A 133,146-nucleotide genomic window follows, 5' to 3' on the forward strand; every position below is an offset into this window, starting at 1 on the left:
ACAAACATGTTTATTTCTATAATTCATCTGGGATCATCCAACTTTGAATTGGTGTTTACCTCACCCACTAATTATGAGGAGGATTGTAATTAATGTTGATGCTTGCAAAAAATATCCTATGTCATCAACAATATAACTGATATGGCAAAAAAATATAATAGTCTGTAAAGGATAGCAGAAATATACACTGAAGCATTCTGAGCTAGGGCTAGGGACGAGGAACATATAGGGATCCTCTAGTCTCATCACACATATACTTTACAGTTATAGGCTCCAAGCTTTAGGCCCAAACAGTAGTCTGAATGGATATTCAAGTGAGGCTAGTTTCATCATGATGACTCCACTCCTGTAGATATGGAGTGATGTGGAGATGGAGATGGAACTTCTCTCTTAATTTCTGGGTTGCCCCAAGGAAAAAGCTCTCTTATCTTCAAATTTCAGGCTTTCTCCCCAGGAGAAATTACAGAACATTTTCTCAGATGGTTTCTTCACATCCTAGGATGTGAACAGGGGAATCTATGCTTAGTTGTAATAGTTGTATGTAGAATGATAGCTTTAATTGTGCTACTCTTGCTGCTGCTTCCTCACACGTTATGCAAGACCCACACTGCAAAATGCACAATAAGTGGTCCACACCCTCCACTTCACGAATATCATCAGTCAGGAGACCTCATTGTTGGTGGCATTGCTTCTCAGACCTTCATCATCTCCAATGCAATAACCTTCACTGAAGAACCTCCGGTAGCATTGTTTGAAGACCTTACGTAAGGAAGCTGATAAACTTAACTTTTTGTCCCCACCACAGTGATCAGTTGTATGGCTGCAACATCCAAATAATGGTGTATTGAACATAGCAGTAGAAAAATGTAACACAACTAAGAACAAAAACATACATCAGGAGTGAGATCTCTTATCAGGAACTCTCTCTTTCCCTCTCTCTCTCTATATATATCTCCAATCTGGATTGTGGCACTTCACGTTGGTGTGTGCCCTTTAGCTTTTTTATTCTTTTTGGAAGGCTATCTCTCTTTTTCTTGATCCAATTCCTTCCATCTACCCACTCTTCCAGTGCTGTTACTGGCCCTGAGTGGGAATACTTACAAGTATCATACTGGTATGTTCATGCTTTTCTCCATGAGGCAAATAGGCAATTGAGGTTTGTGTGATTTAGATTGGGGCAACATTGGGGGGATATGCGATGCTCACCTCTGTAAACCTTGCAGCCCCAATTGAAGTATTCCTTAAAGGAATGCCCAAAGACAGAGAATCTCTCTTTTCAAGAAGAAAAAGTCATTCGAGAGAGGTTTTTAAATGCCTCATGTTTCTTTCTGCTATGAAGTTCTGTGTCACATCAAGTATCTTCTATCTTTCTCTTATTTATCACTCTTACTCTATATTTTGAGTGGGTGATATATTCCTCACAGTGCTTCCACAATGGAAGGAACCCTAAGAAGTGTACAAAGAGCATAGAAACTAGTTAGGTTTTTTCTTCTCCATAGCCCAGCAGGGGTGGGGTGGGGAGAGTGATTTCTTGCTGCTCTCTCCTCCCTCCTTGAAGGATACTTCACTTGCAGGAACGTGTCCCCAAGGGCAGATTTCTGCAAGCAAGTAGAGTTTTAAGGAGGGAGAGAAAAGCAGAAAAATTTGCCGCCCCCTCACCCTCTGCTGCAGCTAGGCTGTGGAGGTAAGATGAAATGCAACTAATTTCTAAGCTCTTTGCATCCCTGTTGGGTTCCTTCCTTTTGCGTCCCTGCTGGGCTCCTTCCATTGTTGGAGTACTGTGGGGAATGTCAGGCTGGCAGCCTCATTTTGAAATAGACTAATCAATGATCATGTACTCAGGGGTGTAGCTATAATTGAGCAGATGGCTTCAATGAACCTGGGGGCCTATAGATCCTGACGGCCCCCAGTTCCACTCCTCCCTATTTTCTTCATTATCTCCCTCACTCTGAGGGGCCACTGGGGAGAGCAGCAAACATGGGCCCCCTCTCCCCTAGCTACGTCCCTGCTTACTCTTCCCAACATTATCAGCTGTAGCACTCCAAAAAGAACAAATTCTCCCCTTGAAAAATAGACATTTGCTTTGATATCCCTTCTAATTCTCCTAATCTCATCAAATTTTATCTCTCTCAAACTTACTGTTGAAAAGTGTACTATACTATAGATTTTGCTAGTAGCTGTAGCAGCAGTGGTACAAACAAATGTGTATATAAAACTGAATTAAACAGAGTTAGATCATTGGTCCATGGGACATGCTACTAATGACTTAGCCAGGTCTATAGCAGAGGTTCTTCCAGCCTTGCTGCTCAAGATCTGTTCTGAACTGGAGATACCGGTGATTGAATCTAGTATCATCACAAAAAGAAAAACAAAAGAAGTTAGTTAAGGCCACTCCTAAGCTATGACACTCCAAGTTCAAGTATGCTCTTTCCTCAGATATATTTGGGGTAATTTATTTATTTATTTATTTATTTATTTATTTGAAATATCCATAGCCCCACCCCTCCAGTACACTGCTGCTCAGGGTAGCTCACAACATTTGTAAAATAGTTACAATGTAAAATCAGACTAATAAAATTAACCAAATTAAGCTAAACAAGTTAAAAATCCAATCTAAAACCACAATTAGAATTAGATTTTAAAATTTCAAATTAAAAGTTATTTTTAAAAAACCTAAAAACTAAGAATTGTAACTTATGAATATGGCCCCTGCCCCAATTAACACGGAAATGTGAGGCCTTCCCCACACATTGTTAAGACCCCAGCATTCCATAAATCCCAAGTCACAACTCCTTTTAATATTTCTGTGCTTTGGATTCAAATTGTGGGGAAGTTATTTCTTCAAGCAAAATGTTTAAGGAATGAAATTGAAGGTGAATGTCAGAGTTCCTCCCAAGGAATATGTATGAGCACATTCAAGTTTCTGTATGACAAGTTATCCCCCCCCCCGGGTTTTCTGCAAATCTCTAAAATATATGCTGTAATAAATAAAATAATGACGTGATGCAGCGTTCAGCCTCCACAATTTTAACATATGTGGAATACACTTCTAGTACTCTTATTCTAGGGTAGTGCCTAAGAATTACCAGCATATCTTGGCCTTTGTATTTGCAATAAAAGAGGTCAATGAAAACCCTCAGATCCTGCCAAATGTTACCTTGGGCTTCCGCATCTATGACAGTTATTTCACTGCAAAGCGGACTTATTATGCCACAATCTTGCTCACATCTACAAAAGACAGTTTTGCTCCAAACTACAAATATGGCCTCCGGAATAAACTGATGGCAGTCATTGGAGGACTAGACTCAGAAATTTCTCTTCATGTAGCAACTATTGTAGATATCTACAAGATTCCACAGGTAGGATATGTATGTGTTTTGGCATTGCAATGTAATACTCTTGACTTCCACACTTTAATTGCATTTCAGGATGTTTGTTCACATACTGTGCAATGCAAAGAGGGCAGTAGAAGCATTGCTTGCACTGCTACACAGGTGTAAACAGTGTCAATGGAGTTATGGCACCGGACAGTTCTACTCTGATGTAAAGTTGTGCAAACACAGTTCCCCAACAGAATGTCCACTGGAAATAAAGAGTGGTTCTTTTCCAACTGTGTTTGCATAAATTTACATAAGAAAGCTGCTGCTCTGTGGTACAACTCTGTCAATGCTGTCTACAGGTGTGCAGCAATGCAGGTGCTGCTCATACTACCCACATTGCCTTGCCCAATATGTGAGCGACTGTCTTACAGTTTGGAGTCAGTAATGGATGAAATAATAAGGGTAGCAAGACATGATTAATCACAGGCTTTTAATTAGAATTAATTTTAATAATTTGTTTTAATAACTGTTTTATGCAGTTGTTTTAATTGTGTGTTGTGGATTTTAATCTGTGACTTCTATATGGTTTTAAAATTGTGTACACTGCCAAGAGATGTATATATCAGGCGGCACATAAATAAAATAAGTAGACTAATTAATGGATTAATATGGTTGAGAAATTGAGATTAAGAAAAGCAATCTTCATTGTGTATTCATAAAATAAATCAGAGCCATGAAGGAAACTATATTCTATGTCAGGTCAGAATGTGCCTTTAGTTTGTAGCAGCAGATGAAATTGCTGGGAAGCAGCTGAGATCACTCACTGAGGCTATTCACATGGTTGCTTGAAAGTGGACTAAGGGAGCCCAGCCCGCTTTCGAGCGGTTGTGAGAAACTCCAGGAGCTGTGTGGCTTCCAGCAGCTAGCCTACTTAATTCCCCCCTTAAATGAGGTTAGCAGAGCAAGCACTCTGCTAACCCCGTTTTGGCAATCGCGAGTCCCCACGGTGTGGTTCCATGCTGTGGCAACTCATGAGAAGACCAATGACCAGGCATCTCCAACAAGTCTCCCAGCCTCGGGGGTCTCCCCAGAATGCCCCATGCACTGGCACAGGGCGTTCTGGGACTTCCAGGGGCCAGGTGGCCCCCGCTCCCTTCTGCCCTTACTGGCTCTGTGATGGAGCAGGTAGTCATGTGGGCAGCCGATCCGGCCACCCTGGGCGAGCCCCCTGCTCATCTTCAGGAAGAACGGGCTAAGCCCGTTCTCTCCTCAGAGCCCAGTTAGGCTCTATGGATAGATTATGTGTAGAGCCTCATTATGTCCAAAATGTTACTCATGGAACTTTGCCAAATTTAGAATGTTATGAAAGCCTTGCAAGAAGTTCCCTGGCTTTTTCTCACATACATCTCTTGGCAGTGTGGGACAGAGGGAACCCTGATATGCCTGATGCAAGCTCCATGAGCCTCTGCTCTTGCTCAACAGTGTGTATGCAGGGAGGGAAGGAGAAAGGGAGATGGATTGAGACATCTCATCATCACACAGACCTGGGAGGCAACACAAACAGTCCCTAAACATTTGGGGGAGGATGGTGTGTGTTGGTGGTAAAGGAACCAGGGCTCACATCTGTTTGGAAATAGCATCCTGTGATCTACTACACAACATTCTCCCAGCGCTGCTCAGTGTGGACTCTCTGGTTACTCAGTAAGGAAAGTAAGGAACAGCCCACTTGCTTAGGGTAGCACTAGCCACTGTTCCCTCAGTCTCAACTACTGTACCATTCTCTAGCATAGGAATAATAAAACTAATGTTCACTAGAAGGCTGTTGTGAGGATTTCTGACAATGTGTTTGATATATTTTGAATACTGAAGCTACTACTCAAAGGTTCCACATACATGCAATTGTTGTTATTTTATTTCTTCTTCCCCTTCCCATTCATATCCCTCATTAGCTCATCTATGGCTCTGCTCCTATTATGAATGATAAAACCCCAGGCCTTTCCTTCTACCAGTTGGCCCCTAATGATGCCCTTCAGTATACAGCGATTCGTTCTTTGCTTCTGCATTTCAGCTGGACCTGGATTGGGGTAGTCATTATGGATAATGACAATGGAGAAAGATTTGTGCAAACTGTACGTCCAGTGTTCTCCCAGAGTGGCATCTGTTTTGCCTACATAGAAAGAATTCCAACAGTAACGTTTTTCACTGAAGTTATGGGCATCCTGCAATATGGGCTTAAAATATATGATCAAATAATGAAGAGCAAAGCCAATGTAGTAGTGGCCTATGGAGAATCTTATTCCATGGCATTTTATAGGTGGTTGACTTATTTATCAGAACAAGAACATGTAATAAATACACTGAAAGGCAACGTGTGGATAGCCACAGCCCAGGTGGAGCTCACTTCATTTCCCTGTCAAAGAAGTTGGGATGCAGAAATATTCCATGGTGCAATATCTTTTTCAATTCATTCCAATAATCTACGAGGGTTTCGATTATTTGTAGAGAGTAGGCGCCCATCCATCACATCAAGAGATGGATTTATCAGGGACTTTTGGCAACAGACATTTGAATGTGTACTCCCAAATCCAGCTCTGGGCAATGTCAATGGACATATTTGTACAGGAAATGAGAATATCGAGACCCTTCCTGGGCCTTTGTTTGAAATGAGTATGACTGGCCACAGCTACAGCATCTATAATGCCATCTATGCAGTGGCTCATGCTTTACATGCCTTCTCCTCATCTAGACTCAAGTACAAAGCAATTGTAGACAAGCCTCAATATCAACAATTGTGGAAGGTAATGGTCTGTACCTTTGCCATGGTCTGGTGAATAAGTGAGGACAGGAGAGACATGTCTCTTGCTTTCCCCACTTTTTGAACTTTTCTGCTGGCACCAAGCGGAAGACTTTATTCCCTGGCAACCTCCACCCAACAGCCCACAGTCTTTCAGCCTGAACAACAAACATAGGTAGAGTAGGAGAGAAATAACCAAGAGAAGTAAGCATGGGGTGGGGAACAAAACACAGAGACCACAAGAGATCTGGACAAAGTTGTCTTTACTTTGAAAGAAAAACAAAACAATCCAATTTATACCCCTGCTGACTGAGCAAAGAGGCACTTTTTAAAAATGTTGATTCTCTTTATTTAGCAGGAGGAGAGAAACTGGTCCTGTCCATCCCCAGCACAGCATCCCTCGGGTGGCTGATGCTGGTGTTTCCCTTATGTTTCTTTTTAGATTGTAAGCCCTCTGGGGACAGGGAGCCATTTTATTTATTTTTATTATTATATTATTATATTATTTATTTATTTATTTATTCATTCATTCATTCCATTTCTATACCACCCTTCCAAAAATGGCTCAGGGCAGTTTACACAGAGAAATAATAAATAAATAAGATGGATGCCTGTCCCCAAAGGGCTCACTATACACACACACACACATATATACATACCCACTTTGGGAACTTTTGTTGAAAAGAGGTATATAAATATTAGTTGTATCTGTCATATTTGTAGTCTTAGAAATTATTTTGTGAATAGGCTATTTTTTAAAGAAATAACATTTTATCAATCGATAATAAAACAAAGTAGGACAAACACATCCCACTGTCCTGTCCAAAACTGTGTCCCTGATGTCTCATCAGTTCCTTAGGCCCTCAGCAGTTTTCTTCTATCTGCAACACCTCCGATCCTTCTTCCTCTGGCTTTCTTCTTTCTCTCTCCAACTCTGGCACTCTCTGCCTCAGACTGTAACCCCTTTCCAAACTGTGCCCTATACCCTCTAGTTTTAGGGCATGAAAACGGCTTTCCCCACTCTCTAATGTGGCCAATTCTTGATTTCTTTTTTCTGGGCTAATTTTTTCAACTCAGTTTGTAACTAATTTCCTAGGCTAACTGTTTGACCTCTGGAATGGATGTGAAATATTTTCTGGGCTAACCTTTTGGTTTCAGGCTGCTAAAACATAGAACATAACCCAAACAGAACGCCTTACCTGTTCTTTAAAGCCCCCCCTCCCATGTTCTGCCCCACAGAGTGCAGGAACTGTTAGTGCACATTCCTAGCCACAGCCCCCTTCCCCAGACTCGAGCGTGGTAGAAGTGGTATGGGGGCCGAAATGGCACCCTTTCTCCAACCCTTTATTCTGAACAGAAAAAAACAGCAGCAATGCTGCATCAGTATAAATGCCACAGGCTGTGAAAATTAACTTTTTTAAAAGAAAGCATGGTGGTGTTTCTGCCAAAAAGAGAGAGATGATCTTAATCCTTCACAACATCATATAGCATGGTACTATGCTTTGGGTGCAACAATAGTCAACAATCTCGGTAGTGAACTCTCTCCGCATGTGAAACTCTTCATTTGCTCCCCTTTTTAACTCCTTTTAAGCTTCAAATTACAGAATATGTCATATTCCAATTAGTCTTCTCTACTGTCCTCTTTTTCATCTGCAAACTTAATAAAAGCATAATGTTGCAATCTTGCACATCCTCTTAGTACCTCCTCCTGTAATTTCTGGGTCATCAAGAATTCTCCTGTCATCTTCCCACACGCCCAAACTGAAAAGAACACCATTCTTTTGTTGCCATTAGACCTCTGAAGTATTTATCATTTCTAATATCTTGGCTTTTCCTCTTCACTCTAGCTCCATTATTTTCTGAAAGGTGTCTCCTTTAACAACAGTGCAGGAGATGAGATCTCCTTAGACCAGAATGGGGAGTTAATAACTACTTTTGATGTTCTCAATTTGATTGTTTCATCAAACCAGACTTTTCATAAAGTGAAAGTTGGGAAGGTAGATCCCCAAGCTCCTCCAGACCACAAGTTCACTATCAGTGAGGATGCCATAACGTGGCACAGCTGGTTTAACCAGGTAAGATCCAATGATACAGCTTTCTAAGACCACAGCCAGACTTTATCCAAGGCTAGTCCTGAATTATTGATGTGAATTGACTGAAGATTTGATTCAATATTGATGTGAATAGATTGAAGATTTCATTGGACAATCTTCAGCCCCTGGGAAATATTGCGGCTGTTTGCATGCGCAGCCTAACAGAGACTAGGGATGTCCAGCCTGGGTCAGGCTGCTTGTGAGAGCCATCAGGATCTGGTCCGATTCTGGCAGGACAGTGCCGCCTAGCCTGACTTTTTATCCTGGCTATTAGCCATGGTTAAGCCCTTAACCCGGGCTTGCTGGTCATGTGTGAGCACGGTTGCTTCCAGTCCAGCACCACACCGAAACAGGTTCCGAGAGGGCCCATCTCCTGGGGGAATCCCCCTTGCATTGCATGTGTTGGGTGGTACATTGTGGGATCTCCTGAGGCCAGGACAAGGAGTCCCGGCCTCTGTTTACCAGTGCTGTCAGGAGCAGTGCAGAGATTCATCCACACTGCTCCCAGCAGTGCTGGTCATGTGGGCGCACAACTTGCATGCCTTAGGGACTGTGAACAGTCATCTGGGGGAAGGTAGATTGAACCCTGCCTCCCCTACACCCAACTGCATGTGCAGTCATGTGAACAGCCCCATTGAGTTAGTATTCATTCATGTAACAAACATATCTTGATCAATTTCCTTCCTCTTCCTACACCATTGAAAACTGACAGCTTGAAGAATAGAATTTATAGAAGGAGTCTAATGAGAGTCTGGGTAAAATATAAAAAATTGTTGGAATTTAAAACTCCATTATGGCTATCTCCAATTGAAGCCATAGCACATAAAGAGATAAATATGCAACCTCATTGGGGTAGCTATAGGGATTTGTTATGTTTCCAAGAAAAGGGCTGTAAGTTAAAAAACCTAACTGAAGTACAAAATCGGGTTAGTAACTGGTTTCACTACCATCAGTTAAATGAAATTTATAAGAAGGATCTTGAAGTTGGATTTGAGGATCAAATGTCGAGATTTGAGAAGGAGCTGTGCAAAAATGATGAAAAATTAGTTTCTAAGATGTATAAGCTGCTGCTTCTGGAGGAGACAAGAAATGAAGTGGTTAAAATGACTATGATAAAATGGGCTCAATATCTGGGTCACAATATAGATATGGCAGCTTGGGAAAAATTATGGAAAATGGATTTAAAGTTTACTGCATGTTATACCTTAAAAGAAAATTATTATAAGATGATGTACAGGTGGTATTTGACACCCAAATATTAGCGTTAATGTATAAAAATGTTCCAAACAAATGCTGGAAATGTGGTCACTGTGAAGGAACTTTTTTTCATATGTGGTGGTCTTGCGGGAAGGCAAAGGCTTTCTGGGATATGATGTTTAATGAGCTGAAGAAATTTTTTAAAATGACATTTCCTAAGAAACCAGAATCCTTCCTGCTGGGAATAATGCAAGGAGAGTTTTCCAGAAGGAATTTAACAATCTTTATGTATGCAACCACGGCGGCTAGAATAGTATATGCGCAGAACTGGAAGAACAATAAAATGCCCTCAAAAGAAGATTGTCTGATAAAAACTTTGGAATATGCTAAGATGGCAAAACTTACAGTACTGATAAGGGATTAAAACCTGGAATGTTTTAAAGAAGATTGGAAACCATTCTTACTATACTTAAAGAACTATTTCTCTAATATTGATTTTTCAGCAGGGTTTGAAATTTAGTAATAATAGCAGGTTGAGTAGAGTAAAATCGAGTTTGTAAGGCATAGGATATATGTTTTGAATTACTATAGCAATGGTTGAATTGTATAATTAGTTATTCATACAGATTGGCGAGCAGGAAGTCAACATTTGTTTAATTGGAGATTGTTAAGATATTGTAAAAACAATAAAATTTTAAAAGTAAGAATAGAATTTATACTAGACTATTGAAGATTTTTGATATTTACAAAATGATAATATTCTTGAACATTCAACCAAATTCCATTAAGGGACACCCTGTAGATTTGATCTGAAAGGACTACTACCCATCTCTGACTCTTTCCTGCTTCTTTTGGCAATGCACGATGTGATGTCAGATGTTACGGGGGGGAGGGACAACAAAACTTAAGAGGAAATATTCAGATGTATGAATTGAAATAATAATCCCTGTTATACCTGAGCTTCAGATTTATAAGTGGAAAAAAGGGGAAAATTAAGGCTTCTGATTTCCAATATAATTGTGGCTTCTGATTTCTGAAATACTTATGAATAATTTCCATATGCCTCCCTGTAACATCACATCTGAAAGCATTAGCTAACAAGGCAAGAGTGCACCAGGTCAGTAAGAGAGCAGACTAACAGAACTTCCTAACTGCACAAGTGCAGCGGGTGAATAGTATTTCTGACCCCTTCCACTTTGCCAGGAAGCACTCTGGGCCATCTGAAAATATGTCCCTGAGGTTTGCACAGACTTTGGTGCCATATTTTTGGCTGGTACAGAGGACTACCTAGAGAAAGGTAAGGTGTCAAAAATTGCTTCTTTCCCACTGCACCACTGAAGTTATTTGTGAAGTTCTGTTAGGCTGCTCTCCTTTACCACTGGTGCATCCTTGTTCTGTAGATCAGCCACTGTTTGTCAGCAGTTAGTTGTGTAGTTCTTTTCAGAGGAGAGCTGGTCTTGTGGTAGCAAGCATGACTTGTCCCCATAGCTAAGCAAGATCTGCCCTGGTTGCATATGAATGGGAGACTTGATGTATGAGCACTGCAAGATATTTCCCTCAGGGGATGAAGCCCCTCTGGGAAGAGCAGAAGGTTTCAAGTTCCCTGCCTGGCTTCTCCAAGATAGGGCTGAGAGAGATTCCTGCCTGAAACCTTGGAGAAGCTGTTGCTAGTCTGTGAAGACAATACTGAGCTAGATAGACCAATGGTCTGACTCAGTATATGGCAGTTTCCTATGTTCCTATGTTTTCGACTGCTCTCTCACTGCATTGGTGCATTCTTGCTGTATATGTCAGCCATCAAGTCTAAAAACAAATTTTCTATTTTTTAAAAGCTTTGTTTTAAGATAGAAGTTAAGAGAAATTCACTCATGTACTAGAATCAAGGAAACTTTAACTTAAGACACCTGCCTTAATTTCTGACCTGTTTTACTGTCTCACTTGCTTGCTCACATGCGACTTTGTCTCCATACACCCATATTTTCCTTGGTCCTCCCCTGGTCATTTTCTTTCATCCCCAGTTGTCATAAACCAACAAGTTGTTCACACACCTAGAAGTACTGTATGCAGGTTCACACACACTTACATGCACAAACCCCTGAAAACCCCTAACATTTCATAAACATACACAAGCAAGTACCTCTCAACCCCACAAGTACTTCACATACATACACATATACTTCAGACTGCCCCCTCCTGCAAACACACACCAATTACTGTTCCTGCTCCCTTCCTCGACTTATTTGCTTCAGAAGTTATAACCCTTCCCTCAGTCTTCAGACAGCTATATTTGCTTGGGGAATGGTAAAAAACATGTGTTGCTCTAACTCACCCCAATGTGAATTACTCTAACAACTCACCATTATGCAACTCATCACTATGGGTTGCTGTAACTCACCCCTACTGAAAGTGTATTGACTTAGATGCAAAGTGTTTTCAGCTTCTTGGCAGCTCTCTCTATGTTGTTTTCTCTGTGCCCACATTTTGTAGCAGGACTTCTCCAAGCTCTGATATCTATCTCATTCATTCAGGTGTGATACTCCAGTTATTTCTAAGGCTGCCAATTCTGACTAAAATTCCAGAATATATTTTCCTAACATTTTATCCAATATTTTTCACAATACCAAAGCCATAAAAATTTCCAGGTTTCATTTCAGCATTGTCCTTGAGATTGATACAGATTGCCAAAAGACACCTAAATAGACTCCAGTCCTAATATATAGGGTTGGCAACTCTAACTTGACCATTGCCTCCACTGAGAAATCATTGACCAATCACTATGAATTACAAATACCTATGGACCTTAACAATCCTTGTTCTCCGATATATCATTCCTCTCTCTCTCTCTCTCTCTCTCTCTCATATTTTTGGATCAGACAAGGCCTCTTTCTGTATGTAGTGAGAGTTGCCATCCTGGCTATAGAAAAAAAATGAAGGAAGAGAAGCCATTTTGCTGCTATGATTGCATTCCATGTCCAAAAGGGAAGATTTCAAACAAGATGGGTAAGCAATGTACAATACTTTACAAATGTAGCAATCAGATTGGCTATAATACAGAGTAATATATTTAAGAAATAAGATACACATTAGAGTCATTTATCATCATTTGACACATGATGGAAAGTTTTTAGGAAGTCTGGGCTGGAAAAGAAGCTTCTGATGAAGGTGAAAGCCCATCATATTTGTGTGTGTGAAACAGTTTGTTCCTAGTTATACTGCACATATTCAGTCAATAATATTGTTATATACTATAAGTAGACTGAAGTAAAGGTGTGGTGATGGATTCTGGTGAAACTGAAAGAGAGAAGGAGATTGTTCACATGAGTAGCCTAACCGAGGATAGGGAAGCCCATACTGGGTTATGCTGCTCGTGTGCAATGCCAGGACCAATTAGGCCCACGTGTCTAACCCATTTTAAGCCCTGCATTTAGCTGCTTGCAGTCTGAGTGCACACAAAGATGGGTGCTTAGAGCGCACATTTCAAGCGGTGTCCCCCAATGCACCATGCTCATTGTGCAGTGCATTGTGTGATAAGTGGAGGCCAGGATGCATCATCCCAGCCTGCAGAAATCAGCTCTGTGTGTAGCAGCATGGATTGTATGCAACTGCAGTCTGCACTTCCCACCAACATTGAGTAATCAACTGGGGGGAACGTAAGTGTAGCACAGCCTTCCCTCCTTCCACCCACCCTCTGCACCTCCCAGTCATGTGAATATCCTTAAGATCTCTTTCAATGGTGATAATGTTCCCATGCTCACTTGGATTTTCAAACTTAAATTTCCTCTTGACCAACACTGGCTGACATCCTAATGAAGGGTTTGATGAGCAAAGTTGCACTAGTCCAAGAAGATTGCATGGTTGTGCTAAAAATAAAAAATTAAAAAGGATTTGCACAATTGCACAAAAGATCCATTTAAAACAACTGAGCCATGCTGCAGTTTCCTACTGCTGGAGAAGTGCAAACATGCTTCTGGTAGCAAAACCCTCATCTGGAATGCAAGCTCCAAACTTGGCACAAATAGCTAGCTCAACAGCTTTGCATGAGCATGCCATCCTTCCAAAAGTGCTTTCTTAGGATATCCTTTCTTAGAATATCAGGTTGTTCACACAGCCGAAAACTGGGAAGGACAAGTGTCCTACCCAGGTTTGGGAGGTGTGTCCACTCCCCATTTTTGGTTGTGTGGTACAACTAGGTCGAAAGAGCGAGAAGTTATTGTGTGGAAGACAGGAGCTGGGTAAGACAGTACTGTCCTATCCACTTTTCATATGCAGCATTTGAACAAGGTAGGAGGACAAGCTGACCTAGTTGAACAAGCTGACCTAGTTGTTTGCTTCTACATAACTGAAAACTGGGAGCATGCATGGCTCTCAAACCTGGGTAGGACACTTGTCCTACCCATTTGTGGGAAGGGCCTCACTGTGTATTGCCTGATAGATTAATTATTCAAGCAAAAGTGTGAACGTTTTTCTTCTTCACCTAGAAGGCATCAAACCTTTCTTTTTCAACTTGACATTTGACCACTGCAGTGTACTTTACTTGGGCTTGTCCTTGAAATGTGTTCAGATGCATCAACTGATGCACAACATAGTGGCTTGTTATGTACTCTTATTAATGCTCTTGCATGGTTGGGGAGAACCATGATCAAATTGGTGACTCGGTGCAGATCAGGCTGCACTGGGAGAACCTGCCTCCATGTGGCACCAATGGGACAGTATACATTTACTGGAATCAGACATTGTGAAACACAGGACTAATATGCACACTCTTTTCTTTCCTTCATGTGATTCTGCTTAACATCAATCTCCAGCAAAACAATGACTGACATGATTTGCTAGCCTAAGAGCAATGGAATACATCAGGGAGCTATTGCTGGGAATACGGAAACAGTCATAATGGGGGAATTGTGGAAGCTCTCACAATAGGGGTAATTGTTGAAGCTGCTAGTCAGGACCAGTGGCATCACTGCCTCTGTGTCACAGCAGCAGTGCCTTGATGACTTCCATTGCCATTAGGGTTGTATACCATGTGGACCAATATTAAGCAGGACTTTTGGCAGACTGGAATGGTTGGTGTGGCCTGTGCTATTACCGAGGTTTGATTGCAGAAAATATTATACATTCTTAGAATTTATTCTATATGTCTGAAATTGAAACATATTTTGTCTTTTTCAGATGTGGATGACTGTCATAAATGCACAGATGAAAACTATCCAAATGGAAATCAGGATTTGTGTATACCTAAGAAAATAAGTGTTGTGTCTTACAAAGGCATTTTGGGGCTCTGTTTAGCCATTTTGACCCTATCATTTTTGCTGACCACAGTTTTCATCCTAGGAATGTTTCTGAAACACCACAACACTCCCATCGTCAAAGCCAACAACCGGAGCCTCACTTACACTCTCCTCATCTCCCTCCTGCTCTGCTTCCTTTCTGCATTCCTTTTCATTGGAAATCCTAATCGAATGATGTGTCTGCTACGACAGCCTGCTTTTGGCATAATCTTCTCAGTGGCTGTTTCTTGTGTGCTGGCAAAAACTATCACGGTGGTTCTGGCTTTCATGGCTACCAAACCAGGAAGCAGGATGAGGAAGTGGATGGGGAAAAGGCTGGCCAACTCCATTGTTCTTTCCTGCTCCCTTATTCAAGTAGGCATTTGTGCTGTGTGGTTGGCCACCACTCCACCATACCCAGATGTTGACATGCACTCAGTAATTGGTGAAATTGTACTGGGATGTAATGAGGGGTCAGTGATTATGTTTTACTGTGTTCTGGGGTACATGAGCCTACTGGCAATTATCTGTTTCACTGTGGCTTTTCTTGCCAGGAAGTTACCTGACAGTTTCAATGAAGCCAAGTTCATCACTTTCAGCATGTTGGTTTTCTGCAGTGTGTGGGTATCCTTTGTTCCAACCTATCTAAGCACCAAGGGAAAATACATGGTTGCTGTAGAGATATTTTCTATCTTAGCTTCCAGTGCTGGCTTGCTGAGTTGCATCTTTTCCCCGAAATGTTACATTATTATGTTGAGGCCTGAGCTAAACCACAGGGAACAGCTCATGAGGAGAAAAGGTTGGCAGATGTGAATTTCTGCACTGTTTGCTATACTTTGCCATTCAGAACTATTTGCATGCACATGCAGCAGATTTTCTGATCCCCCCCCCCCCACCTCTTATCAGCTGGCCTGTCTGGATCTTCAAAATTTCCCAAATTCTCTGTAGTTCATTAATTGATTGGGACATCCTAAGTAAGTTTGCTAAGAGGGAACTGTTATGTATGTGTACCTACTGTATTTCCATATGCAAATCCCCAAAGTTTTTTGATGATGGTTGACAAGCAAGAATTTAGCAAACATCCAGAGCCAAATAGATGTTCTGATGACCTTTATACATTTTATTCTGGATGATTGAGGTAAACTCTTCTCTAGGCTTGATTTTATTTCTGTCAGTCCAAACGTTTTGAGGGAAATTAAGGAAACTAAAACTGAAACTGTGTTCTATGCAGATCGGTTTCTGATTATGAATGGCAATGCAGGAGTAATAAGTCAACCTTCCAAAGATATTAACTGAATGATCTTGTACTAAAAAAAAAAATTACAAAAAAGATACTGCTGTATATTTGGGGTTATCTTGAAAATCATGTAAACCCAGGTGTAGCATTGATTAGAGCAGGGGTGCACAACTTCAGCCCTCCAGCTATAGTTGGACTAGAGTTCCCATCATCCCCACAGCTGACAATAGTTAGAGATGATGGAAGTTGTAGTTCAGTAACAGCTGAAGAACCAAAATTGTGGCCCCTGGGTTAGAGTGTGGAATACCTTTAAAGCTCATTAGAGGGCAGTTCATTAATCCTACAGCCATCTACAGAAAGCGGGGTAGGGGCATGCATCACATGAAATGGATGGGCAGAGAGCAAGAGAAGACTGTATTCTGGGAAATATTGCTTTTGTGCTGTCTTTCTGCTGGCATACAGCCCTCAAAGTCATTAATAACAATTAACTACACTAAAACGAACAAATTGAATTATAATAGCCTAGCTACCTGAAGCAACAGATAAAAACAAATACAAGCAGAGCATGGAATAATGAAAACAGCAGTGAAACAAAAGGCAACAAAGAGCAGAAGGAAATCAGCCTGGTTGAAAGGCCCAGTTAAAGAGAAGAGCTTTCAACATTTTTCTGAAGGTGGCGACAAAAACAAAACAAAACAAAAAAAAGCAGCTGAAAGAGTCATGTGGCACTCATTTAGTTATGGTGGGTCCAAACAATTTTCAGGCCTGCTCAACTTAGGCCCCCGCCACTGTTTTTGGACTGCAACTCCCATAATCCCCAGCCACAGTGGCCAATAGCCAGGGATTATGGGAGTTGTAGGCCAATATCTGCAGGAAAGCTAAAGTTGAGCAGCCCTGGTTTAGAGTTTTAAAGGTCATCACTAACATGTTTTATTGGGCATAGGAACACATTTCTTTTGCACATATGAATGTCTGCATATATACTGGATCACGGCATTAAATTTAATATCTAAGATGACTCAGGGAAATAGGACAACTGTATACTCAGAATGAGCCTTTTTTTTCTTGTATACAGTTATGTGCACTATTTAATACTGGGTAGATCAGAGTACCCTTCCTATTATGCATCTACATCACTGGTTGCATCAGAAGATTTGTTCTCAATTAGAAGCAGAAGGGTTAGCAGATGATATGCCACCTGCCTATTATACATATGACAAAATGATACATTCTTGGCTATGTATTGTAAACCTCCCTGAGCCATTTTAGAAGGGTGGTATAAAAATCAAATTAAATAAATAATAATAATATCACTGCAATTTCTGACTGAAGGCAACATGCCAGTATTTACAATGGCACTTTATCAGAATCTAGAGATGACCTGTCATATAATCAGCTTATTGGTATTAGTTTGATTGCCAGCATCTTAGCCAGACCTATACAACATGTGATCTTCCAAGTTAAACACCGCAAGTCAGTTATGTATTATGAAATATGCTGGCAAAATTTCCCAAGAGAAGAGCTTTGGGGACTCAAAAAAAAGATTATTAGGAGTAAGAAATGAACTTGTCAGTTGCCCAAAGCTCTTCTCTGAGTCTGAGATCAGAAAAGTTCCCAAGAATTTCCCTATTCACTATACCCCCCCTTCTAGTTCTCAATTCAGTAAAAGATCTTCCATAATCCTTAACTTACCCATTCATTTATAAGAGTGGTTACGTGGGAGGTAAGGGGAGAAGAGGGGATTTGTGACTAAATTTCTTGAAACTAAACTTCTTTCATAATGTATTAATTCAAATAAATTCAGTATTGCAATAGGAATGGACTCCTCACTCCCCACAGTGCAGGCACTATCTGCTTTTGAGCAAAGATACCATCCCTATAACTAACTTTTGTTGGGCCATTACACCCTTGCTCAAAGCAGTCTTGTGGCCCTAAGGCTGAACATTGCTCTTCTTGGTGGCCCACACAGAATCAAGTTGTCAGCAAGAAGTATCTCCCAGGCCATTATGCCTTTAAGGTTGACAATGCCCCTATGCCAAGGTAATTGGTCTGGGCTAATTGCCCCAAGCTGTGAAGCCTCTAGGATCAGCATAATCTCCCAGCCTGTGAGCCAGATCTAGGGATGTGCACAAAACCGGTTCACCCGGTTTGGCTCGGATTCGAACCGGGTCTGAACCAGGAGGGGGTGGTTCGGTTTTGGTTTTGTTCGAACCACCCCCTGGCTTGGTTCGGATTCGAACCGGTTTGAACCAGTTAGGACTGGTTTGGACCAGTTAGGACACCCAAAAATTAGTAGGATGGTAGCTGGCACCCAGGGGTACCTGTCACCCAAACCCCAAAGCAATCGGACACTCGTACGATTTTTTAATGAATTTTTGAAAATTATTATTATTATTTTCTCATAGGATATAATGGGACTTGAACCAGGCCATTATTCCTTATTGTAGAGCACCCATGGGTGCCAACAACCATGCAAACCCTGAAGCAATCAGACACCCCTATGATTTTTTATGAATATTTGAAATATTTTAAATTATTTTTCTCATAGAGTATAATGGGAACCGAACCAGTCCATATTCCCTATTGTGGAGCACCTAGGGTCACAAAAGCAGGGTGGGTGGTAGACAGACAGGGGTTCCTACCACCCAAAAAAATCCCAAGGCAATTGGACACTCCTCTGATTATTGGTGAATTGTTAAAGTATTTTTGAATTCCTCATAGAGAATAATTAGGATTGCAGCAAATATATAGCTTCACATTGGGGGGGGGAGGGGTGACGTAGAGTGGAGTGTGGTGGGTGGTAGTTCCTAGGGTGGGCAAGGAAGCTACCTGAATTATTTGAAAGGAATTGGGCAAAGGGATGATTTTTAAGTGATTTTTGAATTTTTCGTGTCTTTAAGAAGCATGGAGGTGTCAGCAAATGTATAGCTGCACGTCGGGGCCAAAGGGGTGGCCTAGAGCAGTGTGGGGTTGGTGGTAGTGCAAGGTAGGGGCAAGGAAGCTACCTGAATTTTTCCAAAGGATTTGGGCAGAGGGCTGATTTTTGGTGAATTGTTGAAGTTTACGCGTCTTTAAGGTTTTTCCTCATAAGGTATATGGAGCTTTCAGCAGCCCCATAAGTGCACTTGGGGGGTGCTGGGGTGGCCCAGAGCGAGTGGTGGTGTAGTGCACATAGGGTGCCAACCACCCCCATGGGTTTCTAACCCATGGGGTACAGGGTTCTGTTGTTTCTGAGGTATTGAGTGTGGATTCTATGATAGCAAATGAGATTTTCAATGAGACACCACAAATCCATTCTAATATGCTATTATATGCTTACCCTAAAATAATATATGCTGACCCTCAAAAGGATCACCAGCCAAGATCCCAAACTATCCTCCATGGAGGGAGAGATGCCTCTCAAACGTCGACTACCAGTATGTGCAGGAGAGATCTTAGTTGGCTCTCTGGCTCTGCCCACTCAAACCCTCCACCAATTTAATAGCCTCACCAGCTTCATCTTTATCAAAGTCTGGGTGAAGCAAAATTGCTGCATCCAGCATGTGGTGGGCAGTGTCACTCAAGCTGTGAATGTTGTGGATACATGCTTTTCCTCATAATTCCATCTTTTCCTATTGTATTCTCAAGCCATATCACCAAGCATATCACCTTTATTTCCTTTCTTCCTTTTATAACAATATCTATCTGTCTATCTATCTATCTATCAATTGCTTACATTTTTAGACCACCCCTTCCAAAGGCTCTGGGCGGTTCTTGCTATGGTGTCAAGTTCCTGCTATGGGTCATTCCAAGCCCAAATATGCCTTCCTATTGAACTAAGTGGAAGAGAAGACGTTTGTTCCAATATTACAAACATATCCCACCCCCCGCCACAATTCATTCAGGAATATCCAACTTTGAATTGCTGATTCCCTTCCCCTTTGATTATAAGAAGGGCTGTGATTAATTTTGCTGCTTGTCCAAATTATGGTCCCTGAGGCATGGTGGCCTCTTCAAAACTTAATATCACTGTTTGCAACAGGTAGTATAAATGTGCTTTGTAGCACTCACAGCTAGGGTAAATTAGGAACATGCAAGGATTCACCAGTCTCGGCATATGTATGTAATTTACATTTTTAGACTTCACACTTCAGGGCCTACAGTGGTCTGACTAGGAATTCAGATCAGACCAATTTCATCATGGTGACTCCAGAGATAGTGTAGCTAACTGAAATAAGGGAATTGGTGTCTAGAGGGAATATTTGTACTCAGAATGGTGGTATTAGTGGTGCTTCTTCTTCTACTGCTTCCTCATATGGTATGCAAGGCCCATAGTGGTCCCCACCATCCACTTCATGAGTATCATCAGTCAGGAGAACTCATTGTTGATGGTATTGCTTCTCAGTCCTTCATCATCTCCAATTCAATGCTTACTAGATTCATATCAGTACTGAAAATTTTTAAACTTCCTACCAGTGTTCCCTGCCAAAGGGATTTCCCAGCTGTAGTTGACGACAACTCCCATAATCCCCAGCCAAAGGCCATTGCAGCTGGGGATGATGGAAATTTTCATCAACAGCTGGGAATCCCTGTTGAATCAACACCCTTGTTCCTACCCTATGTTGACCCATCAACATGGGTGCTGCTGTTAATCCAAATGGCTACTCTACGTGTGCTCAAAATACTAGTTAATACAGTGCCCATTCAGATTAATAACTCTCCCACATGAAAAAAGGCACATGATGGTAGGTTGTTGGAACATCTGCAGAATATATTATTATGGATGTGATCCAATCACATACCTATTTTAATTGTAAGGGCAGGAAATGTATCATCTGTACTGGCCCCAAACTGTGTCAGTACAGATATTCTCAATACAGATGTTCTAATACAGATAAAGTATTCTCTGGATACTTTTGTTCTAGAATAGTACCTAAGAATTACCAGCACATCCTGGCCTTGGCATTTACAGTAAAAGAGATCAATGAAAGCCCTCAGATCCTACCCAGTGTCACTCTGGGCTTCAGCATCCAAGACAGCTATTTCAATGCAAAGCGGACTTATCATACCACAATATTACTCACACCTACAGAAGAGAGATTTGTCCTCAACTACAAATATGACCTCCAGAAAAAAATGAGAGCAGTCATTGGAGGACTGGACTCACAAATCTCTCATCATATGGCAACAATATTAGATATTTACAAGATTCCACAGGTAGGATGTATATGTTGCTTTTGCAATGCAATGCTTTTTCACACTTCCTTTGTACTTCTGGGTGTTACAGTACCTTATGGTTTGAAGTCAGAAATAGGTGTCATAGAGATGACAAAATGGACCTTCTTACTCATGTAAAAATCTCACCTGAAAAGTAGTTCACTCATAAAATAAATTAAAACTGTGAATGGTTTTATGTTTGTGTGGGTAACTAGGGGCTTGAAAAAGAAAGTGACATCCACGGTATCCTAAAATTCAACTTTACAAATTTGACACTAATGTTCACTGAAGAAACAGTGAAAATATTGGACCTCAATAAACTTCTACTCAGGTAGAGGGATAGAATGATGAGAATCAGGCACAAATTTCTTGATCCCAGTAATAATCTAGTGCATGATTTGAGGTCAAGTTGAGAGAAACATCGAAGGGCAGATCGTGAAATTGAGCTCTGTTGTGCCCTATGGGAATTCCACTATGCACCCAGTGGTTTCTGTAGCAACATAGGATTAAGGAATTTCAGAATGAATTCAGGAAATATTTTAACTCTCATTGTCCTTGTAATGAAAATGTAACTGAATTATTCTTTGAATGAATAATGTTAAGTGATGACACAATCACATAATGTTTTTTCCAACCATCATACATTCATATTGTTTAACTTATTAAAACCTCTCTCTTCATGTGCCTTCTCTGATTTGGGGTTGGTGACTAGCAAAAGCCAAGGATCACGGTCCCTAGAATCATGGATGATATCTTCTGGGTCTATTTCGAGCCATTCTTTCAGGTCATCCATCCATCCCTCTTTCCTCTTGTACTTCTTCCTGCTAGCTTTCCTTCTAGCATTAGTTGTGGTACTTGATAATTTACTCCTCTAAGTATATGTCCACAATCCTCCAGTTTATGTCTCTTGATTGTCTATATTAGTTGTTAATATGTTTTTGCTTTTCAAATAAATTCTTCATTTGTTGTTCTGCTGGTCCATTTGATCTTGAGTATTCTTCTCAGACACCACATCTCAAAGGCTTCCAGTTTTTTATGTGCTTCTTTCTTGATGGTCCAGGTTTCACATTCATAAAGAGACCAGATGTAGCATTTCATCATTCTAACTCTGAACTGCAAATCTAGTTTACTCTCGCAGAGGAAGATCTACTCTTTGGCAGTCTGGGAGGATTGCCACAGGCTGATGACAGAGAAGGCCTATGTCACAGAGAAGGGAGATAGGCCCAGCTGCTCCAGATGGCCTGTGGCTGAAGAGAGGAAGATGGGGTGGGAACAGGCAGTAAAAGCAAGGGGCAAGATGGGGGCTGCATGTAGGATGGGTTAAAAAAAAGGAGGAAATGGTGAAGAAGGGTGGGTCCCTAACAAGATGCACCTCATATTCTTTCCCATTTAAATGAGAAGTGTCTGATGATGAGGCAGAGTCAACAGGAGGGGTCTAGGCTGTATAGAGATAGCCCAGGCTCAGTGCTGTAATCAGGTATGGTGGGAGGGATCTAGGCTGGAGTGAAGTCTTTCCCAAGGATCTACTGTTCAGCTTGGAGGCATATAGGACATGGTGACAATCAGCCACCACTGGGCTTTCCTCTCTACTGAGGCAGTAGCAAGGTGGGAAGTGGCCTCACAAGATTTACCTTGCCCACCCAAGGGAGGTTGGAGACTGGTCTATAATTAACCATCACTGAAGGCTCTAGGGCAGGCTTCTTAAACAAAGGTCTCACAATTGCTTCCATCAGACAAGGAGACATCCTGCCCTCCCTCAGCAAGGCATTTATGATGTCAACAAGGCCATCTCTAGCAACCTCCCTGCTAGATGTTATAAGTCATGTTGGGCATGGATCCAAAGGGCAAGTGGTAGGCCAAACACCTCCAAGGAGTTTGTCCACATCGTCAGGAGTCACAAATTGAAACTGACCAGTTGCAGGGGAGTAACAGCAGGAGAGACGGCATGCCCTAAACTCCTGCCTGTGGCTTCCAGCGGCATCTGGTGGGCCACTGTGTGGATGCTGGACTAGATGGGCCTTGGGCCTGATCCAGCAGGGCTGTTCTTATGCTCATTCTAATTGAATCAGAGGAAATACTGGACACCTCTGCAGATGACCCTGCCATAACCGTGGAGTCCAAGTCAGCTTGAATGCAAGAGGTTTTATCTGCCTAAGAGCATCACAATGAAATAATTTGATGTTAAAAGCATCACAATGAGATAATGAAAAATCCAGATCTACATTCAGAGAAGAGGGAGCCTGAGCCAATCCCCACATAACTCTGAACAACTCTACTGGACAAGGATGCAAAAGGATGCAAAACATGCAGAATAGAATCACTTCTGTATGTATTGCCACAGAATAAGCCTTCAAATGGGCTTTGTGCCGTGTCTTATTGGATTCAGGTCAAGTCTTCCTCCACTTATGATCTAGCCTTCTCCCTTGCTGCTTCAGCTCCCGTTGCTGTTCAGTATACCATGGAGCTCATTTAGAAGAAGAATAGAGAAGGCACTTAGGGGTGATAGTGTCTATTGCTCTGGTAAGTTCCCTGTTCCAGGTCCCCACCAGGGCATCAACAGAATCACCAGCAAAACCAACCCTAAAACCCTCCAAGTCCTCTTGGAATCCTATGGGATCCAACAGCCTTCATGAGTGAACCATCCCAACCCTGCACCCATGCAGAGGTAGCTTGTGGCCATGAAACCAACCTTAACCAGATGGTGATCTGTCTGTGACAATGGAGGCACTCTAGGAGACTCCACCCATGGAACACCACCCTGATCTGAAGAAAAGGCCAAATCGAGAGTGTTACCAGCAGTGTCTGTTGGCCCCATGACCAATTGGCATTGGCCCATAGTTGTCATGGCCACTATGAATTCCCAAGCCGCACCAGAGAAGCCGGTCCCAAAATGAACACTGAAGTCACCCAATACCAAAAGCCTGGGTGACTCCAACACCAACTCCATAATCAGCTCTGTCAGCTCAGTTAGGAACTCCCTTGGGCAACAGGCACTTGTATTTTAGGTGGTATACAAATATGTTAAAACTAACTGAACCCACACAGAGCACCTGTATGCTCTTTGGGGCTGGCAGTTCCCCCCTCACTCCCATCTTCTGCCCCAGCCCCTCCTGCCCTCCCTCCCACCCACCTTCTGCCTCAGTCTTCTCACGTTTCCATCCCTGGCCGCTGGCAGCGCTTTCCTTCCCGGACTACTTTCAGTGACACAGGATGCTCTCGGCGGTGTGGCTCTACCGCCTCCTCCTCTTCCTGGCAGCCCAGCCGCCTCCTGACACTGGTGGCCGGGCCGGGGCCACCGCCGCCTCCTTCTCACTGGGACCGGGCCGCTGCCTCCATTACCGTGGCTGGGTAGTGCCGGGAACTGTCGCAGTGTGTCGCGAGCGTTCCACCGCAAAAGCCTGGGCACACATGCTGGCTAAGAGAAATAATTATATAGATAACAAACAAACAAACAAACAAACAAACAGGGTGCTCAGTATCTAATCCCCAATCTATCCCAAGTCCCCAGGCCAAGATACACACACTCAATATGTGTGGGGGTTGGATAACTATGGAGAAGAGGTCTATCAATGGCTACTAGTTGGAGGGCTGTGGGCCACCTCCAGCCTCAGAGGCAGGATGCCTCTGAGTACCAGTTGCAGGGGAGTAACAGCAGGAGAGAGGGCATGCCCTCAACTCCTGCCTGTAGGCTTCCAGCAGCATCTGGTGGGCCACTGTGTGAAACAGGTTGTTGGACTAGATGGGCCTTGGGCCTGATCCAGCAGGGCTTTTCTTATGTTCTTATGTTCTTAATATGCAATTGTCTCAGGAGATGTTATTCCAGTGGATCACAGCCATTCCAACCCCCCGCCTCCTTCTCCTAACCAGCTCCACCACTGAGTACCCAGTAGGGAGGAGCTGAGCGCATACTTGGACACTAGCCTCCCGCAACCAGGTCTCAGTTATACAAGCCAAGTTGGCTCCCTCATCCATGATCAAATCATGGATGACTTTGGTCTTATTTTGGACTGACCTGGAATTGCAAAGGAGCAAGGTTAGATTCTGAGGGTGGATGGAACTTCTCACCAAGGCCTGAGAGCTGACAGGATAGCCAGAAGAGGTAACAGCTATTAAATTTCTGGTCTCCCCTCCCCCCAAATGGCCTGCTGAACTGTCAATGTTAAATCTTCTATTCCCCACCATTACTATAATAGACACTCTAGAGTTCCTAGAAATACCCCCAATTATCCCACCTATACCAGAGCTCTTACACATAGCTGTAAATAGCCAGGCAACACCGAGCTGTAAATAGCCAGGCTGGCACTATAAGGAAGGAGTCCAAGAGGGTAAATAAATAGGCTTCAGCCCTCAGTCTCACCCCTGAAGGCCACCCCCAAAGGCTGACCCCCTTTGGTGGCTGGCTTTGGTGGCCACCTCTTGGTGGCCTGTGCTAGTGGCTGCACCTCCAGCACAACCTTCCTTATTACAGCCCAAGAGTCCCTTAAAGCCCTGTCAGCTGTCTCACTCAGCCAACAGAGTGGCCCACCTGCTTGATTTTAGAGCAATTAGAAAGGACCAGCACCTGAGGAGTGAGAGCGGGAGGCACCAGCAGAATCCGGCAGCCTGGCTGCTCACCCCCACCCCCCAACAAGGGGTGGCCTCACTCTGGAACTTTCCTCATGAGCAACCCCCAATAACTCCTTCAACTCTTCTGCTTTCCACTTCATCTCCCTGGATGGACACTGGTCTCCAGTTGCTCGAGTCAGATCTGCTTGAGGACAGGTGATATAGCCTCTTGCCTGGCTCCTTCAGGGTTGAACCTGTCCCTTTCTCTTATTTCTGAAAACTTGTCTCTCTATCTCATTCTCTCTCTCTTGCCCACCTGGGAATTTACACACAATCTAGAGCTTTAAGCTAAATGTGCCATATGATGATCTGTTTTTAAATGTATTTGTATTGCTTTTACGTTAGGAGCACTTAGTAACTTAGTCTATTGCTCTTATTATTTCTCTGTCAATAAACTCATTTTTGTTAATTAAAACCTCTCTCTCAAGCCAACTTTCTTGAGTTCATACACATGACCAAATTATGGCTGATAGGAACTGTCTCTCCTTTTGAGCTAAATTCCCCACTTTCACCCAAACTGGGGGTGTTGACCAATCATCCCCAAGGCAGTTCCATCAACAGTAGGGTTGTAATGAAGGCACTGGAAAAGATATTTAGAAGTTGTAATGTGTCTATACCTACAAAGATTAGAATTGTTCAGATAATGGTTTTTTCCATGACACTCTATGGATGTAAAACCTGGACTCTGAAGAAGCAGGATAGAAAAAGTATTGACGCTTTTGAACTTTCATGCTGGAGAAGATTTTTGAGGATACCATAGACAGCCAGGAAAACAAACCAATGGATCAGAGAACAAATCAATCAAGAATTTTTACTTGAGGGACAAATTACCAGGCTCAAACTATCATACTTTGGACACATTATGTGAAAACACAACTTCCTTGAGAAGTCCATAATGTTGGGGAAATAGAAGGAAAGAGAAGAAGAGGACACCAGCAGAAAGATGGATGGGATCGATTATGACAGCAATGAATGCACCACTGAGAGACTTTCAAGGCCAGGTTGAAGACAGATCATCCTGCAGAGAATCTATCTATGTGGTCACTAAGACTCGACACTGACTTGATGACACTTTATCAATCAATCAATATAAGTAAAGCCAAACACCTCTTTCTGAGCGACTCCCTAGTGCATATGCTTTCAAAGTCTGTTAAGTCTGAGGCATAAAAGGGAGGAGGTGCACCTGAGAGGCAAATACCTGTAAAAGGGCAGGGTGTGCAATGTAAGAGGGCTGTTTTTGTATGTTGCAGCTCTTTCTCCCTGCCTCGGATGAAGGGCAGCCCTACATAGAGCACACTGTAAATCTATCTATCTATCTATCTATCTATCTATCTATCTATCTATCTATCTATCTATCTATCTATCACCAGGAGGAGCCCCTGGTGGCGCAGTGGTAAAACTGCCGCCCTGTAACCAGAAGGTTACAAGTTCGATCCTGACCAGGGGCTCAAGGTTGACTCAGCCTTCCATCCTTCCGAGGTCGGTAAAATGAGTACCCAGAATGTTGGGGGCAATATGCTAAAATCATTGTAAACCGCTTAGAGAGCTTCGGCTATAGAGCGGTATATAAATGTAAGTGCTATTGCTATCTATCTATCTATCTATCTATTTCTATACTGCCTGACATGTGCATCCCTAGGCGGTGCACATAATTTAAAATACAATATAAAAACAAGGTAAAATGATTAAAGCAATCATGATATAACATCAGTTAAAATCCTGAGAAAACAGGATTTTCTTAAGGCTCTTCTAAAAAAAATCCCAGAGATGTATTTTGACCAGAAACGTATTGGTAGCCAGTGCAGTTCTTTTAAGATCAGCGTTATATGATTTCTTTGGGTTATCCCAGAGACCAGTCTGGCTGCCACATTCTGCATCAATTGTAGTTTCCAGATTACACACAAAGGCAGACACAGTAGAGTGCATTACAGTGGGCAAGCCTGGTGGTTACCAGCATATATACCACTGTTTTAAGGTCATTTTATACCAGAAATGGGTGTAGCTGACATATCAGCCAAAGCTGATGAAAAGTGCTCCTGGGCACTGCCTCAGCCTGAGAAACCAGAGAGTGTTTTGGATCCAGGAGCACTCCCAAACTACATACTTGTTCTTTCCGGGGGAGTGTAACCCCATCCAAAACAGGCAGATCTAAATAATATCTTGTGTCCTGACACCCCACAGTCTAATTTGGATTCCATTTCAGTGTGTTATCACTCATTCAGTCCATTACCACCTCCTGACCGGCATTTAGGGAAGTTATACCATTACCTAATGAAGTTGATATGGCAAAATAGATTTGGGGAAGAACTGTGCCTTGTAGTAATGCATCAGGCAGAAACCCATCAGGTGTATCTGTAGGAACTTATGAAGTGAATGTGGCTAGAATGGGGACCTGTCGAATTCCTGACTGGACATTTACTATATAGACACTGTGCCTTGTAGAGATATACCGAGCAGAAATTCATCAGGGAAGCTGGACCTGTTGAATTTCTTCTGAGATGCATCCCTACTCAACCCAAGGTACAGCTTAAAGATCAAAACAAGGTATAGATCATAGCTTAATTTCTAAAACAGCATAACACATGAGACTGTACAGTCTTTGCAGTTTAAATGGCAAGAAAGTTAAGATCAGCATCTTAACTTGTAACATGTTTTTTAAGAACATGAGTGAGAACTGAAAGCATTTTAGCTCTCATCTCAAACAGAAGGTTTTTAGTTTATTGACTTTGATATTGTTTGGTGGTGGTTGCATGTGTACGGGGTGGGATTTAAATAAAGGACTTTATTGCTTATCATGTGTCCTGAAGGCAATATGGCTTTTACAATACAATACAATGAATATTTATATGCTGCTTTTCAAAAAAAAAAGTTCCCCAAGTGGTTTACATAGATACAAATAAATAAAAATGGCTCCCTGTCACCAAAGGTCTCACGATCTAGAAAAGAAACATAAGATAGAAACCAACAACAGCCACTGGAAGGATGCTGTGCTGGGGATGGATAGGGCCAGTTGCTCTCCCCCTGCTCAGTAAAGAGAATCACCACTTTTTTAAAGTGCCTCTGCTCAGTTAGCAGGATCTTTTTGACCATAAATGGCATTAAAAATCCTATGCAGTAAGTCAAATTTGGAAGAAAAAGCCTACTGGGGGTTATAAGTGGCCACTTGAGGAGGTTGAAGAGAGGCACATTTACAGCTCTAAAGTCTGCTGAGAGATTACCACAATAACCTTGTGGGGCTATTTTGGAAAGCGCCCCTACAAGCCAACAAGAGGGCGTGTCTCCCAGAGTATATCCATGTGTGCAACAGCTACATGAAATATGGCACTGGTAGCCAGAAGTGAAATATTTTGGCATTATTTGATGCCCCACTCTGCACTATATGGGCCTGATTGACTCATGGGGTTCCATTCACCAACAGTTCTATCTCATTGTTTCTGTAGAATGTTCCGAAGCCATCAGGTGCAGGAGAATGCAGAGAGAGGGAGTGACCCAGTTTCCCAAGTGATGGCTGGAGGAAAATACTCAAAATTGACAATACCAATTAAACAAGTTCACCCAAGCTGTTGTGGTGATGTCATGGTTGCCTTTGTGATCAGAGAGTGAAGTAGAGGAGGTCCCCAGCACTTTGGGACTATAACTCACTGGCAGATCTCTCAGAAGACTCTTTGGGTGCCCATTCAAAATGTCATTTAGAAGTGGTAGGTCAAAAAGCCCAGGGCCTTCACGGAAAAGAAGTCCTGGGACTCCACAATCCAAAAGTCCAGCACGCAGGTCCATGAGTCCAGGATGTGTGAGAGTCAGGTCTCCTTCCCCAGGATATCCGATGTGTCACTCAGCCAGGTCCAGAGCATCTTCAAAAGAAAGAGGTTCTACCAAGATGCGATGTACTCCAGACAGAGATATTGTGAAGACTGGAGCAGTGGTGATTGATACGGGTACTGGGACATGTAAAGCAGGGTTCGCAGGACAACAAACTCCCCAGTCTGTCATTGGGACTTTGGTTGGACACCCTACAGAGAAGTCCATGAGGACTAGAAGAGACAGGCCGGATACATATGTTGGGGAACGAGCGAGGATAGAGCCAGACCTTGATGTCATCTTTCCAGTAAGGCATGGCATAATTGTAGACTGGGAGGCAGCAGAAGTGCTGTGGAGACACCTCTTCTACCATGACCTCAAAGTTGCCCCAGAAGACCATGCACTCTTAATGTCCGATCCTCCGCTCAGTCCAACCACAAACCGTGAGAAATTGGTGGAGGTTGTCTTTGAGTCGCTCAACTCCCCAGGGATGTACGTGGCCTATCAATCTGTGCTGTCAGTCTACGCCCATGGCAAGATCAGTGGCTTGGTGGTAGACACGGGCTATGCAGTGACACATACCGTACCCATCCATCAAGGATACAACTTGCCCCATGCCACGGAGAGGATGGATATCGCTGGCACAAACATTACATCTTTTTTGATGGACCTCCTACGGGAAATGGGGCATTACTTTGATGAAAGGATGTTGGATGTCGTTGCTGACATCAAGAAAAAATGCTGTTATGTTGCCCTCGATTTTGATGCTGAGTGGAATCGTCCCAAGCGAGATTACATGGTCGACTACCAGTTGCCTGATGGCCAAATCATCAGTATGGGGAAAGAGAGATTCCAATGCCCAGAGATGCTGTTCAACCCGCCCCGGATGCCTGGGCTGAACCTTGTCGGGATCCATGGTATGGCCCAGCGAAGCTTAAGGAAAGTCCCTGAAGAAAGCCGGAAGGACATGTATGAGAACATCATGCTGTGTGGAGGCTCATCCCTCTTTGACGGACTGGAAAAACGCTTTACTCATGAACTCACAGCCATGGTGCCAACCAACACCAAAGTTAAAGTCATAGCCAACCCATTGAGGATGTATTCTGTCTGGACTGGAGGCTCCGTCCTTGCATCCCTGAGAAATTTCCAGCCCTGCTGGATTAGGAAGCAGCAGTACCAAGAGCATGGACCTTACATCGTTCATAGGAAGTGCTACTGAGATGGCTGGAAAAGAAACCAATAAATCAATCTCTTTGCATAGGCTGGAAATATGGCTTGTGATTCTTAAGCAGGGTGTCAATGTGTGGTCTCTTGGGTAGAATCAGTAATGTGTTCCATTGTACAGTCAGCTAGTCACCTGACTTACAACTGGATAACACACAGGATTAGTTCGGAGGCAAGGGTCTCCCCATCTGCAGGAAGCAAAAATAGGAGAGCCGGGGTGGCGGGAAGAGGGCCTTGCCAACAGCAACAGTTTTCTTAACTATTTGCAGATATCTTTCCTCCCAGAATGCCTTTGGAAATGGTACTACCTAATGAGATGTAACATTGTTAATTGTCCCCTGCTAAATGAGCAAAAAGGCACCTTTTAAAAATGGTGATTTTCTATATTGAGCAGGGGGAGAGCACCTGGCCCTATCCATCCCCAGCACAGCATTCCTCCAGTGGTTGTTGGTATCTATCATGTTACTTTTTAAGATTGTGTGCCCTTTGGGGACAGGGAGCCCCCCCCTCTCTATATAGATATAGATATAGATATAGATATAGATATAGATACAGATACAGATATACACACACAGAGAGTATGTAAACACATGGACAAATTTGTTGGTACCCTTACAGCAAATTGAAAAAGTGTGTTATGCCTCCTGAAAAGCGATTGTCCCATGTATACTTGCATGCCTTTGATATGTCATCGAGTAAAGCAAACCAAGTGTGAAAAGAGATACAATATTGCTTATTCCACAAAGATATTCTAAAGTGGCCTGGACACATTTGTTGGTAACCCTAGAAAAGATCGTAAACAATTGGATTAGAGTGCTTTTTCAAATTAGCTGTTTTCTTTAATTAGTATCACACATGTCTCCAACCGTGCAATCAGTCATTCAGCCTATTTAAATACTCTGCTGTTTGGTATCATCATGTATCACAAAATGAACATCGACCAGAGAAAGAAAAGGAGATTGTTGTCTGAGGAGATCAGAAAGAAAATGATAGACAAGCATGTTAAAGGCAAAGGCTATAAGACCATCTCCAAGCAGTTTGATGTTCCTGTGACAACAGTTGCAAATGTTATTATATCATATGCAAATATCATGGATCCTCCAACAGGAAAATGACCCAAAACACACAGCTAAAAGCACCCAAGAATGGCTAAAAACAAAACATTGGACTATTCTGAAGTGGCCTTCTAAGAGTCCTGATTTGAATCCTATCAAACATCTATGGAAAGAATGGAAACATGCAGTCTGGAAAAGGCACCCTTCACACCTGACACAGCCAAGTTTGCTCAGGAAGAGAAATCTACCTGTTGACAGGTGCAGAAGTCTCATTGAGAGCGACAGGAATTGCTTGTTTGCAGTGATTGCCTCTAAAGGTTTTGCAGCAAAATATTAGGTTAAGGGTCCCATCATTTTTGTCCATGCCATTTTCATTTGTGTTATTATTTGAAATATTCTGTTGCATCAAAACTCTTAAGCAACGTCTGTTTTTTGTTAAATGCAGAATAAACCATGATGGGTGCCAATTACTTTTGTCAGTTTCAAGTTATTTTGGAGACACTTGTAGGTTCTTCTTTTTTCATGGAGGGGTACCAACACGTGTGTGTGTGTGTGTGTGTGTGTGTGTGTGTGTGTGTGTGTGTGTGTGTTTATATATGTCAGTGATCCCCAACTAGGGTTCCTCCAGAAGTTGCTGAACTACAACTCCCATCACTCCCAGCCACAATAAATTATTATTTGTAATGATAGGAATTGTAGTTCTGGGAGTTGAGATGGGAGTTTTTGAACCACTGATCTACTGTATGTAAACCACTTTTGGGGACTTTTGTTGAAAAGTGGTATATAAATATTCATTATAATCCTTCAGAGGAAGAATTCTGGATAAATGATTGTAGCACCCAGAGTGATTATGCTTTGGTGACCAAAAGATGGAAACTGGCAATAAAATTACCCCACTTTTGGTTCAGGTTGTTCTAGCAAAACAAGCCGCATGTACCAAGATCCTGGGCTGGAGATGCTGTCACTCAGAGGAGCAGCGAGACTTGGGACTGAAAGGTGTGAAGACTGCTCATGTGGATCCTTCACGGAATCAGCACTCAGATCATTCTTTCTGAGGCAGATCCATACAATCAGCCTCAATCATGTAAGTGAATCAGTGAGACACTTCCAACTTAACCACATCAACAAGACATTCCCTCAATCCAGACAGTAATAGGTGTATGCCTCTCACATAGGAGAATGTTGAAGTGTTGTGAGGGGTCTATCAGACCCCAGAATTGGCTCTAGATTCTCATGTCTGCTACCAGCCCAAGGGATCGGATGGGCTCTCAGATGGGAGAGAGGCTACTGGGATTGGTCCCACCATGGCTATCTCTGTTAGGCTCACATCTTTAATGGGGCTGAAGCAGAATGAAGTTTTGTGACTGATAGGACAGAAGTGGTGGTGAATCATATCGATGATGAGTGTCTGTTGCCAGCCATTTTCTCCATGCATCTTAAAAATGCAATTCTACGTTATGGGGTTGCATTGTATTTAAATTATCTGTAAGGGATTGTCTACCACTTTGCACACCTTGAGGCTGTTCTCATGAGCAGCCAAGACTGGGCTAAGGCAGCAAAACTTGGGCTTAACTTCCTGTGAGAACTGCCAGGATCCATGATTACCCTGGTGGCACCACAGCAGCAAACCCGCCTACGGAGCCTGCTCATTAGCTGAGGTTAAGGGTGTGAGTACACCCTTAACTCAGGCTAACTCCTGAGGTGCATGGCTCCATTTTTGAGAAGTTTCAGCCACCGCTGGGCTCCCAGCCTGGCTGGAATGCCTCTCCCTTCCTTTGCAAGCTGGGAGAAGCCATCCCAGCCATGATGCAAATGCAGAGCTGGTTGGATTTTACTTACAAAATTTGCTAACACGGCCATGCCCTGTGTGGGTGGGGCACGAGGTGTGGCCTCTGAGGCATGGTGGCCCAGATTATTTGAACCCCGCTCACTCAATGGTGGCTCTGCCCTGGATTCAGTGCACCCTTCCCTCAGCCTGACTGACAGGCTCAACAGTGAGGAAAATGTCACTCAGCATTATTCAGCCAGAAAAAAATAGAGGAAGAGGGTGGGATGCTCCCTGATACTCCTCTCCACCTCCTTTCCTCCTGAAGCTGAGACAGAGCTGGAAGGATTTTCAGTTGAAGGAATTGAGTTTGTTGTTATGAACTGGATTGTTTCCTCAAACCAAACTTTTCATAAAGTGATAGTTCGAAGGATGGATCCCCTGGCTCTTCCAGATGATGCATTCACCATCAATGAAGATGTCATAATATGGAACAACTGGTTTAATCAGGTGGAGTTCTATTTTGGCTAGATTTGGAATATTTCCAATTTTGAATGTGCACGAAATCTCAGTTCTAGAGTGCAAAATAGACTTTATTGGATATTGTAAAATATTATGAGGCCATGGATCCAGTAGTGGTAACACTAATGGGTTTGACAGGAAAGAATAACAGGAGTTACTATTTCATTTATAAAATGGCATATTGTTGATGAAGTTTATTTTATGATTTTAATCCAGAGGTTCCCAACCTGTGATCATCCAGATGTTGCTGAATTACTATTCCCATCATTCCCAGCTACGATGTATTGTGGCTGGGAATTATGGGAGTTGTAATTCAGCAACATCTGGATGACCATAGCTTGGGAACCTCTGTTTTAATTGCTTTCTGTGACCCACTAGTGAACGAATGTTAGCCCCCTTCCTATTACTGATTTAAAACTACATATATCCATTTGGAAAAATATTTTGCTAAAAATTGCCTGACATTCCACGTAAGTAATGGATCAAAAAGGGATTTGTGCTAGGGATGTGTGAATCAATTTGGGTACAAAATGATTTGTACCTGAATCTAGATGATATGGGTGATTTGTGGACAGAATAAATCACCCCTGTGCACAATTGCCCAGATTAGGGTACAAAAAAATCTCCCCAGATTTGGACCCGAAAACCCCCCAAAGATTAAGACATATATTTTGTGGCCAAGTGGGTTGGGTGATAGCGCCCAATGGGTGGAAGCTACCACCCAAATTTCAAAGAAACTGGGGAAAGGGGTTATTTAAAAAAGATTTTTGAAGTTCACACATCTTTAAGCTTTTCCCCATAGGGTTTAACGGGGATTTCATCAGCCATAGTTATAACTCGGGGGGGGGCACAAGGGTGTGCCAGAGTGGGTTGTGGTGGTTGGTAGTGCCCAATGGGTGCAAGGAAGCTACCACCCAGATTTCAAAGGAATTGGGCAAAGGGGTGATTATTAAAAGATTTTTGAAGACATGTCTTTGTGGCAGATTTGGGGCAGAAAAAGGGTTCGGGGGCAGAAGAGTGGATCAGATGGCAGTGCCATAATGGGTGCCTGCTACCACCCAGAGATCAAAGAAATTGGTGAAAGGGGTGATTTTAAAATAATTTCTGGAATTTAAGTCTTTTCCCCATAGGGAATAATGGGGAATTTCAGCAGCCCCATAACTCCCCTGGGGAGGCACCAGGGTGGCCCAGAGTGATTGGTGGTGTAGTGCACATAGGACGTCAACCACCCCCAAAATGACAAGCCCATGGGACCCTGGGTTTTGTTGTTTCTGAGGTGTTCTTCTGAGAGTACGTTCTCTGTTAGGAAATGAGAGTGGATTCAATGTTTGAATCAGTCAAATCACCCGAATCAGCCAGATTCAGGTAAAAATTGTTTTGTGCCCCATAGGCTTGTCATTTGGGGGGTGGTTGGCACCCTATATATTTCTTTGTTGGCTTCTTGTTCAATTACTTATAAAGGATAAGTAATTTCCCTGAGACATTGGGTTATGGTCCTGGTTTTGAAAAAAATAAGTTGTGAGATAAAAAAGAGTTGGAACCTAGATAAGATGCCTACTTTTGCATCTGTGGAGAGACATCCCACTGTTGAACTGCTCAATGGAAAAAAAATACAGAAAATGATGCTTCAGAGTGAAGATGTTGCTGAATACATGTGGAATATCTTATGTTCTGGAAAAATAAAGACAAACAGAGAATTAAGATAAACAATAAGAATGTGATTATGCAAACAAGCAAGCCATGGGACACATATATCTGACTGTAAGTGATCAATTAATCTATCATATAGAAGACAAAAATACAGCAAGAGAAATTTAGGAAAGATTAAAGGATGTCTTTCAACAAAGAACCATGAATAGTCAAGATTCTCTTATGCTGAAGTTGTGTAATACAAAATTCAGAGATGGAGAGAGAGCTTGCAGGAGTACATGTGCTCATTTTGGGGAATACTGAGAGAGTTGGAACTGCAGCAGATAAATATATCTGAACCAGAAAAGATTGGACTTTTGCTTAATACCTTGCCTAAATAATATAACAATATTCTCAATTTTCTGCACATTAAAGGAAATGTGCAGAAATACTTGCAAGAGTTTAATTTGGACAAGCAAGGAATCAGTTAAAAATCAAGCCCACAAAGGTGCTGATGGTAGGCAATGTTTGATATGTGGAAGCACCTTGCAGTTAATAGGGATGTGCACAAAACTGGTTCACCTGTTTTGGTTCGAATTTGAACCAGGTTCGAACCAGGAGGGGGTGGTTTGGTTTTGGTTTTGTTCGAACCACCCCCTGGTTCGGTTCGAATTCAAACTGGTTCAAACTGGTTTGGACACCCAAAAATTGGTAGGATGGTAGCTGGCACCCAGGGTTACCTGTCACCCAAACTCCAAAGCAATCGGACACTCGGACGATTTTTTATGAATTTTTGAATATGATTTTTATTTTTTTCTCATAGGATATAATGGGACTCCAACCAGCCCATTATTCCTTATTGTGGAGCACGCATGGGTGCCAACAACCATGCAAACCCTGAAACAATCAGACACCCCTATGATTTTTATGAATATTTGAAATATTTTTAATTATTTTTCTCATAGAGTATAATGGGACTTGAACCAGTCCATATCCCCTATTGTGGAGCACCTAGGGGCACAAAAGCGGTGTGGGTGGTAGACAGACAGGGGTGCCTACCACCCACAAACCCCCAAGGCAATTGGACACTCCTCCGATTATTGGTGAATTGTTAAAGTATTTTTGAATTCCTCATAGAGAATAATTAGGATTGCAGCAAATGTATAGCTTCACGTCGGGGGGAAAGGGGTGTCTTAGAGTGGAGTGTGGTGGGTGGTAGTTCCTAGGGTGGGCAAGGAAGCTATCAGAATTATTTGAAAGGAATTGGGCAAAGGGATGATTTTTAAGTGATTTTTGAAGTTTACGCGTCTTTAAGGGTTTTCTCCATAAAGAAGCATGGAGGTGTCAGCACCCCCACAAGTGCACTTGGGGGGTGTTGTGGTGGCCCAGAGCGAGTGGTGGTGTAGTGCACATAGGGTGCCAACCACCCCCATGGGTTTCTAACCCATGGGGTACAGGGTTCTGTTGTTTCTGAGGTATTCTGAGTGTGGATTCTATGATAGCAAATTCATGGTGTCTCATTGAAAATCTCATTCATAAAAAATCGTATGAGTGACCGATTGCTTTGGGGTTTGGGTGACAGGTACCCCTGGGTGCCAGCTACCATCTTACCAATTTTTGTGTGTCCGAACAGGTTCTAACCAGTTTGAACTGGTTCAAATCGAACCACCCCCTGGTTCGGTTCAAATTCGAACCTCCAGCTCGAACCTGATGGCTGGTTCGGTTCAAATTCGAACCTCCGAACCACCCTGGTTCGAATTTGAACTGGTTCAAATTCGAACCGGTTCGCACATCCCTAGCATTTAAGGAATTCATGTCCTAATTTTTTTTAAATGGAATTATTATCAGTAGAGAAAAGGGAATAAGACTAAATTCCAATAAAATTGACTTTCTAACCAATAAACGTGCCTATGCAAAAAATGAAAGCAATGAAAATAATGCTGAGAATGATGAAAAAGTGTGTGATGCAAAAGAAATCATCTGCAGGGTTGATGCAAGTCAAAGTAGAAAGGAAATATATTTGGATAGTGGAGCTACTTCACATGTCTTCAATAATTTGTAAGGTTTATCTCAGATAAGCATGGAACATAAAAGTCCTATATACTTTGCTAAAAAAAAAAAATTAGCAGCACATTTTTGCAGAAGGAAAAGTCTGAAGAGTAATTTTGGTAAAATAGAATGAATGAATTATTTACTTACTTTTTTATTTAATTTATCATATTCCAGGGCATACTATGTTGCAAGCTTGCAAAACAGTTTATATGTATAACTGCAAGGCATGGATGTAGAGTTCTTTTCAGAAGAGATCATTGCTTTATTTTCAAAGGAGGACCTCATCAGATGGAAAAGACAGAATACTCCATATTTCAATTAGCCTTTTCAACTTTCCATTTTTATATCTATAAACTAATTTCTGGAAGAGTGTTCAATAGTTTAATATTGCTGATAACCTCAATACCCCCTGCTGCAATTTCTGAGTAAGAATGACTACTTCCTTTATTCTCTCCAGACTATAACATTAGTCACAGCATGATACTGCTGATGCCATTCGACATTTGTTAGAAAGATCCGCCTTTAACACTTCTCTAAATTATTTGCTACATTCTTTTTTTTCTTTTCAATTTTCATCTAGCTCCATCACTATCTGAAAGGTATCTCATTTAACAGCAGTGCGGTGGACAACGTTTTCTTTGATGAAAATGGGGAGTTAGTAACTGGATTGGATGTGATCAACTGGATTGTGTCCTCAAACCAATCTTTTCATCGAGTGAAAGTTGGCAGAATGGATCCCCAGGCTGCTCCGGACCAAGTGTTCACCATCAATGAAGATGCCATAACCTGGCACAGATGGTTTAAACAGGTAGGATCCAAATATGACTAGCCTGGGAACTCTACTCAGTTTGAATGAGTATCTAATTCCAGTCCTAGTGGCAAACTTAACTTGATTTGACTGGGCTCAGTGGCTGACATACATAGAAAAGAAGCACCGGTGCAGAGAGAGAGGAGCAAACTGACAGCAATTTCAGACGAACTGCACCATTGTACCAGCAAAATAATGATTCCTGACAACCTTTCCTTCTCCAAAAATCCCTCTGCGTCACCCAAAGTATGTCCCTGAGGGTGTGTACATAGTCTGTAAGAGCTGTGGATATGCTCCTCCATTGCACCGGGGCTTCCTTGCTCTGTATGTCAGCCAGTCAATAAGGGTTGTGCATAGTACTGTTCTGGGTGGTTCAGTTCGAATTTGAACTGAATTCAAACTGAACTGCTGGTCCACAAATCAGTTTGTTAGAACTGGCAGGTGGTTCAGTTTTTACAGTCAAAATGCTTCTTCCCAGTTTGGCCTGATTTAGGTGGCTATGCTTGTTATGGGGGTTGCACAAAACCAGTTGGAGTGGTTCAATTTGGATTTGAACCAAATTTGATTCAGGCATCCAGGTTCAGGTTTGGGTTTGTTAGAACCCCCCTTGATTCAATTCGAATTCCAACCTAACTCAAACTGGTTCTGAGAGGTTCTACATGGGGACTTGAACTGGCCCATTATTCGCTATGGAGAGCACCTAAGAGCACAAAACCAGGGTGGGTGGTAGTCACCTCAGGAAGCTGCCATATACTGAGTCAGACCATTGGTCTATCTAGCTTAGTATTGTCTTCACAGACTGGCAGCAGTTTCTATCAGGGAGGTGGGGGCTGTTCATCTGAATGCCCTTTCTACTTATTTTCTAGACACTTTTTTATTCAAGTATCTGGAGTGTTTTTACAGGACTATCTAGAAGAACAGCCTCCCCACACAATACGGAGATGTGCCCGGAGGGCATATGTGGGGAGGTCTCATCTGAACTGGCCTAGTGTGTGTTACAATATGCTTCTGATACAATGCAACTCTGATTCTAGTGCAGTGCCTACCAGCACATCCTTGCTTTGGCATTTGCAGTAACGGAGATCAATGGAAACTCTCAGCTCTTACCCAACATCACCTTGGGCTTCCACATCTATGATAGTTACTTCTCTCCAAAGTGGACTTATCAGGCCACAATGTTTCTAATCTCCACTCCTGAGAAGTTTATCCCCAATTATAAATGTGATCAGCAGAATAACCTAATCGCAATAATTGGAGGACTGGACGCTGAAATCTCGCTTAATGTGGCAACTGTCTTAGATATCTACAAGATTGCACAGGTAGGATGTTCGAGTGTGTGGTTGGTGGTTGTAATTTAATACTTTTTCATGCTTCCTTTGCACTACTTAGTGCAATTTTTGTAGTCTGAAGAGAGTGATGAATGCATTGAATTTAATGAGATAAATGTTCTCACTCATGTGAATGTACACTGGTGCGGTTATGCAAACATTCTGCTGAATACTGGTACAGCAGTGCACTTCCTATCTGTACCAATGCATTTGTGGGGCCTGCCCCCAGGTGGACTTTTAAAATGGATGCAGGTATAGTTGTTCACACCAAAACATATGGAATTGTAGAGAAATCTATATATAATGTCTGAATGGGGCTGCTGTGTGTGAGAAATAATATTGATTAATGAGAGATAAAAGGTTTATGTGAATGGGAGATTACTTAAACTTATGTGTGTGTCCATTGTGCTATAAAAGGAAACAATTTACTGTATATAGTATCTCTGGAAATAGTCACATCCCATTTCCCCATGATAATTCCTTTCTGTGGTTTAAATGCTCAAAGTTCTAAATTATTTTTGCCTCAGATTGTGAGGTGAATAACTCTCAACTGGAGTCATGTTTTTTAATACAGGAGTAGAACTTCTGACTCATGAGTCATCCCACTGGATACATTAGATACCCCACCAGGCCACAGAACCCAAAATAATTTAACATCTTATTCCGGGGAGTGCAGTGGTGACCCCCACATCCCAAGCATCACACCCTATATGACTGCACAGTGCACAACTCACTGAGAATGTGATTTCTCAGTAGTGATGTGCGGTTCGGTCCGGATCCGGCGGTTCGGTCCCGGACCGAATCGGGCCCTTCTGGGACCGATCCGGACCGAATCCGAGTCGGTTCGGCTCCGAACCGGCTCGGGTTTCCCGAACCGGTTCGGGAGTTCAATTGAGTCTCTGGAGTCAGTGGAGTGTCCCTTTAAAGTTTGAAGTGTGTCCTCCATTTTGTGGCTCATTCCTGAAACTTTTGCTCCTAGCATCCATTTTGTGATGCTATTTTCAGGCATTGTATTGGCTGCGCTATTGATCCTTTGATTGGCCAGAATGAGTCCTTTGGTCTGGTAGGCTGCTTGGCTGTTGCACTGTTGAGAGCTGGCACCCTGTTGGCCGTGGGGGGAGTGCAAAGGTGGGGGCTCCCAAAGGAGGGAATTTCAAACCTATATAAACCCAAGCCTCTTCTCTGGAAACTTCTCTTGGCTGCAGTTGTGGGATCATCTCTGAGACCTTGCTTGCTCTTTTGCTGCTGGTGTCTGCTGTGAGTCCCTGCTGACTGTGTGTCTGTCTCTCTGCTCTCTCTGTGTGTTGTTGTGTGCCACCTTGTCCATCTGCCCTCTGTCTGTCTCTGTCCAAACCTCTTTAATACTTTCCCCTCAACTTTTTCCAACTTTTCCTGTTGTGTTTTCTGTTCTCTTCACCCTTTCTCTCTCAACCCTTCTCCCAAAGTTTTGGCTTTCCCTCCTCCCCCCCCCACCCCCATCTTCTGCATTGCTTTCCTGTTTTTGTGCCTTGCCTGACTTTTGTTCCACTTTTTGAGTTTCATTCAATTATTGCTTCTGTGTAAATTTATATATTTGCTGATTTTGGTTTTTAATTAATAACTTCTGCTATTGTTATTGCTGGCTGCCTGTCTGAGTTGTGTTTCTGAGGATTTAGGTTATATTATTGCTGCAATTGGATTCCTTGTGTTCTGATTTTGATTGTTAATTTGTTCCCCTCTGGCCCTGCTCCTAGCTTCCCCCCCTCCCTCCCTCCCTCCCTCCCACCCAGATAAGATTGTTTCCCTCCTGTGCTGCTGCCTGTTGAGCCTTGCATTCTTTGGATTTCTTTGTGGAATTAGGTTCTGGTTTTGGTTTTGCTCCCTGTGTGTGTCCCACCCACTCCCCCAGTCCCTCCCCCTGGTAGTTGTTACCCCCCCCCCGCCCTGAGACTTTCTGGCTGCCCTTTGGTTTCCTTTTTTTTACTTTATGTATAGATTGTTTTGATTCAAATTTGATTGTTCCCCTGTGTGGTCCTGCTCCTAGCTTACCCCCTCCCTCCCCTCCAGAAACCCACTCCCCCCACTGCCACCTCCTCCTCCTCCACTCCTGCCCTGCCTGCCCCCTCCCACCCAGACTGAGTGTTGTTCCCCATCCTCCCTGGTGCTGCTGCTGCTGCCTGTTGAGTCCTGTCTTAGTTACTTTGGTTTTTTGTGTGAAATCAATTAGCTTCTTTTGGTTCTGGTTTTGCTGTGTGTGTGTCCCATTCCTCCCTGCTGGTTGTTGTTGGTTCCTCTCCCCCCCCCCCCCAGACTTTCTGCCCATTGTTCCCAGGTGTGTTTTTTTTTTGGACTTTTTTTCATATTGTTTGGTTTGCTTTGATTGATTCATTGATTGTTCCCCTCTCTGTGTGGCCCTCTGCTCCCAGCTTCCCCCCTCCCTCCCCTCCAGAAACCCACTCCCCCCACTGCCACCTCCTCCTCCTCCACTCCTGCCCTGCCTGCCCACTCCCACCCAGATTCATCCCCCTTGACGCATACTAATCCCCCCAAAACACACCCTGCCCTCTGGTCTCTCCCCCTCTTGCCCCCCGACTCCCTGCTACATACCCCAGACCCCCTGAAACACATTCCACCCCCCAAACACCCTCTGTTGGTCTCTCCCCCTCTTGCCCCCCTGACTCCCTGCTACATACCCCAGACCCCCTGAAACACACTCCACCCCCCAAACACCCTCTGTTGGTCTCTCCCCCTCTTGCCCCCCTGACTCCCCGCTACATACCCCAGACCCCCTGAAACACACTCCACCTCCCAAACACCCTCTGGTTTCTCCCCCTCTTGCCCCCCTGACTGCCTGCTACATACCCCAGACCCCCTGAAACACACTCCACCCCCCAAACACCCTCTGTTGGTCTCTCCCCCTCTTGCCCCCCTGACTCCCCACTACATACCCCAGACCCCCTGAAACACACTCCACCCCCCAAACACCCTCTGTTGGTCTCTCCCCCTCTTGCCCCCCTGACTCCCCGCTACATACCCCAGACCCCCTGAAACACACTCCACCCCCCAAACACCCTCTGTTGGTCTCTCCCCCTCTTGCCCCCCTGACTCCCCGCTACATACCCCAGACCCCCTGAAACACACTCCACCTCCCAAACACCCTCTGTTGGTCTCTCCCCCTCTTGCCCCCCGACTCCCTGCTACATACCCCAGACCCCCTGAAACACACTCCACCCCCCCAACACCCTCTGTTGGTCTCTCCCCCTCTTGGGACCGTCACCGCTGCTGCTGCTGTCCTCCTCCCACACCCGAATCCCCCTCCCTGCTGCTACATTACAGCTCCTCCTCTCTTCTTCCTCTCTCTCTCTCTTTCTCTCTCCTCATCCCTTCACTTCTTCTTCCTCCCACAGCTGCAGCCACACAGTATCCTACCTCCGACCTCACCTGGAGGTCCCCGCCATCGGTTATTTTTCTTTTGAAAGTTGTTTTATTTCATTTGTCTCTGCTTGGGGGTGAGTTGAGCAACAACACATAAATAGTGTGGTCTCCTCACTTCTGCCCCTCCATCGTTGAACTACCCCGGTTGCCTGTGCCTCGTGCGGCCGCCCTGTTGTGTCCCAGCCCAGGGGGTTGGCTGTTGGCGGCGCATCCGTGACCAGCAGTGAGCGGCAGGAGAAGGACCGGAAGAAGAGGGGTTAGTGCGTGTGCAATTGTGCACCTTTTGTTGCCCCCTTTCTCTCCCTAGCTGGCGGTTTTAAATAGGGACACCCCTATCTTGAAATGCATTTGGGTGTGGGGAGGAGGGAGAGGAGATGTACCGTTGTAACTTGTGTCTTCATGCCCAATAAAGAAATTGCTGCTGCTGTGTGTTGCGTTGCATTGCATGCGTCTTGCAGGTGGTTTTTGAACAGGTGCCTTCTTCCAGAGTGTTTCCTTGCCTCTGGGGCAGTCTGAGTGGGGTCCTGGGTTCTGATGCTGCCACTACATGCTGGGCCAATACACACATATGATGATGATGTTCAATCCATGATGCTGCCATCAAGTGTTTGCTGCTGCTTGCTTGCCATGGCATTGGGCGGGCAGAGTCACAGAGTGGGTGGGTTCAACCTCTGTTTAGGTGTGACTGGGTTCTGGTTTTGGTTGTGTGCAATTTAGAGTCACTAAATAGGCTGCATTGAGTTTGATGCTCCCCCCACAGGAGCATTACTTGAGAACCACCCCCCAGAACCCACACTTTGTGTTCCAGTTCACTAAATAAGGCTTTCCTCCTTTGATCTGCAGGTTCCCAAGCGTTGACTGCGTCCCTCCCCCACCCCCGGTAGGTGCTGTGCCCTCCCCCCATCCACTCGCCCCCCCAAAAAAGTTAAAAACTTGCCACCCACACCACAACTACTCCACCCAACTGCCCGTGCCACCCACACCAGGGGTCCACCCTTTAACCCCCTATTTTTTAAAAAAACCCTCCCAGACCCATCTCCCCAATTGGCTTGGTTGACTCCCGAGTCCCAAATTCTAAAAGGACACCCTCCCCCTCACTTCAATTGGCTCCCCCCCATCAAAAAGTCTTCCTTTCCCCCCAATTGGCTTCCTTTTTTAAAAACAAACTCCCCCCCCCCCCGCCGTCTCCAAATCAGCTGCCTTTTTTTTGGCCCCTAAGCTCCTCCAAATTATTTTTTTGACCCTGTCTCTGGCCTTCCTCCTAAAGTCTCCCTCCTTCTGACCTAGCAGCATGTCTGAGCGCCGTGTGGCGGGCAGGGCTCGCTCAAGGCTGGCAGGCAGAGGTGGGAGAGGCCAGGTGCGGGGTGCGCCTGCGGCACGGGGAGGGAGAGGACGCGGGGAGCCTGAGGACACCCCAGTTCTCCCCATTGGAGAATTCTTTGCTCCGGCCCCATCTTTGGTGCGCAGGATTCAGTTCCCCACGCCTGCTGCCACCAATCGCGGCAGAGGCAGAGGCACCGTTAGGGCTGTGGCGGGTCCCTCCTCGCCGGCGGCACCAGGTGCTGCTGAGCTACCGCCAGTTGTTGAGGTGGAGGAGACTGTGGAGTTGGAAGAGCAGGTAGAGGGCGGTGAGGACCGTGCGGCTGGCAGCGATGCAGCCAGGTTCTCCCTCCCTCTGGGGCCCCTTCCCCCTATCCTTTCGCCGCTCAGTGGGGCCCCCCCTCGTGAAGCCCGACACTCTGGTGGGGAGCGGTCTGGCGAGGTGGTGGAGGAGAGGCCTGCCTCTCCGATGCCAGTTGAGCCGGGCCCTTCCTCCGCTGTGGAGGGCGGAAGGGGCGGGTTGGGTGGCAGCAGTGGGCAGGCAGCGGCGGCCGCCCCCCCCCAGGACTGCAGCCACCCTGCGAGAAACGGCCTAGGACGGCGCCCAGGGCGCAGGAGGCCAAGGGCAGTGGTGCATGGGTGCATTTTGAGGTCCCTCAAGATTCCCCATTCCACGCCCGCTGTGTCCACTGCAGGATGCTTGTCAGCCGTGGAAGGGACCCTGCGCACCTGGGTACGACGCCTATGTGGAGACACATAGAGCGTCACCACCCAGGTCTCAGGGGACAGGCTGGCAGCGCTAGTGCGCCTTGTGCATCTGCCACTAGGGCGGGAAGCGGCAGTGTGCCAGCCAGCAGGCAGGCTACACTGCCCGTCCAGCGGTGGACACAGTCCTCGGGCAGCCAGCGTATTGTTCGCGTGGACCATCATCACCTCACCCGCCTCATAGGGGAGATGATTTCCACCGATGACCAGCCGTTTCAGGTGGTCGAGAACAACGGCTTCCGCCGTATTCTCCAATACCTGGCTCCCGAATACGTCATCCCCTCAAGGACCACGTTCAGCCGGAACGTGGTCCCCTCCCTGTGCAGGGAACACCTCCGCTCCCTGTGCAGGGAACACCTCCCCTCCCGGTGCAGGGAACTCGTGTCGGCCGAGCTGCGTGCTGCTCCGGCCGGGACAAGCGTGCATTTCACGACTGACCTTTGGACCAGTGTCAGTGGGATGCACGCTTCTTTCCTGGCCCTCACTGCCCACTGTTGGGGACCGGAGAGTTAGGGGACCACCGCGGGCGATGCTTCCGGGTCCGGCGCGGCTCCCACTGCACTACGGCACAGGTGGGCCGTCCTGCACGTGGAGACGATGGACACGAGGCACACCGCGGAGGAGGTGGCGGCCGTACTCGACCGCCAGATAGAGGAGTGGATTGGCGGGTGTCCACACCTCTCCCGCGGCTTCATTGTCACCGACAATGGAGCCAACGTTACCGGCGCTGTCGAGACAGTCATGGACTGTGTGAACATACGGTGTATGGCACACACGCTCCATCTGACCGTCAGGGACGCCCTTGGCCTTAAGGAGCTGAAGGCGTCCCAGGAGAAGGGGGCCCGCCTCATCGCAGCTGCTGCTGCTGCCACGGCCACGCTTGTGGATAAGTCCCGCAAGCTGGCCGCCCACTTCCACCGCAGCGAGAAGTCCAGGAGACTGCTTCGCCAGAAGCAGGATGACCTTGGCCTTCCTCGCCATCTCATCCCTACGGATGTGGAGACGCGGTGGAACTCCACCTTCCTCCTGTTCCAGCGCCTGTTGGAGCAGGAGAGAGCCCTTGTCGCCCTGGCGAGGGACGAGTCCTTGGATGTCTGCGACTTCTCGAACGCAGAGTGGAAGCAGATGTCCGAGGCGGTGTCGGCACTCGAGCCCTTCCAGCTTGCCACGAAGGGCTTGTGTGGCGACACCACTCCCTTGAGCCAGGCGCTGCCCACAGCTGTTGGTCTCGAGAAGCTGATGGGTGGACTCCATATCTCTCTGACCACGCCAGAGGGTCGTGCTCTGGCTGGGAGGCTGAGGTCTGGGGTTGACAAGCGGCTCGTTGATGTGCTGGGAGACAGGGAGGAGTATGTCCTCGCTTGTCTCTGTCACCCAGCCCTCAAGGGCAATGCTGTGAGTGCCGACGACTTGCCCAGGTGGAAGGGCATCCTGGTCGAGAAGGTTAGGGAGGAGGAGGCCGCTAGGGCCCGCAGAGACCAGGGTGTTGGTAGTGGTGCGGGGGCAGCCCTCGCGGCCCAACCCGCACCCAGCAGCAGCATGGGCGGCCAGCCGGCGTCAGCTTCCCCTTCCCCTCCCTCTTCCCAGTCCAGCAGCGCGGCATCCCAGGCAGCGCCATCGCAGCAGCCATTTGCTACCGACTCGAGATCCGCCCAGTGGTTTCAGCGGTTCTGCTATGGCGCCATGCCTGGTATGCGGGAGGCTCGACCTGCCAGGCCCCCCTCCAGTGCTGAGCAATGCGTTGCGCAGTACTTGGAGGAGCCTGTGGAGGGAGACGGCGTGGACTGCGCACAGTTCTGGGCGAGCCGCCGCCAAGTCTGGCCGGACCTGGCGGTGGTGGCTGTGCGCCTCCTCTCCTGCCCCCCAACCAGTGTCCAGAGCGAGCAGGTGTTTTCACGTGCCGGGGACGTGGTGACACCCTCTCGCTCCCGCTTGGACCCTGGTCTGGTGGAGCAGCTGGTCTTCCTGAAGGTGAACCTCCCCCTGTTGGGCTACCCCAAGCTGGAGTTTGAGACGGGCGAGTGATTACCGTGGGTTGCCCCATGGTTGGTCACCTGCCTGGCTCGAACTCTGTGCTTATCCCTACCCTCCCCCCTTCCACCTCTAGCTGAGCTGACGTGACAGATGCTGAGCCATGCCAGCCAGTCGCAGCGTGTAGTGTGCCCACACAGAGATGCAGTTGTAGTAGTAGTTGTAGTGCTGCGACTGGCCAGATGTTTACAATGCCCACGCCCACCTAAAAAGAAACCCAATGCTGACCAGCACAGGCCCTTTATCTATCCACCTGTCAGCATTTGGGGACCTGGCGTGGGCACGGCACACCCCCCCCAAAGTAGCACAGCCCACAGAGTACTAGACTTAGCGGCAGCGGCGGGTATGCGTTCTAAAATGCAGTGTAGATATGTAAATACTGTATGTAAATAAACATGTAAATAAATTTTTCTTTTAAAACCCCATGTTAAAATCAAGCCTCAAAATTATGCAAAAGAAAGAAAAAAAGGTGACAAAGGGAGAACAAAATGATGAATGCCAAATGAATTGATTTTATTGAAAATGTTACCAGAAATCATGTGTGGGGGACTTGGTTTACATGGAGAAAATGATTGGGTGATTTTTTCAAATGAAACGAATGAATTATTATCATCTTATGTTCATCTTGATTGTGGTCACTGTTGATGTTGGCTGATGGCAAAAAAACCCAAACCATCAGAATAGCAATGAACTGGCTGCCAACACAACATATTGATTGATAACTGTGCAGAGGGGGGAATTGGGTCTGTGTGTGTGTGTGTGGTGCAGGCTCAGTCTGTCTCTTCCTGTTGTGTGTCTGTCTGTCTGTCTGTCTGTGTGAATGGATGCCTAGCACTGTCTCTGTGTGTGGATGCTTTCTGTGTGTAGTGTGGTGTCTGTCTACATGTTTTTTTTCCTCCCCCCCAACTCCCTCCCCCCCATGCCTCCTTCCATCCTTCCCCTCTCATCCTCTCCCCTTCCTCTTCACCACCTTCCATCCTCCCTCCCTTCCAGCCCACCACCGCCTCACCTGCCCCTAACCCCGGTCTGGCAGATGATGAGAGTCTGGTCTCTCCCACCGAAGCACACACGTGAGCATGTGTGTGCACAAATATGTGGCTGACCAACTCTGAGCTGGACCCTCCCCCCTTCAATCCCCTCTACATCCCTCTCCCCCTCCCCTTTCCTCCCCCCTGCCTCCCTGCCTCCCTCCCTCCCCCCTCCTAGCTAGCAGCGCACACATACACACACAAAACACCTGTGGTGGCAAACACCACCAGCACACATGCACTCACACTGGTGCCACCACCTCTGCCTTGGGCCTCTGTGTCCTTGAGCAGATATGTGGTGGTGGACCAGAGAAGCATTTCTTTCCAGCAAGGCAAAAGGCATGCACTCACTGCACACACACACACACACACACACAAAGAGGTGAAAAGACGAGAAGAGGCAACTTCTAGAACCAGCAGCAGCAGGTGAGTGTCGTGTAATTGTGTTGCTTCCCAAGGCCACTGCCCATGCTCAATGCTCAGTCTGCTGAAACTAAAGAACTAGCTACAATCATCCTTCCTCACACGCAGCTCAGCTGCACAGCACACTGACTAACTAGACACTACAGCTGGTGGTAGAAAAAACAGAAGTCTAGATTCTAGAAGATGTCCTGGTGGATTTTAAACTTTCAAATCTGTGCTAGGATTGCCTTGCCTCCTCCTCCTCCTGCTGCCTGTAATTGTGCCCTCTCCCCTTGCAGTTGCACCGTCGTGATGGGTTGGTGATGTGCGTGCGCCGTCTACTTAGCTCTCTCCTCCTCATGTTGGCTGGGCTTGCCAGGCACTGGCTGGCAGCAGCTGTTGGCTGTGTGCTAGGCTCAGGCTGTGGCGCGCGTGACTGGACTGGGAATGTTATTGTAGCGGCAACACTGGTTGTGGTGGTAGCAGTAGTAGCTGTTGTTGTTGCTGGGCTGGTGGCTGCTGGCCTGTGCTGACTCTGCGCACTTGGTCTGGTCTGGTCTGGTCATTTGGATGCAGATGTAGGGTGTGTGTGCATCATCCATGCGGAACATCAGAGCAGAGCAGAGCAGGTTGGCTGGCTTCTGTCTGTCGGGCCTAGTCAGTGGCAGGCACTGAGTGAGGCGGTGGTTTCTTTGGGCATCACGTCACCCATCATGCAGAGCGGCAGGTCTGCTGCTCTGCTGCTCCGCCTCCTGCTTCTTCTCTGTGTGTGCTGCTCTTGTGCTTAGTGTGTTGCTCCGCTGCTGCTGCTGTGCTGGCAGGCAGCACAGCAGTGGCCTTTTTGTTAGATCAGAGAGTGGGTGTTGTCTCTCTGAGTGTCCTCCTCTTACTTGCTTGGATAGGAGTGGTGGTAGTAGGTAGGCATTAAGATGGACTGACTAGGTGTTACGTGTTAGGGCGCCCAGAGAGAGGGGCCAAAAAGATGGGGTGGCAATTGTTGGGTTGCTCCTAGTATTATTGGTGAATTTCTGAAGAAAAAATTTTTTTCCATTGGCTAGAATGGGGGTTCGGGGCTGCCCCAGACCCGCCTCTGTGGGGTGGCAGCACCGCCAAAGTGGGTCCGGGGCCATGGCAAAAATGCCCTCAGTCCCTCCCAGCAATCCCCGTAGAGATAGGAGTGATGGTTCTGTTGTTTTTCTGAGGTGTTCTGAGTGAGTGTGGATTCTGTGATAGCAAATGAGAGTGGATTCATGGTGTCTCATTGGAAATCTCATAAGCTATCATAGAATCTACACTCAGAATACCTCAGAAAAACAACAGAACCATCACTCCTATCTCTCCGGGGATTGCTGGGAGGGACTGAGGGCATTTTTGCCATGGCCCCGGACCCACTTTGGGGGTGCTGCCACCCCACAGAGGTGGGTCTGGGGCAGCCCCAAACCCCCATTCTAGCCAATGGAAAAAAATTTTCTTCAGAAATTCACCAATAATACTAGGAGCCACCAATTGCCTTGGGATTTTTGGGGTGGAGGACACCCGTGGCTGGCTACCACCCACCCCAGCTTTTTTGCCCCTAAGGGCTCCACATTGTGAGTTATGGGCAAAAATTTATTTTTTGAAAAAAAATTGTAAAAAATCAGAGGAAGGTCCAATCGACTTGAAATTTGGGTGGCAGGTAGAACACAATGTCCCCTTCAAAACCAGCCACTTTTTGTGATCTGAACCAGTTCGGTTCAGATCCGAACCGGTTCGAAACCGAACCGGACTGGGGGGGTGGTCTGGCAAAACCAAAACCGAACCACCCAGGTCCGGTCCGGACCCGGTTCGGACCCGAACCGAACCGGGAGAACCGGTTTTATGCACATCCCTATTTCTCAGCTAAGAAAAGTGAACACTTCAAATACCACACTAATGAGGATCCATGCTTCAACAATTCAGTTCTCAGCAATTCAGCTGGAAGGACACTCGGTGACAGACCTAAAGGCAGATGTCATAGGTCTGGGAGTTGGTCAAATTCTTTATGCCAACCAATCTTCCACTACCATCACATCATTTGCTTGGTTTCTTATCAGCTGTCCTTGGAGTTCTTGAGTACACACAAGACCATGATCTGCTGTCTGAGCCAAAAACAGATGACAGTGCTTCCCTTTGTGAATGTGGTTGAATCTTGGGGTATGTCTGGACATAGGAACAGAGGAAGCTGCCATATACTGAGTCAGACCATTGGTCTATCTAGCTCAATATAGTCTACACAGACTGGCAGCGGCTTCTCCAGGGTTGCAGGCAGGAATCTCTCTCAGCCCTATCTTGGAGATGCCAGGGAGGGAACTTGGAACCTTCTGCTCTTCCCAGAGCAGCTCCATCCCCTGAGGAGAATATCTTACAGTGTTCAAATGTGGTCTCCCATTCAAATGACGGAGGAGGAGGAGGAGGAGGAGGAGGAGGAGGAGGAGGAGAAAAGTTTGAGGGTCTGGCTGTTGTTGTTTCCTCCCCCCCCCCCCGCTTGGACGATACATCTGGCCCTCTGGGTTTGTGTTCCATATTGCCCTGACGAGGAGCTGCCTGCCAGCCTGCTGCCTTCAGAAATCCTGACAACTAGCACCTGTGTCGGCCAGCAGTCCTTTGTGGCAGAAGGGGCTGCTGGGTAGCTTTAGAGACTCATAAATACTGCTGAAGACACGCTGGCGGCGTGGCCGGCGGTGTGGCCGGTGGCCTGCCTGTAGGCGGCTGCCGAAGCCGGCCACCAAAGGGGGCCGGCCTTCGGGTCCGGGCCTTCGGGGGTAGGACTGAGGGCTGGGGGATGGTTGTTTTGTGGGTGGGTAGATTTTTTGGGTCAAGTGCTGTTTTTATTGCCCTAAGGTGTGCGAGGCCTAGTTGAGGAGATGTGTTTGGGCTCTCCTGAGGGGGATGATGCAGGGGGTGTGCCTGGCAGCCTTGGGGCAGCTATTGCTGTAGTGGTGGGGAATAGAAGAATTGGCACTGGCAGAACAGCTGGCTGTTACAGGGGAAGAGAAATTAGTAATTTAGTAACTATTTCTACTTCCAACTGTTCTGACAACTCTCAGGCCTTGGGGAGCAGCACCAACTACCCACAGAGCCTGACCTTGCTCCTTTGTAATGCCAGGTCAGTTCAAAACAAGACCGAAATTGTTCATGATCTGATCATGGATGAGGGAGCTGACCTGGCATGCATAACTGAGACCTGGTTGGGGGAAGTGAGTGGCCCAGTGTGGGCTCAGCTTCTTCCTCCAGGTTACTCTGTTGTGGAGCAGGTTAGGGGAAGTGGGTGGGGGGATGGAGTGGCTGTGGTCCATAAAAATACTATCTCCCTTACCAGGGCCCCTGTGAGACAGTTGACCTATATTGAGTGTGTATTTTTAAGGCTGGGAACTAGGGATAGACTGGGGATTCTGTTGGTGTACCGTTCACCCCGCTGCCCAACTGACTCCCTAACTGAGCTGACGGAGCTGGTCGCAGAATTGGTGTTGGAGTCCCCCAGGCTCTTGGTGTGGGGGACTTCAATATCCACTTTGGGGCTGGCTTGTCTGGTGCAGCTCAGGAGTTCATAGTGGCCATGACAACTATGGGCCTATCCCAATTAATTTTTGAACCAACTCATGTTGCCGGCCACACACTGGATTTGATCTTCTGTTCGGATCAGGGGGGTGTTCCATGGGTGGGGAATCCGATGGTTACCCCATTGTCATGGATGGATCACTACCTGGTTAAGGTTGGAATCACGGTCACAATCCACCCCTGCAGGGGTGATGGACCTATTAGGATGGTCCACCCAAAAAGGCTGCTGGACCCAGCAGGTTTCCAAAAGGCCTTGGAGGGTTTCGATGTTGGTGCGGCCGGTGATTCTGTCGATGCCCTGGTGGGAACATGGAATAGAGAACTCACCAGGGCAGTAGATATTATTGCTCCTAAGCGTTCCTCCAGGCCTGCTTCTAAGATGGCCCCCGGTACACGGAGGAGTTGCGGGGGATGAAGCGGCTTGGTAGGCGACTGGAACGCAAGTGGAGGAGAACTCAGCTGGAATCTGACAGGATGCAGCATAGAGCCGATTTGAAGACCTATGCAATGGCAGTGCGCACAGCAAAAAAACATTTTTGGTTGGCGCGCATTGCGTCTGCTGGTTCATGTACGGCAGTGTTATCCCGGGTGGTGAGGAGTATAATCTCTGCTCCTTCTGCCTCAAATCAACTCCCAGAGACACTCTGCTGTGACGCCTTTAGTGGGTTCTTTGCGAATAAAATCTCCTGTATTCGGGCCTACTTGGACTCCACTATTTTTGCAGGGTCTGTGAAGGAGGTATCCAGCAATCCCTCTTGCAGTGTTAGGTTGGATCAGTTTCAATCTGTGACTCCTGATGACGTGGACAAGCTGCTTGGAGTGGTACGGACTACCCCTTGTTCTCTGGATCCTTGCCCGACCTGGATGCTTCGATCTATTGGAGAGATTGTTGAAGATGGCCTAGTTAATATCATAAATGCATCGCTGGGGGAGGGTAGGGTGCCTCCTTGTTTGAAGGAGGCAATAGTTAGGCCTCTTCTTAAGAAGCCTGCCCTGGATCCCTCAGCGATGGATAGTTATAGGCCAATCTCCAATCTCCCCTGGCTGGGCAAGGTAATCGAGAGCGGGGTGGCTAACCAGCTCCAGGCAGTTTTGGAGGAAACTGATTATCAGACCCATTTCAAACTGGCTTTAGAATGGGCTATGGGGATGAGACAGCCTTGGTTGGCCTGATGGATGACCTTTACTGGGGAATCGACAGAGGGAGTGTGACTCTGTTGGTCCTCTTGGATCTCTCAGCGGCGTTCGATACCATTGACCATGGTATCATGACCATGGTATCATTGTCAGATGGTATCATCTGACCATGGCCAGAAATGGGTGTAGCTGACATATCAGCCAAAGCTGATGAAAAGTGCTCCTGGGCACTGCCTTCTGGGTCGCCTGGAGGAGTTGGGAATAGGGGGCACTGCTTTGCAGCGGTTCCGTTCCTATCTCTCAGGTAGATCCCAGATGGTGGAGCTTGGTGACAGTCGCTCCGCAAAGCAGGAGCTATTATATGGAGTCCCTGAGGGCTCCATTCTGTCACCAATGCTTTTTAATATCTACATGAAACCGCTGGGTGAGGTCATCAGGAGGTTTGGTGCTGGGTGTTATCAGTATGCTGATGACACCCAAATGTACTTCTCCTTTTCATCTTTAGGAAATGACACTCACTCTTTAAATGCCTGCCTACAGGCAGTAATGGGCTGGAGAACATATTTAAGCTGAATCCAAGCAAGATGGAGGTGCTCATTGTGGGGGCTCAGAATCTGAGGAGTGAGTTAGATCTCCCTGTGCTGGATGGGGTTACACTCCCCCAGAAAGAGCAGGTGCACAGCTTGGGAGTACTCCTGGACCCAAGCCTCACCCTGGTTTCTCAGGTGGAGGCCATGGTCAGAAGTGCTTTCTATCAGCTTCGGCTGATTCGACAGCTGCGTCCATTCCTTGAGGAGGATGACCTCAAAACAGTGGTGCACCAGCTGGTAACCTCCCGGCTTAACTATTGCAATGTGCTCTATGTGGGGCTTCCTTTGTACGTAGTTCGGAAACTTCAATTAGTTCAGAATGCGGCAGCCAGATTGGTCTCGGGGTAACCCAGAGAGACCATAATATGCCTATTTTGAAACAATTGCACTGGCTGCCTATATGTTTCCAGGCAAAATACAAAGTGCTGGTGATTACCTTTAAAGCCCTGAATGACTTAGGCCCAAGTTACCTTAGAGAGCGCCTTCTTCTGTGTGATCCCCACCGCACATTAAGGTCATCTGAGGAGGTTTGTCTCCAGTTACCACCAGCTCGTCTGGTGGCGACTCAGAGGCGGGCCTTCACTATGGCTGCTCCGGGGCTGTGGAATACGCTCCCTGCGGAAATCCGTAATTTGAATTCTCTATTAGCCTTCAGGAGAGCCCTTAAAACGTATTTTTTTGGCCTGGCTTTCCAGGGTTTTTAAATTTTAACCCGATTTTGGGGCTTTTAATTGCTGTAAATTGTTTAATTGCTGTTTTAAAATATTTTAAAATTGTTAATTGTTATATTGTTTTTAATTTGTTTTAGCTTTTTATTGTTTTAGTGGCTTGTTTTAATTGTAAACCGCCCTGAGCCATTTTGGAAGGGCAGTATATAAATCAAATAAATAAATAAATAAATCCACCAAGGGCAGACCCTGATTAGCTAAGGGGACAAGTCATGCTTGCTACCACAAGACCATCTCTCCTCTCCTGGTCATTGTATCTCATAATGCCTACAAAGGACAACCCCTTGCTCAGTAGATCCTCCAAAAAAAACATTATCCTCCATTACAAGTCTCTGAGGACAGGTTCAGATGAACACAGCCCTGCACATGCAATAACATCAGGGCCACGGCAAGAAGGCCTCTGCCCTGATGTCACTGGTGGATGTGCTGGTGCACTCTTGGTGCATTCTTCAATTGCGTGAGAAGGTTGCTAATCTAAATCTCCCCTCTACATGCACATTCTTGGAGTACAGGTAGAGGAGCAATTCACCTGAAGTGGCCTAAACCATTTTTCCATGGCCGCACACATTGCTGCACAATGTTCAGGCTTACTTGTCTTCATAGCAGTCTCCTCCAGCTTGCTTCCAAGGTAAACATTACCTGTTAGTTGGTAGGATGTTTTTGCATCAGAGCATGACCATATTTTCAAATTGCATTTCTTTGGCTTGCTTGGCATGTGCTGCCACAAGTGACAGCTTCTCAGAAACCTAAAGTTGCCAACTCTAGGTATGCTCAAGAAAAGAATTTTCCAAGAGATATAGTGATAAAATTTGCAAATAAAAGGATCAAAGAAGCAATATTTCATGCACAAAGAGATTCCCCACTGAAACCTGAAGTCAAACAGATTGAAATTCTGCCAGATGTTTCTGCTGATATTTTAAGAAAATGTTGGGAATTAAAATCTTTGATAGTTTTTTTCCAGGAAAAAGGGATTAAATATAGGTGGGCAGTACCTTTCTGTTTGGAAGTTTTTATGGATTGAGGGAAGGCAAGAAGCATTCTACTGGTTTCTCTCAATGTGACAAATACTTCGAATGTGCCAGATAAAACCCCAGATGGAGACCCATCTGAAGATTTGAAACGGGACCAAGCTTTGGCTTTTTAGAAAGAAAGACAAAGAATAGATCAGGTCAAGATAATATTAATTACTTAGAATCATGGGTGAATTAAAAATAATTAATGTAAATGTTAATGGCCTGTATAACCAGCTTTAAAGGGGGGAAACCTTTCTGAAATTGAAAAGGGAAAAAACAGACATTTGCCTTCAAGAAACTCACATTAAGATGAGCAATGCCAATTTACTGGACTGTAAATTTGGTGGGTGGGCACAGGTGGGTGGGCGCTTGGCAGCCAAGGCTTGAGGAGGGCACACAGGGTACACAGGGACAGCAGCGGAGTTGGGCGGGTGTGAGACAGCCTTGGCAAAGACCAAGTCCAGGAATGGGTTGGAGTAGACCCCCCTGCTGCCAAAGTGGAAGGAAGCCGTTAAGGAAGAGGTTCATGGGGCTGGAGTTGGCATAAGAGCACTGAGCCAGAGCACCGGCTGGATGGGATCCTCAACAGCAGTTCAGGAGGCGGGGACATTGGCAACAAGGCAGGGCTGTCTTATCTGGCCACCAGCAACTCTATGGTTGCACAGAAGGACCAGCGGAAACAGGAAGAATGGCCAATGAAGAGCCCGCTGAAGTGGCCAGAGGGGGCATAATTAAAGCCGGCGGAGGGGAGGGGGAGCCTCTACAGAACCCCCCGCCGCCTCCAGCAACTCCCCCGAGGGGAGTAAGGTAAAAAAAAATTTTTTTTTAATGTTAAAATGTTCGCGACCCCCCCCCCGAACCGAACCAAATGGGGTGGGTTCGATTGGGTGCCAGACCGAACTGGCCCAGATGGGTTCGAGTCTGGTCCGGACTCGAACTGAAATGGGCCAACTGGTTCTATGCACACCCCCACACATATCCCAGCCATAAGGTCTGGAAATGTAGTTTTAAAGGAGAGCTTTAAAAGATGCCATGTTTTGCTCTTATTACTGAACTAGATGATCTTCTTGTACATTGTGGCTGAGGGTGTGTGGAAGAGATATAGCCCTCGCCGAAGCAATCTGAAAATTCAACTGCAGTGTTGAAATTCAACACTGAAAATTCAACTGCAGTGTTATTGGCTGTCATTAGAGATCCCCCCCCCCGCCAAACACTTCGATTTACATGTGTTCCTTTTTGTGTACAGTGGCAGCCAGTGAAGGCAGATGCATGTGGTAAGTGCATGGTTGATCACTGGACTGCTGACCAGCAGAGGCAGCTGCCCCAGCACAAACTGCATGCTTGCACAGAGCTGGCTTCAGTACCCTCCCACCTTAACCCACCTCTTAAAGGTAAGGGTGGGAATTCCACTTCCCACCCCTCAATTGCCACACTGTTGGCTGCTGGTAGTTTTGCAAAGCAGACCACCTCTCCTGCTGTTGCTGTTTGTAATTAGAATTGGGACATAAAAGTAGGACATTGCAAAGGAATGCAAATGAACTGGTCAGAAAGACAGTTTTTCAACAAAATACTAACAAATACTATATATTCAAGTTTATATAAAGGGCTAGTGTGGTATTGTACTGTACTCTCCATTAAAAGGCAACAAATTTGTTTTATGATAGTTTATCTCAGGGGTGCAATCACACCCAGAGTCAGGTGGTCTACCGTCTCCAGCCCATGCTCTCTCACACCTGCATGAAAACAGAAGTCAAAATGTGATGCTTCCTTCTCATTGTAATGTGCTGGTAGTGGTTATTATTTATTAAGGGTAGATGAAGAAAGGAGAGGAGAAAGAAAGAAAGAGCACTCAGAAGGGAAGTTATTATTTTTTAAAACCCTCAAAGGTGAGGTGGGTTGAGCATGAGGAACAGAATGACCACTCCAGCCGCCGCTAAGGGAAAGCCGGGAGGAACTCAGTGGGTCCCTTCTAGTATGTACCTCCCTCCTGTAGTACCTCCCTCCTGAAGCCTGCTACCAGCTTTTTGGAGGCTGAGACAGACATGGCAGCTCTCCTAGATCAGGAGGAAGTCGCAGTCAGTCAGTACTGAAGTTAAGCAGAGGGAATAAAAAGAAGATGCTCTTTTGCCAGGCTCAGAACTCAGAGCCTGCTGGGCAGGCTGATAACCTACAAGCTGCTCATGTGATTGACCTGAAAGGAAAACAGCAATCCCACCTCAGCCTATTAGGGGAGGGTGCAGGGAGGGAGGACAGTACATGGGGCGGGCGGGGCAGACTTGTCCATGTCCCCCTTTACTGGTAGGGCATCAGCGCTTTGAATGTCTGTCTTTTTCTTACCCCTGCATATTCCCATATGAGTCTTACTGGTTATGTTTCTGTCACTCCTTCAGCTTGCATTTTCTGGTTATGAAAATATACTATTTTCTGGTATATGGTGGCAAATTATTTATGATGAGAGTCATAAGCCAAACAATATTTAATGAAGTTCTCCTGTCATCTGGGAACCAACTAGATGTCCATAGGCAAGGTGCTGTTCTCCCAGTCTCACACCCAGTTATTTACAATATAGGAATAATAAAGCTGTCATACCAAGAACTGCTGCAATGTACAGAACACACTTGCAACATTTGAAAGTGCTGAATAGGTGCTCTTATTTTCTCTTTTCCTGACCCATCACTTCTCTCTTCAGCTTATCTATGGCTCTGCTCCAGTGATAAATGATAAAACCCCAGGCCTTCCCTTCTACCAGATGACCCCTAAGGAAGCTCTTCAGTATAAGGGAATACTTTTATTACTTCTGCATTTTGAGTGGACATGGATTGGGGTACTTACTATGGATACTGACAGTGGAGAAAGGTTTGTGCAAATAGTGCTTCCAGTGTTCTCCCAGAGAGGCATTTGTTTTGCCTTCATAGAAAAAATCCCCCAAATAACTTACATGACTGAAGCCCTGGACGCAATGAAAGAAGGGGGGAAAGTACATTATAAAGTGATGGACAGTAAAGCCAATATAGTGATAGCCTATGGAGAATCTTATTCTATGGCATTTTTTAGATGGTTTCCATATTTATCAGAACATTCAAGAAATATACAAAAAGGATTCGTTTGGATAGCAACAGCCCAGATGGAACTCACTTCATTTCTCTATCAAAGGACGTGGGACACAGACATTTTTCATGGTACAATATCTTTTTCAATTCACTCCAATGATCTACCAGGATTTTACCAATTTGAGGAGAGCAGAAACCCATCCACCCCAAAAGAAGATAGTTTTATCCAGGACTTTTGGCAACAGGCCTTTGGTTGTGTCTTTCCAAATGCAGATCTGGGCAAAGTGGAGGGAGATATTTGTACAGGCAAAGAGAAGCTAGAGTACCTTCCTGTGACCTTTTTTGAAATGAGTATGACTGGGCACAGCTACAGTATCTACAATGCTGTCCATGCTTTGGCCCATGCGTTACATGCTATGTCCTCATGTAGCCCCAAACACAGGTCAGTGCTGAATGGAGGAAGACTGAAGCTTCAAAATCAGCACTTGTGGCAGGTAATGGATCATGTATCCTTATGGGCAGAGCACTGTATTTTGGATGCAACAATGTATATAGTAATCTCTCTCCCCAAACTCTTCTTGCATACACATGTTAGGGATGTGCAGAACGTTTCAAGCTCAACACATTCCAACTTGAAACAGGCCATTTCAAGTATTTCGAGCTCAAAACAGAACACCCTTTAAATAAAGGGCCTGTTTCAAGTCCGAAACAGAATGACCCTGTTCCAAGTCAGAACATTAAAAGTGTTCCAAGCACCATTTTGGAGGCATTTCCCCCCTTGTTGACTGGTTTTGACATTGGCTTCCGATTGGCTTGCAATCTCTTTGCTTCTTGGTTGGCTTGTTACCAAACAAATCAAGTTGATTTGTATGATAACAAGCCAACCAAGAAGCAAGGAGATTGCAAGCCAGTCAGAAGCCAGTGCCAAAACCAGTCAGCAAGGGGAGAAAAACACCTCTAAAATGGGACACTCCTGAGCTCATTCCATTGGAACAATCAAGTCAACCAGTTCTGACAGAACATTCATGACATTTGTATTCTGTTCCAAGCTCAGAATGGAATGCAAATCCCATTCCATGCACATCCCTAGCACATGTTCATCTTCCTTTTGTTCACATTCACTAGTCAACTTTCTTGCCCTTTCTTTCAAAATCTATAGATTAATTATGAGAACAGAGATCAATAATTTCTTTTGCCGAATCTCTCCTCCTGTGTGTCCTCCAGTAATCTTTGGGTCACATGAATACTTCTTCCACCATTCTTTCCAGACCCTAGCATTGCCTTCATTCTGCTGATGCCATCAGAGGTGCTCTTACCCCTGGACTCCTGGGCTGAAATCCAGGGCCTCCACAGCCCCTGGGCCCCCCTAAATCCTCTTTAGTCTGCCCCGGGTGGTGTAGTCACCTGGCTGAGCATGATAATGCTTAATTTGCAGGAGGGGGGTCTCCAAAGGACATTAGGTCCAGGCTAGGTGCACCTCTGGATGCCATTAGACTTTTCAACCAGAAAGATTCAACCAGAAGTATTTTAAACTCTTGTATTTTCCTTTTCTACCTAGCTCCATAACTATCTGAGGGATGTCTCATTTAACAATAGTGCTGGCGACAAGGTTTCATTTGACCAAAACATGGAATCAGTAGCTGGGTTTGATATCATCAACTGGATTGTTTCCTCAAACCAATCTATTAATACAGTAAAGGTTGGCAGGATGGATTCTCAGGCTCCTCCGGATCAAGCATTCACTATCAATGAAGATTTAATCACATGGCACAGCTGGTTTAACCAGGTAGATCCGATTGTGGGCAGCTTCAGAACTCTCCCACTTTTGATCTCCGAGTGCTAGTGTACAACATTAATTTCATTGGTTTGCACTCTAAATTATTGGCTGACAATCAGATTAGCTGCTCTGTGCTGTCTGAATATATCTCCCTGAGGGCTGCACAACCATCTTGGACATATTTTTGGATGACACACACAGCACTTCAAGAAGCACTTTATGTGCTGCACACATATATTCTATTGGTGGAGAAGCCTTCAGCTGTGAGCATGCAGCCTTTCACTGCGTCCTTGCGTCACCTTCCATGCTGTATCTGGCTATATATAATTGAGGTAATAACCTTATGTGTTGTCAAGGTTTATAGGAAATGGCATATTAATAATTTAGAAGAAAATAATATATCCAGATGAAATCATAAGGCAGACACATTATGACTGACATCCAGCTAAAAAAACACATGCAAAGCACTAGCTGCCCTGTTTTGGTAGCATGAAGGCTTACGAGCATGTGGACAATTTTTGACAATCCCTTCCCCCAGAAGAGCTCAGTGCAAATCCAGAAGTAGAGCTCTGAGGGCTGCACAGTCCTCATGGACCTACTTCTGGATCAAATGGAATGCTTCTGGGGAAGGAGAGATTGGGAGAAATCATGTCCTCAATGCATGAGAGTCCGTGCTTTAGAAGTGGGATCACAAATTCTGTATGCATAATTCTTAGCTGTCCACACAGCATCATTGAGTCTATATTTATACATTAAGGGAAAGAATGAATTCAACCCTCTCACTTGCCAAATCCTTATGCATAATCTTAATAATTCCATAACAACCACCTATTGGAAAATAAAATACTTTACATTGGATTAGATTGCAAATCAATATCCCATTGTAACTCACAGACATGGGAAAGAGTTCAGTGGACCATGATGATGATGATGATGATGATGATGATGATTGATGATGATCTTGTCTAGCTTGGTATTTCATGATGGCTGCTGGTCTAAGTACAAACAACAAGGTTTTGCAACTCATATGCCAAGAGTATGGGATTACTCTCAAATTCATTTCAAACCAAATACAAATCATATACAAATCCTATTGACAGCATATGGAGTTACTTTTAAGGAACTGAAAATATATTCTTTAGAACTATTTGGCTTTTTTTATTTTAATGCCTTTCTGAGTGAATGAATTTAATTGATTTTATTATTGCTTTGACGAATCATCATGTCACTTGGAACAAACTTTTGCAAAGCATGATACATTTGTAATTAACATACTTTTCGTTTTATTCTTTATACATGACTAGTATTTTTAAGCCCGTTATGATAACGGGCGCTAGCTTTCTATCCCGTCTTTTCTGTCTCTCTCTCTCTCTCTCTTTCTGTCTCTTTTTTTCCCCCTTGTCCCCTCTCTCTTTTTGTTTTTGTTGTTGTCTCTGTTTTTGTTCTTCCTTATTTTGCTTATACTTTTTGGGTGTGTGTGTGTGTGGATGAATAACGGCCAAAATGGCCCATGAGAAGGTGGCCGCCCCTGCCTATCGCCCTCCTGCGCACCCAGCTGCCGGAGCCCACCTTACCCGCTCCAGCCCGAAGGAGAAGAGAGGAACTCGGAAACAGAGCTATTCTCTGTGTTAAGCTGCTGCCCATACTGTCGCAATGGATGCAAAAGGCGTCCTTTGCGTCCATAGCGGCAGTTTGAGCAGTGACTTAGCACAGAGAGGAGCTCTGCTCGTGAGCTCCTCTCTTTTCCCTCGGGCTGGAGCGGGTAAGGTGGTCTTCGGCAGCTGGGTGGGAGGGAGGGCGATAGGCGGGGGCAGCGATCTTCTCATGGGCCATTTTGGCCCTTAATCTTTTGGGGGGGGGCAGGGAAGGTGATTTTGGGCAGCTGGGAGGGCGGGTGAGCAGGCGGGGGCGACGGCTGTGAGCGGGCGGGGGCCTCGTTGGCGGCTTCGCTGCCACCTCGCCCAGCTTCCCTGTCCCCCGTCTCGGTCTTCCCCCGCTGCCATTGCCCTCGCCTTTTTCAGGGCGGCCGCTTCTGGTTGCCTCGGCCTCCTCTTGCCGTGCCGCAGCTCATGGCCGAGGCGGCGGCTCTGCCGCCGCCTCGGCCACTTTCCCCCGCCGCCACACACCGGCTAATGGCCGCCCGTGGCTGTGGGACACTGGTGTCTGCAGTCCTGTGTCCCTTGGGCTCTTCTGGGCCTGCGCTTTGCGCAGGCCCAGAACAGCCCAGGGAGGCAGGGACGCAGATCCCCAACGTTCCAAAGCCACGGCCACTCACTTAGTCTTTTATTATATAGGATGAAGTGGGAAATCATTTTCCTCTTGAACTCTACTTCTGTAAGAGCTTATGAGAAATCCAGAAAAATATAATAGTTCTATGGTTTCAACAACAGCATCATCATTGACAATAATAATACTGTGGTCTATAGCGTGGGAGCTGTTTTTCCTTTTTCTTATCCCACATAGTTCTATAATGCTCAAAGGACAGTGATTAGTTCAGTTATCAAACAATTCATTATCAAGCAAATTAAATTAAACTTTGCTTTTCCAGTCAGTTGCAGACACATGGCAAGCACACATGTGAATTAGGGATGTGCGAATTGATTTGTGGCCAAATTAATTTGATTCAAATCTGGTAGATTTGAGTTATTCAGTGTTGAATTGAATTACCCCTGGGGACACTGATCAGATTTGAGGTTGAATTGAATCACCTTAGATTTGAACTCGAATCGATTCACCAATTCGAGTCACCATTGAAATAACTTCTTCATAGATATTCCCTATGAATTTATTTCACAACTGATTCCTTTGTGGGTTGAATGATAGTTGGCACCCATGGGGCCTTACCACCCAACCCTCTTTGGTGCCTCCTAGGACTTAAAAATTAGACCAAATCTAATTGAATTCAATTTGAATTGTGTCAATTCAGCCTAATTTTTAAGGGCTAGGAAGCAACAAATTGGGTTGGGGTAGGTCCCTATGGGTGCCAACTACCACATAACCCCCGAAGGAATTGGGCAAAGGGATGAATTTTTAGGAATTTGTGTGTGTTGTAGATTCTTGGTTAACTTCTTCATGGAAACTTCTTCTTCATGGGAATTCACTATGAAGAAGTTATTTAACTACCAAGAATCCACAACACATAACAATTCCTAAATATTCACTTTTTTGCCAGATTCCTTCAGAGGTTGGGTGGTAGGTGGCACACATAGGGCCCTATCCCCAACCCACTTCAGTGCCTCCTAGCCCTTAAAAATCTGTCCAAATAAATTTGAATTTGAATCACATTGAATCAAATTTGAATTGAATCATCCCCAGATTTGAAGCAGCAGATTTGAGCTCAAATTGAATCAGGCTGATTCAGTTCAAACTCAAACTGATCACAAAAATTGACTCATGCACATCCCTAATCTGAATGACCCACAGCCTTGCAATTCCTATGCTCCTTCAGGTGACAATGAAAAGTCCTCAGAACTTTAATGGCAGACTAATAATTCTGTAAAAGAAAAACCACAAAAAGTCCTGTTTTGTTTATGGTTTAGGCAAGGCCTCTTTCTGCATGTAGTGAGAAGTGCCATCCTGGAACCAGCAAGACAATTAAAGAGGGGGAGCCATTTTGCTGCTACGATTGCACCCCATGTCCACAAGGGAAGATTTCCAGTGAAAAGGGTAAGGCTGTATTGATTGATTGATTAAGTCCCATCAAGTTGGTGTCAACTCTTAGCAACCACAAAGATAGATTCTCTCCAGGAGTATATATTATGTACATGCATAAATCAGATTATCAATAACCCAGGGGAACCTCCATATAAAATCAGGCACACATGAACTTTACTGCTTTTTAGGATTAAAAATGTGATGCATGGCTGTGAAGCTGCTGAAGGTGTGAGTAAGTATGCGACAGAGCTATTCAAAGGTATCCTTGGAACACAAGACATGTCACACATGGGAGCCACCTCTCTACTCTCCCCTCCCCCTTCTGGTTGGCTAGCTGAGTGGCAGGCCACTCCTTCTATGGCTACTTCTGCTGCTACCTACCCACCACCTCCATCTGCTTACCTCTTCTTCCACTGTTGATATCTGCCCTACTCTTTCTCCATGTGGCAGGAGCAATAGCTGAACTGTGGGTGATCAGGGGCCCCAAGGGCCACCAGGGGAGGTGCATTTCTAGGAGGGCAAATACAGACTCCCTCACCCCACTCAATATGCCAATGAGTGTGTATAATCACTTTCCCTCTCTATACTACACATATTAGCCAATAAAAAACCAATGCATTCCAAGTAAGTTCATGTAAAAGTGATGTATGATTCTGGCTGGCTGTACTGAGACAGGACTCTTTTCAATGGTGGGGTTGAACATGTCCTGCTCTGTTGGGTTTTGAAACATGTGTTGCTTCTTGGCCATTAGTGATAGAAAGGCTGCAATCATTCTCTTTCTACACTTTAGCAACCATCTTTCACTCCTTTGCTTACAAAACATTGGACTACAGTCATCTCTACTGTGAGACTTTGGTGAAACCAAATCAGTTAGCTGGAGCAACAATCCTCTGCATGGTATGACCAGTCCCAGTGGGAGTTCTGTTAGAATGGTGTGTGAAACTCCTCTGATCACCAGAAAGATGTTGATGCTTATCCAGTCAGAATATAAAGAAAGGGCTCTTCACCTGTTGAAGGAAAAGGTTGAAAACTTCCCTATATTTAATTAATTTAATTAATAACCTAATTAAATATAATCACAAGAAAGAAAACAACTGAGATTTTTGAAATAAATGGGGAAACAAGTTGCTTTTGTTTACAAGACAGTGCCTGACATCTAGACTGGCTTACCAAATAGCAGTACTACACCAAATCTCCTGATTATCTTTCCCAGCGGTTTCATGTATATGTTAAAGAGCACTGGAGATAGTATGGAGCCTAGTGGAACTACATACTTTAGTTGTTCAGTTCTTGCTTTGCAAAGTAGAAGTCCTAACAACACCATGTGGAATTTACCAGAGAGCTAGGAATTGAATCTTTGTAAAACAATACCATCCAATCCCACCTCCCACAGGTGACCCAGAAGGACAGCATGGTCGATTGTATTGAAAGCTGTTGGGAACATAAGAACAGGCCTGCTGGATCAGGCCCAAGGCCCATCTAGTCCAGCATCCTGTTTCATACAGTGGCCCAACAGATGCCACTGGTAGCCTACATGCAGGAGTTGAGGGCATGCCCTTCCTCCTGCTGTTACTCCCCTGCAACTAGTACTCAGAGGCATCCTGACTTTGAGGCTGGAGGTGGCCTATAGTCCTCTGAATAGAAGCCATTGATAAACTTCTCCTCCATGAAGTTATCCAAACCCCTCTTAAAGCCATCCAGGTTGTTGGCTATCAGCACATCTTGTGGCAGAGAATTCCACAAGTTGATTATGTGTTGTGAGAAAAAGTACTTCTGGTTTTGCTCCTAGATTTCCTGGCAATCAATTTCATGGGGTGACCCCTGGTTCAAGTGTTATTTGAGAGGGAGAAGAACTTCTCTCTATCCACCTTCCCCACACCATGCATGATTTTATAGACCTCTATCATGTCTACCTGCAGTCATCTTTTTTCTAAACTAAAGATTCCCAGGTGTTGTAGCCTTCCCTCATTAGAAAGGTGGTCTAGGCCGCAATCATCTTGGTTTCCCTCTTCTGCACCTTTTCCAGTTCTACAATGTCCTTTTTTAGATGTGGTGACCAGAATTTTACGCAGTACTTCAGGTGTGGCCACACCACCATTTTGCATAAGGGCATTATAATATTAGCAGTTTTATTTTCAATTCCCTTCCTAATGATCCCTAGCATGGAACTGGCCTTTTTCACAGCTGCTGCACATTAAGTCAACGCTTTCAATCAGTGAGACCCAGTTTTGGAGGAGGCGCGGGGAGAACAGGCCAAGCCCATTCTCCCCACACACGAGCAGGGAGGGAGCCCTTGGTGGCTGGATCAGCCGCCCACATGATTGCCAGCTCCGTGATGGAGTCGGCGGGGGCTGGAGAGCTCGAGGGCCATGTGGCCCCCAGAAGCTACAGTATGCCCTGCACAAGCACGCTGGGCATACTGGGGAGACCCTCAGAGCAGGGAAGTAGCTTTTTACCTCACCTCCAGGGGTCTACTCATGAGTAACCATGGCAAGGAGCTGCACCGCAGCTACTCACGATCTTTAAAACCAGGTTTGCAGAGCGCTTGCTCCGCAGACCTGGTTTTAGGGCACGGGTAGTTAGGTGGGTTACCTGCCTAGGAACCACCGCGCTCGCAGCCGAGCCTGGTGGTTCCCATGATGGGGTGAAATCGGGCTAGCAGAGGCTAGCCTGATTTCACCCCATCATGTGAATAGCCTCAGAGGCTACAGAATTATCCGGCATGCATCAGCAGTGATGTCTCTTGTTTCTTGGCCTTTTCTGAAACCTGTTTGAACATCTGGCATTTCCCTTTCCTCACAGGGCTATAATCCCCCTCACAACCCTAGATAACTCAACTGGATGTGAATTTGTGGAAGCAATGCAGGCAGAAAAGAATCACTTTTTCACCACCCACACTGCCAGAGCATAGTTCTTCAGATGTTCTCTGTTTTGTGATCGGTCACATTCACACTGAGTCTTCCTCCACTTGCTCTCTAGTCATCTGCCGCCATGCTTCAGCTCCCATAGTTCTTCCGAATACAATGTGGATAATTTTGAATCAGGTCTGAGAAGACACTTAGCAGCAATAGTCTACTGCTCTAGTGAGTTTGTTATTCCACATTTGCATCAGAGCATCACTAGCACCAGAATCACTAGCCAACTCTAAACCCTTCCAAAGGCTTTTTGGAATCATATTGGATCCAATAACCTTCTCAGGCATACTAACTTAATATTATTTCACCCCTGTAGAGGTGGGTTGTGGTTGCATGCCCTACCTAAACCAGGTAGACTAAATGCATATTAACCAAATGCACTAGATATTGGGATATATAAAAATAAGGAGGGCTATGAGTGCCTGGGAAAGCTATCAATCACAGCTGTGACATGTACAAATTATTACTTGAGGTTACAGGGCTACTTCTGTGTCAAGAAAAATTAATGCATTTTGGTGGCATTCATGCAAAACCAATAATACATCTTATATTTTTCAGACATGAATGACTGCAATAAATGCACAGATGAAAGCTATCCAAACAAAAACCAGGATTTGTGTATTTCTAAGGATATCAGCTTCCTGTCTTATGAAGACCCTTTGGGGATCGGTTTAGCCTCTTTTGCTCTCTGCTTTTCTGTGATCACAACTTTGGTGCTGGGAATATTCATGAAGCATCACAACACTCCCATTGTCAAAGCCAATAACAGAAAACTTACTTACACTCTCCTCATCTCCCTCCTGCTCTGCTTCCTTTCCGCATTGCTCTTCATTGGTCAGCCAAATAAGGCGACGTGTCTCCTCCGACAAACTGCTTTTGGTGTCATCTTCTGAGTGGCTGTTTCTTGTGTGCTGGCAAAAACCATCACTGTGGCTCTGGCTTTCATGGCCACCAAACCAGGTTCCAGAATGAAAAAATGGGTGGGGAAAGGATTGGCCAATTCCATTGTTCTTATCTGCTCCCTTATTCAAACAGGCATTTGTGCTCTGTGGCTCACATGTGCTCCCCCTTTCCCAGCTGTTGACATGCACTGAATAACTGAAAAAATTGTACTGGAATGCAATGAGGGGTCTGTAATTCTGTTTTACTGTGTCCTGGGCTATATGGGCTTCCTGGCCATTATTAGCTTCACTGTGGCATTCCTTGCTAGGAAGCTGCCTGACAGTTTCAATGAAGCCAGATTTATTACATTCAGCATGTTGGTCTTTTGTAGTGTATGGGTAGCTTTTGTTCCAACCTACCTAAGGGGAAAAACATGGTAGCTGTGGAGATCTTTTCTATATTAACTTCCAGTGCAGTGTTGCTGGGGTTCTTCTTTTTCCCAAAATGTTATATAATGGTATTGAGGCCTGAGCTTAACAACAGGGAACAACTAATGAAAAGAAAGCCTTAAAAAATGTCAAATGAGTTGGATCAAAAATCAACTCATCAACAGCTTAGACTCTGGGTATTTAAGATAACATCTTCTTCATCATGAGCTCCACCACCTGTTAAAATAATCTGGAGAGGTTAATCTGTGGTTACCGCCAACTTGTTTGGTGGCTACTTGGGGATGGGCCTTCTTTGTTTCTGCCCCTGGACTTTGGAATGAGCTCCCTGTTGAAATAAGAGTCTCCCCATCTCTGGCAACTCTTTACAAAGGCACTGAAGACACATTTATTCACCCAGGCTTTTAATTAGATGTAAGGTTTTAAATTTTTAATGTTGGTTTTAAATAATTTTAATGTTTAAATGATTCTAATTGTTTAATTTAGTTTTGATTTTAATTGTTTTTGTTTTGATGTAAACCAGCATGAGTCATTTTTGGAAGGGCGGTAAATCAATCAATCAATCAATCAATCAAATAGATAGATAGATAGATAGATAGATAAGATGTCTTCATTTTTAATACGAGGCTTTGCACCACACTCAAGGACATGAGACAATAAGCACATATACACATGCTTTTTGGGAGAAAAGGCCACAATTCTATTAACATTCTCAAACAGTGTGACTAATGCTCCACCCTGTGGTCTTACACTAAAGGCTGGAGGTCAGGAACTCTGGCAAGCTCTTAGAATGGCCAGTGAGGGAGACAAGACTCAAGGATTCCTCTTCCACACTAGCAGGGAAGCTGCACTTGCTCCCTCAACAGAAGATAGATTAGTGGTTGCAGGAGTGGTGAGAGGATAAAAGGGGCACACTGGGACATGTAAGGGAAGGGAAGATTTTGAGAGAGAGAAAGCCTCATGTCTTCTCCTTGCTGGCCACTATAAAGCCTGCTGGGAGATCCTAGTAGGTTCCTAGAGCAGTGAGTCAGGAGAAGGGACACAAGATTTCCTCTCTCACAAGAAATCTCAAGATTTCCTCTTTCAGCTTCTTTCTCCTCTTCTCGTTCCTGACCATTAACAACAACAAAAAAGTCTTCATTTAAAATATTTCTTCATTTTAATATGAGGCTTTGCACCACATTCAAGGACACAAGACGAGCACACATACAACTGCTTTTTGGTAGAAAGGGCCATCATTCTATTAATACTCTTAAAGTCTGTGGGCTTACACTACAGGCTGGATGTCAGAAATCACAACCTTCCTTCATACACTGAGGGTGATTACACTCTGGCTCAGTACAGTGGATTGGATTCCCTGCTCCACTTTCCTAATCCCAGAAGTGTCAAGGAGGAATTTTTGGAGTTCTCACTCCCACTAAGCAGTTCACCCTTGAGATAGAAGTTCCCAAACTCCGCCTCCCCTAATTCTTAAACTTTTCCATGGATGCTCACCAATCAAACCATCCTGTTCCTGTTCTATGCCTAAAATCAACCTTCCAAAAAGCAGCCTGACTAAGGACCAGTTCAGATGATACTTTCAACTTGTGATTAGGTTCCTCTACCCATGACTTGACTAGCAAGCCAGAGGTTGCTTTGAATCCCCACTGGTATGTTTCCCAGACTATGGGAAACACCTATATAGGGCAGCAGTGATATAGGAAGATGCTGAAAGGCATCATCTCATACTGCACAGGAGGAGGTAATGGTAAACCCCTTCTATATTCTACCAAAGACAACCACAGGGCTCTGTGGTCACCAGGAGTTGAAACTGACTCGACAGCACACTTTACCTTTACCCGTGTACAAATGATCATCCAAATAGAAAACCATACATTCTCTACACTGGATTTATATATCAGATATAATGTAGGATTTAGAATGTGGGGTGGTTACTATAATGTGATTAGATTATTGTCTGGATTACAATGTGGTGACACCCCACCCCCAACCATAGAGTTTGAATTGTAAACAGGACAGGGCCCAAGACTGGATCATTCAGGTATGTAGGTGGGACTTACTTTTGTCAAAGTCCTTTCTCCCTGCCTGTGGTGGGGAGTTCTGAGAGAGTCATTTTAGTCTAGATGTGCTAACTGACATAGGGGGAATAAGTGCTGCTTACAAGACAAACATGCTGTTTACAAGTTTCACCCACTTTCTGGAATAAAATAAATGTGAAAAAAATGTTTGTGCTTGCCTATGTGTTTGAGTTTCAAACATGACATAAACAAAATTCCTGTGACAAGGGGGGGAAGGGGCAGTTTTACCCACCAAGTGTTTAGGATGATCCCCACTCCTTTGTCTTCACTCCCCCACCATCCAGAGCCCCACTTATAGCCTCTTCAGTCATTTCCCTCCCCCCACATTTCTTCCTACTGGGATCTAACAAAGCATTTTGCCTAGGAAGATCCCTGTCAGGTTGGGGGTGAAGGACTGACACAGAGAGATTGCAAGGGGAGAGACCCCAAGATAGGGTTGGCGAAGCCAGACCACCAGGAATGTCCATTAAAGCATAGGGGTCACTCCTGGTCCCTTCTCTTCCCCACCTACTAGCACCCCACAGTGCATTTTCATTCTCCAGCAGAAATGTGGGGTTGTGGGCTTCGAAACGGTGAGGATCCTTTGTTATAAAAGGGCTTTCCCCAGTATGAAATCTATCTATCTATCTATCTATCTATCTATCTATCTATCATCTAAAGCTGCTTGAACTTCACTCACTTACTGACATGAAACTCCCAGACCAAAGTAGAATGAACAGCTATCTAGTTTTTGCAGGTAGGTTCCAGACATTGCCAAGACTACAAAAACAAAACAAACTCACCCACCCCCAAAATGCATTACTTTCCCCAGAAGATGCAGGGAAACTCTCCCATTGCATTTTTGTCACCTCTCCAGTGGTGATAAATAGTTCCGATTGGTGACAAATATGAAAAAAGGGGCTATTTTGATCCAATATGGCATACTGGTCATAATACTGCTCTGAAGCCAGTAACAATTATACTGTGGACTTGCTGACATCTAGAAGCCTGAGCATGTATACACTTATCCAAGTTCTGGCAGTTGTACAAGTCTGGGCCCAGAAACAGAGTGGGGAAATTAATCCGCACCAGACATTTCAATTCTCATGTAGGAATGCAGAGAGATTCTTAGACAGTCTAACACCTCACCAAATACAAGCATGTTTTGACAATTGCTTGGTTATTTTGAAAGCCCACAGTGTGCAACAAGAGGCTGTGTTCTATAAGGGGAGGATGCTAGGATTATTCGGTATAGAAATCAAATAGATAGATAGATAGATAGATAGATAGATAGATATGCCAGTTTTCAACATGTGGATAATGTGGCCCAGATGACATAAGTGATATGGGGGGTGGGGAATGATAGGAGATATGCCAGTTTTCAACATGCAGAAAATGCAGCCCAGACTACAGCCCAGTCTCTCGTTCATGCAAAAATAAATTAATAGATAAAAGCCTAACAGTCTGTACAATCCTGCAGAGTGAATGATTGGCATGGCATCTTGATATCTTCTCTGCCATGTAAACAGTTTTATGCTGGGCCATAGGGTGCAGTGAGTCGTAATTTCCTGCAGAGAATTTAAAAACAACAATACAACATGCACACACACCTTGGCCAGGAAATATCCTCCTAAGAGTTTTGCTAAACAATTCAAAATTCAGCTACACACCAGTTCCCCCAAGTGTTCTGTTAATATCCCTGGGATACACGTGAGGTAGTCTGCTTTAATAAGAGAACTCACAGCAAGGTCTGCTGCTGCTTTGGGGAGACCCTCAAAGGGGCAATATGGGGAGGAAAATGGCAGCTCGCCTGCTCTAAAGCTCTGGTGCAGGTTTCACACCTGACATTTCACTTCTCATGAGGCACAACCACACAGGGGGAGTTGCGTTGTTCCCTGTGGTGAGTTGTCCCTGCGGTGAGTTGGCTGCATCCAATTGATCAGCAGTGAGTTGGCCGCTGTGAGTTGGCTGCAGTGAGTTGGCTGCGGTGACTTGTCATAGACCCAGCCTGGAAACCATAGAGCGAGGGTAGTGAAAGGCCTGCATCTGTGAAAGGAAAGTTCTAAACACCTGATTGGAAGAAAATGCTCTACCCACATTAGCAATAGCAATAGCAATAGCACTTACATTTATATACCGCTCTCTAGCTGGAAGCTCTCTAAGCGGTTTACAATGATTTAGCATATTGCCCCCCAACATTCTGGGTACTCATTTTACCGACCTCGGAAGGATGGAAGGCTGAGTCAACCTTGAGCCCCTGGTCAGGATTGAACCTGTAACTTTCTGGTTACAGGGCGGCAGTTTTACCACTGCGTCACCAGGGGCTCTGCGTCACCAGGGGCTCTGTTAGTCTGTTCATCTGAAACTGTTTTCCAAGCGGGTATAAAAAACCCCACCGATATACTGAATGTGTGTTTAAAAGTATCATCTGAACTTGCTCTACATGGGGACAGAATGGAGTTGGTGAGAAAGCTATTGAACCAGACTATGGTGAGAGAGCTATCGAACCAGAAATGAAGCAAAAATGCGTCTATGACTCCCAACAGGATTGTTACTTCATTTGTAACAACTTGGGCACATGTGTATAATTGAATCCAGCTATTCCAGATTTCACCAGCATCAATAATCAATGCTGGGGAAAGGAAATGTAAAAATTTCATTGGTTTCCCCAGAATGCAGGTGGTTTGTACCTAGTATTTGGAGGACAGAGCGGGAAAGCACATAAGACCATTCACTTCTATGCTCCCCCAGTCATAGAAGAAGCCTGAGAAAATACAAGTCTGTTGTGTGAGGGGGCAGCTTTGCTCTAACCCTGCTTTATATGAAGGTACTTATATGAAGATTTTTGCCTATTGTCTGAGTGCATTTCAGCAAGGGCTGGACTTCAGCTGCCCACCTTTGCTCACTCACTCAGTGTCAGTCACTTGCTGGGCAGGATGAAGAGTGTTTGAATCTTCTCTGTCTACCTTGTAGCAATGGCTGCATTACTTGTACCACTTGGCTTGGTCTTTCATGTGCTAGTATATTTATTTAACTGGCCTGGCTCTTTGTCTGCTTGGCTGGGATAGGTGTTGGGTGACTTGTACATTTTACCACATTCCCTCCCCTGTTGTGGGGCTGCAACTGTTGTGGGGCTGATTTTCAGCTCTCCTTTTGGTAGTCTTCAGCTGGGGGTGCTTGGAAAGCTGCTACTTGAAGGCCTGTGGATGAAGACACTGCTGTGTGGCTGACTTCTGCCTGCCATCTTGGAATTACCTGAATAAGAATCCCTCCCACATCCTGTTGTTGCACCTGGGCAAACATGACCTGGAGTGCAAGTCTGTATTGTCACTGACTAGGAAAGCCTTACATGATTTGGATACTTGCTACAGATTGGTGTCAGTGGTTGTTGTTATGGACTGACCTGTTGCACTGTACCATCCAATGGGAACCAATAGGGCACACTGTGAGCTCAGTCAGAAACTGGGGAGGGCAATCATAGCAGCAGGTGCATTTATGTATTGGATCCCAACATACTTCTTTCTTGAGCTGAATTATAGCAGGATGTTGGCATTGACTTAGTGAGGCTCTTCTCATGATCGGTGAGAAGAACCTCTAGGGGGTTTGCAAGGAGAGCAGGCTAAGCCTGTTCTCCTCACAGACGAGCAGACAGCCTGCTCCAGGCGGCCGCAGCAGCCACCCACATGACTGCCAGCTCCATGACAGAGCTGGTGGGGGCTGGGAGGAACTGGGTGTGCATGGCCCCTGGAAGCTCCAGTATGCCCTGCGCAAGTACGCAGGGCATACTGGAGAGACCCCCGAGCCGGGGGCTGCTTTTAAGCCTCCCAGCTGGGGGTCTACTTGTGAGTAGCTGCAGCTCAGAGCCGTGCTGTGGCTACTCATGATTTAAAAAACCAGGTTTGCTGAGTGCTTGCTCTGCAAACCCGGTTTAAGGGGAGGGGTAGTTAGGTGGGTTAACTGCCTGGAAGCCACCAGGTTCGCTTGCGAGCTCGGTGGCTCACAGGGTCAGGCAAAATCGGGCTAGGCTCTCCTAGCCTGATTTCACCTGATCGTCAGAATAGCCTCAGTATCTTTGAGACCTGATCAATTTCTCCTTGACCTGAAATGGGGTATGGAAGAATATTAGTAGGAGCACTGGAGCTGGGAGAGCTAGCAGGCTTGATCCACGGTACAGCACATGCAGTGCTTTTAATTAAAATTTAATTAACATTTAATTAACATTTAATGTAAATACTTTTAATACTGAGTTTAAATACTGGGTTTAAATACTGAGAGTTTTACAGTGAGCACATAAAGGCACTCTTTGGTGTGGGGAGAACTACATCCATCGGTTCCTTCTAGCTTAATGTCTTAAGGAAATTGGTGGCTGGCTTTCTCCCCCAAACCAGTGTAGCCACCAACCTAAAAGGTTTAGATGATGTGACGACAACAGCAACAACAACAACTATGACTACTATGATGATGACAAATATTATATACTGCTCTTCAGCCAAAGTTCTCAAAGCAGATTACATAGAAAAATCAATAAAGCCCCCAAAGGGCTCACAATCTAAAAATAAATGTAAGGTAGACACCAGCAATAGCCACTGGAGCGATGCTGTGTTGGGGCTGGATAGGGTCAGTTGCTCTCTCCCTGCTAAATATAAGAGAATCACCACTTTAAAAGGTGTCTCTGCTCAATTAGCAGGGTGGCTGTGCTGGTAAATCTTGTGATATACGCTCACCCCCTGATTTGGCATTTGTCTAGGAGGAGCAGATGGGGCAGATTAAGCTTTTCGGGGTCTGTAGGCAAAAAAGATTTGCTGCCCTGGCTTGAGGGCTTGTGGGAGGGCAGGGGAAAGTTACATTTTTTTTAACCCTTTTAAACTGCTGGTGGGATGGCGGTGTCATTTTGCAGATGGTGATGGAACTGGGGAGTGGCCGGTGGGGGGCAGCACTCCAGCGGTCCTGTCAGCAGTGAGAAGAAGGTGGGGGAGAAGATGGGGGAGGTGGTAGCAGCAAGATCTCCTTCTATGGACCCACTTGCTGCCCAAATGACAGGTTGGGCCATTTTTTGCCCATTTGAGGGCTCTCTGCACACACATGTGAATGCACAGAGGCCAAAATCAATGCAACCTGTTATTTGGGTGGCAGGCAGTCCTACGCAAGGAGGTCTTGCCACTGTCTCTGCCACCATCACAGATGGTGGTGGAGATGGTGGCCAAAGCTCCTTCAATGGGCTCACCTGCTACCCGAATGACATGTTGGGCCATTTGGGGCCCATTTGGGCTATCTCTGAGCACACATGCACAGAGGCCTGAAATGGGCCATAAACAGCCCGACCTGTCATTTGGGTGGCAGGTGGGCCCACAGAAAGAGCTCTTGCCACCGCCTCTGTCTCACCCTCCTTTGTGTCCCCTCACCGCTGCCACTGGAGTGCCAAACCCCACCAGCCACGCCATCCCCTCCACCATCCTGGCTGCTCAGCAGTGGTTTTAAAAGTTTTTTAAAAAAATATTTAACTTGCCCTCGACCCTCTGAAAATTTGCCGCCTCTCAAAATTTGTCACCATGGGCAAGTGCCTATCTTGTCTATGTGTTAATTTGCCACTGGAAGCAGGAATCAGTCATGTGCTGGAATGCTGCTCCAAGCCATGGTATGATTGGGCAATTTAAGTTTTTGACTTAAAATCACGCCTCATGTCCCTATTGGTATAGAAGACATTTCTCCTCCTGGATTTGATTCTTCCAGATCTCATTTTTAGAAAAACCAATCTTACTATCAATTGTCTTTATATCCTTTATGTTCTAAGCACAGGTGTTCCTCCTGGTTCAATTATGTGGAAGAGAAAACTTCTATTCAGATGTGACACACATATTTTGCACACACACGCCCCGAGATCCACAGAGAATTCCCAGCTTTGAATTAGAGATCACCTCCCCTGTAATTATTAAAAGCACTGTAAGTAATTTTGCTGCTCTTCAAAAACTCATGTGGCAAGGAAGAGGCCTGATGTAAAAATGATATCACTGTGAAGGAAAGCATAAATATACCGCTCTGCATTCAAGGGGCCAGGGCTAGGGACTAGAAACATGCAAAGATGTAACCATCATTCTGATTACTGATACTTTAGGTTTTCAGACTCCTATAAGTGATATGAATGAGCTTAGATTCAGGCCTCTTAGTGGACTAGATGAGCCTTTAAGCCAGTGCCACCATGGGGGCTATAATCTCAGTATTTTAGGTGGAATTGTGTGCATGGAACTTTCCTTATTCTTCTCAGTATACTGTCCTTGCCAGTGTCTGCTCCTGATGTGTCTTTAAAAAAAAAAGTGTGACCCCCTTGGGATAGAAAATATTTATTTTTGATCCCTTTGCTATGCAAATTGTTTTGTGTACTTTTTGCTTAGTGAATATTTCTGTGAATATTTCTGCTTAGAATGGTTATATTACTGTTGTCACTGATAGTATTTCTTCCTCACAGAGTATGCAAGACTCTCATAGTTAAATGCATGTTAAGTGATCTGCATCCTCCACTTCATGAGTGTCACCAGTCAGAAGACCTCATCATTGGTGGCATTGCTTCTCACAGTTTCATCATCTCCAACTCAGTAGGCTTCACTCAAGAACCCCCGCCATCATTGCATGAAGAGCTTAAGTAAGGAGTTAGTAATTTTAACTTCACAATTCCTTTTTCAATTTTTTAAATTTAGTTATAGTTCATGTCAATATCATCAATTCCATGAGTCAAGCTACCTATGATAATTTTTGAAGAAATTCATTTTTAAAAAAAATTCTCCACCATGTTCAATTTTCAGGCTACCCCTGCACGTTATTTGCAGTCAGTATTTCTTCTGCTATTTGTGATATTTCTGTGACAGACTCAGGTTCAGGAAAATTTACTTGTTTCATCTGCTTTTGCATTTCTGGACTACTATACTTCATAAGGAAGACCGCAGCTTCATGTACTTTATTTCTTATTCTTGAGGGTAAGATACTGTGGTTTGTGCTTGCTTCATAAGAGAATTGATATTATGCATCAATGGGGTAGAATAAGGATTTATTCTGGAATGCATGGAGAAAAGTGTGTGTGTTTGTGTGTGTGTGTGTGTGTGTGTGTGTAAACATCTAATAATCTTGCGTAATCTAAATCTTGTAGTACACAACAATTTTCTAAATGATTCCCTTTCTGAGAAAGTATGTGGAGCTTTGTATTCAGATGAATATTGTTTAGTTGTCTTTTTTCAGGCCCTCTTATATACAAGTATGGCGCAGTGAGGACATGACTTGATTAGCAAGCCAGAGGTTGCTGGTTCAAATCCCCACTGATATGTTTCCCAGACTATGTAAAACAACTATATCGGGTAGCAGCGATATAGAAAGATGCTGAAAGGCATCATCTCATACTGTGAGGGAGGAGGCAATGGTAAACCCCTCCTATATTCTACCAAAGACAACCACAGGGCTCTGTGGTCACCAGGAGTTGACACTGACTCGATGGCACACTTTACCTTTACCTTTACTATGATAAGTAAAGGAATGATGAAGAGGATGATGTATACAGTAGAAAAATAGTATAAAGTGTAAAATAGTGTAATGATTATCTAAGCAACACCTCCAACCAAAAAGTGATATTCTTTCACATCCTTTATGCTTAGCTAAGGATCTGTCTCTTGTCTTTTTAGTGTTCAGTCTTTGAGGTCTTGAACATTTAAGATCTGTGCTGAAGGCCTGTGTTCCTGGATAATTTCCATATCATTAGTAAAGGACGAGTTCAATAGATGCTGTCCTCAGCACACATGCTTATGAAAGGGACATGGCAAGAGTGATGTGCTTCGTGATGTCACAGTACTCTCCTGGTGCACCACTTTATCACATGGGGGTTGCTATTTGTCCTAGTGGTGCTCCAAATGCTTGTTTAAGCATGTATCTGGTGCCTCACCACATGATAAAAGATGTGATGGGAGGGTATGTGCAGGAGATAATCTCGCCTGATCTGTTTCAGAGTCTGTTCTACTAAAGAAGTGTTACAATACATTTCTGATCCAAAACTCAGCTCTCATTCTAATGTAGCACCTAAGAACTACCAGCACATCCTGGCTTTGACATTTGCAGTATGGGAGATCAATGAAAACTCCCTGCTCTTAAGCAATATCAGTCTGGGCTTCTATATCTATTCAGTTATCCAAAACCTACAGGTATGATGAGAGGTGCAGTGCTTGCCATTTTCACCCGTGCTCTAAAAATAAAAGGAATTGCAAGTTAATAAGCCCATCTTAGCTTCCATGCTATATAAGCTGTAACTCTGTAGTCTTGTATGTTATGATGACTTCAGTAATGAGGCTTCGTCAACAGCTGCCACACTTTGTCTTGGTCCTTCAGCTGGACATTGAGCTGGTAAGGGACACATCCTTCAACAGGTGCAGCTTCCCCAACCACTTACTAGATCCTCTGAGGAATACTCCTAGATATGCTTGAGGAATTTCTGCCTGATGGTTCTCTACAAGGCACAGCGCTTCCCCCCAAATGTCACAGTTTTAAGTAACAGTACACCCTCCCCATTCCAGATCACTGTGGGTGCTGTTATAGATATCTGTAGTGGCACAGACAGTTGAGAACCACCCAAGTTACACTGCACAGAATGTCAGTCAATGTGCCATTGCCTGTCAGTGCTTATTGGTTAACAGTAATAAAGTTTTGCAGATGTCCTTACAGCAGCACATGTGAGCTCTGTTCGCACATCCACCCCCTTCGAGTGAAGAGCAGGACATACCAGCCACATCCATGTTGATAACTCATTGGCTAGCTGTATAGCAGGGAGGCTGGGTTGTGTGAATACTGCTGTAGTATTATAGCCATTAAATATAATTTAACCAGAAGTGCTGACATGAAGGAACATATGTGCATGCATGTAGAAAGTACCTGGGTTTCAGCATATGGTCTGCTGCTGACTACTGAGTGTGCCTCCTCAGAAAATCCCTTAAGGTTCTGAGTTGAAGAATAAATACTCAAGGGAATGATAACTGGGGCAACCTGGACAAACGCAGTTATTCTGGAATCGCAGTGCCTAGCCCTCACTAGATAGACTATTGGGTTGTTCACATGACCCATGAGGCTGGGGCTGGGGAGGGCTATGGAGGAAGCAGGAGCCTGCCTGCCTTCCCCCACATGATCGGAGCCTGACCAGGGTTCTGCCACTCATGCACCCACATGAGCACTGGAGTGGTGATCAGGGCAGCAAGGAAGACCTAGGGGAAGGACAACCAGCCTTCAGGAAGCCCACAATGAACCATGCAAGTGGCACAGTGCATTAGGGGAATGCCTGGAAGCTGAGTCCCTCTGTGAGCATGGCTGCCTGCAGCCCGAAAGGAAATGCCAGCAGCCCGCTCCTCCACACAAGCCAGGAGGGAGGGAAGGAGGGAGGGAGGCATGCACGTGTCCTCCTCCCTCACTTTTATCTCTCACTTTTGATCTCCAGTACCAATCCCGGCAGTCCTCATGAGCAGCTCTACCCAGGTAGGGTTGTGTTGGCCCATCTAGAGCGGGCCGTGAGAATGACTTCCTTATTTATTTTCCACTGGGTTTCAAGAGTTTGGCTTCTGCTGATTAAAGTATTCCTCAGCTCATTTTGTTGTATCTTCTGTTCTTCATTGCATGTTGTGAGGAAAATTTTGTACTCCAAGCAAAAGCCTGCTTGGTCCAATGGGCTTTTTCTCATATTTGTTGTCTCATTCACATATGCTCTCTTCATACAATATCCTCTCCATTCAGAATATATGTGAGGGGGAAGCAGGATCATCTGCTCTCACCTCATCCTCTGAAGCTGACTCACCTACTAGAAACATGTGGGAAGGTTACCTTTACATACATGACATGTATGTGATTCCTGATTCCTGAATGTGTTTTGGGGGTGGTTGTGTTGTGAAAAGAAGTGTAGTGTTCAACCAATTAAAAATTATTTCATTAAGAGCAATGGTGATTATATGTGAGAACATCTGCTTATACACAGCAGATAGTCTGCTGACTGTCAAGTGTGTCTCCTGCGAAATATAATCCTGAGCAGAAGAATATGCGCTGATACATTCTGTGCTGAAGAAGAATGCATCAATATGGCACTCAATATGTAAAAAGCTGGACATATTTCTATATTGAACCCAGTTATTCTGCAGACAGACAAATGAAAAACAATTTTGAAAACATCACTGGCTCTCCTAGAATAAAGGAAGGCATTTTGTGCCTCGTATTCTAAGGACAGAGCAGGAAAGCAGTTAAGGCAGTTCACTCCTGTACTCTTCAAGGCATGGAGAGAATTGAAGATAATACAGTTGCAGTACTGGATGATGGGATGGCTTTGCCCAATTCCTGCTTTGGATAAAGATGTGAGATAGAAACATAGGAAACTGCCATATACTGAGTCAGACCATTGGTCTATCGAGCTCAGTATTGTCTTCACAGACTGGCAGTGGCTTTTCCAAGGTTGCAGGCAGGAATATCTCTCAGCCCTATCTTGGAGAAGCCAGGGAGAGAACTTGAAACCTTCTGCTCTTCCTAGAGTGGCTTCATCCCCTGAGGGGAATATCTTGCAGTGCTCACACATCAAGTCTCCCATTCAGATGCAACCAGGGCAGACCTGCTTAGCTATGTGGACAAGTCATGCTTGCTACCACAAGACAAGCTCTCCTCTCCTATGTATCTGTTTGTGTGCATGTTCTGCAGGGGGGTCTCGCATTGTGGCTATTGACTTCCATTATGACTGTACTGTAAAGGGAGGTTGAGTTAGACCCACTACAGTTTTATGGTTGATTGAACTGTTTTCAAATAAAGTTGTGGCCCAAACTATGAGGCTATTCTCACAATGGGGGAAAATCAGGCTAAGGGAGGCCAGTCCAGTTTCCCCCCATCCTGAGATGGGGATGTCATGCCTTTAACATTGCACAGTATGTCAGCTTGTGCTCTCACATAGTACAATCTTATCATCAAGTGCCTTTGTTCTCCTCTCTGGCTCTGTACTGGGGCATTACTACCGGTGTCATTCCAAGAACAAGCATTCATCCTAGTTAAACTCAATAGAAGACAACATATCTATTCAGATGTGACAAACATGTTTTTCCCCACAACAAACCCACAGAGAATTGTTGATCAGCTCAGAGCTGTAATTATGGTTTCTACTTTTCAAAAGTGCCTGTGAAGGAGAAGATGCTTTATGTAAAGTTAAGATCACTGTCAGTGAAAAATAGTATAAATATATCCCATAGTAGTGCTAAGGACTAGAAAGATGTAAGGATTCCACAGTCTGATCAAGGATACTTAAGTTTTCCAGCTCCTGGCAGTAGTCTGTATAACGTCAAGCCATTGTCATCATGCAGACTTGAATGTCAGTATTGTAGATGGACATATATAGAGGGAACTGTCTCTATGCTTCTGAGGATAGTGACCCTACTTCTGGCTGTTGCTGGTGTGTACTTTTTTAAAAATGTGAGAAAGCTTTTGGGATAATGAATCTTTTTTCTTAATACCAACAACAATTTATATACTGTTTTTTCATCAAAAGTTTCCAAATCAGTTTAGATAGATAGATAGATAGATAGATAGATAGATAGGATGTATCCCTGTCCCCAAAGGGCTCACAATCCAAAAATAAACATAAGACAGACACCAGCATCAGTCACTGGAGGAGTACTGTGCTGGGGGTGGATAGGGCCAGTCCTCTCCCCCTGCTAAACAAGGAGAATCACCACATTTAAAAAGTGCCTCTTTGCTCAGTTAGCAGTTACATTCCTTTGTAATGTAAACCATTTTGTGAACTCTTTCATTAAAACGTGGTATGTAAATATTCATAATAATACTAATAATGGATTTTGTGCCTAGAGCAAATATTTCCACTTAGAATGGTGGTATTAGTGCTGTTGCTGCTTGTACTGCTTCCTCACAGAGTGTGGAAGACTCACATCGTTAAATGCATATTAAGTGAGCTGCATCTTCCACTGCATGAATATCGCCAGACAGAGGACTTCATCATTGGTAGCATTACTTCTCACAGTTTCATCCTCTCTACTTCAGTAACCTTCACCCAAGAACCTCCTCCAGCATTGCACAAAGAGCTTCTGTAAGGAGTTAGACATTTTATCTATGCATTTACATTTAACCTTCACTGGACCTCATGAAAATGAAAATGTAGCTGTAATCTTGGGGTAACTGTGTATCCCAGCCACATGCCTAATTTTTTATTTATTTTTTATTTTACATTTTATATCCTTCTCTTCCTCCAAGGAACCCAGAGCGGTGTACTCCATACTTAGGTTTCTCTTCACAACAACAACCCTGTGAAGTGGGTTAGGCTGAGAGAGAGTGACTGGCCCAGAGTCAGCCAGCTAGTTTCATGGCTGAATGGGGATTTGAACTTGGGTCTCCCCGGTCCTAGTCTGGCACTCTAGCCACTACACCACGCTGGCCTAATAAAAAGCCAGCAACTTTTTTTCCTTTTTTTCTTTTTTAAATAACTCAGAAAAAGCTCTGTTTTCTTTGCATTAATTAACCTAGAAAGAACACATTGACATTTTAACTTAGAAAAAAACCTTTTCAGAACTAAGCATTTTCTTTTTATCCAAGTATACTCTTAAAAAGCTTCATATTAGAAAAATTACATTAATAATTTTAAATGATTTGCAGTAACATAGAAAAAAGCCAGAAAACAAACATCAACACTTTTTCATATTTAATACAGTCAGCACATAGCTGCACTGCAGTGAGGTGCATTGCACAAGTAAATCTATGGCAGCCCTCATGCTTTCTGCAAGATTTGTTATCTAATGCTCTTGCATAAAAACTACAGCATCCACTTTTTTCCAGTTTGCCAACTGATGAATTGGGAATTTGTAGTCAAGGGCTCTCATTGCGGCTCGCTGGCTGAAGCTCTGATGGACTCAATCCGATGCTAAACTTCTAGCATTTGTCTTTTGATCTGAACATCAATCAACCGGTGTCCAAACTCAGTCAAAAACAGATGCCATCTTCCTTTAGGTGATTTCTTATTTCAGTTGGGAAGTTGCCTGTCCAAACTATGAACCTGTCAATTGCACTGATATTTCTGTATCTGCTTCTTGGAAGTGCAGGGGGAAAAAAATCCCACTGGATTTTAATGCATCAATACAATGAAACCTAAGGAATAGCACTTCCTCCCCACAGGGAAAAAACCGAGGGCAAAACATTGGCAACCATGGCAGACAGGTACTGTGAGCATTTCCTCTCACTATGGTAGCAATTCTATATCAAAGTGACCCAGAGCCATTTTCCAATAACCCTGAGTAATATTAAACACTTTACTCCAGAATACTCTCAATAATTGCCATTCTGAGAAAGTATACAGAGGTTGGTATTATCCGTGAACTCTGAAATTGTTTAGTTGTCTGATTTTTTAAAAGGCTGTGAAGAACTCACTGTTCAGCAATTGTAATTATTTGTTTCTTGGTGTGAGTGAGATTGTAAGGTAATGAACTGTAACTGATCGATGTCATTCCCACAGTCAAAAAACTGCCCTACCCAGGTTTGGGAGCTGTGTGTGCTCCTAATTCCCAGTGGTGTGGAAGCAAGATAAGAGAAAAAAGAGTTTCGGATGGTATAAAAATAGGTTAAATATAGAAATAAATAAATAATAAAAAGCTGGGTAAAAGTGATTGCATGGAAGCAAGGTAGGAGGCAAAGCTACCCAGGTTTTTCTCCTACCTTGCTTCCACACAACCAAAAATTAGGAGCACACACTGCTCCCAAACATGGGTAGAACACAGTTTTTGATTGCATTAATAACCTCAGTAAATCATTCATATATATATATATATATATATATATATATATATATATATATATATCATAGAATAATGTAATGATTATATGAACCAACAACAACCCCTAGACTAAGCTTTTTCACATTCTTTGTCCTTAGCCTGGATTCTGAGTTTCATCTTGTGTTGTGATGGGGGTTATTCCTGAATGGTTAAGCTTTGTGCTAAAGGGCTCTTTTGTTAGATAACTTGTAATACTTTTACAAAGTCTTATTTTCTAAGTGCTACAATATGCTTCTAATACAATATTCACATTTTAGTGCAGTGCCTAAGAACTACCAGCATATTCTGGCCTTGGCATTTGCAGTACAGGAGATCAATGAAAACTCTCAGCTCTTACCCAATGTCACTTTGGGCTTCCACATCTATGACAGCTACTTCACTCCAAAGCATACCTATTATGCTACAAACTTACTTATCTCTACGCCTGAAAGATTTGTCCCCAATTACAAATGTGATCACAAGAATAACCTAATTGCAGTCATTGGGGGACTGGATCCTGAAATCTCCCTAAACATAGCAAATGTCTTAGATATCTACAAGATTCCACAGGTAGGATGTGGACCTTTGTGTGTGTTGTGTTTGTTTGGGAGAAAGGTAACATAGCACTTGATCAGGCTTCCTCTGCATGATCTGGTATTATGTCCTGATTCGTTAGGAGAGTTGGGGAGCATTGAATGTAAACAGATGAATGTTATCATTCCTGTGGATGTCACATTGTGACACTTTGGGAATCAATATAGTCTTTACAGTTCATCCATAAAAACCTTTTCAGTGAATGGAGGCAATATCCATGTGGGTATGGTGCAAAAGGAAAGGATTTCTACTGTATCTTAAGGAATATTCACGTGATCATTCCATTCAATGATTGATGTGCTACACACTCCTTTTCTAGGGAGATCTGGTCTACCAATTTATTTTTTCAGAGGACTGGTCTACCCATTAAACCCAATGGGTAGACCAGCTCTCCCCAAAAAATAGTCCTCGAAATGCACTGTTTTTTTCTGGGGAGAGCACATCTTTCAATTGGGTTTAATGGGTAGACCAGCTCCCTGTGAAAACCTTGAATTGATTCCATTATTCACAAATCAAATCATCAGGTGCCAGCTGATTCAATGATCCAATTTGAGATTTTGAAATTCAGTTCCAGGTCAAATCAAATTGCAAAGTCTGATACGTGCATAACCCTAAAAAAGTACCCAAATTGGTTTACATAGATATAAATAACTAGAAGGATAACTGTCAGGTCCATAGTCCACTGTTATTAGAGGCTAAGGAACCCTGTCTTATAAACTCTGTATTTATTTAGAAAGTCCAACTTTTTGAAAAACAATAAATCAACTTTGTCTTTTAAATAATTTGACTCTCTGTTGCAGTAAATCCCCATGTCTGTAATGTTCTCCCACTACCAAAAGCAGTAAATATTGAAGCTGAAGATATTATAGGTAAGGACTATTGAAAATGAATGGCGGCAGCAGATCCAGAAGGAAAACAAGCGGGTTCAGTCACCAGGCTATAGACTGGCTGAACCATCACAGCTGAAGTTACTAAATGTTGTAGAGAGGGCAATAACTACTATCCTTGAAGAAGGATAGTAATGATTGTTAGTAATGATTTTTCCTGGTGAATGCCATCAGTGAAAGTTACTTCAGTTTGAAAATGGCATGGAAAACCAGATTAGAACATATCAGTTAACCTGTAACATGCAGAGAAACCTGGAGGTTGGTAGCCAACACCCTTACAAAGACATTGCATCAAAAGTAAGACATAGAGGCTATTCTCACAATTGGGTAAAACTGGGCTAAAGGAGATCAGCCCAGTTTCCCCCCATCATGAGAACCACTGGGCTTTCAGGCGAGCCTCATGATTCTCTGGCAGCTAGCCCACCAAAGTAGTAACCCAGGTTACTGGAGCAATCGCTCTGCTAACCTGGGTTTTTTTTATCGTGTACTGCCACAGCATGGCTCTGCGCCATGGCAGCACAAGAGGAGGCCCTTGTTGGGAGGCTCAAACAAGCCGCCCGGTCCCAGGGTTCTCCCCAGGATGCCCCACACACTTGCAGGATGCTGCATGCACCCTGAGCAGCCCTCGATCCCCACCACCCCAACTGGCTCTGTGAAAGAGGGACAGCTCAGCGATCATCCGCGAGGATGGGTAAGTTAACCCGCTCTCCCCTAGACCCGCCGGAAGCTCTTCTCATCAATCATGAAAAGAGCTTCATAAAGTGAGCTCTGGATGAGGTCCAAGTTAATGTTAGTACCATTATTTCACAATATCTGTCTTGACACGCAAACACATACACCTACACTTTTTAATATTTCATTTTTAAAAAAATTTCCTTTGTTGTGGAATATATTATTTAAGATTGGAATTTGAGACATACAACATCTGACCCACTTCTCCTGCCAGCTGGAAAGCAACTCAATGGCCATATGCAAGCTGCTCTTCTCCCAGCCTCAGACCCCGTGTCTATAGCATGAAAATTATAACGTTCACCCAGCTGAGGAAGTTTTTACAAGAACTGCTGACAGAGTACATGACGTCCTTGCAGCATCTGAAAGTGCTCTAATTATTGGTTTTTTTCCTATTTCCTGTAACATCTTGGTATAGCTTATCTACGGCTCTGCTCCAGTGATGAATGATAAAACCCCAGGACTTTCCTTCTACCACATGACCCCTAAGGAAGCTCTTCAGTATAAGGGAATTCTTTCTTTACTATTGCATTTTGGGTGGACATGGATTGGGGTCCTTACTATGGATACTGACAATGGTGAAAGGTTTATTCAAATGGGGCTTCCAGTATTCTCCCGGCGTGGAGTTTGTTTTGCCTTCATAGAAAAAATCCCCAGACTAACGTTTGTCAATGAACTTACAAACGTGCTGAATCAGGGGGCAAAAATACATGATACAATGATGGACAACAAAGCCAATGTCGTGGTGGCATATGGAGAATCTTATTCCATGGCATTTTTAAGATGGCTTCCATATTTATCAGAACTAGAACATCCAACAAACACACGGAAAGGTAATCTTTGGATAGCAACAGCCCAGATTGAACTAACTTCATTTGTCTATCAAAGAACTTGGGACACAGACCTTTTTCATGGTACAATATCTTTCTCAATTCACTCCAATGATTTACCAGGATTTCAATTATTTGTGCAGAGCAGAAACCCATACAGCCCCAAAGGAGATAATTTTATCTGGGATTTCTGGCAACAGGCCTTTGGCTGTGTATTCCCAAATGCAGTTCAGGGCAAGGTGGAGGGCGATATTTGTACAGGTGAGGAGAAGCTGGATCACCTTCCTGCAACCTTTTTTGAAATGAACATGACTGGTCACAGCTACAGTATCTACAATGCTGCCTATGCTTTGGCCCATGCTGTACATGCTCTGTCCTCATCTAGCCTCAAATACAGAGCAATAGTGAACAGAAGAACACTGAACTCTCTGAGTCAACAGTTGTGGCAGGTAATGGGATATACATCTTCATATGTCAGAGTGCCATAATGTGGATTTTGAAACAAGCACTAATGTGTGACTCTCTCCAAACTCCCTTTGCAGTCACATGCTCATCTTCCTTCCTTTCAACTAGAAAATACAGAATGCTCCATATTTCAATCAGTCTTTTCAGCTTTGCATTTTTAAACCTCTGGCTGAGTTCTTATGACCATGTTAACCATGGGGTAAATGGTGTTGACTAACCATGCCTTTCAGTTATCCTCAATACTTGCATGTGCCACACCGTCACCTGAGAGTTCACCATAAAAATCCACAGGTAGAACAGACCATGTTCTGAGTCTTTAGTTTCTGTCCACACACCATGGCCACACAACCAGAACATTTTTTGCTCCACTCTGCCTGGCAACACACTATGTCACAATCATCTCATCATAATTGTTGAAATGTGTTAACCTTTTTATTGGTTGTTTTTATTGTCTTGTAAACCGCCCAGAGAACTTGCATTTGCGGTGGTATAAAAATGTGTTAGATAGATAGATAATCTCTATGCCCTGCCCATGCCCACCAAAATAACCACAATCCCAGTGCTTCAAGCTACAGCACAGCATCCCATGACTAGTAACACATGGTCAGCAGCATGTGGCCAGGAGGTCCTTACTCCACTGACAGGAGCTGGCCAGGATATCTGAGCACTCACATGACTGGTCAGATCTGCTGCCTGTGGGACCAGGGCTGTGGGATACTGCTTGTCCATTTGGGAAGAACAGGGAATGAGTGTGTACACTTATGCATTATGTGAAGAAGGAAAAATGGGGATGGCAAGGGTTGTACAGGTAGCCTCAGGACACCACTTCCCCAAGAGTGCCTTTGGTGGAAGGGGTTTACATTTTTATCTCTATGTTCTGCTAGTGGAAGTTGGGGGCCAAACCCTCCTCCAAAAATTGTACTCACATGGATTGTACAAATCAGTCACAGGACCAATTTATTGGTGCTGGGGCAGGGAGGAGATGGATGGAACAAGTGGATGGAGAGGGGAAAATTGATACATGGACTTACTCCTCCCTGCTAACCCAGTTGGAGAGCAATGAGTCCCTGAGAAGGATGTCATCTCCTCACAGTCCTGCCAATGGTAACACTCACAGTGGCTGGGTGTGGTGAGGAATGGTCCCTTCCTGCCCTCTCCCTACTTGCATATAATTGACGGGCAACTAGGCAGTCATTGGTATCATGGCATAGACTTGGGATAGGGCTGTTCACGATTCACCAGGGTCCATGCATTTGTCTACTCCAATCCTCAGGTTCAGGCAGGACTGCCCAGTTGCACAGCCTGCCTGTCAGTCTAATCCTGGACAGCTCTTTTTTTCCTGGCTTGCTCCCCCTCTCCTTGCTGGGCTGAATTGCAGGTCACCTGGGTCACAATCCAGCCAAGTTCCCTGTGTCAGACAAGTGGTTACCGTGCTGATTAGCATTGCCATGCTCATAGCCGACACACACATGCATGACACGCATGTGCATGTACATCAGCCATGAATGTGGTGATGCTGATCGGAGCTGCAAGCAGGAACACTGCAGCCAAGTGATCCCACTTTTTTGGAGGGCACACTAGGGATAGGGTTGTGGCGGGGCAGGGGCTGACAGGGAGGCAGCACTTCCCCTGTCCCTTAAAGCTATCCCCACCCTTTGAACCGGTTAGGACACCGGTGGGTCGAACCAGTTCAGTGCTCCAGAAAGGGAGTGCCAAACTGGTTCCATGTGCATCCATAGTGGGGACTGCATGTCAGCAATCCAACAATGAAATTCATCATCTGTTGGGTGCACCTGCTGATCCCGGCTAACCTCTTGAGTGGTGATGTGAATACAATCTGTGTAAACTTCTTATTAGCAGAGTATACTGTCTCTTAGTGTTCTCTCAGTTTCTTCATCTATAAGAATGAATCCTTCTTTCATCATTCTTACCAAACCCTAAAATTGGTCCAGACATCATTCTCTTGATGCAATTAGACTTTACCTGAAAGTTCCAACTGCAGGCATTTCAAAACCCTTGTGGTTTCCCTTTCCCTATAGCTCCATCACTATCTGAGAGATGTTTCATTTAACAACAGTGCTGGGGACAAGGTTTCATTTGATCAAAATATGGAATCAGAAGCTGGTTTTGATATTATGAACTGGATTGTTCCCTCAAACCAATCAATCAATACTGTCAGAGTTGGCAGGATAGATCCTCAAGCTCCTCCAGATCAAGTGTTCACTGTCAATGAAGACATAATAATATGGCCCCGCTGGTTTAATGAGGTAGGTCAAATTGTCAGTGACTTCAGAACTCTGTTCGTTTAAAATGAGCACTATATCTCAGTCCTAGTGTGCAAAATTAATTTAATTGCATAGTGCTCGGCCATTTAAAAATACTGACATTCTGTCTACAAGATAAATTAGTGGGAGAATGTCTGCATATTTGCAAAAAGCCCTCTGTACCCCTGTGTCGAAGGCTTCTTTGTGAGCCCTTCTCCCCTTGCAGTGAACAAATTTGACAGCTCAATAGGGGTTCTCAATAACCCAATGTCTGTTTTAATAGGGGGACACTTTAAGACTATATTATGAGGAGTTAGTGGATGAAATACCACAGGTAAGATTGACCCTGACCTGAAAGATGGAATTGCAGAACACTGAATAGAATGTCTGAGGAGCCCAGATAAGGAATAACATGGCTATTCCTTCAAAAGGAACATCATGATTATCATTATTGTTGTTATTGTTATTACAGCATGAAATGTAGACACTGTTTTTCCGTGTTCTCATCCCACATAGCTTTGTAATGTTCCAAATGCAGGAACTAAATAAAATGAATCCTATCTTTTTTCTTTTTTCTTTATTTTTTCCTGTTTAAGCCCTGCATTTTCATTCTGGTGAGAGAAATGTGGCAAGCACATATGTGGGTGGCCTAGCCCATGTGATAATCCAAATTTATAATATAGCAGTATAGGATGAATTCCCACATGGCAGTATAGGATGAAGTCACAGTTCCCATGATTCTTCAGGTAACAATGAATAGGTCCCGGAATGTTAGGAATTGCAAGCTAATGGTCACATTTGTGTTTTCTCTCTCTTTCATTAATGCATTAGGCAAAGCGTCTTTCTGTGTGTAGTGAAGGTTGCCAGCCTGGTACTAGGAAGAAAATTAAAGAGGGGCAGCCATTTTGTTGCTACGACTGTATCCCATGTCCAGAAGGTGAAATCTCAACCTGGAAAGGTACAAAGTATACTAGGCCAATGTACTGGGTTTGGGGGGAAGGATCAGATTAACTCCAACATGATATGATGATGCAATATAAGAATAACTGAAATGGCACTAAAATTATTGGATAGATGGACTGTATCAGATTTCAAGTGAAAATATGTGACTTAATTTGGACTTCTCATAGGAATCAATGGGAACATTTTTTTTTTTAAAGAACTCCAGAATGGCTGGTCAGAAAGCTCTGAAATTTCACATAATGGTAGTACATGATGATAGCAATAGATCTTTGGACTTTTAAGGAGATTGGTCCTTACATTTATTTGTATTGGATTTCCAAAGAAGTTTTGAAAAGTCTCATCACTGCTTTGTTTAAAGCTGTATCAGAACAAATCTGAAATTTCCCAATATGCCCAATTTAAGATGCAATAGTTCTGTTGGACATGACTGCACAGCCCTAAAATGTACTACGACTAAAACAGATTACCTGTAGTCCTGAGGAACAACCTTATAACATCATGAGAATCTTTGGTCTTCAGGCTTAGAAACATGATGGAGCTCTTCTCACGATCACTGAGAAGAGCTCCAGGGTGGTTTGCAGGGAGAGCAGGTTACACTTACCTTCCCCTCAGACAATCATCCTTGTTTCCCTGGGTGGGTGGATTGCCCACTAGGGATGTGCACAAAACCGGTTTGCCTGGTTCGGTTCAAATTCAAACCAGGTTTGAACCAGGAGGAGGTGGTTCGGTTTTGGTTTTGCTCGAACCCCCCCCCCCGGTTTGCTTCAAATTTGAACCGTTTTGAAATGTTTGAACCGTTTTGAACCTATTCAAAATCCCAAAAGTGGGTGGGGTGGTAGCTGGCACCCATGGGTACCTGTCACCACAACCCTAAAGCAATTGGACACTTGTACAATTTTTTATGAATTTTTGAATTTTATTTTTCTCTCATAGGGTATAATGGGACTAGAACCATCCCATTATTCCCTATTGTGGAGCACCCATGGGTTCCAACAACCGCCCAAACCCTGAAGCATTCAGACACCCCTATGATTTTTTATGAATATTTGAAATATTTTAAATTATTTTTCTCATAGGGGTACACCCCTATTGTGGAGCACCTAGGGGCACAAAAGTGGGGTGAGTGGTAGGCACCTAGGGGTGCCTACCACCCACAAAACCCCAAGGCAATCGGACACCCCTCTGATTATTGGTGGATTTTAAAATTATTTTGGAATTCCTCATAGAGAATAATGAGGATTGCAGTAAATGTATAGCTTCACGTCGGGGGGAAAGGGATGTCCGAGAGTGAGGTGTGGTGGGTGGTAGTTCCCAAGGGATCCCAGGAAGCTATCAGAATTATTTGAAAGGAATTGGGCAAGGGCTGATTTTTAAGTGATTTTTGAAGTTTACAGTTTAAGGTTTTGAAGTTTAAGGTTTTTCTCCATAAAGAGGCATGGAGGTGTCAACAAATGTATAGCTTCACATCGGGGGCAATGGATGGCCTAGAGCAGAGTGTGGTGGGTGGTAGTGCCCAAGGGGGGCAAGGAAGCTATCAGAATTATTTGAAAGGAATTGGGCAAAAGGCTGATTTTTAAGTGATTTTTGAATTTTATGTGTCTTTAAGGTTAGCCATGAGAGTCGATTCATGGTTTGTCATGAAAATCTTATATGCTACCAAAGAAATCTACACTCAGAACACCTCAGAAACAACAAAACCCAGTACCCCATGGGTTAGCAACCCATGGGGGTGGTTAGCACCCTCTGTGCACTACACTACCACTCACTCTGGGCCACCCCAGCACCCCACAAGTGGCTTTAAGGTTTTTCTCCATAGGGAGGAATGGAGGTTTCAGCAGCCCCATAACTTCATTTTGGGGGTGCTGGGGTGGCCCAGAGTGAGTGTGCCAACCACCCCCAAGTGCATTTATGAAACTTCTCTTTCTCTAGCTAAAACTCTCTCTTCTCCCTTCTTCAGAGAAGACTGAAAACTAACCTATCATAACTGAGAAAACATAATCATAAGAAAGAAGACAACTTCAACTATATTGGAAAGTTCCTTCTTCTTGCTTAAATGACAGACAGTGAGACTGTTCTCATGAGCAGCCAAGATCGGACTTGACTGCCTGTAAGAACTGCCAGGAGGCATGAGGCTCTCAGCAGCACCTCCACGGCAAAACTGCCTAGGGATCCTTCTTTGTAAATGGGGTAAAGCGAGTGAATGTTCCCTTAACCTTATTTCCCTGGTTACGTGCCTGCTTGCAGCTGAAGCACTGACAGGTGCCTGCCCATTGCTGGAAGGGAGTCCCACAATTCACCACACACTCACGCAGTGCATTGTGGGATTCCCAGGGGCCAGGAAAGCGAGTTCTGGCGTGGGCACATTTGTTCTCCCTGGGGCAGTGGCAGACCACCTCGTATGCGATCTGTGCACCCAGATAGTCCTCGGAGATTGTGTGCAGGGAGGGAGGGCTTCTGCAGCCTTCCCCACTGCCCACCTGCAGCCCTACGCTGCTGGTCATGAGAATGACCTCAGTGTTTCCAAATAGTCATTTCATTTTGTATAGACAGACTTCCTGTTGGGGAAACTGAAAACACACTTAAACAAGCTGCTTAAGCCTAGAGGTTGGGGTGGCACAGCTGTGGAGATGGTTGAGTTAAGTTGCCCAAATTTTAGATATCTCTCCAAGTTTCTACTCATTTGCCAGGTCTCTTGTCTAATAAAGTAGACTTTTAAACAATTTTGTTAATACAAGGTGTGTATATTATGTACTTGCCTGAGCAATCCTTCATAGACTTGAATTTTACTGATTATTATTTGGGGTTACAGGACTATGTAACCTTTTTTCCTGTGTAAGTGGAAAACATATGACTTCTTGGTGGCATTCATGAGAAATAAAGGACCCACCTTGTCTTTTTCAGACATGAATGACTGCGATAAATGCACAGATGAAAAATATCCAAACAAAAAACAGAATCTATGTATTCCTAAAGAAATCAGTTTTCTGTCTTATGAAGACCCACTGGGAATCAGCTTAGCCTGTTCTGCTCTCTCCTTGTCTTTCATCACAGCCCTGGTCCTAGGAATATTTACAAAGCACCGCAACACTCCCATTGTCAAAGCCAACAACCGGAACCTCACTTATGCTCTTCTCATCTCTCTCCTGCTCTGCTTCCTTTCTGCACTGTTGTTTATTGGTGATCCTAAGATGGTCACATGTCTTCTTCGACAGACTGCTTTTGGTATCATCTTCTCTGTGGCTCTTTCTTGTGTACTGTCAAAAACCACCACAGTAGTTCTGGCTTTCATGGCCACCAAACCAGGTTCCAGGATGAGGAAATGGGTGGGGACAAGACTGACTGGTACTATTGTTATTTCCTGCTCCCTCATACAAGTAGGCATTTGTGGTGTGTGGCTGGTAACATCTCCCCCATACCCAGATGTCGACATGCACTCAATAGCTGGAAAAATTGTCCTGGTATGTAACGAGGGGTCTGTGATTCTGTTTCATTGTGTTCTGGGCTATATGGGCTTGCTGGCCATTGTTAGTTTCACTGTAGCTTTCCTTGCCAGGAAGCTACCTGACAGTTTCAATGAAGCTAAGTTTATCACCTTCAGCATGTTGGTCTTCTGCAGTGTTTGGCTGTCCTTTGTTCCAACTTACCTTAGCTCTAAAGGGAAGGGCATGGTAGCAGTTGAGGTCTTTGCAATTTTAGCATCTAGTGCTGGGTTACTGGGATGCATTTTTTCACCTAAATGTTATATTATTGTGTTGAGGCCTGAGCTGAACAAAAGGGAACAGCTAATCAGAAGAAACCCCTGAAAAATAGTTCAGACAAAAATGGCCTTTGTTTAATATCAATTTTTGCCCCCCTCCACTCTAGCATTTGAGGCACTTAAATAAGGTGACTAATGCTCCACCCTGAAAGCAATGCAAGCCTACAATATAGGCTGGAAGGCCAGGCCAAGGATCAAGGGTGCGACAGGTGAAGCCTGCCCACCCCCACCAGCACTTCCCCCTTGCTTACCTACTTCACTGATGCTACTGTTGAGTGGGTGCATTGAGCGAGCAGGTGGGCGGGCCATGCTTTCCATACAGGCCTTTGTCTCCAACTGCCAAAAGTGGTAAAAATTCATGGCTGAACAGAGATAGCAGGCCAGTACACGCCTGCCCTCCTTGCCACTACTGCCTCCACCTACTGCTTTTGTAGCAAGCTGAAATGATGCTATTATTGCTTGCCATGAAAGCGGGAGGTGGAGGCAGTGGCTGTGTCAAGGAGGGCAGGCTATTCGGTAAGTGTTGCCCATCACCCTCCGGCTCTCCTCACTGTCATGCCACACCCACGGTGAATTATATTGACATTGCTGCAAAAGTGGGGGCAGAGGATATGCGGATGGGGGTGGGGAAGGGCAATGAGGAGCACCTACAATCCCTCTTGTCCACCTGCATGCTCACCTGTATGTTGACAAGGCCTGCCCACTTGCAAGGCCCACCTGCCTTCATGGGAGAAGGGTGCAGGCCCACTTTAGGTCCCATGTGGCACACTTGGTGCCCCAGGAGCATTTCAAGATAGGTCTTTTACTTTAGCTCACTTCTCTGATGGATTCACGCTGATGTCCATGTGAGATCTTGGTGAGCACTTCACACATGATTCAGGCTTTTCATTGCACATTGGAACAGCCCAATATATGTGCAGGGTAAAAAAAATCCACTTTTGGTGTTGTTTGAGGGGACAAATTTAAATTCACAGTAAAGCCTTCCAATAAACCCGTGATAAAGCCTTCTGTCCGGGAAAGCTCCAGGCAACCACTTAGTTCAGCTAGGAGAATGCCTGCCCCTTTAGGCTAGAGGTCAGATGTGATCACAGCCTGGCTCAGCACTGCGAATTGGCCCAATGTGGACCCCTGCTCCTCTTTGTAAACCCCAAACAACAAAGAAAATAACAACATAAAAGGAATATTAAAAAGTGTAAGTGTATGTGTTTGCGTGTCAGAAAGATATTGTGAAATAATGGTACTAATTTATTAACTTGGACCTCATCCAGAGCTCACTTTATGAAGCTTTTTTCATGATTGGTAAGAAGATCTTTCGGCGGGTCTGGGGGAGAGTGGGTTAACTTACTCCTCCCCGCAGATGACCACTGAGCCCCCCAAATCAGAAGTCCCAATTGTGGCTCTCATGACACCTAATCTCAAATACCAGATTGATCCCCCCACATTCTAAAACCGTATTCTCACTTATTATTTATTTATTAATACATTTCTATGCCACCTCATATAAAATCTCCTGGCAGTTTACAATTTAAAACACAGCAATAATGAAAACATTAACATGATTAAACCAATTTAAAATATAGATAAAAACTCAAAAACATAAAACAGATTAAAAACCTGATTAAAAAGGTATGACGCCACATTTTTCTTAAAAACATCCAGAGGGGGAGGCTTTAAATTTGTTAGCCCTGGGACAACTGTAGAAAAGGCCTGGTTTTGAGTCACCATCAACTGAGCTGGTGGTAACCACAATTGGACCTCCTCTGAGCTCTATTCCACCCTATTCCAGGCCTGCAGTGAACCTCCCAGTGCATTTTTATTCTTATTCATAGCAGTCCCTCTTGTCTGTCCTGGATTGGATTCTCCACATAATGCATCAGGAAGGCAGCACCACTTTTGCTGCATAAAGGAGCAAGCCAGTTTACATGTCCTTCCCAGTGCTTAATGGAGCAAGTCAGTTTAAAATGTGAGTGCTGGAGGGAATATTGGGGTTAGGATTAACCCACTAGGGGTTACAAGCAAGAAGTTCTGGAACACTAAGCTAAGTAGAAGACAAAACCTCTATTCAGATACGGCAAGCATGTTTTTCCACCCTACAGATCCACAGAGAATAACCATCTTTGACTTGGTGATCATCTACCCTTTAATTATCAAAAGGACTACAATTAATGTTGCTGCTTTCTAAAAAAACAACAACCAAAAACACCTGAGAAAGGGAAGAGTTCTGTTGTAAAACTAATGTCTGTGAATAATAGCAGATATATACCCTGCAACATTCAGAGGGACTTGAACATTCAGGGATCTACCAGGCTGATCACTGTTATATATGATTTTCAGAATCTAGGCTTCAGGCCTATCAGTGATCTGAATTAATAATGAAGTCATGCCAGTGTCATGTTGGAGACTCTGATGTCAGTATTGTAAGTGGAAATATGTAGATGGAACTGCAATTCTTCCCAGTATAGTGACCCTGCCAGTGGCTGTGACATTTCTTAAGGAATATCCCTCACTTTGGGATAAAGGAAAGTTGTGCCATCGGTGTCGAGTCAGTGTCAATTCCTGGTGACCACAGAGCCATGTGGTTTTCTTGGTAGAATACTGGAGGGGTTTACCATTGCCTTCTCCCATGCAGTATGAGATGATGCCTTTCAGCACCTTCCTGTATCGCTGCTGCCCAATATAGGAGTTTCCTATATTCTTGGAAACACACCAGCAGGGATTTGAACCAACAGCCTCCTGCTCTCTAGGCAGGTTGCTTCCCCACTGCGCCATTAGAATATTTTTATTGATTCTGTTGCCATACCAACCACTTGGTGAATCTTATGATTAAAAGGTTTATATAAACATGTACAGAGGATTCTGTATCTAGTTGCAATATTTTCTACTAAGAATGGGGTTATTACTAGTATTGCTGTTGGTACTGCTTCCTCACAATGTGTCTATTGGTCACATTCTTCAATGTGTGGTAAACCATCCACATACTCCACTTCATGACTACTGTCAGTCAGAAGACTTCATCATTGGTGGCATTGCTTCTCACAGCTTCATTATCTCCAGTACAATGACCTTCACCCAAGAACCCCCACCAACATTGCATGAAGAACTTCAGTAAGGATTCATTAATTTTAACTTTCCATTTTCTGTTTTAAGTTAGATAGTCCATGTCAATAACATCAAATCCATCACTCTAACTATCTGTGACAATTTTTGAACCCCTCTCCCCACTAATGTTGAACTTTTAGGTCTTTATCACACATTATCAAGGACTTCATTATTCTAAGTCACTATTCTTTCCACTATTTCTGATATTTCTGAAACTTAGACTCAAACTCAGAGGAGAGTTTACTTTACATTGTGGAAATATTTCAGCTTATGAGAGGCACCACAACATCATGTAATTCTCATTCTTGATTGTAAAAAAGAATGGTTCATGCTTCCATCATAAGAGAGTTAATACTATACATCAAAGAGATAGAATAAGAATTTAATCAAATGAATGGACAAGTGTGTCTGTATTAAGGATCATTTTCTAATAAACTTGAAAGATCTAAATCTTTTTAGTACACAATTATGTAAATAGTTGCCTTTCTGAGAAATAATTCAGATGAACATTGTTATTATTCAGTTGTCTATTAGTTGAAGGGCTGCCCCAAGACATGTTATATATAAGTACAATTTTAAGTAAGATAGAGATGCCATGAAACTGTCGGGGCAACAAATGATAGCAGCATTGAGATCCAAAGGTCCATCCCTGTTTTGGTGTATAGTTGCCTACCATCTGTTGCGTGGGTTATCCCACCTCAATTGTATGATACCTGCACCTGTATGGGAAGAGTATTACCAAATGCTGTACAAGAGAGATGAAGGAGCTGCCACAAGCCTAGATCTGGATGCAGGTAAGTTGCCAGAGTGGCCACCAGTGTCTTGTACTGAAATACAATCCTTGGCGAGGCAGCTTAAACCTGGCAAAGCCCCTGGCATAGATCATATATCTGTGGAAGTAATCAGAAAAAATCTGGCATGGTGGGTCCCAGTCCTGGACTCTCTTTCTCTTTCTGTAGATAGGACTGCACATGTCCCTAATGACTGGAGAGTGGCAATAATTCCAATCTATTAAAAGGGTGAAAATTACCAACCAATTAGTCTTCTTAGTATAGTGAGCAAGATGTATGCAAGGCACTTATATGAGCGCTTACTGGACTGGATAGATTCTGGAAATATTCTGGCTGAGGAGCAAACTGGCTTCCATGCAAGCCGTTCTGTTATGGACCCTGCTCTAATACTACAAAACCTAGCAGAAAAATATAGTTCCAAATCCAACTCTGCTCTATATGCAGGATTTGTTGACTTTAGATCTGCTTTTGACCTGATCCCCAGAGAGAAACTTTGGTGTGAGTTATTGAGATCATCAGTAGACAACCGTTTACTTCTTTTGATGTTCAAATGATATGAAAACTCTCATGTAAGGGTGCGTTGCAGTGCTCAGGGACACCTCACCAAGGAAATACCAACATTCAAGAGAGTCAGACAGGGATGTATTTTGGCTCTGCTGCTATTTAACTTTTATATTAACTCTTTTGTTTCCCATTTAGATAACCTACACCATCATCCACCAAAATTAGCAGACAGACAACTTGCTATACTTCTATATGCAGATGCTGCTGCCATTCTCTCGAAAACTCTGATAGGTCTAAGAAAGGCTTTGCACCTATTGCGAAGGACAACTTTTAGAAATTAATTATAACAAAACTAAGATCCTGGTGTTTGCGAAGAGACCTAAGATTAGGAACTGGTCACTAAATGGGCATAGGTTAGAACAATTAAGTACTTCAAATACCTTGGTGTAATATTCCAGTCTTCAGGCAGAAGGGGTGCACACAGAGAATATGGAAGGCAGAATGCACACAAGAGTACACAAGCAATTCAATCTTTCAATCGCTCCAGGGGTGCCCAATGTATCCCCTCCACAATAAAGCTCTTTTTGGCCAAAGTACGAACATAGCTCCTATACGGAGCTCAACTTGGCATGTACTCTAAGTTCTCTACAGTAGAAGCCGTGCAATCTAAATTCCTGAGGAACATTTTTCAGGTACCCCAGTGTGTGCCCAGTGCTGCCCTTCGTCTGGAAGCAGGACTGCTTAAAGTCAAGGCCAGAGCATGGATTAATATCTTCGAATTCTGGCTGAAGCTGGTTTTACAACCTGCAGGTCTAGCACCACTTATGCTAAAGGATAGCTAACACTCCAGGTGGAAAAGAGAGCTGGATGAAAGGCTGCATCATTATGGTTTCTCCCTTTTGCATTAATAACTCTGGGGTATGAAAATGCCAGGGTCAAACTCAGAGCATCAAACTGATCAGGGCTCAAATCTGTTGGTGTCCATTACGGCGACCAAGCTCTGAGTTTCAACTCTGCCGGACACCTAAACCAGATAATTGTGCGAAAATACCGCAGAGCTCTGACACAGGCACGATGCAATGCCTTGCAATCAGCAGTCCTGATTATTAAAAAATCCCCTACAAAGGGGATTTTTGTACAAAGAACATACTTGTCTCTGCAAATCGAAAGATAGCAAAACAACAGCTCATGGGCTCCTTTATTGTCAATTTTACCAAGATATACGGTGTAAACACATAACCCCTTTTATTAGTTGTCACCCAGGTTGTACAGATTCTTTTTATCTGGATTATCTTTTAAATGCCCAGAATGACCTGAGATCTTATCATGTGGCTAAGTTCTGTTTAACAGCCAGTAAAATCTGCCAGGAGTTCATTAAGAATCATTGCTAACTGATCTGTATGCTTGAGTATGTGCTTAACCACTGTACCATAAATATGTAGGTTTTTTGTTGGACTTCTGTATTTAAACTGTGCTGATCTGTTATTGTAATAAAGGAATTGATTGATTGATTCTAAGTGACATAATAAAAAGGATGTAGAATATTGGAATGAGTATATGAACTCTTTCCAACCAATTGATAATTCACTAATCCGAAAACATTTGGTCTGAGATGAAACTTTCCCTTGATCAGAGGTGTATCAGGCAGAAATTCATCAGGGGCATCTATAGAAAGTGATTGGGGAAGCGGCACCTGTTAAATGTCTGCCTGGATGCACCCTTCCCCAGCTCAGTGTCCAGCTGAAAGACCAAGGCAAAGTATGGGTGCATGAAGCTTCATTTTTTAAAGCCATCGTCATATATCTGACTGTACAAATTATTTACAGTGGAAATTTACAGCATACATGGTGGGGAAGTTAAGATGGGCACCTTAACTTGCAATTTCCATTCTTTTTGGAGTGCAAGTGAAAATGTAAAACATCTTAATTTTCATCTCAATCTGAAGGTTTTTGGTTTACTGAATCATCTCTTGGTTGGAAGTAGTCCATATACTACATTACAATAATCTACACTTTTACTACATCCTTTTTATTATTATCTTACTCAGAATTTAGAAAATGAGTGCAAATATGAAGCATCTTAACTCTCATCTCAAACTGAAGGTTTTTAAATGACTGAATTTCCAGGCATTTAAAAAAGGGAAATCTGATTAGACATTATGGTAAACCGCCCTGAGCCATTTTGGAAGGGCAGTATATAAATCAAATTAAATAAATAAATAAATAAAATGGGGAAGAACTTACCCTTGCTGGCTAAGTAGAGTCTTCCCATTTTTAGGCAGTACACATCTCATGCAAAACCTTGTGTTCAAAGGCAGTCTGCCACCACCTTATATGCCACCGCAAAGCCCTTGTCATCTCGCCTCTGCCTTGCATTCCCTGGTAAGTACAATTGCCACCTCATTGCTGCCATATGTTCCTTCACAAGCCAATTTCTCACCTTGCCCCCACTGCCTCACTTAGCTTGTAAGTACCTCTGTTACTTTGCCACCAGCTTGTGCTTCCTCATAAGCATTCACCCGCACTTGAATTCTCTTCCACAACCCATTGCCACCACCTTGCATTCCCTCACATGTTCATACACCACTCTACCACAGCCATGGAAATAGCACTGGAAGGGAGTCCACTTCCCAGTCGTCCCCCATGTGCTTACTGAATGTCACTGTGTGAATTTTCAGTCCCATGATCTGCCTCCTGAAGAAGAGGCCCTCCCAGCACCAGGAATGTAATGAACTGCCATGGTGATGGCCATGGTGGAAATACTACCAGGGGGAGGCTACAGATTCATAGGTATTGCACCACCCAATGAACAGCCCTAGTAGCCAACAATTGTTTTTGAGAATTTAAGGGTCATCTTTTAAAACTGCTGCATCTTAGCCTTTTACTGCCCATTACTTTTTCTCTGCCTCAGAAAAAGCCCTGCCCAACTTTGGTGGGCCAGTTAGCCGGCAGCGAAGAGCAATGACACATTGTTTGGCCAGGCTTGGAGGGCTCCTCCAAGGTTGTCTGTTTTGCTGCAAGCAGCAGCCCGCTGGTGTTGGCTGGATGTGACCTGTGCCATTTGTCCATCCTGGGAAGGGCTCCTCTGCTTGGAGGAGCCCTTAATGCCCCAGCTGAACCACATGAGTTCCCACCTCCAGCCAGAAACGGCTACCTCCTTTGTCCAGCTGCCAGGTATTCTCTCCTTTGTTCAGCTGCCACACTCTCTGCTCACTTGGGCTGGGAGCAGAGGAGTCCTTCCCTGCCTGGCCATTTTCCATGCTTCCTCCTCACCTCCAGGTAATACTGATTAGCTGCTCCGTTCAGCCTCTGGTGTTGGCAGGACGTTAGAGTGAAGAGACATGCTCCATTTGGCCAGGCTGGGAAGAATTTCTCTGGTCTGTGAATGTGGGGATGACTGTGGGGTGGGAGTGGCTGCAGGGGTGTGTGGCTGCAGGGGAGATGGCTGCAGTGTGTGTGTGTGGGGGGGGGAATAGCTGCAGTGTGGGTGGGTGGGTGGGACTGGCTGCAGTATGTGTTTGCAAGGGGAATGGTTGCACTGTGTGTGTGTGTTCAGTGTGTGTGCGTGAAGGTGGGAATGGCTGGTGTGTGTGTTTGAAAATGGCTTAAGTCAGTGAGGGGGTGAACGGCTGCAGTATGTGGGGGAAATCACTTCAGTGTGTGGGGATGAATGGCTGCAGTATGGGGGAGTGAAATGGCGTGTGTGTGTGTGTGTGTGTGTGTGTGTGTGTGTGTGTGTAGTACACGGGTTACACTTTAACTGTGAAAAATAACCTCATGCAGAATTTTCAGAATTCGTGCACGTTCAGCAAGAAAATATAGGTGATGTAGCTTAAACATCCTAAATGCTTTTCAGTTATAGACATTTTTTTTAAATGCATACATGCTCTCATAGAATGCTAACACCATGGAACACATTTTTAGAAATCAATGATGCAAATATAAATCTTCAATTAACAAGAGAGTTAAGATGTTTACAACAATTTTCACTCATGCTCTAAATTTTTGCTATATACTTACCTATAGAGATAAGGTAATTAATGAGTCTCTTACTGATTTGGTTGCTCTGGCTTTTGCAGCTTCTTCAGGAGTATTGGGGTGTGTGAATGAGGCTACTTTAAACAATGGAGGCCTTTTAAACCAATAACAAGTTAAAATCAACTAAGGGCAAAGATCAGTGATTTTGCCCACTGAGGGTTAGGAAGAGTTGGGAGGGGCAAGGGCTAGCAAGATCTGGAGAGTGGCTTCCTTGTTCTGAATGTAGCTATTTAATAAGGAGATCTGGCAGCACTCCTGCACTCAAGAGTTAAATGTTCCTTTCAGCCCACTTTTACTTTTACGAGCTTATGATTTCTCCTTCTACTCAGGTATCAGCAGGATGGCAGGTGTCTATACAAGAGCACTCAAGGTGATGGTGAGGCAGACACAAGGAAGTACAAGACAAGGCACAGTGGCCAATAGGCTTATGAAGGAATGTGAGCCAGCAGCAAGGTGGTAAATTGATCTGCGAGGCAGTGCAAGGGGTCTTCTAAGAACACATAAGGCAGTGGAGGAAAATTTAGTGATATCCTTGGAAGAATATGTGAATGTTCATTAACACTTTAAAAAGACACTCGAAACAGCATGATTACCCAAGTGCTGTCATCGATATATTTAGTTCTTTCATGGGATGTATTATACTGTTCTTAAGTTTTTATCTTGGTGGTTAGATACACCTTATATCCTATTCATCTATTTGCCTTATATGAGTTACTCATATCGCCATGTATAGATGATTATTCTATTTTCAACATAACCTACATTTATAGAATTATTTGGGCTATTTTTTCTGTTACCCTACTGGATCTGTTAGTTTGCTTCATGGATTCTCTTTTTCAGATCCTTCATGCTTTTTGTTTGGTATCATTTAGTCAGCATGGCTAAAAGCCACTGTTAAACTTCCCTTCCTAGCCTGAAAGGCAGGATGCCTCTGAGTACCTGCTGCAGGGGAGTAACTGCAAGAGAAAGGGCATGCCCTCAACTCCTGCCTGTGGCTTCCAGCGGCATCTGGTGGGCCACTGTGCAAAACAGGATGCTGGACTAGATGGGCATTGGGCCTGATCCAGCAGGGCTGATCCAGCAGGGCTGTTCTTATGTTCTTATGTTTCCCACAGTGACCAGTCAGATGTTCCTTCTCAAAAAGCCTGGAGATTCAACGATAAAAAACCTGTAGTTTAAAATGTTTAAATGATAAAGAGATGCATTGGGAGGACATGTGCTGGGGGTGGTATCATCCAAATCATCATCATTTTTCTAAACAAGTGTTACAATATACTTCTGATTTAAAAATGCCACTTTCATTCTAGAGCAATGCCTAAGAATTATCAGCATATCCTGGCCTTGGCATTTGCTGTACAGGAGATTAATGAAAACCCTCAACTCTTACCAAATGTCACCTTGGGCTTCCACATCTATGACAGTTACTTCTCTCCAAAATGGACCTATCATGCCACAATGTTACTTATCTCCACTCCTGAGAGATTTGTTCCCAATTACAAATGTGATTGCCTGAATAACCTAATTGCAGTGATTGGGGGACTGGACCCTGAGATCTCCCTAAATGTGGCAACTGTCTTAGATATCTACAAGATTCCACAGGTAGGATATGGGCCTCTGTTTGTGACTATATGGGAGAAAGATAATTTAACACTTGATTGTGCTTCCTTTGCACTACCTGGTGTGTTTTTGTGATTTGTGCTTTGAACTTAATCAGATGGCCTTTATCATTCATGTGAATGTCAAACTGTGTCTAAGAAAGGTAGTCCTTATAGTTCATTAATAAATGAGAAATAACGAGCCCTTTCTCACTGTTTGTGAGAAGAGGGCTAGTGGGGAGGAGGCCTTAAAAAGCTTACCCCCCCGCAGACAATCCAGTTTTTCCCTTTTTGTGGGGGTGGATTGCCCACCCAGATGAACAGACTGCATTTCAAAGAAATAAAATAATCAAGGAGGAGTTTCCTTGCCTAGTCAGACAACAGTATGAAACACTCCTTCTAGGAGTAGCACAGATAGAGTACATTTAATTATGAACAACAAATTGGCAAGAACTTAGTAGAGAAGTGGCCCATAGAAACTAGCAACTTGTAATCTTTTATACTTCAATACATCCTTATCTTGAGTTATGCAACTGAGCTCAGGTCCATTCACTAAATTATTATTTCTTGTTTACACAGTCAGACAGGTGTTATTGACTGGTTTGTTTTATCCAGACATCGAGTCCTTCCCAAGGACCTGGCATGGCTGAATTTTATTATCAATGTTGTTGCTGTTGTTATTATAGAGATCATTGCAGAATATAGGCTGTTCCCAGTAAAGCTGCTTTTTGTAATTGGCTGATGGTGATTTCTGTGGCCCCTATGGTGTTGAGGTGCTCTTCAAGGTCTTTTGGAACTGCACCCAGGGCGCCAATTACGCCTGGGATTATTTTGGTCTTTTTCTGCCACAGCCTTTCAATTTCAATTTGTAGATCTTTGTATTTTGTGATTTTTTCTATTACTTTTTCTTCTGTTCTGCTATCCCCTGGTATTACTATGTCGATTATTTTGACTTGTTTTTCTTTCTTCTTGACTACAGTTATATCTGGTGTATTGTGTGACAGATGTTTGTCTCTTTGTAGTCGGAAGTCCCATAATATTTTTACATCTTCATTTTCTTCAACTTTTTCAATTGTATGGTCCCACCAATTTTTGGCTACAGGTAGCTTGTATTTTTTTGCAGATGTTCCAGTGTATCATCCCTGCTACCTTGTCATGCCTTTGTTTGTAGTCAGTCTGTGAGATCTTCTTACAACAGCTGATTAGGTGGTCCACTGTTTCATCTGCTTCTTGACAAAGGCGGCACTTGCTGTTTTTGGTGGATTTTTCGACTTTTGCTCTTATTGCATTTGTTCTTAGTTCCTGTTCTTGCGCAGCCAGTATTAAACCCTCTGTTTCTTTCTTCAAGTTGCCATTCTTAAGCCATTGCCAGGTCTTGGTGATGTCTGATTTTCCACTTATATTGTGCAAATATTGACCATGCAGGGGCTTATTTCTCCATTTTTCTGCTCGGTTCTTGACTTGTTCTTTCTTGTAGGCCTGCTTTGTTTCATTGGTGTTGAATAGTTTTGCGTTATTGACCATTTGAAGTGCATCTTCTTCACTGTCCTTTATATATTCTTCATGGCCTCTTTTCTCCTCCGCCACTGTTTGATGGACTTGCAGCATTCCTCTTCCACCTGAGCTGCGAGGGAGGTATAGCCTATCTACATCACTGTGGGGGTGCAGAGCATGATTGATGGTCATGATTTTCCTGGTCTTACGATCTAGCTCTGCCTGGGTCCAGTCGATTATTCCTGCAGTGTATCTGATAACAGCTATAGCCCAGGTTTTTATGACTTGTATGGTGTTCCCACCATTGAGTTTGGACTTGAGGATTTTTCTAACTCTCCTGATGTATTCACTCCCAATTTTTCTTTTAACTTCAGTGTGTGCAATGTTATCAGCCTGGAGAATGCCCAAGTATTTGTAATGTTCTTTCTCTTCCAGGTTCTTGATGTTGTTTCCATTGGGCAGTTCTGTTCCTTCTGTTTTTGTTATTTTTCCTCTGTTCATTATTAATGCAGCACACTTGTCAAGTCCAAACTCCGTTGCTATATCGCTACTGAATATACGGACAGTGTTTAGCAGTGATTCGATTTCTGACTGGGACTTTCCATACAACTTCAGATCGTCCATGTACAGCAGATGGTTTATTTGACTTGATGTTTTAGATGTTTGGTATCTGAGGCCTGTTTTGTTTATTATTTGTGAAAGTGGGGTATTATTACTATTATTATTTGATTTCTGTACCGCCCTTCCAAAAATGGCTCAGGGCCGTTTACACAGAGACATAATAAATAAATAAGATGGATCCCTGTCCCCAAAGGGCTCACAATCTAAAAGAAACAGACAATAGATACCAGCAACAGTCAGACACAGATGTAGCACACCTGCATAACTAACGTTACCTTTACTTTTTATGTGGCAAAATCCACTCAAAGCGACTCAGTCCAGCTAGCAATGGATGTCTTTGTTTTGCACAAATATCCTTGCCCTATAGGGAAGGAGCAGCCCACTTGGTTGATTCATAGCAATCCACAGGATATGATTTTCAGTATATCTCCCCTGGCCCCACCACATGTTTTCAGAATCATCACAGCATGTAGGGGAGTCTCCTTGGACTACAGCTCCCATCATTTCCAGACACAATGGTCAATAGAGACAGATGATGAGAGTTGTAATCCAACTTGTGCAGTAGGGATGAAGTTGTGCATCCCTGGTTTAGATGATGGAAATGTGAAGTAGAGCTGTATCTCATCAGCATACTGATGACATTTGTGGGTGGTGGGGTGGGTAGTAACTATTGGGGAGGGGTAGATAGAAACTATATTATTATCATGATGTAGCACAATAGTTCACAAAACCCATCTTCTGAAAATGACTTATCAATTTAGGAGCCGAACCACAGTAGCAGAGCCCCCTCCAATATGAAAGGCAATCCAGAAGAATATCATGGTTGGAGGCTCTGCATGTTATGGGGAGACAAATCAGCATCATAGGGCATGTCATCAGCCAAAGTAATTTCAGTTTTAAAAGGTATGAGAAACTGGACTGCAATGCATCTAAATAAGCTGTACCATGCAGAGAAACCTGCAAGTTGGTAGTCAAAGCCCTTGAAAACACAATGGACAAGAAGTGAGCTTCACATGGGATCTCAGTTAATAGTTTTGTACCACTATTTCACTGCAATGGGTCCAGGGGCGTAGCAAGGTTGGAGTGGGCCCAGAGACGAAATTTTAAAATGCCCCCCCCCACTCAAAGTCCAGGGCCTCCGCACACCCCAGGCCCCAAAGGATTTAAGTCTGATATTCCAAAATAAGTATGCTGCCTGGAAATACATTTCACTGAATACACACACACACACGTCACAATATATAGTGATATACATTGAGTACTATACATTTGTTTTACTTTTAATGCCTAGAACACACTAGAAAGATGAATGATTAAAATGGCCCCCTCGCTGCAGATTAGCAAAGGAGACTTCCAACCATGCAGGGTGAGCCTATGTTTGTTTTCTTAGAATTCTGAACAAATTCAGTCAAGTTCAATTCCAGGAGGTTTTTCACAGGAGGCTTTTAAAGCCCTTTAACACACATCTCCTCTGGAGTAGAGGTGCTGCATTCACATGTTGGCCAGATTTACCCTGAAGTCCCTGCAAGTTATTGGGGAGCAGTTCACACACAAGAAAAATAAAATAAAATAAAAGCACAAGACATGCTTCACAGTTCTCACTCAGACCTTCTGGGTTGCAAAACAACTTGAACATAAGTGCATTTATAAATGAATGAATGAATAAAATAAATATAATACTGTTTCTTCCAGAAGTTTTTGTAATTTTCTGCCATGAAACAAGCCACTTATAGGACTTTTTAGATAGTTTTTTTTAAGCCAACAAATTTTCCAAGCTGTTTTAAAATAAATAGTCAGAGACTTCTCAGTCCCACCCCCCATATCAAAGACCTATGCCAAGCAGATCCCTATATATCCGGGGGGGGGGGGGGGGGCGGAAAAGGTAACCACAAAAAGGAGTTCACACTCTACCTGGCAAATGCTGGGCTGGGTTGGGGGCAGCAAGGGGTCTTCTGCTGCAGAGAACAGTGGTGGCCACTCTGGCTGCCTCCTCCTTCCTGGCTGGCTTGGGCCCTACTGGAGTTAGGCTTCACAGAGGCCTACACAGAGGCCTCCGCGGAAGCCCTGCCCACCCGCCGATCAGCTGAGAGGCGGGAGAAAAGGAGTTCTTTGCAGCTTGTCTGCTGCTTCGATTCCCGGCCAGGAGAACAAGCTGGAGAGACGGCGAACAGGGCAAGTGGCTGAGGGGCCTTGGGGCTGGGCAGGGGGCAATGGGGAGTCATGTGAAGTGCCTCTGGGGGGCCCCTCCAGGTAGTGGGGCCCCCAGACAACTGTCTCCCCTTGCCCGATCGTTGTTACGCACCTGAATGGGTCCATCCTATAATATGCACTTGAGCACACACCTACACCCTTTTAATATTGTTTTAAAAAAAAATCCCTCTATTTTCTGGTATAGTAGGACAAATTAATTAGGATGGGAGTCATACGTCAAACAATATCTAGTGCAATTCTCTGTCAGCTGGGGGAAAATTGATGGCCATAGGCAAGCTCCTCTTCTCCCAGTCTTAGATCTTGTGTCTACAGCATAGGAATTATAAAGATAACTTAACTGACAGAGTCTCAAGAAAAACTGCTTGCAATATATCTGACATGCCGGCATACTTGGCATTGCTGCTGAATAAATGCTCTTATTAATTCATCTTCCTCGTTCCCTTCATATATCTCCACAGCTTATATATGGCTCTGCTCCAGTGATGAATTATAAAACTCCAGGCCTTTCCTTTTACCAGATGGCCCCTAAGGAAGCCCTTCAGTATAAAGGGATACTTTCTTTATTACTGCATTTTGAGTGGACATGGATTGGGGTCCTTACTATGGATACTGACAATGGTGAAAGGTTTGTGCAAACAGTACTTCCAGTGTTCTCCAGGAGAGGCATTTGTTTTGCCTTCATAGAAAAAATCTTCAAAGCAAGTTACATAACTCAAGTTATGGGTGTGCTAAACCAGGGGGCAAAAATACATGATAAAGTAATGAAGAGCAAAGCCAATGTAGTGGTGGTTTATGGAGAATCTTATTCCGTGGCATTTTTAAGATGGCTTCCATATTTATCAGAACTAGAACATCTGACTCTGAAAGGTATTGTTTGGATAGGAACAACTCAGATTGAACTCACTTCATTTGTCTATCAAAGGACATGGGGTACAGACATGTTCGATGGTACAATATCCTTTAGAATTCACTCCAATGATCTACTAGGATTTCACCTATTTGTGAGGAACAGAAACCCATCCAGCTCCAAAGACGATGGTTTTATCTGGGACTTCTGGCAACAGGCCTTTGGCTGTGTATTCCCAAATGCAGATCTGGGCAAAGTGGAAGGAGATATTTGTACAGGCGAAGAGAAGCTGGATCACCTTCCTGCAACTTTTTTTGAAATGAGCATGACTGGTCACAGCTATATTATCTATAATGCTGTCTATGCCTTGGCCCATGCTTTACATGATCTGTCATGTAGCCTCAAACACAGGGCAATGGTGATGGAAGGAAGATTGGGTCTTCAAAAACAACAATTCTGGGAGGTAATGGCTATACATCTTCATGGGCAAAGCATTGTATTTTGGATGTAGTATCTCTCCCGATGTTCTCCTTGCACTTGCATTTTCATATTCTTTTCAGTCCACATCAGCTGGAAATGATAGAATATTGTCATGCTGCCCATATTTCAATCAGGCTTATTTCACTTAAAAGAAAAGCTTGATAAACTGATTATTGGCAGAGTGTGCAATAATATGTTCTGCTAATTATCTCAGTTTCCCCTTCTGCATGTTCTGGGTCCATAAGAAGGAAGACTTCTTGTTGCAGAGTAATTACTTATCTTGTATAAGTGAAGCCAATTTTAACTGAGAAACAAGAGTTTGATACTTATTACTAACTAAAACATAGGATAAAAACCCCCAAAGAACAGCCTAACAGTCTCTTACGCAGAGAGACAGAACCTCTCAGTTTGAAATTCAGGACATCAAGCAAGAAAGCTAAACTGACTTAGACAGAACAACAACAACAACTTATATACCACATTACAACAAAAGTTTCCAAAGTAGTTTACATAGAGAAATAATAAATAAATAAGATGGCTCTCTGTCACCAAAGGGCTCACAATCTAAAAAGAAATATAAGACAGACACCAGCAACAGTCACTGGAAGTACACGACCCCCAAGCCTGAACACAGAGACATATACATAGACTGCATTCACATGTAACGCAAAACTGCGGGTCAAATGGAGCTGCGGCTCCACTCACCATGCCATCCTGCTCTCCTGTCCAAATCTGGACATAACAGAAAGCAAGCTCTCTACAGTCAGGAAGACTGCAGTGAGGTGGCTGTGTGGGCTTCCTTCTTGTATGAAGGACAGCCTCACAGCCAATCACAGCTGGAGAGAGGGAGGAGCTTCCTCCCTCAACTCTGGTTACAGGGAACACAGTCTGCAGTTCCACGTTCACCCATAATGCGGGCTCCATTAAACCTTGGGTTGGGGTGGTGAAACTCACTACAACCTGAGAGTACAAATTGGAGTCTGGAGAGTGAAACCTCAGGTCACTCTCCATGTGGAACTGGGGTTTGGACAGGGTGTCCTGCATTTGGATGCACAGGTTTGGCAACCCCTGGCCCCTTCAACTCCAGTTTCATGTTACATGCAAATGCATGCTGTGGTCCAAAACAGAGGCAATGTCTATTGAAAATCTCAAAACTTCCTACATCATTCTTATACCATCAGATCCTAGAAGTGGTCAACACATCATTCTGCTCATACCATTAGATCTTTATCTGAAAGAGTCAGCCACAAGAGTTTATAAATGTTTATATTCTCCTTTTCTGTCTAGCTCCATCACAATCTGAGAAGTGTTTCATTTAACAACAGTGCTGGGGATAAGGTTTCATTTGACCAAAATTTGGAATTAGTAGCTGGTTTTGATATTATCAACTGGATTGTTTCCTCAAACCAATCTGTTAATGCAGTCAAAGTTGGCAGGATGGATCCTCTTGTTCCTCCAGACCAAGCATTCACTATCAATGAAGATTCTATAATATGGCACAGCTGGTTTAACCAAGTAAGTCCAATTGTCAGTAACTTCAAAACTCTCTCAGTTCTAAATGAGGAACTGTTTCAATTGGCGTGCACAACATTAATTTCATTGGCTGGCATGCAGCCATTTTAAAATATTGACTGGCATCCAGACTAAGTGCTCTGTTCCAAAAAAAAATGTCCCTGAGGGCTGTGTGAGTCTCTGGGACAATTTTTTGGAAGGCACAGAGCACTTGTTGAGTCATGGAATATAAGTAAAAATCACCTCCTGCTCTGCTCATGTGCTGCAGTAGTGGAAAGCCTCCAGCTGCAAGAAGAGTCTCCCTCTGTTTCCCCACAATATCAGCCATTGAGTTTTTATCTGATCCACTTCCTCAGCTATCCTTGCTAGATATAGTTCAGGTAGTCACATCATACATTGTCATGTTATAGAAAATGGCATTTGAATAACTTAGACGAGAATATTATTTCCAGATGAAGACATAAGGCAGGCACATTATGGCAGACATCCAGCTAGAAAAGCATATTAACAGTGCTAGCGGTTCTGTTTCTGAAGCACAAGGGCTTGTTCACATGCATGAGTGATTTTTGCCAAACCCCCTCCCTTCAAACTACTCTGTGTGACCCAGAAGTAGGATCTTGAGGCTTGTGCATTCCTCAGGGACCTACTTCCAGGTTATATGGAGAGGAGACTAGCGGAAATTCCTATCTCACTCCCCGACCCCACACCCAGGGAGGGAAGATTGGGTAGTCATGCCTTCCATGCAGGAAACCCCATGCTTCAGAAGTGAGGCTGATGATGCTTCATGTATATTTTTTTAGCTGTACAATCAGCATTTGATGTCAGCCTATATTTACAGTTTAAAGGAGAGAGCTGATTAAGGCCGGTTTGCAAAATCCTTATGTGTAATCTTAATAATTCCATAAAATCTATATATTGAAACAAAGATACCTTGGATTAGATCATACATAAATGGTATAGGCAACATCCAGTTAGATACAGATACACAGTACATGGGAAGGGGTTCCAGGGAACCCTGTTTTTTGGGGGGGTGTTTCTTTTCCCCTGACACACCATGTTTTTTCAATATGTCAAGAAAGAAAGAAAGAAAAAAAGAAAGAAAGAAAGAAAGATCCACCAAAAATATGAACTGTACATTTAATATAGCTCATATAAAAATAGACACAAATACTATATGTAAACCAACAACATGTGCATAGGCCTATTCTGGAAATGATACATAAATAGAAAATCATAAAACGTCACAAATGAAAATCCAAAAATAGATTATTATCCATAAAAATCCACATTGTTGACCTCCCGTTTTGAAAGATAATATAAATGTCCAGTTCTCTAAGAAATGCACCTGATAATGTATTCTTTTGCTGAAGATAACTTGGACTTCCTGATGCTTCAATTGATGGCAGTGCTTCTAAATAACCACAGTCCTTGCATTTCCTTATGAAAGATTCCTTGGTCTTCTAAGGGGGTGGGGGGAGTCTTAAAGGAACTCCATACTTCAAAATATCTCCAAGCACAAAACCCTAGCTTTTCGCTCCTCAAAGCTTCAAAAGAAAATGTTTGTTTTCAAGATGGCAGCCAGTCAAAGTATAGACAATATTGCTTTGTAACCAATAAGCTGAGAGTCAGATACAAATCAAATTCACAGCATGTCGGACGGGGTCATAGGTTGGAGGCACTAGCTTACATACTGCACTGGAGCCTTTTTTCTTTTTTGAAGTGGCATGCTCACACTACCTCTATCCATCTCATACAAGTGTGTACACTGCTGGAGCAGCTCTATGACTGCTAAATATAAATGTCAGTACAGAAGTGACTCTAATATCCATGAAGCTTCTCCAGCAGCATCCACACAGATTTGAGATGGACAGAGACATCATGGAGACCCACCTGTTAGAACAGCGGCCCCTGAGCACTATGTAAGCAATCACAAAACTTAGAGACGTGAGTTTTGAGTGGTATAAAAATATGTTAAATAAATAAATAAAATAAAATAATATTTATAGACACTAAACATGGTCTCCATTAGTTCTACTCAGGACTACTTTTAAAAAAATGTCTTTCTGAGACCCCTTACTGAATAAATTTAATTGATTTTATCATTGCTTTGAAGAATCATAATCACCTGGAACAACCTTTTGTTAATTATATTATAATTACCATAATTTTTGTTGTATCCTTTTCAAATGACAAAATGGGACAACTAATTCATCTTGAACTCTTCTTCTTTAAGAGCTTTGAGGAACCCAATTAAACAACTTTGAGGAACCCAGTTAAACAACTTTGAGGAACCCAGTTAAACGATAATAGTTCTTCAAAACAACATCATCGGCAATAATAATAATAATATACTATGGCATATAGTATGGCAGCTTCTTCTCTGTTGCCTTAACCCACACAGTTCTCTAATGTAGCAGATGTGTGTTGAGCACACATTTGAATGTCCCAGCTTCTATGGTTCCTATAGTTCTAATATATCAGTACAAGATGAATTCCCACAAGGCAGTATAGGTTGATGTCACAGCCCAGCAATACCCATGCTCCTTCAGGTAATCATGCATAGACAATGGAACTTTAAGAATGGCAAGTTGATTTTCTCAATATCTCTTTCCTCCCCCCACCCCCCACTTTCATTTATGGCTTAGACAAGGCCCATTTCTGTATGTAGTGAGAGTTGCCATCCTGGTACAAGCAAGAAAATTAAAGAGGGGGAGCCATTTTGCTGTTATGATTGCATTTCATGTCCAGAAGGGAAGATTTCAAGTGTGAAAGGTAAGAATGACATTATATCCGTGTACCAATCAGATTATCTGCATTCCAGAGAACCTCCATATGAAATCATGCATGAATGTGAAGATGCTGAAGCAGAAAAGAATTGAAGATATAACTGTGTATAATAATTTCCTCAGAACTTCATGGCACCAAAGGAAATACATACATACATGCATTAGATTTTAAGGTTTCCATAAAACATTTGGAGGGCTAGGTGTGACTAGAAAAACTATTCATCAAAGCCATGACATGTATAGATTATGCTTAAGGGTTAAAGGATGCTTGACTTTTTTTTTTTTCAAATTCAATTTTTATTGATTTTAACAATAGCAATATTATCATTCATTAAAAATACACACATAGAAGGTGGACTTCCTGCTCACATTTCTTCGTGAATCAACAACTATAAAATTTACCCTTGCTATGATAATAATTCAAAACATAAGTTCAAACCCTTACAAACATAATTAATCTAACCAACCTGCGATTTATACTAAATTTCAAACCCTGCTGTCAAGTCCATAGTAGGAAAGTAATTCTTTAGATACAACAAAAATAGTTTCCAATCTTCTTTAAAACATTCTAAGTTTTGATCTCTTAATAGTGCTGTAAGTTTTGCCATCTCTGCATATTCCAAAATTTTTAACAGCCAGTCTTCTTTTGTAGGAAGTTCACTAGACTTCCATTTCTGTGCATATATAATTCTAGCCGCCGTGGAGGCATACATAAAAAATGTTAAATTGGTTGTAGATATTACACCTTGTGTTATTCCCAGCAGGAAGGATTCAGGCTTCTTAGGAAATGTCGTTTTAAATATTTTCTTTAATTCATTATATATCATGTCCCAATAGGCTTTAGCCTTCCCACAGGTCCACCACATGTGAAAAAATGTGCCTTCAAAATGTCCACACTTCCAACATTTGTTTGAAACATTTTTATACATCAATGTCAATTTTTTTGGTGTCAGATACCATCTATACATCATTTTATAATAATTTTCTTTAATAGCATAACATGCAGTAAATTTTAAATCATTTTTCCATAACTTTTCCCAGGCTGCCATTTCTATATTACGCCCCGCATCTTGAGCCCATTTTATCATAGTCGTTTTAACCACTTCGCCTCTTGTTTCCTCCAAAAGCAACAGTTTATAAATTTTAGAAACTAATTTTTCATCATTTTGACATAATTCCTTCTCAAAATTTGAAGTCTGGTCCTCGAATCCGACTTTAAGGTCCTTCTTATACATCTCATTTAACTGATGATACTGAAACCAATCTCTAACCAAATCTTGTATTTCAGTTAAGCTTTTTAACTTACAATCCTTTTCCTGAAAATGTAACAAATCCCTATAGGTACCCCAACACATTTGCATATTTACTTCTTTACGTGATAAGGCTTCAATCGGAGATACCCATAACGGAGTTTTAGGTTCAAACCAATTTTTGTATTTTAACCACACCCTCATTAAACTCCTTCTCACATAGTGGTTCAAAAAATCTTTATGTATTTTACTTTTTTCATACCACAAATACGCATGCCAACCAAACCTTCTGTCAAATCCTTCTAAATCAAGAATTCTAGGATTTCTTAGCGTTATCCATTCTTTTAACCATGTCAAACAAACAGCATCAAAATACAACCTTAAGTCTGGCAAGTTAAGACCACCTCTTTCCTTTGCATCTGTTAGATTCTTAAAATTAATTCTTGGTCTTTTCCCCTGCCAAAGAAACTTAGTTATGTCTTTCTGCCATTGCTTAAAACAAGTTAAAGTGTTAATTATGGGAATAGTCTGAAAGAGAAACAACATTTTAGGCAGGACATTCATTTTCACCACTGAAATTCTTCCCATTAAAGACAGATTCATTTTAGACCATCTTTGTAAATCAATTTTCACTGAATTCCATATTTTGACATAATTATTTGTAAACAACAGGGAGTTATTATTTGATAACCAAACCCCCAAATATTTAACTTTCTTCTCCACTTTCAGCTCACTTATTTCAGAGAATCTGTCTTTGGTTTTCTGATCCATATTTTTAGTTAACACCTTAGTCTTAGTCTTGTTTATATGAAATCCAGCCAGCTGACCAAATTATTGTATTTTATCCAAAAGTCTTTCAATCTTATCCATTGGATTCTCTAAAAACAGCACAACATCATCTGCAAAGGCTCTCAGCTTATAATCCTGTTTCCCAATTTTGGGACCATGTAATTTATCATCTTCTCTAATAGTTCTACAAAGCACTTCTAGAACCAATATAAAAAGCAATGGGGAAAGTGGACATCCTTGTCTAGTCCCTTTTTGTATTACACAATTGTCTGATAATTCCCCATTTACAATAATCTTAGCATATTGCTCCGAATAAATCGTCTTAGTTGCCCTAATAAAATTATTGCCAGCACTCATTACCTCTAGTAATCTCCACAAAAACTGCCACGAAATATTGTCAAAAGCTTTCTCTGCATCCAAAAAAATCATCACCATCTGTTTATCATTATGTTTTTCATAGTACTCCAGTACACTCAAGACTGTTCTGACATTATCTCTCAATTGTCTCTTTGGTAAAAATCCAGCTTGATCTTCATGAATAAAATGCCTCAGTATAACCTTCATTCTTCTTGCCAAAATAGCAGCAAAAAGCTTATAATCATTATTTAAAAGTGAAATTGGTCTATAGTTTTTAACTAACATTAAGTCTTGGTCTGGTTTGGGGATTACTGCAATATTTGCGTGCTTCCACGAATCCGGCATAGACCCTTTTTGTAAAATATCATTCATAGTCCATTGAAGAGGTTGTAAAATTTGATCTTTAAGTGACTTATAGTATAAAGCTGACAGTCCATCAGGCCCAGGGGCCTTATTGGGCTTGGCTTGATTTATTACTTCTATTACTTCCATAACTGTTATCGGAGCATTCATAGTTTCTATTTGCTCCTTAGTAAGTTTTGGAATATTTTTGGTCCTGAGAAACTGCTCAATTTTTTTGTCTTCAACTATTTTGCCTTTATATAATTCTGAATAATATTTAAAGAATTCCGCTCTTATTTCCTTTCCATCATGAGAGCCCATTTTTTGTAAGTATTTTGGATATATATTTTTTCTTCTTCTCAGATCTAATTTTCCAAGCTAACAACTTGCCTGGTTTGTTTGCGAACTCGAATGTCCTTTGCTTAACGTATTTCAAATTCCGTTCTAGTTCATTTGCTATTAACATAGAAAGTTGTTGTTGCAACATTTTGATAGCTTGTATGACTGTCTTCTTATCTTTAGCCCATAATAATTCCCTTTCCTTTTTGGAGATCTGCATCAATAATGTCTCTTTTTTCAGTCCTCTTTGCTTTTTAAAATATAAATTTTGCTGTATAAAAAACCCTCTCATAACCGCTTTACTTGCATCCCAAACAATTTTATTGTCTGTTCCCTGATTCAAATTCAGTTCAAAATAGTCCTTTAATTTCTTTTTAGCTTTCTCCATGACGTCTGGTTTTTTCAAGAGGTATTCATTCAATCTCCAATGAAATGAGGTCGTTCTTTTCTTCTTCCATGTAAAGCAAATTGGGTTATGATCTGAAAAAGTCCTAGGTAAAATATCCATCCTTTCCATACATGGTGTAATAGCTTTAGATGTCCAAACCATATCTATCCTTGAATGTGACTGATGTCTTTCAGAGAAATAAGTATATTCTTTTGCAGTGGAATTTTTAATTCTCCACAAGTCATAAAGATCCATGTGTTCTACTAAGTCAAAAAATACTTTTGGAAGTTTACCTTGTAAATTCCTATCCGAAATGTCAGATTTTCTATCCAAAGATGTCGAGACAACTCCATTAAAATCTCCCAATATAATTAAATTGACATTCTATAGCTCCGCCATCTTTTGATCCAAATAATTATAAAATTCAACTTTCTTTTCATTTGGGGCATAGATTCCAATTATCACTGCTTTAATTCCGGAAATTAGAATTTCCAGTGCTAATATCCTGCCTTCTTCGTCTTTAAAAATCAGTTTAGGTTCAAATTGTTGTTTGAGATAAAATACTACCCCTCTTTTTTTTTCTTGTCTGAAGAAACAAATTCTTGTCCTAAGGCCTTATTAACCAAAAATTTTCTATCTTGCTTTCTAATGCGGGTCTCTTGTAAACACACAATATCCAAATTTTGTTTTTTAAGAAAATGAAATAGGGATGTGCATAAAACCGGTTCTCCCGGTTCGGTTCGGATCCGAACCGGGTCCGAACCGGACCGGGGTGGTTTGGTTTTGGTTTTGCCAGACCACCCCCCGGTCCGGTTCGGATCTGAAGCAGTTCGGATTTCAAAAAGTATCTGGTTTTGAAGGGGACCTTGCGTTCTACCTGCCACCCAAATTTCAAGTCGATTGGACCTTCCTCTGATTTTTTACAATTTTTTTTAAATTTTCAATTTTTGCCCATAACTCCCAATGTGGAGCACTTAGGGGCAAAAGCTGGGGTGGGTGGTAGCCACCCATGGGTGTCCTCCACCCCAACAATTCCAAGGCAATTGGTTGCTCCGAGTATTATTGGTGAATTTTTGAAAATAAAAAATTTCCCATTGGCTAGAATGGGGGTTTGGGGCTGCCCCAGACCCGCCTCTGTGGGGCGGCAGCAGCCCCAAAGTGGGTCCGGGGCCATGGCAAAAATGGCCTCAGTCCTTCCCAGCAATCCCCGGAGAGATAGGAGTGATGGTTTTTTTTATTAAGATTTTCTAAGGCATTCAATAATATCTAATTGGAAAGAATAGAATGTGTGTCACTGGGTGAAAGGTGATAAAAAGCCACATAGAGAGACAGTTATTCATTTAATGCCTTAGGAAATCCTAATAAAAAAACCATCACTCCTATCTCTCCGGGGATTGCTGGGAGGGACTGAGGACCTTTTTGCCATGGCCCCGGACCCACTTTGGGGCTGCTGCTGCCCCACAGACGTGGGTCTGGGGCAGCCCCAAACCCCCATTCTAGCCAATGGGAAATTTTTTATTTTCAAAAATTCACCAATAATACTAGGGGCAACCCAACAATTGCCACCCCAGCTTTTTTGCCCCTCTCTCTGGGCGCCCTAACACGTAACACCCAGTCAACCTTAATGCCTACCTACTACCACCACACCTATCCAAGCAACTAAGAGGACACTCAGAGAGACAACACCAACTCTCTGATCTAACAAAAAGGCCACTGCTGTTGCTGCCTGCCAGCACAGCAGCAGCAGTGGAGCAGCACACCAAGCACAACAGCACACACTCAGAGAAGAAGCAGGAGCCGGAGCAGCAGACCTGCATGATGGGTGATGTGATGCCCAAAGAAACCACCGCCTCACTCAGTGACTGCCACTGACTAGGCCCGACAGACAGAAGCCAGCCAACCTGCTCTGCTCTGCTCTGCTGCTCCCCATGGATGATGCACACACACACCCTACATCCGCATCCAAACCAGACCAAGTGCGCAGAGTCAGCACAGGCCAGCAGCCACCAGCCCAGCAACAACAACTACTACTACTGCTACCACCACATCCAGTGTTGCTGCTACACTAACATTCCCATTCCAGTCACGCACGCCACAGCCTGAGCCTAGCACACACAGCCAACAGCTGCTGCCAGCCAGTGCCTAGCAAGCCAAGCCAACATGAGGAGGAGACCTAAGTAGATGGCGCGCACACACCAACCCATCACGATGTAACTGCAAGAGGGCGCAATTACAGGCAGGAGGAGGAGGCAAGGCAATCCTAGCACAGAGATTTGAAAGTTTAAAATCCACCAGGACAGGACATCTTCTTTTCTACCACCACCAGCTGTAGTGTCTAGTTAGTGAGTGCTGTGCAGCAGCTCAGCTGAGCTGCGTGTGAGGATGATAGTAGCTAGTTTAATTTCAGCAGACTGAGCATTGAGCATGGGCAGTGGCATTGGGAAGGAAGCAACACAATTACACAACACCTACCTGCTGCTGCTGGTTCTAGAAGTTGCCTCTTCTTGTCTTTTCACCTCTTCTTCGTGTGTGTGTGTGTGTGTGCAGTGAGTGCATGCCTTTTGCCTTACTTGAAAGAAATGCTTCTCTGGTCCACCACCACATATTTGCTCAAGGACACAGAGAGGCCCAAGGCAGGTGGTGGCACCAGTGTGAGTGCATGTGTGCTGGTGGTGTTTGCCACCACAGGTGTTTTGTGTTTGTATGTGTGCGCTGCTTAGCTAGGAGGGGGGAGGGAGGGAGGGAGGGGGGAGGAAAGGGGGGAAGAAGGTGGAGGGGGAGAGGGATGTGGCAGAGGGGATTGAAGGGGGAGGAGGGTCCGGCTCAGAGTTGGGTCAGCCACATATTATGCACACACGTGATCACGTGTGTGCTTCAGAGGGAGACCAGATTCTCATCATCTGCCAGGCCGGGGTTTGGGGGCAGGTGAGGTGGTGGTGGGCTGGAAGGGAGGATGGAGGGTGGTGAAGAGGAAGGGGGGAGGATGAGGGGAGGGATGGAGGGACGCATGGGGGGGAGGAAAAAAAGGTAGACAGACACACAGCACAGACACAGAAGACAGCACACTACACAGAAAGCATCCACACACAGAGACAGTGCTAGGCATCCATTCACACAGACAGACAGACACACACACACACAACAGGAAGAGAAAGACTGAGCCTGCACCACACACACACACACACACACACACACACACACACAGAGACCCAATTCCCCCCCTGCATAGCTATCAATCAATATGTTGTGTTGGCAGCCAGTTCATTGCTATTCTGATGGTTTTTGGGGGGTTTTTTGGCCATCAGCCAACATCAACAGTGACCACAATCAAGATGAACATAAGATAATAATTCATTCGTTTCATTATAAAAAATCATCCAATTATTTTCTCCATGTAAACCAAGCCCCCCATGATTACTGGTAACATTTTCAATAAAATCAATTCATTTAGCATTCATCATTCATTTTCTTCTCCCTTTGTTACCTTTTTTTTCTTTTGCATAATTTTGAGGGTTGGTTTTAACATGGGGTTTTACAGAAAAAGTTATTTACATGTTTATTTACATACAAGTATTTACAATATTTACACTGCATTAGAACGTATACCCACCGCTGCTGCTGAGTCTAGTACTATTTGGGCTGTGCTACTTTTGGGGTGTGTGCCGCGCCAGGTCCCCAAATGCTGACAGGTGGAGAGATAAGGGCCTGTGCTGGTCAGCATTGGGTTTCTTTTTAGGTGGGCGTGGGCATTGTAAACGTCTGGCCAGTCGCAGCACTACAACTACTACTACCAATGCATCTGTGTGTGGGCACACTACATGCTGCGACTGGCTGGCACGGCTCAGCATCTGGCACGTCAGCTCAGCTAGAGGTGGATGGGAGGAGGGTAGGGATAAGCACAGAGGTCGAGCCAGGCAGGTGACCAACCATAGGGCAACCCACGGTAATCACTCACCCGGCTCAAAATCCAGCTTGGGGTAGCCCAACAGGGGGAGGTTCACCTTCAGGAAGACCAGCTGCTCCACCAGACCAGGGTCCAAGCGGGAGCGAGAGGGTGTCACCACATCCCCGGCATGTGAGAACACCCGCTTGCTCTGGACACTGGTTGGGGGGCAGGAGAGGAGGCACACAGCCACCACCGCCAGGTCCGGCCAGACTTGGCGGCGACTTGCCCAGAACTGTGCGCAGTCCACGCCGTCTTCCTTCACAGGCTCCTCCAAGTACTGCACAATGCATTCCTCAGCACTGGAGGGGGGCCTGGCAGGTCGAGCCTCCTGCATACCAGGCATGGCGCCATAGCAGAACCGCTGAAACCACTGGGCGGATCTCGAGTCGGTAGCAAGTGGCTGCTGCGATGGCGCCGCCTGGGATGCCGCGCTGCTGGACAGGGAAGAGGAAGGGGAAGGGGAAGCTGACGCCGGCTGGCCGCCCATGCTGCTGCTGGGTCTGGGTTGGGTGGCTGTCCCCGCACCACTACCAACATCCTGGTCTCTGAGGGCCCTAGCGGACTCCTCCCCCTAACCTCGACCAGGATGCCCCTCCACCTGAGCAAGTCGTCGGCACTCACAGGGCTGGGTAACAGAGACAAGCGAGGACATACTCCTCCCTCTCAACCAGCACCCCACTGAGCTGCCTGTCAACCCCAGACCTCAGCCTCCCAGCCAGAGCACGACCCTCTGGCGTGGTCAGAGAAATCTGGAGTTCACCCATCAGCTTCTCCAGACCCATAGCTGTGGGCAGCGCCTGGCTCAAGGGAGTGGTGTCGGCACACAAGCCCTTCATGGCAAATTGGAAGGGCTGGAGTGCCGACACCGCCTCGGACATCTGCTTCCACTCTGCGTTCGAGAAGTCACAGACATCCAAGGACTCGTCCCTCGCCAGGGCGACAAGGGCTCTCTCCTGCTCCAACAGGCGCTGGAACAGGAGGAAGGTGGAGTTCCACCGCGTCTCAACATCCGAAGGGATGAGATGGCGAGGAAGCCCAAGGTCATCCTGCTTGTGGTGAAGCAGTCTCCTGGACTTCTCGCTGCGGTGGAAGTGGGCGGCCAGCTTGCGGGACTTATCCACAAGCGTGACCGTGGCAGCAACAGCAACTGGGATGGGGCGGGCCCCCCTCTCCTGGGACGCCTTCAGCTCCTTAAGGCCAAGGGCGTCCCTGACGGTCAGATGGAGCGTGTGTGCCATACACTGTATGTTCACACAGTCCATGAACGTCTCGACAGCGGCGGTAACGTTGGCTCCATTGTCAGTGACAATGAAGCCGCGGGAGAGGTGTGGACACCCGCCAATCCACTCCTCTATCTGGCGGTCGAGTACAGCCGCCACCTCCTCTGCGGTGTGCCTCGTGTCCATCGTCTCCACATGCAGGACAGCCTACCTGTGCCGTAGTGCAGCGGGAGCCGTGCCGGACCCGGAAACATCGCCCGAGGAGGTCCCCTCACTCTCTGGTCCCCACCAGTGGGCAGTGAGGGCCAGGAAAGAAGCGTGCATCCCACTGACACTGGTCCAGAGGTCAGTCGTGAAATGCACGCTTGTCCCGGCTGGAGCTGCACGCAACTCGGCTGACACGAGCTCCCTGCACTGGCGGTACAGGGAGGGGACCACGTTCTGGCTGAACGTGGTCCTTGAGGGGATGACATATTCGGGCACCAGGTATTGGAGAATCCGGCGGAAGCCGTTGTTCTCGAACACCTGAAACGGCTGGTCATCGGTGGAAATCATCTCCCCTATGAGGCGGGTGAGGTGATGATGGTCCACGCGAACAATACGCTGGCTGCCCGAGGACTGCGTCCACTGCTTGACGGGCAGTGTAGCCTGCCTGCTGGCTGGCACACTGCCGCTGCCCGCCCTAGTGGCAGATGCACAAGGCGCACTAGCGCTGCCAGCCTGTCCCCTGAGACCTGGGTGATGACGCTCTATGTGTCTCCACATAGGTGTCGTACCCAGGTGCGCAGGGTTCTTTCCATGGCTGACAAGCATCCTGCAGTGGACACAGTGGGCGTGGAATGGGGCATCTTGAGGGACCTCAAAATGCACCCATGCACCACTGCCCTTGGCCTCCTGAGCCCTGGGCGCCGTCCTAGGCCATTTTTCTCTGGGTGGCTGCAGTCCTGGGGGGGGGGCGGCCGCCGCTGCCTTCCCATTGCTGCCACCCAACCCGCCCCTTCTGCCCTCCACACCAGAGGAAGGGCCCGGCTCAACTGGCATCGGAGAGGCAGGCCTCTCCTCCACCACTTCGCCAGACCGCTCCCCACCAGAGTGTCGGGCTTCACGAGGGGGGGGGCCACTGAGCGGCGAAAGGATAGGGGGAAGGGGCCCCAGAGGGAGGGAGAACCTGGCTACATCCTCCCCGCCCTTTACCTGCTCTTCCACCTCCACAGTCTCCTCCACCACAGTGACTGGCGGTACCTCAGCAGCACCTGGTGCCGGCGAGGAGGGACCCGCCACAGCCGTAATGAAGCCTCTGCCTCTGCCGCGATTGCCGGCAGCAGGCGAGGGGAAATTGATCCTGTGGACCAAAGATGGAGCCGGGGCAAAGATTTGCCCAATGGGGAGGAGCGGGGTGTCCTCGGGCTCCCCGCATCCTCTCCCTCTCCGTGCCGCAGGCACACCCCACACCTGGCCTTTCCCACCTCTGCCTGGCAACCTTGAGCGAGCCCAGCCCGCCACACGGCGCTCAGACATGCTTAGGTTACAAGGAGGGAGACTTTAAGAGGAAAGCCAGAAAGGGTCAAAAAGATAATTTGGAGGGGGTTGTGAGGGGCAAAAGAAAAGAAAGCCAATTGATTTGGAGCTTGCGGGGGGGGGAGTTTGTTTTTGAACAATTAAGCCAATGGGGGGGGGAGGAAGACTTTTTGATATGGGGGGGAAGCCAATTGAATTGAGCGGGAGAGGGTGACCTTTTAAAAATTGGAAGTCAAGCCAATTGGGGAGATGGGTCTGGGAGGTTTTTTTAAAAATTGGGGATTAAAGGGTGGACCACGGGCAGTTGGGTGGAGTAGTTGTGGTGTGGGTGGCAAGTTTTTATTTTATTTTTGGGGAGAGTGGATGGGGGGAGGGCACAGCACCTACCGGGGTGGGAGGGACGCAGTCAAAGCTTGGGCACCTGCAGATCAAAGGAGGAAACCCTTATTTAGTGAACTGAAACACACAGTGTGGTATGGTTCTGGGGGGTGGTTTTCAAGTAATGCTCCTGTGGGGGGAGCATCAAACTCAATGCAGCCTATTTAGTGACTTTAAATTGCACACAACCAAAACCAGAACCCAGTCGCACCTGCACAGAAGTTGAACAAACCCACACTGTGACTCTGCCCACCATGGCAAGCAAGCAGCAGGAAACACTTGATGGCAGCATGGATGGAACATCATCATCATATATGTGTATTGGCACAGCAGCCATGTAGTAGCAGCAAGCATCAGAGAAGAACCCATGATGGCCCCACTCTGCCCCACCCAGAGGCCAGGAAACTCTCTGGCATGGCATTGGCACACAGCATGTAGTGGCAGCATTGGAACCCATGGCCCCACTCTGCCCCACCCAGAGGCCAGGAAACTCTCTAGCATGGCATTGGCACACAGCATGTAGTGGCAGCATCGGAACCCATGGCCCCACTCTGCCCCACCCAGAGGCCAGGAAACTCTCTGGCATGGCATTGGCACACAGCATGTAGTGGCAGCATCGGAACCCATGGCCCCACTCTGCCCCACCCAGAGGCCAGGAAACTCTCTGGCATGGCATTGGCACACAGCATGTAGTGGCAGCATCGGAACCCATGGCTCCACTCTGCCCCAGAGGCCATGAAACACTCTGGAATGCACCTGTTCAAAGACCAACTGCAAGACGCATGCAATGCAACGCAGCACACAGCAGCAATTTCTTCATTGAGCAAGAAGACACAAGTTACAACAGTACATCTCCTCTCCAAGGGTCCCTCCCTCCTCCCCACACCCAAATGCATTTCAAAATAGGGGTGTCCCTATTTAAAACCACCAACTAGGGAGGGAAAGGGGGCAACAAAAGGTGCACAATTGCACATGCACTAACCCCTCTTCTTCCGGTCCTTCTCCTGCCGCTCACTGCTGGTCACGGATACGCCGCTGCCAGCCAGCCAGCCACCCCTGGGCTGGGACACAACAGGGTGGCCGCACGAGGCACAGGCAGCCGGGGTAGGTCAATGATGGAGGGGCAGAAGTGAGGAGACAGACAACACTATTTGTGTCGCTCAACTCACCCCCAAGCAGAGACAAATGAAATGAACAACTTTTAAAAGAAAAAAAAACCGATGGCGGGGACCTCCAGGTGAGGTCGGAGGTGGTAGGCTACTGTGTGGCTGCAGCTGTGGGAGGAAGAAGAAGTGAAGGGAAGGATGAGGAGAGAGAAAGAGAGAGAGAGAGGAAGAAGAGAGGAGGAGAGCTGTAATGTAGCAGCAGGGAGGGGGGATTCGGGTGTGGGAGGACAGCAGCAGCAGCGGTCCCAAGAGGAGAGACCAGAGGGTTTTGGGGGGTGGGGGGTGTTTCAGGGGGTCTGGGGTATGTAGCAGGGAGTCAGGGGGGCAAGAGGGGGAGAGACCAGAGGGTGTTTGGGGGGTGGGGGGTGTTTCAGGGGGTCTGGGGTATGTAGCAGGGAGTCAGGGGGGCAAGAGGGGGAGAGACCAGAGGGTGTTTGGGGGGTGGGGGGTGTTTCAGGGGGTCTGGGGTATGTAGCAGGGAGTCAGGGGGGCAAGAGGGGGAGAGACCAGAGGGTGTTTGTGGGGTGGGGGGTGTTTCAGGGGGTCTGGGGTATGTAGCAGGGAGTCAGGGGGGCAAGAGGGGGAGAGACCAGAGGGCAGGGTGTGTTTTGGGGGGATTAGTGTGCATCAAGGGGGCAGAATCTGAGTGGGAGGGGGCAGGGCAGGAGTGGAGGAGGTGGCTGGCAGTGGGGGGAGTGGGTTTCTGGAGGGGAGGTAGGGGGAAGCTAGGAGCAGGACCACACAGAGGGGAACTATCAATGAATCAAACCAAACCAATCAGTAATGAAAAAGAGTCCAAAAAAGAAAACCTGAGACCAAACTGGGCAGAAAGTCTGGGGTGGGGGTGGGGGAGGAACCAACAACAACCAGCAGGGAGGAAGGGAGTGGGATACACACACAGCAAAACCCGAACCAAAAGAAGCTAATCTCACAACAAAATCCAAAGGAAGACAGGACTCAACAGGCAGCAGCACCAGGGAGGATACAAATTAACAATCAAAATCAGAACCCAAGGAATCAATTGCAGCAATAATATAAACTAAATCCTCAGAAACAGAACTCAAGCATCCAGCAATAACAATGGCACAAGTTATTAATTAAAAACCAAAAGCAGCAAATATATAAATTTACACAGAAGCAATAAACAATCAAATTGAATGGAAGTCAAAAAGTGGAACAAAAGTCAGGCAAGAAGGCACAAAAACAGCAAAGCAATGCAGAAGATGGGTGGGGGGGGAGGGCAAGCCAAAACTTTGGGAAGAATGAGTGAGGGGGGGAGAGAGAGAAAGGGTAAAGGGAGAAGAGAACAGAAGAAAACACAACAGGAAAAGTTGGGAAAAGTTGAGGGAAAAGTAAAGAGGTAACTTTGGACAGATGAGACAGACACAGAGGGCAGATGGACAAAAGGTGGCACACAACAACACAAAGAGAGAGCAGAGAGACAGACACACACTAATATGACCACAGCAGACACCAGCAGCAAAAGAGCAAGGTCTCAGAGATGATCCCACAACTGCAGCCAAGGCAAGAGGCTTGGGTTTATATAGGTTTGAAATTCCCTCCTTTGGAAGCCCCCACCTTTGCACTCCCCCCACGGCCAACAGGGTGCCAGCTCTCAACAGTGCAACAGCCAAGCAGCCTACCAGACCAAAGGACTCATTCTGGCCAATCAAAGGATCAATAGCGCAGCCAATACAATGCCTGAAAATAGCATCACAAAATGGATGCCAGGAGCAAAAGTTTCAGGAATGAGCCACAAAATGGAGGACACACACCAAACTTCACAGAGACACTCAAGACAGTGAATTGAAGCCTCTGGCACCGCCGAACCGGCTCGGATTCGGTCCGGATCGGTCCCAAAATGGCCCGATTCGGTCCGGGATCGAACCGCTGAATCCGAACCGGTTCAGAACGAACTGTTTCGGATCCGAACCGAACCGCACATCCCTAAAATGAAAGACTCTGTTTCTTTTAACTTTAGAATTTAACCCATTAATGTTCCAAGAAAAAAATCTGTAATTTCGTTTGTAATCCATATTGTCAGGTTCTATTTATGTATTGAGGAAGCAGGGTGCTCAGGAGATAAGTCTTTTTTGTATTTCCACCAAAATTCTTGCACTTTAAGAAGCTCCGTAAGTCTATTCTTCTTACCCTTGTAGAAGAAAGACACTCCCTCTGGTAATTCCCACCTAAAACATATTCCATTGGCATTTAATGCTACAGTCAAAAATTTGTAATCCTTACGTTTCCTTAAAATTCTAGCTGGAATTTCTTTCAAAAATTTTATCTGATGGGCGTCGATTGTGAGGGCTGTAGTAAAGTGAGCCTGAAAAATTCGCTCAGTAATTGATTTAGAAGTAAATTCCACCAGGCAATCTTTAATTAATTTTTGGTTTGTGGCAAAATCCAAATTTAGGCGAAAAGCTTTCTCAATCTGTGCCTCCATCTCTCCAGCTGTAATTCCCAAAAGTAATGCAAGTTCTTCCCCAAGTAGTTTTTTAATATTCTGATCAGCTTTCTCTGGGATGCCCCTGAACCTTAAGAGTCTCTCTTTTTGTCTTAATTCCAGCAATGCCATTTGATCTAAAAGATTTTCTCTGCCATCTTTCAGTGATCCCACATCTTTCTCTAAATTGTCAACCCTTAATTTAAATTCTTTATTGTCTTGTGCTAATTCTTTGACGGTTTCCTCTATATTTGACGCTCTATCATTTATTTGTTGCATGTTCTGCTTGACTTGAGTCATATCCAAAGTAACTTGTTGGAGGCCATTAGTGTTTGACTGAAGAATTTGTTTCATTTCTGCCAGTGTCTTATCCAAATTTTCAGCCATCCTGACTTCCTCCACGCCTGGACTTGGAAGAGAAAATTTCCTAAGCTGTGGCTGTATCTGGCTTTGTTGTAGTTTTTTTTGACATTATCTTCCTCTTTTTCTTGTCCTCTTTTTTTCCCCTCCCCCCTTCTTCCCCCTTCTCAAGGAAGAGAGAAAGGAGTAAAACACTTTCACAGCAGGGTTTAATGTCCTTGGTCTCAAAAGAGAAAGTAAAAGCCTGTGATTATTCTCCAAATGTAAACAGTTCTGCACCACAACTCATATCTTATCAGTAGCAGTTCAGTTTTCTCACAGTAGTGTGGAATGCCTTATGACTATAATTGGCTGAGTTAGTAATAGACAGCTTAAATGACGAATAGCAAATCTCCTCTTCCATAAACTTTTTCAAATAGTAAGAAAAATAATTCCCACTATTAAGATCTTTTTCCAAATACTAAAAACTTTTGAACTTCAGTTAGTCTCTTAAATTCCACTAATTAACAGGAAGATTGGATTCCTCTCCTTATTTATAGCCAAAAAGAACTTACAGCCGCGTCTTGTAACTGTCTTCCCAGTAAATGCAGGAGAAATTGCAGCAATTTAACATCAATCACATTGAGAGGTGAGCGTCTTGAACTTTAGCAATTAATTAGATCGAAGCCGTAGAGATTGGCTGCCAGCCAGCTTTGGTCAAAAAGATTTTCGCAGAAGAAAGACAGCTTGATTTAAATCCTGCCCCCACCACTCTTACCTAAGACATAATTGCGACCTCCATCGCAACTCTGGCTTAGAGAGCTGGCAAAGGGGGGACCGTGGTTTATCTTGATCTACCCTTTAATCCAGGGTGAAGTTGGGGGGGGGTTGAAGCCTCAAAACCCCCCTAAATTCCTTCTTCTCGATCCTCCCGTCAGAGAGGCGTGCAGCTGCGTTGGCAGTCCAACCGGAAGTCAGGATGCTTGACTCTTTTTATATGTAAGCCAAAAAATTATGACACTTCGATGGCATGCATGCAAAATCAAGAATACATTTGTCTTTTTCAGACATGAATGATTGTGATTAGAGATCTGATCATTCAAGCTAAAACTGAATTATTACAGGTACCCCAAGACCTCAAGGCTCCCAAGAATTTGGGTACCATAAAAAATAAGGAAGGGTTAAGTGCCCATGAGAGCTATTTGTCATAGCCTTGACCTGTAGAGGTTATACATCTTCATAACCTTTTTGTCACCAGACCCTAGCCCAAGAAGACACAGACACCAGTGTTTGGGTATAAAAGGGCCACAACTTTATTGTCCGATTATTTAATTGACTTGAGCAGCAGATAATAGGAGGGGGAAAACTCCACCACCCCCACCCCCCATGACAGTGTGGGCCTATCAAGGCAGGGTTCAGACTCCCCAGTCCTAGCCCTTGCCCTAAATGGGCGACACACCCTGACTCTGGAAAGAAGCAGGTGGAAACCCACTTCTGTCCCTTCATAGTCAACCCCACGGGGTCTGGGCATTTCCAGGGCTTCACACCTCCCGGACCGCTGAGCCCTAGGACTTGCGAAATCCTGAATCCGGCTCCATGGCCAACCAGCCTCCCTGGGCCTCACAAACCACAAGGGAGCAACTGACCACCGAACCTACTTAACTGCCCAAGGGTGCTCACCGATGTTAAATCCCTTTAGCTAACCCCTAACCCACACTGTCCCTGCCCAGCTGTGACCAACTAACTACTAACTAAATCGAGTCTCAGAACGATGTAGGTGAAAAAAAACCCAACATGGCCAATGCATTGGAAGCCAAAAATTCCTACCCGGCCCCCAAAAGGACGACCAGCAATGCCCCTTCAGAGCCCAGGGATGGGAGGGAGGGAAATCTCGGTGCCAACTGTTAGTTTGGGGCAGGGAGCACCAGTAGCTTCAAACCTAGCTCCGCCCTCTCTTAGGCCCTGACCAATCAGGTGCCTCTTGGGCTCATGCCTAGGCGGGGCTAGGACAAACTCCCCTCCCCACAGCATGAGGCCTTGGGAGAGGCATTCCTGTGTAAAATAAAAATTATACTGTTTTGGTGGCATACATGTGATATCAAGAACACTTCTCATCCCTTTCAGACATGAATGACTGTGATAAATGCACAGATGAAAACTATCCAAACAAAAACCGGGATTTTTGTATTCCTAAGGACATCAGCTTCCTATCTTATGAAGAACCTTTGGGGATCAGTTTAGCCTCTTCTTCTCTTTTCTTGTTTTTGATTACAGCTGTAGTGCTAGGAATTTTCATGAGGCATCACAACACTCCCATAGTCAAAGCCAATAACAGGAACCTCACCTACGGTCTCCTTGCCTCCCTCCTGCTTTGCTTCCTTTGCACTTTGCTATTCATTGGCCATCCCGAGAAGGTAACATGCCTCCTGCGACAAACTGCTTTTGGCATCATCTTCTCAGTAGCTGTTTCTTGTGTGCTGGCAAAAACCATCACTGTGGTTCTTGCTTTCATAGCCACCAAGCCAGGTTCCAAGATGAGGAAATGCGTGGGGAAAAGTCTGGCCAATACCACTGTTATTTCCTGTTCTCTTATTCAAGCAGGCATTTGTGCTGTGTGGATGGCAACCTCTCCCTCATTCCCAGATGTTGATTTGTACTCAACAGTTGGGGAAATTGTCCTGGAATGTAACGAGGGCTCTGTGACTTTGTTTTACTGTGTCCTGGGCTATATGGGCTTGCTGGCCATTGCCAGTTTCATTGTTGCTTTCATTGCCAGGAAGCTACCTGACTGTTTCAATGAAGCTAAGTTTATCACTTTCAGCATGTTGGTCTTCTGCAGTGTTTGGCTATCCTTTGTTCCAACTTATGTAAGTTCTAAGGGGAAAGGCATGGTATTAGTGGAGATCTTCTCTATTTTAGCATCTAGTGCAATGCTGTTAGGATGCATCTTTTTCCCCAAATGTTATATAATCATGTTGAGGCCTGAGCTGAACAACAGGGAACAGCTAATGAGAAGAAAGCCCTGAAGAAAATAACATTAGTTGGGTCAAAAATTGGTTTGCTTTAACACGAGGTTTAGCCCCACACTCAAGGGCATCGGGAAGTAACAAGAAATGTTTTGGGAGAAAAGGCCACAATTTTATTCACACTCTCAAACAGCATGACTAATTATCTGCTGTAACAAATTTGTGGGCTTACACTAAATGCTGGAGGTCAGACAATCCTGTCCTTCCCAAATTTGGTTCAAATCATTTAGACGGTCCACAAATTAGCCTCTTGCACCTCAAATGTTCACACATCTGTCATCTTGAATCAGGGTGGATGACATTATTACAAACTACACCACTGATTTGTCCCTATGTGTCATTCACAACAGTTGTGCCAAATTTGATTCAAATGAGTTAGATGGTCCACACGTTAGCCCATTTGTACTTCAAAGATTTAGGAATCCACAATCTTGAGTCAGGGTGAATGACATCATCAGGAACTATGCCACTGAGGTGTCCCTATGTTTCCCTACAACTGCACCCAATTTGGTTCATATTGGTCCAGTCATTGGGAAGTTGATAGTGGTGGACACTACAGACACACAGAATGCCGAGTGATCACATAATTCTACTGGAAAGTAGGCTAAAAATGCATACTTGGCCCCAATGAAATGATAACCTGGGCAGAGTTGTCTATCAAATTTGGTTGTTCTACAACAGCAGTGCCTAGTCGTCTCTTGG

At 44.5% G+C, this 133,146-nt stretch overlaps 4 protein-coding genes and 1 pseudogene across 4 annotated transcripts; all 5 read left to right on the forward strand.

Moving 5' to 3' along the window:
- The first annotated feature begins 546 nt into the window (after positions 1–546).
- Positions 547–21,439, forward strand: LOC128330989 (vomeronasal type-2 receptor 26-like). Its single transcript, XM_053264357.1, has 8 exons — positions 547–764; positions 3,068–3,359; positions 5,270–6,118; positions 7,962–8,189; positions 12,251–12,404; positions 14,574–15,480; positions 20,813–21,104; positions 21,320–21,439. The coding sequence occupies exons 1-8, from the start codon at positions 547–549 to the stop codon at positions 21,437–21,439; spliced, it is 3,060 nt and encodes a 1,019-aa protein (XP_053120332.1).
- Positions 21,440–29,164: 7,725 nt separating this feature from the next.
- On the forward strand, positions 29,165–30,776 carry LOC128330400 (actin-like protein 9). Its single transcript, XM_053263226.1, has one exon. The coding sequence runs from the start codon at positions 29,392–29,394 to the stop codon at positions 30,724–30,726; it is 1,335 nt and encodes a 444-aa protein (XP_053119201.1). The 5' UTR covers positions 29,165–29,391; the 3' UTR covers positions 30,727–30,776.
- Positions 30,777–33,983: 3,207 nt separating this feature from the next.
- Positions 33,984–68,743, forward strand: LOC128330990 (vomeronasal type-2 receptor 26-like; annotated as a pseudogene).
- An 8,423-nt stretch (positions 68,744–77,166) lies between these two features.
- On the forward strand, positions 77,167–95,009 carry LOC128330991 (vomeronasal type-2 receptor 26-like). The gene is made up of 7 exons (XM_053264358.1): positions 77,167–77,312; positions 82,587–82,760; positions 84,753–85,044; positions 87,103–87,963; positions 90,019–90,246; positions 91,075–91,201; positions 94,108–95,009. Exons 1-7 carry the CDS (start codon positions 77,167–77,169, stop codon positions 95,007–95,009), a joined length of 2,730 nt encoding a protein of 909 aa, XP_053120333.1.
- Positions 95,010–104,705: 9,696 nt separating this feature from the next.
- On the forward strand, positions 104,706–132,444 carry LOC128330992 (vomeronasal type-2 receptor 26-like). Its single transcript, XM_053264359.1, has 5 exons — positions 104,706–104,993; positions 109,774–110,625; positions 111,930–112,157; positions 114,800–114,926; positions 131,543–132,444. The coding sequence occupies exons 1-5, from the start codon at positions 104,706–104,708 to the stop codon at positions 132,442–132,444; spliced, it is 2,397 nt and encodes a 798-aa protein (XP_053120334.1).
- The last annotated feature ends 702 nt before the right edge of the window (positions 132,445–133,146 follow it).

Source organism: Hemicordylus capensis, chromosome 6 (genome assembly GCF_027244095.1).
Source record: "Hemicordylus capensis ecotype Gifberg chromosome 6, rHemCap1.1.pri, whole genome shotgun sequence".
Taxonomy (NCBI): Eukaryota; Metazoa; Chordata; class Lepidosauria; order Squamata; family Cordylidae; genus Hemicordylus; species Hemicordylus capensis.

What these genes read in the sequence shown, in the direction of transcription:
- LOC128330989 (XM_053264357.1), top strand. Translation starts at nt 547, where the DNA reads ATGATAGCTTTAATTGTGCTACTCTTGCTGCTGCTTCCTCACACGTTA. An exon ending in GCATTGTTTGAAGACCTTAC is followed by an intron (nt 765 to 3,067) that starts GTAAGGAAGCTG and finishes CTCTTATTCTAG; the next exon opens with GGTAGTGCCTAAGAATTACC. An exon ending in ATATCTACAAGATTCCACAG is followed by an intron (nt 3,360 to 5,269) that starts GTAGGATATGTA and finishes ATCCCTCATTAG; the next exon opens with CTCATCTATGGCTCTGCTCC.
- LOC128330400 (XM_053263226.1), top strand. Translation starts at nt 29,392, where the DNA reads ATGTCATTTAGAAGTGGTAGGTCAAAAAGCCCAGGGCCTTCACGGAAA.
- LOC128330991 (XM_053264358.1), top strand. Translation starts at nt 77,167, where the DNA reads ATGTTAAGTGATCTGCATCCTCCACTTCATGAGTGTCACCAGTCAGAA. An exon ending in TGAGTCAACAGTTGTGGCAG is followed by an intron (nt 87,964 to 90,018) that starts GTAATGGGATAT and finishes CTTTCCCTATAG; the next exon opens with CTCCATCACTATCTGAGAGA. An exon ending in GGCCCCGCTGGTTTAATGAG is followed by an intron (nt 90,247 to 91,074) that starts GTAGGTCAAATT and finishes TTAATGCATTAG; the next exon opens with GCAAAGCGTCTTTCTGTGTG.
- LOC128330992 (XM_053264359.1), top strand. Translation starts at nt 104,706, where the DNA reads ATGCCTAAGAATTATCAGCATATCCTGGCCTTGGCATTTGCTGTACAG. An exon ending in AAAAACAACAATTCTGGGAG is followed by an intron (nt 110,626 to 111,929) that starts GTAATGGCTATA and finishes TTTTCTGTCTAG; the next exon opens with CTCCATCACAATCTGAGAAG. An exon ending in GAAGATTTCAAGTGTGAAAG is followed by an intron (nt 114,927 to 131,542) that starts GTAAGAATGACA and finishes CATCCCTTTCAG; the next exon opens with ACATGAATGACTGTGATAAA.